Source organism: Dendrobium catenatum, unplaced genomic scaffold, assembly GCF_001605985.2.
Source record: "Dendrobium catenatum unplaced genomic scaffold, ASM160598v2 fragScaff_scaffold_793, whole genome shotgun sequence".
Classification (NCBI taxonomy): domain Eukaryota; kingdom Viridiplantae; phylum Streptophyta; class Magnoliopsida; order Asparagales; family Orchidaceae; genus Dendrobium; species Dendrobium catenatum.
This window is the reverse complement of record NW_021319255.1, coordinates 168,165-312,343: the sequence shown is the minus strand read 5'-3', so window position 1 is coordinate 312,343 and position 144,179 is coordinate 168,165. Positions and strand designations below refer to the sequence as shown.

Below are 144,179 nucleotides of genomic sequence, written 5' to 3'. Positions count from 1 at the left end.
CAACCCACTCATCATATAATATCAAATATACTTCAGAACCACTCCTCATGAAGCAATAATGCATCGATAAAAATAAATAAATAAATGACGACATAAGCAATTTTTTTTAAATCAAATTTCTCTCAAATGAAACATAACATCCTTAATTCTTTATATAGGCTCTATATATATATAATGCATCAAAAAGAGGCATAAAAGGCAATTCACCATAAAGAAATTTATATAAATAAAATTTGATTTTCAAGAGAAATGAGTGCACATCTATAGGATGAAGTTTAAATTTTATTACATGCTTTGTATTGAACTCAACTGACAATTATAAATCTTGAACTCAACTAACAACTATAAATAAATCACCTTGTAGAGCGAAGGAAAGGCTCATGAGATTTCATGCCTCTCTATAATATTTTAGCATGAATTGATTGCAACAAATATCAATAATTTATTTATAGTATCATGCAAATCATCTGCAATTCCTTAATTAAAGATAAGGTAGGTATTATGCAATACCATAAGGAATGAATGAGATAGAAAGAAGAAAGAGAATTTTTCAAGTAATCTCGGTAATAATCCACAAAATAAACATTGGATTAGAACAATGACAAAATCAGATATAATGGCAACTAATTTTGAATCAGCTCGATTTAAGAAATAATGCAAGATATTATCACCCTCAAATATATATGAAAGAAAATCAAATGGAGACCTCTTTTATTTTTTTTAGAGAAAATAAATAAATGCTTTGATTAATTTATGTTCATATATTAGAGCTCTCCCAAACCATGCCTTATAAAACCCCGATTCAATGTTAACTTCAGCATACATGTGGCGACTAAATTAAAAGAAAATATAATACATGTGAGTTTAAAGGTCTTAAGTCTTGGCAATAATCTATCTAACACAGATACGATTCCCCATGCAAGATAATGCAAAATCCTGTCACAACCAAATAATCTAGAAGATGATATTACATCTCATATTAGTGGTTTACATCAGACCTTTTTTTTACTCATGCAAAACTAACACGAATGCACGTGAAGAAATGTGTGAGCACAATTCTTTATGTGGTGATAAACCTGATGTATAGCAGGCACTAGCATAACTTTAAATGGACATTTCAGGTAAGGAAATCCATTCAGGATTCAATTAAAATGTCATACAAACAATTAACTTCAGCTCTATACATGTATTTGAGAGATCGTTGTAGTGGAGATCAAGCAGACGTGATCAGCTAGCATGGAGGAAGAGAGGAAACAACCTTAGAGCAAGCGTCGGGTCTGTCGAAGTTGCAGTCAGGACATGCGGTGGGCCTTCTGGATTGGCAAACTGGAGATGGGAGGTAGAAGGCTTCAGCCGACTTTTGCGATAGAAGAGTTTGAACTCGGCTAGAGGTGAATCCGGGTCGTCGAAGGCCGAAGTAGATCGGTTGGAGTCCTCTGACCATGAGAGAATGGGAGGAAGATGAGGGATTCGGCTTCTTCAAGAGTTCGTGAATCAAAAGAAAAGGGAGGGGGCTTCGGTCTGTCCATCTCCTGGCGTCGGTTCGAGAGGGAGAAAACGAGAGGGGTAAGAGAGAGTTCTGACCCTTTGGTGTTCAGAGGAAAACAGAGAGAGAGCGATCGAGTGGATAGGGCTTGGCTTCCCTTGTTTCTACAAACTGAGGGAGAGACGGGAGCATAGGAGCTTCGGCCTCCAAGATCGATCCAAGCGGAGGAGAGGTGAAGGCTTCAGCCTTTTTCTGGGCTTCGCCGACGAGAAACTAAAAGAGACGGAGGAAGGAAGGGGCTTCGGCTCTCTGGTTTGTGTGAATACGCAGTGAGAACGGGAGAGAGGGACGGTTGTTTCGATTCATGGAGCTGTGCGAATAGGGAGAATCTAGGAGAGAGCTTGAGAGTTTCCCCATACCTCGAATGTAAATGCTGAAGGGAGTCATGCCCGGAAGAGTTGCAAGCATCGGAGATTACACCGCTGCTCCGCCTTCTCGATCTCACCCCTACACATCGAATTAGGCTCTGTCATGCTGCTTCCCGCTAATCAATGCCTGCCTTCCTTCTAAAACTAGGGGATCACGCGACTCTGCTAACTGACAACGGCAAACTGAGATTTCCAATTAAACCAGGGTCATAGATCATACTTCTTAATTTGGAAAGAAACTCAAATGCATTAGAAAGTTGATTACGATTCAATTAGAATTAAAAATGGGTCTACTGGGCTGAAAATCAAATCTACCTCGAGTTCAATCTGGCTTAATTTGGGTTAGTTCAGATTCGACCCAACTTGATCAAATTAACAAAATTAAACTTGAATAAGTCATCAACTTGAACCAAATCAAACTCGACACGGCTAAAATGAACAAATCTAATTAATCGAATGCGATCAGGTCTAATTTCACCCAATTTCGAGTTGATTCAAGCTTGATTGAATTTTTATCAAATCGATTATAAGAATCGAATTTGAGGCAACTCGATCAGACCTAGATCGTTGCCGAACTGAATTAAATTAGACTCGACGAGACTCAACTAACCTGATCGAACAAGCTCGAGGAAAAATCAAGATAAAAACGAGGCCAACACCTACAAGCAGGCCTCCTCCATATCCCGCCGGCCACCAGAACATCCCAGCCCCAGCAGCCGGAAAACCTGTTTTTTTCCCGCACCCACTGCCCCTCCAGATTTCCCAAACCGCCGGTCTCACCTGCTCCACTTGAGCCCATCAATTAGCTATTATCACTTGCCTTCTGGGGATTAATATTAATTTGGAAATTTGGAAAATATTTAGATTCAAATTCAAATTATTTTGAATTTTAAATCTATCCAATTAATGTGATTCCCTCTTAAGAAACCCCCTTAATTAACCCTCCAAATCTAAAATTAATTTCATATTAAGAGGTCAAGCCACTAATTGCTTGGGCCCACCTCATTAATACCCAACTCCTCTCTCTCCCTCTCTCCTTGGCCGGCCAACCAAGCCCCCCCCCCCTTTTAATTAATTAGATCCCATAAATTAAGGATTTAATTAATTCATTTCCTCCCCACTTTCCCTCTTAATCTCCGCTTATTTCAAATTCAAATTTCAAAGGAAATTAATCCCTAATTATTCACTAAATCTGAAATTAATTTCAGATTTTATTTTCTCCTTCTCCCCTTAGCTTGGCCGACCCCTCGTCTCCCTCTCTACATTTTCTCTTGGACAACTATGCATGGCCGATCCGGATATTGATCATAGATTCATCTTTGATTCCCAAGGACGTGCGGACGTTTTGAGATCGCCTTTCCGTGACGACAACGTAGAGATCGACGCCACTGTTGAAGATTATGTGGATCAGATACTATTTTCTCTATCAACCGCCATCGACAAATACTACCTTCCATCCGAGTGGCAACTCTTACATTTTCCACCGACTCCTCCAACTCCGACTAGCTTTTCTGTGAACAGTATTGTAAGCTCCCTCTTCCTCATGGTGAACACGTCATTATTGCTAATATCTCTCTTCTGTTAACTGCAAGAGAGCTTTAGTGAGGGAAACTCAAGGTGACTTTTCTAAATATTAACCCACGGATTATTGTTAAAGTGCATTTGTCATTACTCGCATGTTTGTTGTTATTTTAAATTGTCTTTCCTAACGAATTTGTAACACTGCCTAAGCAACTTTGCAACTGAGATCTCATTAAATAATTAATTGTGACTCGTTAATCTTTATATTGACTTGCTTATTCAGTTGTCTTATTGTTTCTCCATGCAATTCCGATTTCGTTTCACATCATATAGTTTTAAACAATTCCTTATGTCAGCCCATAAGCTTTCTAATAAAAGCTTGGAATAGCGAATTTATAGGAATCATATCCATGACAACTAGGCCAAAATGTTCCAATTAATTTGAGACATGCAATCAGAGAATCATTGGCGGGCTTTGTTAATATAAATGAAAGAGAGATAATCTAAGAACAACTATTCCAAACCTGTAGGACAGGATTTGGTGTTAATTCAGGTTTCAACAACTCCTCTTGGCCACCTGGGGCAAGGTCAAGCATTTTGACCAGGTTATCTGATGCTTCTTGCTGTAGTTCATTTGGCTGCCGTGATGCAGGTAGATTATTAAATGATGGAAACTGGAACTCTCTCACGTCCTCAGCAAAGGGAAGTACATTCAAGAAAAATGAATCTGGCTGCCAAAAACAAGCAATTATGTCCTTCAATATGCATGACATAAGTAGATGAAACTATAACCAAAACCGTGAGAAAAAGGAACCAAAATATAGTGGGACAAAATGGGTGAAACCTCACAATATTATCAGCAGAAGAGATATTAGGTGTCAACACTCCAATTATAACATTCCCTTGTCCCTGTCTCCATACACATCGCAAAATTGCAGCTTTGTTCATTTCCTTCATGGCTCTTACCAGGGCAGAAACTGCTAGGATTGCTTTTGTATCACCCGGCTCAGGAATAAATACATATACATCCTTCATGTAATGGTGCCTTCATCAAGCAAAAAGAGAACAACGATAACCAAACCTTATTGCAAGTAAAACAAAATACTATTAGGAGAGCAGTTTACAATATAATTTAAAAAAAAAAAAGAATTAATGACCTTGCTATGATGTAATAGAGACAAGTTAATCTCTTAGCATTCTACACACTTAACATCAGAAAGCATTTATCTTACCGCATTATGTTAGAAGAATCAGTAAATCCCAGAAGCTTCACACTTTTCTCAGGTCTGAACTTTACTGCCTCCCATTCTGCCGAAGATATAGGAACAACTTGAGGTCCATATCGATAGCCTTTTATTCTTTGCTCTGGCGGAACAACCTTACCAAAATCTTCTGTGTTTTTGTATTCATAATCAATTTTGAGTTCATGAGTGGCAAATTTATCATTTCGTGGTGCTTTGTCAGAATATTTTTTCAATGTAGGAAATTTCTCCTCAGCTGTTTTCTTGTAAACCCAAACCTATTAATGGAATACTCAAAGGCCTTATTAATCAAAATATAATCAGGAAAACCTGATTCCACCGACATGTCACTAAACGTATTCTAGTGCACAAGAATACATGACAATGGTGCATCAAAGTTAGATTTAATGGATAAAAAATATAAATTTAGAGTTAAAAATATCTGCACTATAAATAATGGTATAAAAATCCATTCCAAAGCAGAAATTTATCAAGTAAAATGCCATTGTACTTGTGGTCCCATGATCCATGTTGAAGCAGCATGACGTGGAAAATATAAGAAAGATATAATGCAATCCGCATGCTTGAACAGGAGATTGCCTCCTAAAAGTGTTTCAAGTTTCACAACTCATCAAAGATCAAATCACAAATGAGAGGACGAAGAAGAATAGAGTTCACATAACAAATAAGAGTTTTATTAACGCCGTGAATAGTGTTATATGATTCAGAATTCTCAAGTTTATATATAAAAGAAATAACAAAATATTAATAAATTGCCATCCACTAAGGAATTGGTAATGAAACTAACTAACAAGCTGCTAAAATGGCTACTAATTAGTATGAAAAAATCAACCTCCATCAATTTTATCATTGTTTTCATCAATGTTCCATCAAGCTCAGCAATACTCCACCTTCCTTGCTCCGCTTACAGTGATCCATAGGATTATAATTTCCACCTAAAAAGTTAATAGTATTGTCCTAATTGTAATTAAATCAACATTTATTTTTGATTCCCTGATTGTTGCACTTTTCCTACTAGAGGTTTCTCGATACTTCATTCAATTCAGTAGAAAATGAAGAAATGAACTAATCAACCAATTTTCTCCAATTATTATGATGGTAACAAAGCCATAAGACTTTTTTCTTCACACTCGTTTAAATGCGCATACACATAGTGCATGTTGCTAGAATTTTAAAAATAAATAAAAATATGATTGTGCAGGACTATAATTGTGATAAAATATACAAAATCTCCTTTAAATTATATAAATTCATAATCACATAATGATTTAAGAATTAATCAAGTCATAGTACACCTAATATATTCACAATTTTCTTTTGAATTTTGAAACAAACAACAAAATTCTTCCATCTTTGAGAATGATGGTGTTATGGGTTGTAATGATTGTCGATTTGTAACAGAAAAATGAATATATGAATATTCATTTATTAAATCTATGCAAATTAAGAAATAATTTTGGAGCATTTGTTGAGATGATAGACCTGTCTATCAAGTCATTATGCTTCAAATTTTATTTTACTAAATTAGTTTGCAACTCAAATGAAAGCTAATTTCTTAAAAACAATAATCAAGGTAGAACTCCATTGTGGGAGTACAAAGTATTCATTTGATGTATAGAAATTTAAATGGCTATTTAAGCATGGAGATTGCATATGAAAAGATACAATGCACAATCTAAAAATCAGATTTTTCTCTCTATTATACATGAAGGACATGGATCTTAATGCTGATATTAATAATCATAGAGTTTAATGAGGAGCTTGCAAAAATGCCACAAAATCTCTTTAAATTTGACTAAAAGCATTAAAAAAACACTTGATTGCATGAAGCTGAAGTAATGAAAAGAGAGATGCATGATAATATTTTTGCTTAAATATGTCATCATGCTGACAGTCATAATGAGTTTATTGAATGTCATTTGTCATTTTATATTAACCAATTATGAAAAATAGGTTTTCTAAAGCCATTATGCCAGCTCCCTAAATTTGCAAAGCATTTGATATGAGTAGGAGAGATAAAAATGCAAATAGAGAAATTATATATATATATATATAATCTAATACATCACATATAAAATTCATATTTAAACTAAAATCTCATTCCATATCTTTGTCTCCATATGTAATATATAATGCAAGTTATAACAATTATTATTGGATCGTAATAGTTTAAAAAGAAATGGCTTCGAAAGAAAACAATCACATAAATAAATCTATAAAACACAAGCCTATTCCAAAAGAAGAATTCAAGAAATAAGTAGGCCAATAAATGAGATTGATAAACAATCTGATACTAAAAATAAAAAACAAGAGCGGAAGTTTTAAATTTAATATGCAAAAAGATCCATTTGATTGTTCAACCATTAATAATAAATGTTGAAAAAAGGGAGCCTTGGAAGACAAAAGCATGGATTAAATATTTATAATCTATTTTTGTATACATTAACATGTAATATTGAAATAACTAAGTATGGATTAAAGTGTATGAAAGTCTCATTCTTTATCTTCAAGACACAAATATAGGCTTCGTTTGGGACGGCTTTCTTACGCTTCTTGAAGCAGCTTTTTAATACAAAAAAAAAATTAATTTTTGCACTAAAAAATTGCTTTAAGAAGCATTAAAAAATCCTTCTCAAACGAAGCCATAGTTAAAATCTCCAACAAAAATCAAGAATGATTCATGTCACTAGCATTAATAATAATAGAGTCCAAAATCATATTTAGAGCAGCATTATAAATGTAAATGATATTAAGGTAGAAAATTATATATATATATATATATATATATATAATATATATAGTTAATATAATACTATATTATATATTTGGCACTATAAATATCCACTTGGTTGTCATTCACTAAAACATGTCATAGTATACATATACTCAATAAAAGCAATTTAAATCACAAATGCAAATCCCAATAACTGAATAGCAATTCTACATTAAAAAAGTCATATGAGAATAAAATTCAGGAGAGTATATAATATTTTCAAAGCAATTTGACAATTTTCAAATGTAATACACAAGAAAAAGATCAAAATAATATCCTGACATTCGTATGTGTCAATAATAATCTGAGAGTATCACACTTCTCCATTTAGTCCTCGTTTATAAAAATTGAACCAAAATGGCCCCTCTGGCACTAAATTGAAATCAATTTAATATCTCAATTTTCATCAATTTCTATATGAAGAGATCAAATATCAATTTTGCATGATCAGTGACTAAATTGGAGAAAATATAATATCCTGGGATTAAACTGGACACGTATAAATATTAGAGACTTATTTTGAACTTCTCTAGAAATACAATAGGCAACCATGAGACTAATACAACAACAACAACATCAAAGCCTTTGTAGACTATGTGGGGGTCAGCTACATGAATCCTTTTTCTCCATTGTGTCCTGGTAAAAGTAAAATTCTCGTTTAAATCTAATAAAGAAATATCATTTCTAATATTTTCTAACCAAGTCTTTTTAGATCTACCATGCTAACTTTCCTAACCGGATCATTGGAAGGCCGCCGTTTACGTAACCAAACCATCTAAGGCGACTCTCTCTAATCTTATCTTCCACTGAGCTTCTCCAACCTTTTCACATATTATGCTCATTTCATATCTACTTCTAAGGGAAAGCCACTCATCCACCTAAGCATCCTCTATCTACAACACTTTAACTAGTATTATGCTTCTCTTTTAATGGCCACATTCGGCACCAAAAAGCATTGCAGGTCTCACCACCATCTTATAGATTTTCCCTTAAGTTTGAGAGGGACTTTTCTATCACACAAGCCCAATGCATTCCTCCATTCACCATCCACTTGGATTCTATGATAATATCCCATCTATATCACCATCACTCTGAAACAATAAATCCAAGATATCTAAACGTATACTCTTATTAATGACTTGATAGCCCAAATTCACATCCCTCACTAGGTTTATTACTACTCTAAAATTACACTCATATAATCAATTTAGATCTACTCAAGCGAAAACCTTAGAACTCTAAGGTTGCCTCCATAATTCAAGTTTATTTCAACTCCCTCTCAGTCTTATCAACAAGAAGAATATAATTAGCAAAAAGCATACACCAAGGTACATCTCTTGCAAATGTCTAGTGAGATCCATGACTAAAGAAAAAGATATGGGCTTAAGGCTAATCTTTGATGTAATCCACCGAAAAGGAAAATACTTGGTCAACCACCTTGTGTTTAAACACAAGTAATGGCTCCTGCATGCATATCTTTAAATGATTTGAATATAAGCGTTATTAACTCCATTCTTTTCAAAGAATCTCTTCATAACACTATCTCTTGAAACTTTATCATATGCATTCTCTAAATCAATAAATATCATATGTAGATCTTCCTTATTCTCTCTATATTTCTTCTCAAACCTCTCAATAAATGTAATGGCTTTCATAGTTAGACCTACTCGGCATGAATCCAAAATTGATTTTGAGAAACATTAGTATCACGCCACAACCTACGTTTCATAAACTCGCTCCCATAGTTTTAAGTATGACGCATTAACTTAATTTCTTATATTCGCATAATCTTGTGCATTCACCTTTATTTTTAAAAAATATGAATTTAACAACTTCATTCTCCACCATCTGACATACTTTTTTAGTTTTTAAAAAAACAGTATTAAAAGTTTAGTAAATAAGAATTCCTTCTCTCCTAAGCATTTCCACACCTCTATTGGAATATTCATCAGGTCCACCAGCTTTTCACACTTCATTTTCTTTAAAGTCTCTCTACTTCGATTTTACTAATACGCCGATAAAAATGTCATTTTCTTTAAAGCCTCTCTAACTTCGATTTTACTAACCATGAAGACTTAATGTTGAAAAATTAATTTAAATGAAAAAAAAAGGATCCATGTTGGCAAAGCTAAACGGTAGTCGCATGTTGTTTTCCCCACGTAGTTGAAGCAATTGTTGCCTTAGTCCGTGTAATAAGAAGAGAAACAAAAAAAACTTACCTCTGAATTAGCAATCGGAAGCCCAACCTCCTCATTTGTGTGCTCCCAATCCATCTCTGATCCTGCATATGAAACGAACCCAAGGCCACAGACCTCCAATGTACGACGCATGCTCCAACTCTCGGACGACCGGCCTCTCATAGGCCTCTTCGAGCCCTATTCATATCTGATCTCGTTTTGCTTCCACGTAGGGCTCGAGCCTCTAGCCTGGTCTGGCTCTTCTATCGCTCGATTCACATACTCCTGTTATTTGCACTCAGAGGCTCAAATGCACTAATCCAATCATCATCTTATTGCTGGGCCACCTTACCAGGCACACTTCAACTCCAGCCTACGTTCAATTTGAGCAGCATACCACTGGGTCAGCATTCGCAAACCACTCCACCTAGCCAAGAGCGAATCTAAGATCTGTCATCTCGATCTCCCACATACGTAGAACAAGCACTTCACACAGCTAATTCAATCCTGCAAGGCGGCAATCGGCCCATGCTGTACCGACGTATCCGTCTTACCTCTACTACAAACAAGATATCCCTCCTTCCAGGCCTGCCTGGCACTTCCAGGTTCTCTCATCTACACATGGATCAGCCTACTCTCACACCAAATCTTGCTTCTTGTTTGAAACAGTAAATGAAGGAAGATCGGTTAAGAGGGGATTAATAATAATTAATAATAATAATAATAATAATAATAAAGAGAAAGTATTTGCAATCACTTAATTAGAGGAATTGAAGAATGATTACTGGACCAAACAACGTCCCAAAGCCCTCGGTAGTTGAATTCTTATCCGAGCTGGAAGGGTTTGAAAGGGCAAGTGCCTCTCCGAGTCCCTCATGGGGAGAAGGCTGCCATCGAGAGGCGACCAACATTTCCAAAAAATAAATGTAAACAACTACTTGGAAAGACTTCAAAGACCGATTCAGGGACTTGGTCGTCCCAAAGCCCTCGACAGTCAATCTTATCTAATTAGGCTGAGGTTCGAAAGGGGTAAGTTGGGTTTGTCCTTTCCACACAACTACGCCCTCAAGGGAAAGGGCTATGCTATGAAGCTTGCTAAATTTTTCCTAAAATTTTGAATTACAATACTCTTAATGAGCTTAATAATTAATTATTTAAAATTTAACATTTTAATTAATAAATAATTAATTAATCAATTCAAAAAATAAATTTAAATTTTCAATTAAATTGAATAAATAATTAAAATAACCAATATAAAATTGATCAATTTAATTAACTTATATATATATAAGTTAATTAATCACTGAGATTGAATAAGAGAACTTTTAATTAATTAATCAATTAAAAAATTAATTAACTAACTAATCGATTAATTTAAAATTAGTTAATTAAAAAAATGAAATTAAAAACTTCAATTGATTCAGAAATTTAAAATTTAAAATTTCATTTAATCCATAAGTTAATTAATTAGCTAAATTTAGAACTTAATTAAAATTAATTCATGCAATTAATTTAAAAGAGAAAATGTAAATGAACGTTTGCACTAAACAAACCTAAGTACAACTCACACCAACTAAATCCCAAACTCCTAAAATTAAAACACAAAAACTCTAAACAAACAAACTACAACCTTGAACAAAGCTCTCAAACAACCCAACTCTCCAAACTCAGCTCCAAGCAGGCTCCTATAATGCTAGCTCCAAATGCCTACAAATAAGTGGGCAAGAGTCAAAAACTAGTACTGAAACTAAAACATGGGTATTGAAACAAAAGCACAAGCATCGAGGTAGTAGGAGGTGCAAACTAAGAAAATTGCTGCTTCTAAATGTAGAAGCTGTAAGACCTACCCAAACATATAGGCTACTTCTAAATGTAGAAGCCGTAAGACCTACCCAAACATACAGGTTATTTCCAAGGGAATCAGTAAAATTTGCAGTACGAGCAACTCCTAAACGAAGTCGTAAGCCCCAACATAAACCTAAACTTATGGTCAACTCCTAACGGGAGCCATAAGCCCCAACCTAAACTTAAACCTATGGGCAACTCCTAAATGGAGTCGTAAGCCCCGATCCAAACCTGAATTACGGGAAGCAGAGCCATAAGCCCCAATCCAAACTAAACCACCATATCACTAAAATTCACATTTACCCACTTCAGTTTACTCGGGATCCCAGAGAGGAGGCAACCCATGGCTGCTAATCAAATTCCTTAGACGCTACAACCAATAATTGTTAGTGTTGATAAATTGAAACCTACGGTATTCCCGGGATGACGGAACCATGTGATCATGATCGGGTCTACCTCCATCCCCCACAACCAAGGTTAAAACACTTACACTTCTAAAAGTTAATTTATTTTTAATCGAGAGTTCTCTTCTACGTGAAATGAATAGTAATTAACTATGAGTGCTTGCGCTCATAGGAAATAGAAACTTGGAACTAAATAAACCTAGATATAATTATCGGAGGAAATCTGGTTAGTTAAAAATTCAATCTACCTTAGGGAAAAATGGAACCTTAAGCCTGGGAAGTAGGGTTCATGCCATAGCACCATTTTTTCATGAGCGAACAACTAAAATCTCAAAAATATGATGAATTTAAAAACATGTAAGGAAACAAATAATTCATTTGCCTTTTATATAACAGCATAGTTTACATTCATCATAAAAAAGCTGAAGTTCAATGATAATTATCTTGAGAGGCACTAGCCTCAATATGAGTAGATTTATATCTATTTATGATACACTAATTCACTTAAACCGTATTTCTATAAAAACATTGCTCCTCTAGCCACATAGCATAACTCCCATGACTGATAAAAAATTCATGTGATTTGGATGGCAAATTGATGTCAATGGGTGCATAGAGGAAGATCAGAATATATTTGGGTTTGTCCTTAATAAAGAAGAAAGCTGAAATGAGTTGCATTATGGATTAAAGCCAACGGAATAAGCTAGATGAAGCGAGAAGCCACGGAGGAGATAGAAGCTGGCAACCTTATCACTTGACAATGCATGTAATAAGTTTCCGGGAAGAAATTTCCTTTTTAGGAGGGTACAGTGTAAGAAGCAAATGGTTTGCTTAAAAATTTTCCCATATAATGAACCACTCAACGAGATAAAGATTGGCGAATGTAAGGTTGTCTAGATAGGCTCATCAAGTCGGCGCCGAAAAGAGCTTGGCCAACCACCCTTAATCAGACATGCTAAGGCAACTGATTGGAGGATTGCCTTAACGTCCTTATCAGTTGTTGCCTCCAATTTTGCTTTTCATCTATTGGGATCCAGCCAAGAGCGTGGTGCCTCGATTTTACTTAGTAATTATTGGATGACAACTCATTTCATGAATTTAATATCAATCACGTTCTAGCACATCAGTAAAAGGCAATTGAACCCATGCTAAAGGAAGTTATCTCAACAAGAGAACAAGAAGAAAACTACTATGTGATGTAGGAGCCATTAAAGAAAATTTTGAATATTAAATTCATGGGTAGCTATTTAGTGATTTAATGAAAACAAATCTTTATGAAATCAACTAATGATTTGTTAATTATTTTTTCAGGTTAATCATTTACTAGCAACCATGATAACATTACTCGTGTTCACTAAACTAGCTTGGTCACTTAGAGATGACTTAAGAAGAGAATTCATGAAGACCTTTAGAGATGGCAAAAATTTATTTCATAATAATTTGAATTTATTTAACATGGTTTTCTATTTATTTGATTTACATATATATAACTCATCATATACTTAACTGCTATATCAGTATAAATTTGATCACTTAAATTTTTAGCAAATTTATGTGATCCAAATTTTTTGATCCACTCACTAAATTGGCATATTGATGTCAACTATGCCAGCAACCTTGACTGTCCCAAACAAACAAAACAAAGACAACCTCTTAAATATAAAAAAGGAGCATAGCACACGTGCAAAACCAAAGTAAGTGCAGCCAAAGAACCAGGATCATGGCACTCAAATCCACACCTCCACTCTCATAGAAAGAAAACAAAAAAGATGGGGAAGGAAGAGCTTACTTCCTCACTCTGCCATTACATTTAAGCAATGACTAAATCATCATAAGATTAGAACGTTGCCTACACAAGCAAAATAGCTTGAACTTAGGCCAATTAAAAACAATCGGTACCAAGGCAAAAAATTCGAGCCTAACAAAAAAACTAAAAGAAAATAAAAAAATAAAAAAATATAAAGAAGAAAGAATGTCGTTAGTAACTTCACTTGAAATAAGGGTAGAAAATCATCGTTTCGTATGTAAATAAAACTACAGTTGTCTTTTCTAAATGAATCCGACTAAATAGAAAAAGTGTTAAGAAAAGAAAAAAAAAAAGAAAGTGGTTAGTAATTTCACGTAAAATAAGGGTAAATAACCATTGTTCAGTATGTAAACAAAGCTATAGTGGTATTTTCTAAACAAAACCCGAGTAAAAAGAGAATGTGTAAGAAATAAATTTTTATAATAGTCTAAAAGGAGCTAGAAAATTGATTAAATTCAAATTTCAAAAAAAAAAATCAAGAAATCTCAAAAATTGTTTCTTCTAAAATAATGGTTCATAATCAAGCTCCTTTACTCGTGACAAAATACAACATCTCACCTTGATCTTCATGCTTGAACTTAATTCAAGGTCTCCTCTATAAACAGTAACAGGGGAAATGTTCCGAGTCCTAAGAGCTCCAAGCAATGATGTCGGACCATCAACATGAATGATTTTAGAGATCGTATTCTTAGAAAATTGATTCAGTAGATCAATATTCTCATCTGCTGCCTTCTGTTGAACTGACCTAGCCAACTTAACCTTTACAACTATGCAATCCAATCGCACTCCATGAGATTTCATCAATTGACCAATCGTATTAACCTGATCTGCCTTACAGCCTTCATCTGGCTCCTTGACGGGGTGTTGTGCATCAGTTATAAGACAAAGGCGATGTTTTCCCTTGTTTGTAGGCCCAAATTTCTTTATCAACATATCCATTCCGACAACAATAGCATCAAGAACTAACTCGTCAAGGTAAACAGGATAACAAGGATGGGGTATTGAAGCAAAAATTAGATTGGTGGTTCTATGTTTTGTTGTACGAAATAATGTCTTCTGTTGTTATAATAATAGTGACAAACTACTCTGCATGCGTGTTCTCCAAGGTGGTCAAGCCATGGTGGGGGCACATGTGCGGGGCATGGAATTTTCATTATGCATTTCCACAGCAATTTAACGAGGGGATATCATGGAAATTGCTAGACGATCAACTTGCCAAAATTGGGTAAACCTTCAATTGTAATGCACTACTGCTTCACATTGCCTTTCCAAATACTATCATCCATAGTTTTCCATTTCTGTAGAAATACATAATGAAAATGCCTAAGCTTGTGTGAAATCCCTTCAGGCTCCAAGACCATGTAAAACAGACCCTGAGAAGCTTGTCTATTTGGAAAGAGTAGTAACCATTTTATTACAGCCAGACAACACAATACAAAACATTCACATTAAAAAAAAAAATACAACATTACCATGAAAATTCCAACTCTTGCATTAGATGATTGCATGGAGAAAAAACACAGCTCAATATTTTTCTTTGTTATCGCATGAGTAATGGAGGATGCAATGGGATTCAAATAATGACAAGAAAAATAGTTCTGACTTACCAATAATCCTCTTTAGATGCTTCCAGCAACAATAATAACATAGAAGACAATAATTCAAAGTGAAGGATCTATAAATAAAAATATATTGCAATATTCTTTGACATTAACAAGTAAAACCTTTGAATGGGAAAGCAAAGAAAAAATCACAACTAATCAATTCAGGATACAATCTCCATTGCGAGTTCCTCTTGGAAGTTCACGCAAATTATCCACTGTAACATCATCTACGACTTTGATATCCTGTAAAACCACAACATGTAGATATCCACCCACCTCCTTCTGTAGGTCATTTTTGGTTTCTGACAATTCCAAAGTATATCGCATTGGTATTGGCATAGAGTAGAGAGAAAGAGAGATGCAATGCTCTTCAATAAGAATTTTTGTTTCTATTAGTACTTATTTGATTTCTCATAAGCACCTATCAATTCTGAAAGTGAAAACCACTTCTAAAATGATGTTTGGCTATTGAACTGGAAAGTGATATTTCCTATTGTTTGGTTGTGGATGAAGCATGGAAACTCTTAATAATCCTAGTAAAACTACCCCTAATGCGCACGCATGCCATGTCTGTCTGTGTATAATTGTAAAAATAAAGAAAGATGGATAGTGCAAAATCAGAAAAAAAAAAATAGATTTTATATGATACATTTTATAAATCATGCAATTTACCTATGTAGTACACTACTACAATGGATAACAAAAATAATGTGCATACATATAGTTATGCATAAAAAATATTGCATATACATACACATACATATATTTGCATGGGCATATCACATAAATATAAGCATATAAAAATATTTAACTCGTAAAATTTCATATACTACAACGATTAATTTATATAAAATACTTCGATATTATATATTTGCATGCTATGATAATATATTTTTGTTACGTTCTTCTATACAATAATATATCTTAAATGTATTTCTATATTAATTAAAATATTGCATAAATATAAGGAATTAATAATAGATTATTATCTACAACATTATATATTATAATTTTACTATGCTTTAGCAAAAATTAATAAATAATGATGCATTACATATCAATATAACATTTCTAATTTTAATATACTATAATATGCAATCACTATATTATTTCAATGCACGTTTGAGTGTGATGCATATGCACTTATGAGTGATTTTGTAATTTCATAAAAGGTATAAGTATCATATTTAACCAATTTTAAAAGTGACTTCCAAGCATAAAAGAGCCCGGCTTGAACAGCTAAGCACTCTTGGTGACTACTCATTTTCCGCTAGTATAAACCAAAAAATTGAGATCATCTGCCTACCTTATTTCTCATTTTTACTTTTCTCACATGCAACCGAATAGACTGTTAGCTATGACAAAGTACAATTAGCTCAGTAGAGACCAATTTGCCATAGGTCAATTGCAATGAGTCAAACTAGGCTCTGAACCTTTTTGGATAAGATTAAATTTCAATTTCAATATTTTGCTAGTAGTAGATTTAATTTAAAATGAGATTAAATTTGAATTCAAAATATTTGACTTTACTATTTCTATGAACAGAGATTTATGACATCAATTCACAATTAAGTATTGATGAATAAAATTAATTATGTGAGAACAATTGAGTTCTCTCTAAAACCAAGTTTTATACATAGATTGCTCCAAATACTATAAGGGAAAAAGTGATTCGGTTCAAACCCGTAAACATTTACCAAATTAATTAATTTCGCAATCCAATCCTACAATTGCGACACTGGATCATCTTGATTCAGTTCAAACCAACAATCTCCAGAAGCTACTCCCCCATTTATCCTATAATCACCCCACTTAGTAAAAAAATATTAAAAAATATAAAAAAGCAATGAAACATATTTCACATGCCAAAACCGCAAAAGCTAATAGCCTTATGGCCCTTATCCACTAATCCATTTTTACCATTCAACTCGTCATGCATTCGCTCGCATTCCTAGCCACAAGTTCTGCCAACGTGTCACTCACAAGCATAAGCCTCACATAACAACCCCACAACCATCCTGCAACTATTGCATTCATTAGGAGACTCATACATACAATATGTCTCATGTCTCTCCTGCAAACACATAGAGCATCTCCCATGCACGTGATCCTCATGGATCACTCTCACATCTCTTCCTCAACATCACTTGCCTCAAATTCCATAAACTTTACACCGCAAACCACTAACCCTCTTCCCATCTTTTACAATCATCCCACAACCGCATTTGCAACCTCCTCCTTGTACTTCATTCACCATCCCATTGCACATCCATCCCTTTAGTCCCATGCAATCCACTACGCATGCCACATATGTTCACTTGGACTCACAAAGCCTAGAATAATTTTCAATTAAACATATGTCAGAACTCTATGATCATTATAAGGATTATTGGATTCATCCGAAAAAAAATAATAATAATAATGTTATGAATTATACTAGGCAACAACCCAACCCACATTAAAATTTTCAATAATTTTTAATCTTTCTCCCATCTAACAACAACAAATACCATCACTAAATCACCAAGCCAAAATTAACTAAAATAGCTTCCTCAACTCCGCCATCATTCACTTGTGTCATCATGATAGTCCTATGATAACTAATATGTTTTTAATGATGAAATGAACTTATAAGATGCCAGCCCAAAGCTTCTATCAAAAGAAGTGTACAAGTCAAACAAAATTATTCAAAATGAGAAAGTCTTTTATGCATATGCTGTCAATTTTTTTACTCCAATTCACTTGTCATTTTCTCAGGAGATACGCTACTTCAAATTATCACATTTTCTTCACTCATAATTGGGTTTGGGATGTCACTGCCACCATCATCACCTAGTTCATTGCTCGTCTACATTTCAAAATCTCACAAGCAAATGAAATATATAAGGTCAGTAGATCTTGTGTGGAGCAACTTCGATCAAATAAAGCAAAATAGATGGAAGTAATTGTTATGACCATGAAGGATCTACAACAGATTGTTAAGAAACAACAAAAATAAACTCTAAAGGACAAGGTAGAGAGTTTAAGAAGGGTAGCAATCTCCTTGGAGTTCTATCAAGGACACTAATGCTGATACTTCCACAATCATAAGATTGACGTATAAACTGTCAAGTGGTAGCCTCTATCGACTGCACATGGCCTTCTGAGGGCCACTATAATCCAATCAGAAGTGTTCCCCTGTAATTGTCGATCACTAAAATGGAAATGATAGAATCACTGCTCCGTGCACGCATACAACAGTTAGCATACAAGGCGAAGAAGCTCAAGGATTGTGTGGCCAAGGAGGGGGCGACCAGAGTATGTTGCATCTAATCATAAACAAAATATGGTTGTGGCTATAGCACATCTAGTCTAGCCTTTGTTCCCAATTGAAATCAAACTAGCGTCCCCTCTCAAGCTGGATGAAGTTCAAAATCCTTATGATGGCAAGGAAGGGGCCTCCAACATTGAGCTCTACTGAGTAAGGTTAGGGTGGCGATGTTTCTTATCTAGATCCAGGAGATCCAACTCAAGATGACTTGGGCCAACATAGAGTTGAATGTCTTCTCTGAGCATGTACTTCACCCTAGGTAGAACAGGGTAGTCAAGAGGACGCTCAATAAAATACTACCTGGGGTGACATTCAAAAAAGTGCACAAGTCCAATTTGCCACAGTGATTGAGTGATCAATCAATTAAGTCCGATCAAAAAGATAACCAAAGAGTTCATATAAAGATTAATAATAGTAAATACTTTGTCCTCGATTGAAAGTGTTTACTTTCTTTTATGTTTTTAAAACATGAATAGTTGGAGACACAAAATTACATACGAGTACATTTATGTCTGGATAAGGAATCCTCACTTTGTGTGGCATAGGAGATGAATACAACAAAAATTCTTGAATTGGTTTGTTATATTTGATTGGCTCTTTAAGGCAATAGACCCTCATGAATACAAAGATAATAAATATAATTGATTATATAAGAGCAAAAATTTCAAGAAATTTTGATGAGAAAAGTTGAATCACCTTATCTTGTCAAGCCTTTAAACCGTGCACACCACTACTATGTGATTTGCATGATTGAGCGCAATAATTGGGTGGCAAAAGATCTCTTCAGATCACTTCAATGTTTGGAAGATAGAAGGGAGAAGGCTTGAGCTTGTCTAGGATAATATTGTCATTCCTCCACTACACTATGTGTTAGGATCTTGGAAGATGTTCTTGAGAGAGAGAGAGAGGGAGGGAGGGAGAGAGACATCAATTGGGGAGGAAAATACCTCAAGCTTCATTAATTTTCCCCAAATCTTACATCAACCCAAGGCCTCTATTTATAGAGCATTACCAAGGTGTGATAACATGCATGAGCAACATAGCCTAAAACTAAAACAACACGTAACAATCTCCACCTTGATTTAGTTTTACAAAAAACAAAGAACCACTCGTCACAAGAACTCGAACTTATTGCAATCCAACCGATCGCCCTGGACACCCGTGCGCGCTCCTACCTGCGACTTCGCACGATCCACCCGTCCACCGAGCCCATCGCATTCACCTGCGCTCCGCTCGTTACAATCCCAAGTTTCGACCATCTTGCCTCCTCGAGGTTCTTGATTCTTCAACATGCTCCTATAATTCTCCACCTTGATCGAATTCAAGATTAAGAGTCTCTCTCTCCGCCTCTGCAGTTGCCTTCCGTACTCCACCTTGATCGAAACTCCACTTGAATATGAATCTCTACCTTCTCCCTCATCTGAGCCCAATCTTCAATCTTGCAATTCTTTCCATGAAGCTCCTCAACCTTTCACCTTCAAGCATAACCTGAGCAAGAAAACCTCAACAATAACATCCTCTACTAAATAACAAACCCCATAGAAAATGGCCATGGCCTCTGTTTCAAATCTCAGGTTCTCCATGAACTATATGAGATTCGCCCCATCTATTCTGCAAGCCGTCTGAGTCAAACAGCCAAAGCCGCCCAAGATCCAGTCGTCCCGCCTGTAGCCGCGAACCCTCCTTGCCCGAGCCTTCACACTCGGACAGATGCACAACTCGACACCGCACGCGACTCCGACTGTCCGCTTCCAGCCCATCTCCGACCACGATCCCAGCGCCGAACCAAGACTCATCGAAGCCTTCTGCTGATCCCGCGACAGAACTCGCGGCCGATCCAACCCCGCCAGCTCTGATTGCAGCTCACCCAAACTACCGCCCGAGTTCGATACATGCGTCCAACGTCCGACTCAAGAACAGGGCCTGAGTCCGACTTCATCTCCTGCATGCTCATAGCCGGCAATTCTGCCTTCCGGTCATCACCGGAAGCCTCCTCTCTTTTTTTCTTGAATGCAAGAACTTCCTCCATCTCCCTAGCTCTGATACCATATGTTAGGATCTTGGAAGATGTTCTTGAGAGAGAGAGAGGGAGGGAGAGAGAGAGACAGCAATTGGGGAGAACAATACCTCAAGCTTCATTAATTTTCCCCAAATCTTACATCAACCCAAGGCCTCTATTTATAGAGCATTACCAAGGTGTGATAACATGCATGAGCAACATAGCCTAAAACTAAAACAACTCATAACACTATGCTTATATAAAGGGGCTTGAAGACAATGGTGAGGCTCATCGTGCAATTGTTCCCATGAGAACCGTCATCTTTTCTCTATACATCTTCGATGATATTATCATATCTAGCAAAATCATTGTCTTCTTCATCCTCCATCAACCTTATAGTGATGAGACTTGGTAAATCTCATCATGACGACAAGATGCCCTTCTTTGCCAACTTGATCGTGAATCATCGAGATCCATCCACCATAACACAATAGTTGGAAGTGCTCCTAGTGAAATATCCACTTCTTATTAGGATGTCCGCTCAGCTCCCATTATCTATTAAATGTCATAACAATGTCGTTGATCAGGTGCTCTACTCTTTCCAACACAATTCTCCTGTAGTTGTTGTTTCCATTTCCCATAGAGATAGCAAAGTTTCTCAAAAATTCTAGTTCCAACATAACTCATCCCCAACTTCTTTGTCGTCCCGTTGCCCCACCATTCTCCAAGGGATGATGACCCTCATCAAGGAGTATGACTTGACCTTCACCATGATCAAGCTAGTTGGCTTCTTCTCACTTTTATGAGTGGAGTCATTCTTGCACCTAAGCCCAAACTACTAGCTAGTCCTAAAAACCTCAATGTTTTAAGATCTGGTAAAAAATGAATAATATTGTCACAACTTTATAGTCACTAAACAAAGGGTGGCCTATATCAACAATACTACCAAAAAATTCAATATTTCCAACGTGACTTCCGATGAAATCAAAACAGCCGAAATTTTCAACTCAATTCAAAGCAGAAATTACGCCTACATCTTTTTGGGCATTTCCGACGAAATTTTCTGCTGAAAATTCCACCAATAATTCCCTAATTTGTAAATTGATGGGTCACCTTCTCTATTTCACGTGAATTCAACGCCAACGTCTTTTTTGACCCCATCCAAAGCCCATGCTCTATGGAACCTTTTTTTCTCCACTAATTTATTCAAATTTTTAAAAATCTTAAGGTAAATCTCCTTCTCTTTTAAATTTTTTCATCAATTTGAGATTTCATCCGCTAAAGTTTCCTTACGAAATGTTAAAATTTTTTAGGTTTATGGATTTTTCTTTTTAAATTTATTTAAATTTGAGTCTCTCTTACATTAGTAGTCTTCCTAAGAATATGTTATTGTTTTAGGATAGATTTACATTATTTTTTTTATTGTAGCTAAGTTATATATGTGAGTGAAAATGCTCGGTGATGTGTCGGCAAAAATAATATAATATGGTTTTGTGAAGGTGAAAATTTTATATGTTTTTGAAAAAAAAAAATTATGCTAATGAAAAAAACTTAAATGAAGGTAAAACCGCTTTAAGTAAAAAGACCATTCATCAATTTAATGTTTTGGACTATCTTTGTTACATTACAACATATACATGAATATCCAAAGCTAAAGATGGTGAATGTAAAATATATTGTTACCTGGACGAAAGGATTAATAGATAAATTTGTTAAGGGAGTTGAATATATTATTCTCATGGCATATCAAATGTTTTCATTTTTATCCAACGAAAAGTTTAGATGTCTTTGCTCAATACAAAAAAATAAAGCCAACCTTATACCCGATGAAGTTACGCTAGATTTATATCGTAGAGGATTCAGATTCCTAATGAACAATTAATTTTGGACTTCACATGGAAAATGTGAGCCACATTTCGACTCTTAATGCAATTCTTCGACAAGCTACATAACAGTAGACGAAGAAAATATTGGGAGATACGAAGAGATGGTATTTGATGTAGCTGACCCACAATTTCGAGAAAATATAAAGAGTCCCCTAAATTGATGGGCTGAATTTATATGAATTATTATGTGCACCTCAACAACTATTTTGATATGGGTGCACCACTCATTCTAAGTTATACATTGCAGTTAGGTGCTCAATATCAACACAATATATAATGTTCCTCATAAATGTTTCAATCAATTTGTTGGACTGCTGAAAGAAATTAACCCAATCGACAATTTAGTTCATGTAGTAGCATCGTCAGCAATAAGCTCAAGATGCTGAGAGCTCGGGGAGACGGACAATAATTAAAAGTTGATTTATATGTATTCTATGAGATCTTTTAATATTATAGAACATTTCATATTAAGTACTAATTCATAATTTATAATTATAATTTCAATATTGGTTTTACTATGATTGCTATTTCAAATATATCATTTGGTTTTTATTTTATGTATGTTATGTTGTCTGCATGATATGTTAGATAAATAAATCTTCTATAATTTCAATGATATGTTGGTTAAGAAAAAATATATGAAAGTTTTTTTTTTTTTTTGCTACTAAGTTTCTAACATAATTACATCTTGTACAAATGATGCATGGTTCCGTTGAAATCATGGCAAAAAAATTCACTGATACTTCATGGTAGATTCATCGGAGGCAAAAATCGCTAGTAACATCAAAAGTTACCTGCAATTATTTTCGTCAGAAAAGTTGTCGATAGTTTTTTTCCCACGACGTTTTTAATCCGTCAATGTTTCCTTCGGATTAATAGTTAAAAATCCGACAAAATTTTTCTGACAATATTATGTCGAAAAACTTTTTCTACAAACCTTTTAATAGCATATTCATATCCATCGAAATTCCACCGAAAATTAAATTATCTAATGGAAATTTATTTTCTTTCGACAAAAATGGCCGCCAGAAAAAGTATATTTTCCTTTAGTCTAATACGAGGAATTAGATCTAGGTGGGAAAGCATTCCTTAACACCCTAAAAAGCTTCATCACCCTTCTGAAAGACCCCTTCGAATCCAAGCTTCACACTTCTCTAGGATGAAGAATCCACAAAGAAAGAAAAGCTTCGCCCTCGAAGAAAGCAAACAAAAAGTGGCAAATGTGGTTGGAGACAACTCCGACTAGGAAGTAGACCAATGTCGCCAGTAATCCCTTGGATTGGGCAAAGGACAAATAATAAGAGCCGTTAAGAAACATTTATTTGACATGAGAAGTACAGGTGGCCCATGCTTGCTCTAAATGGAGGGAAACTGGTCCTCTGTAAGTCTTTTGTTGAAACCTCTAACCTTCTTGTGCTCGAGATGATATATAGCAACACAAATGGAGAGATTGGGAAGGTGTGCACTTAAACATAATTATATATTATATCCCCAAAGAGTAATGAGAAAGCTAATAATTATGATGATATGATATGTGAAAGATTTAAAATAGAAAAAAAAATTAATAGTACAAAAAATACAAATAAACAAAACTAGAGATAGAAACTTTTGAAACTTACAAGTTGAGTTTTGAATCCAATAACTGAAGATAATACTTTTAAACTTTTGACTTAAGAGTATAACCAACATGATCATTAGTAATCACACGGGCTCTTAAAGTAGTCACTACCAGTTGTTTTACACCAGAATCCCAAATAAGCTTCTAATATCATAGACGAACCAAATTGAAAAGAAATGCTAAGATAAGTTAAACTCAAACAAAATTAGCTTTTTCTTCCAATATTCTTTTCTATTTGTGTTGTGAATATTGAAGGAAAGTGTGTGCCTTGCCACGGGAGACCACACAAGGAAACCAAGCAAACTTTCATCATCCAACAAAGAAAGCAAGAATCCTTCAAAAGGCATATGCAGCCCTCCAATCCCACATTATAAAGAGTGAAGAACCTATCTTTTCAGCAATGGAGAAGGCATGAAGGCGGGAGGTAAAATACTTTGTTTGAATTACCAAATTCAACAAGCAAGCAATCAAGGGCTTGTCCTTAATACAGAATAAAGGGAATGAAAATTAGGAAGACAACTAAGATAGGTAGCCATAATCTCAAATTCAACCATCATTATTAATTCATGTTTGCTCGCTACATGAACCTAGGTATGTTAGGTTAGTTAGAATCCTTGAGCTATAAGTTAAGCTTTTTTCAATATAGTGGGTAAGGGGAAACCACTATACAAAAACAATTGCTTGGTGTTGTACACATTGGATCGATTGGCCCACAATTAGAAGCACAAAGCAGTTTTTCTCCTAAGGATTGGTGGTATACACATTGGATCAATAGACCCCTAGTTAGAAGGGAAAACTAGTTTTTCACCTCTGAGGGATGGATTGATCTATTCTTCATCAGTCTGTAAAGAAGTTCATTTCAATGTTCATTCATGCTTTTCCTCTCTATCTTAGCTTTATTTTATTATGAACCTTCACACAGTTATCTAAACTTACCTTTATATTATTTATCCTCACCTCATGGTTTTCAACAAGAATGAATTCTTGTGTTATGCTATTAGTGGTCACCTATTGTAGGTAATCCCATCTGTTAAAACAGAATATAAAAAAGAAGAAAAATTTCCTGAGAAAACAAGTTTGTGATTTGAAGGAAAAGTATAAATTTGAAATTCACAAGTTCAACATCATTACATGGATCAAGGGAATAACTTACAATACAAATTTGAAATTCCAAACTTCACTATTCTTATAGGAGAGAATAAATGTCGAATAGTCAATAAAGATGGCAAACTTAGTAGTATAAAAATTCATAAAAGGCCCCACCAACAAAGGGGCGCAGCATACAATGAACAAGAAAGATCCTCAACACTCATAAAATGAAGACTAGAACCATAAACAAGCAAACTGAATTTTCTTTTCCACAAAAATCAAAGAGCATGAATATTAGGAGTAACCAAAGATGCAACTTGATGTAAACTCGCATTCCTACGTTGTGATTAACTTACAAAATTACATTTAGAGGTCTAATCATCCTTATTAAATGAAATTCTAAATTTTGATAACTTGACTTCGTGCATCTTATTTGGAGGCATAACGGAATGTTTCCCTCTTAAATTATTTACATGGATAATCAATATCCTCGTATTGGAAGATAAGTTGCATATTTTCATTGGTTGCTAATATAAAAGAATGAGCAAAGAAGATAACTAAGAAAAAAAGAGGATGCATTTCTCATTAAAAAAAAATAGGGGATTAGAAAATGGGAAAGGAATCGCACCTTCTGTGCCAAACAGGACAATGCCTACTTCATCATTCTTAGAGTACATAAGCTGTGCCAATGACAAAGAACATAAAATTATCATGTGAGAAAAAGCCTAACGAGGAAAAGAAAGGCATAACTGAAACTAATTGAGACAATTTTTTTCCGGAAATTTACATACTAGCCACTTATACCTTTCCATTCAACATAATAACACCTTGACCATTGTATTTATGCTCTAACCATCCAAATCATTTAAATCTTTCTAAATTTCCACCTTGGGTAAAAGTTCCATCTAAGATTTCCACCATATCAACAATCCACCACTCATCCCTCTCTTACGCCATCATAAGTTGTTAGGCTACAACATAACACAACAAAAAATCACAACCCATCATATTGTAGCCAGCCTTTGATGCACTAGTGCCAAATGTCAACAGACCAACATTAAAATGCCAGTGGCTACCACCATACCACCATTAACCATTCCAATGATCAAAAATGGATGTCTTCATGATTTTCACATGTCCATCATTAAGATTAACACCAAAATAGTTTGTTGTGGCTGGCAAAGTGTTATTTTGGGCAAAGAAGACTTGGGAGTTAAACATACACCATGAAAAGCTTCAGTGGAATATATGTACATCCCCTTTTTTTATTAAATATCGATATCTTCATTGTTAAACCATATGAAGGAAAAAAATTTAAATACACAATTTAGTTTCCTTCATATGGATAGGGTTTGTTTTTTTAACTTCATGCTTTAAGTTTTAATTTTTTTTCAAATTAAAATCATTAATTATATTTATCATTTTTAAACATGTATTATTGCTCTTCAATCATTAGGTAACGGCATAATGTAACAGCCCAAACTCTTAACTATCGATATATTGTTTGCTTTGACTTAAGGGCCTTACGGTATAGCTTCTTTTACTTAATGTGTTTCACACATAAGTTCTCCATACTTCGATCTTGCCACTAGATCCATTTGTGGCAATGTGGTTGCACAAGGCAACAAGCTTGCACTCACAACAACTAACCAACCAGTGAACTTGTTGTGGCCATAGTAGAATCTCATGAGACAGATCAACCGTCTTAATCATTCTCCGGCCTTTTTTTCAAGTTTATTTGCAACACAAGCATTATTACTTGAACTGATTGTAAGAAAATAGGATTGCAAATGAAATAGTGATGTTGTTGCTATAAACCTAGTCATCTTGTCTAAGTTGGCAAAAACTAAAAGTCAATGCTTAGGATGCCAAAAGGTATGAAAGATTGCAAGTTAGTCAAAGATGCGTAAGTGCGTGAACCAAAATATCCATGAATGGGTCAGATATATGCCAACTATATACCACATATGAACATACTAAAAGCAGAAGAACTATTGACCTTGCTTATAAAACAAAGGAAACTACAAGGATATATTACCAAATTTACAGAAGGTTATCTTTTTACATCAAGAGGCAAACCTCAAGGATTTATGAAGAGGCCCCTACAAGTCTACAACCATGAAGCCCAACAACAGAACAGAAACATGGGGCCCAAAAAATTCGATGATATACCCAAAAAAACAATAAATTTAAAAACAAAGGAGAAGAAGAGGAGAAGAAAAGGTTTTTTTACCTTCTTCTGTACAAGCATTGTGCAGAGTTTTTCAATGTCGGGAAGAATATCATGCATCGTAGGGCCCACATCAACAACCAGAACTAGAGCTTCCTGCACATAGGATGAAATAAGATTAATATGATATAAAATTAACGCCCACAGTTCTTTATCCTGGAGACGACAAGTCAACGGCTTAATGTGCTCATCAAAAACTCAGCAAATTTACAATAAAAGCCTGACATCCTCATGCATAAGCTAGTACATTTTGACTTCAAAGTTCAAACAAACAGGCGAACTACGAACCAGCTGATCAGCTCCTTCCACTTTCAACAAATGTCATAACGTTCGCAGCAAAAGTCTCCGAAAAGCAATCAAAATGTAGGAAATTAAGAAAAAACACATGAGGTTTGACAACCCTTAACACAAAAGAACAAATCAGAAGAATGAATTGATGAGTTTCCCTCAGGCTTGCAGTTGGTGAAGATTGAAGAACAATGTTTTCAATGGCGAAACTTCAAATAATATTGAACAGAAAAGAAAAGAAAATAGCAGTGACATTAGGGTTGCCGAAGTTACTTTGTTGCGAGCCATCTCCAAAGGCAGGAAAATATGTACGGGAGTATAAGAAACAAGCACGATGAAGCGGAACGATCGATACTTTCCAGCTTCGTTGATTAATGGAGAGAATGACTCGGGTTCTTATTTGACTGCTGCATCTTCTGAACTTCTAATGTCGGAGTGTTCACTTGCTCTGCTTCCCGCCTACGCAACACCGAAAGGTACGGCGACTCTTGCGAATAGCTTTCAAGAGAAGCATCGAGCCCAATCTGAAGGTCGAGATCAAAGCGATTATGAATCCACTTGTCGTTGTTGGAAGAGAGAGAGACGCGGAGGTGGAAGACCAGTTCAACATGAATGTATTTTTATTTGACTCGTTTAATTTTTAAGATATTTGTGATTGATTCATTTAAATTTTTATTTTTAAAAAACTGATAATTTTTTAAAATTGCTAGTGAACATTTTTATTGTTTGGTTTGTTCAAATTTGACACAAAAATGAGCCAATTTTTAATTAATATAAAACTTAAATAATGACTCAAATACGATTAAATCATTATTTTTATATATATATATATATATCAATTTGATAATTATTTTATATATATAAATCAATTTTTATTCTTCTTATTTATTGATTGATTTAAATACAGGATACAAAATGAGCATAAGCATGAAAAAATTGGAGTAGCTCCAGTGGCAGAAAATATTAGAGTGAATTGTCTTAGATGATTTGGTTACAAAAAATGATAGTCTTCTGAAGAACTGGTTATGAGAGTAGATGTGTTAGATTTAACCTATGTTAAGAAATGTATATATATAATTAAAAAGACTTGATTTAAAAATATTAGAAATGATATTTCTTTATTAGATATAAATGAGAATTTGACTCTTAATAATACACAATGGAGAAAAAAGATTCATGTAGCTGACACCACCTAGTGGGTTACAGGCTTGATGTTGTTGGTGTTGTGTTGTGTTACTTCCTTATTTATTTCAAACTTTGGAACTATACCAAATAGAACCTATTCTAATGATGTTGTATTTGTGTCAGCCTATTAAGAAAATAACCTCAAAATATATTTTTTTTTTATTTTAATTTGCTTATCTAATGAATGAATTGAATGAGAGCAATGGGAGCATGTGATTATATGATTCAAATAGCTATTGATACATATTTTAATTGGATTTTAATAGCTATGGATATATATTTTAAATGATGTTATGAACATATCATTCAAATGATTCTTTAATACTCTATAGGAAATATATAAGTTAAGATGAAGAAAATGTATTTGAAATTTCAGACTGGCGTCAGCTCAATAGTAATATAGTTGGAGATATAAAACATTTTTTTATCAACAATCAAAATTGATTTGAACCTGGTCAAAATACTATTTTGAGCATAATTCAAACCTGATTTAAATTAAAATTTATTTGAAGAATAATCAAATCAATTTAAATATTGCTTATGCAATATTTGATACTTTGTTATGCAAAACTAATATTCTAAAGTATAAAAATAGGAATATTCATATTTTTCTCATACTAAATCTCTCCCTGACAATCTTGGTCCATGAAAACTAAACCTAAAAATTTTGTCATGATCATCTCTCTTTATGAGAATCTTTGATCATCTAATTTCATCATATAAATATGAAATGGTGACTCAAAGTAACTAAAATCTCCAGCTCAATACTCCCTTGGGTCAAATTGGTCATATATGCATCATATGCTTATATTTATTGAACGGCTAACCTATGGATGCAATGAACATGTTTGAATGGAGTTCAAATCAATTTGAATATGATTTCAAACTTATTCAGCTTTTATTCAAACATTTTTCAATTGTTGCTGATTTTGATTCACATAACATTGATACTAAGTCCAATAATAATTGATTTTTGTTTGAATCTTATTTGACCATACTATAATCTTGTAATTGTTTATATTTAGAGCCCTATGTTCTGTAGGAGGATCAAATATTATGCTTCTTTTATTGTATTAAAGGTATGAAAAAATATAACCAAATTGGTTATACATTACTTTGTTCGAACTTTGTTTGAAGCTAGTGTATTTGAGTGTCAAACATCAATTTTGAAGCTGATATTCAAACCCTAAGTTCGAACCAGTTTTGAACCTCTATTTTTTAGCTAATTATTCATATTAGGTTTGAGTGCCACATTATCTGTTCAAAAAGGCTTTAATCTGGTTCAAACTTATTTTTCGAACATTGTATTATTTGTATGTACTTGTACAAGATTAATTTTTGAACCAAGCATTTGAACCGATCTCATTTTTAAGAGAAATTATTCTGTGCGGAGTCTAGATGGAAAGTTCCCGTCCGGACTGTGAGTGTACACAATGTGTATATTGAGTATAATTTTTATACACAATTTGGTTCAAATCGTATATATAATGTTAGCACACAATATGTATACTCACATTCCAAACGGGAACTTCCGTTCGTACTCCGCACGGAATAATTTATCCCTTTCTAGGATAAGGGACATCGTGGAAGCATACTGGAATAAAATCGCATGGGAGGGTTGTTGAAGTCTTGGGTGTGTAAGAAGTTGGAGTGAAAATGATGAAAATCAGAATAATACAATAAGGATATTAATTGTGTTGTACGTCTTGTTTTCCAAGCTTGATCAAGATTGTCCACATGAAAAAGTGATTCAAACTCTATGATCTCATTCATTTCCTTAAGATTCGGAAGCTAGCTCAAAAGTCGCCTCAACCAAGATCCCCGTATAACTATTAATCCCTTTGAACTGATCAGGTATGCCTACCAAACTAATATGCTGAAAATCATCCAAATAACTAATCAAACATATCACAAAATCAAAACCAACAATCCAAATTAACAACTATTAAGAGATGTTAGAGTTCATTTAATCAATGCTCATTCTGTGAGATCCTTTGGCCAGCAGGAACGGAGAGAGAAGAACAGATAATAGAGAAAAGGAAAAGGAAAAATGTAATTTCATATCATCTAAATGTAATACATGGTAGCTCTTTATAGATAGGTATGAGAGAAAGAAAGCAAGATAATATAGAAATTGATAACGGTTAGGACACGTCCGCTGGTGACGTGTAAGGCGTTCTAACATGCCCCCTCAAGTTAAGCATCCATAGGTTGGATGGTTAATTTGTGACGGAGATTGTTGAATCGGGTTATAGAGAGAGGCTTTGTAAGAATGTCCATTATTTGATTCATTGAGCTTATATATGAGATGGTTAGAGCTCCAGACTTGATGTGCTCACTAATGAAATGATATTCAATTTCTATGTGTTTCATTCTTACGTGGAAGACTGGATTGTTCGCAAGAGCGATAACGGAGGTATTGTCATAATGTATGATAATAGGATTTTTTTGGTAGTTGAAGTTCAGTGACAAGACGGTGAAGCCATAAGCCATCGGAAGTTGCTGTTAAGAGAGATCGATATTCGGCTTCAGTGGAAGATTTTGTCATAGTGGTCTGCTTTTTGACGGACCAGGAAATGATATTTGGTCTGAGAAAGGAACAGAACCCTGTGATTGATTTTATGTCTTTGGAATATGTCACCCAGTCTGCATCTACATAAGTCCTGAGTTGACGATCACCAACGGTGAGCGGAAAACCAAATTGGGAGGTACCTTTGATATATCGGAGGAGTCTTTTGAGATCTTTGTGATCCTGTGTAGTTGGAGCATGCATATTTGGGCAAATGAAATTTGTTGCAAAGGCAATGTCCGGCCTTGTGATTGAAAGGTATTGAAGAGAGCCAGCCAATTTGTGGTAGAGCTGAAGATTTTAGTATAGTTCATTTGATGAGTTCTTGGAGGTTGATTTAGGAGTCATCGGTGTTGGAGCCTGTTTGCAATCTTCAACCCTGGCCATTTGGAGAATGTTTTTAGCATAATGTTGTTGATGGAAAAAGAAACCGGTCGGAGTTTTGATGATTTGTATGCCAAGAAATAGTGAGATGTCTCCCATTTGTTTGAGCTTGAAGTTGGAGTATAGTTGCTTTAGGAGTATCTCAATTGTCTTTGAATCATTGACTGTTTAGAGAATATCATCAACGTATATTAATAAAAATAATTGAATGTGATTATGGTGATAGAGGAGAAGGGACGGATCCGAGCGGCCGAACACAAATCCAAATTTTTGAAGGAACATGGTGAACTTTTGGAACCACTGTCTCGGAGCTTGTTTTAGCCCATATAGCGATTTGTGGAGCTTGCAGATGTAGTATGGATTTTGCTTGTCAAGGAAGCATGGCGGTTGTCGCATATAAAGTTCTTCTTGTAAATCACGAGAAGGAAGGCATTCGATACATTCATTTGAGTAATTGACCAACTGCGATTGAGTGATAGGGTAAAAAGGATTCTAATGGTTGGCATGTTTGCGACTGAACTTAACATTTATTTTTAGTTAATACCAAATTATTATGTGAAGCCTTGGGCTACAAAACGAGCTTTGTAACTTCCTATGGTGCCATTCAGAAGCATTTTGGTTTTGAAGGTCCATTTACTGCCAAGAATAGGTGTGTTCGGTGGAGCCGGAACAAGAGACCAAGTACCCTACTGTTGGAGGGTAAGGAATTCAGATGACATGGCGGAACTCCAATGTTGATATTTAGATACTTGGTTATAAGTCGTTGGAGTGAGTATATTGGCTGAAAGATAAAAAATTTGCTTTGGGCGGGTGATACCAGACTTGGATCTGATTTGCATCAGGTGAAGGATAGGTTGAGTGATCATATGTGATGGGAGATTAGGCTGATCAGATGAAATATGTGATGGAGAAGTAACGGGTAGTTGAAGTCGAGGTGACGGGTTAGGAAGAAGTTTGAAAGAGTTGTTGGAAATAACGAACGTTGGTGTGAGAAGAAGGGGAGAGTAATTGGGAGATTCAATGGGCTGAGATGTGTTTGACGGAATAGTTGAGTAAGGAAAATTGTGTTCGTGAAAAATTAAGTGCTGAGATATGTGAAGTTTGTTTGTGAGAATGTTGAGGCACGATATCCTTTGTGAGATGACGAATATCCTAAAAAGATGCATGCTTGAGATCTTGGAGAGAGTTTGGTAGGTGCGTAAGGTTGAAGCCATGGGAAGCAAAGACATCTGAAGGTGCGAAAGATGAGTGTAATTAAGAGAATGTCCATGAAGTTTTGGGTAGGGTGTTTGAAAGGAAATAGATTTAGAGGGCAGCCGATTATTCAGATAATTAGCAGTGGAAAGTGCTTCGGCCCAAAAGGTGATAGGAAGATTGGAGGCGGGTAAAAGAGTGTGTGTTATATCGAGGAGGTGACGATGCTTGCGTTCAGCTAAGCTGTTTTGTTCAAGAGTATGAGGGCAGTTGAGTTGATGTGTGATTCTGTGATCAAGCAGAAAATTCTGAAAAAGTTTGCTTGTGAATTCACCTCCGTCGTCGGAGCGGAAATTTTGAGGCTATAAATTGAAATTATTTTTTACTAGGGAACATAAATTCTTGAATTTAGTAAAAGTCTCATGTTTAGAATGCATAAGATATAACCAAGAGAATCAGGTAAAATCTTCTATAAATATGACATAATACTTGTAGTCGTTAAAAGATTGATGAGGTGCTGGTCCCCAAACGTCAGAGTGCACAAGATAAAAAGGTTTATGCGAGATAGAAATACTTTTACGAAATGGCAGTTTGTGGCTTTTGATTACAAGAAGTACAAATGTAAGAGGAAGGAAATTTTTGTAATGCGGGAATTTGAGAAAATAAAGTAGAAAGGGTATGATGATTTGGGTGTCCAAGACGAGCATGCCAGTCAACGATAGGTGTCGTCGCAGCTAGGAGGGTCGTGGTAAGTGTAAGCTGAGGAGATGAGACTTGATATAGACCATTATGGAGATGACCATGTAGAAGAGGGCGAATGTCCTGCATATCCTTAATAACAAACCCATTAGCGTCAAAGGAAATAAATATATTGTTATCTAAGGTAAGTTTAGAAATATAAAGTAAATTATGAGATAAGGAGGGAGCATGCAAAAGTTTGCGAAGGTATAGCTTACGAGACGATTCAGGAAGAGGAAGAAGACCTTGTCTAGAGTTTTGTATTGACAAGGAGCTTCCATTAGCAATAGAAACCGACTCATTTCCTTGATAAGAAGCATGTTGCTGAATTCTTGAGAGATATGGTGTGAGATGTGTGGATGCCTTTGAGTCAAGAACCCAATCAATGTATTGGGTCGGTTGTTGATGGGTTAAAAGAGCTCGCGATGTGGAGGTTGATGGGGCATATTTGAGGTTGCAGCGATGCCAGCAATTGAGTGCGATATGCCCAAGTTTTTCGTATATCTAGCACAGTGGGCGATCAGAATTAGGTTGGGCCGGAGTAGTCTTGTCTGAATGGTTGTTGGGTTGTGAATTTTGTTGAGGGCGAGATAATGAATTTATGCTTCCACTTCCAGTATCGTGTTGAGCCCCGTCCGCGAGTGACGTTGTTCTTGTTTGAATAAAGAACAGTTGCAGCAGTTGAAGAATTTGTTTCTTGAGATTGTTCATGTTGCACATTGATTTCGTAGCTGCAAAGTAGAGAATAGAGAGTGTCGAGATCAATGGGGTTTAGAGAAATACGAATGGCGGTTTTAAAAGAGTTGTAATTGGATGGTAGGCCATTCAAGTTGTACAAGACAATATCCTCAGTGTCTATTTTGGATCTGGCGACATTGATACTATCTACGAGCGTCTTGATGGAAGCAATATATTGTTGCATAGGTCGATCCCGCATTTGGACATGATGAATTTCGTTCTTAAGTTGTATAACTCGAGAGCGATTTGTTGGTTGAAATCGACATTCAAGAATGGTCCATACTTCGTGGTACGTGGAGGAGGCTAGGACTTAAGGAAGAACATAAGGTGAGATCCTAGCCAACAAAGAAAAAAACAAGTTACGATCAATTAATCACCAAAGATGAAAATCGGAGCCAGTGGTATCGTTAGGAGAGGCAATATGTCCGGTGAGATGTCCAAGAAAGCCATTGGCCGAGGATGTATGGAAAATTTGCGGATGCCATATTACATAATTATCGCTAGAAAGTTGGATTGGAATGAGATGTTTGAGGTTAGCGATTAAAAATTTCAGGGGAGGAGGTAGAACGAAATCTTTTAAAGAAGTATAGATACTGGAAGTGGGAGGGATTGATGAAGCGGAATCTTGGTCCGCCATCACTAGTGAGGAACTTCGGTTGAAGCGACGCTAGGAGCTGCAGGATGCAGCAAAATCTTGGTTCGTCATCCCCTGAGAGGAGGTTCTATTGAGGCGACGCAAAGAGCTGAGGAACGAAGTGGAATCTAGGTCCGCCGTCGCCGGAGAGGAGCTTCAGTTGAGATGAAGCTGGATGTTGTGAGCAAAAGAAGCGAAGAGCTCTGATGTGAGATCCTTTGGCCAGCAGGAACGGAGAGACAAGAACAGAGAAAAGGAAAAGGAAAAATGTAATCTCATATCATCAAAATGTAATACATGGTGGCTATTTATAGATAGCTATGAGAGAAAGAAAACAAGATAATACAGAAATTGATAACGGTTAGGACATGTCACCAAGGCGTTCTAACACGTTCCTAATCCTACTATTTCTCTCCTTCTGAACATCGAACTATCCTTGCAATCGAGAAGTTGCTCCCGGCTCCGGAGTTGCTCGTCTTTATAGTATCCATCCAATGCAGATTGACGCAACATGTTAGGTCTCCTTTCTTATAGGCCTTGTGCTTAGGTAAGAGTGTATTACTTAAATCAAGGTTCGTTTGATTTGAAGGATAGTAAGAGAAATGAAAGGACCATTCAAATGATTTATGGATTGATAAGAATCGGCATCCATTTGCATTTCGTTCTGCTCAAATGATCAGCGTCCAGACAAAGCCTTACAAAATTGATATGTATGTATCTTCACTTTTTTCCTCAAATGAAGCAGAATTACCTTAAGTTAGAATTGGTTAATTGTTGTAACTTGATGTCAGGTTTATGCTTCCCATATGGAACTAGTTCGATATAAATAATGTGTGTGAAATGACACTCTTGTCCAGAATTTGTGTGCAACAGCACTCTTTTCCAAGTATTTGAATGAGTTCTTGGTCATAGTCAGTATCTAGTCAAGCTAAGAATTCATAAATTCTGTTTACTTCTACAAAAATTATTACCATTGCATCATTGACATTTCATTTTATTTTTTATATACAAGTAGTAATTGAGTTCGTGCCATATATTTTTTTCAATAAAAATTTTAAAATTCCCTCTGATAGTGATGTATAGGTTATTCAATCAATTGAACAAAAAAATGAAGGATTTGAAAAGCCAAAGTTAAATCTAGATATTATAACTGAATGATTATTTGCCACATGAATTTCCTTTTTTTCCCTATTCACCGTGACTGCCAGTGTCTTCTCGTGATTATAAAATAGCTAAAATTTGACGGATATGATGATTTTTTAATAGTTTATAGGAATTTTGCTCTGAAATTTGTTCATGCACTACCTAGATCTAGGGGTGTAAGTGAGCCAAACCGGCTCGTGAGCTGGCTCGAACTCGACTCGTTAACGAGCTCGCGAGCCGAGCTTATCGAGCTTCGAGCTCGAGCTCAAGCCTACAATCAAGCTCATATGATAAACGAGCTCGAGTTAGAGCTCAACCCGACTCGACTCGAAAGCTTATCAAGCAACTCGATATAATTTTATATATTATATTTATATATAATAATGCATCACATGCATTGGTGCTTCTCAAACGAGCTCGAACTTTTCGAACGAGCTCGAGCTTTTGAGTCGAGCTCGAGCTTGATATTTTCTAAACGAGTTGATCTCGAGCCCACTAATCGAGCTCGCGTGAAATAAGGATTAAACAAGCCAGGCTTGATAAGACAAATACTCGACTCGACTCCACTCGTTTACACCCCTACCTAGATCCATATGGATAATTTTTTCTAAACAAATAATTTTGTCTTGCTTTTTTTACTTGACCAATTGACGACTTGATGTAGACAATATGGCATATGAGGTATCTTATCATTTTCAGGATTCAGTATATTTCTATATAATTCTGCCTTACTGATGTAGTGGATCGTCGGAAGATGATACCTGCAAGAAGGATTTTAGGATTTTCCCAATCCATGGAAGAAACAAGAAGCTTTCAAAGCTTTCTAATGGGTATAATATCATTCAATAATCCTCAAAACCTTACATTGGACCTATTTAAAGAGGAAAATAGAAGTCTCTTGAGCAAGGAAGGTAAACTAGTCCCTAAGCACAATAAAAGCTATGATGTTCCTACATCATTCTCCCCTTGCATAAAAAGAGCTCGACTCCGTTCGAGGCTTGCTAATTAGAAGGGAGGTAAGGTGGCAAACAAAATTCCGGGATCGAAGACTTTGAATGCAGGCTTCCAAATTAGTACATGAAGAGGCTTCCTGTGAGTCCCTCGAAGCCTTGAAGAATCATTCACATACTGCTCAAGTAGAGCCTAATTGTGGCACCTTCTGAGCCAGTTCCAGATAGGCGGAATGTCAGTCGGGAATCATATGCAAACAAGAGACGGATTACCTGGTGCTTGGAGACTGAATCATCCACCCGATCGTTGTACTCAAGTTAATCAGCATTCACAACATCCGTCTTCTGCACTTTAGTAGGAAACCAATATGGGCATTCAAATTCAGCCTTTAGCCAAGCATACTGGTCAGAATATTCACCATAATCTGTATAAGAGCCAAGCATAATCACATGGACACCTGCAACTTCAAAAGAATAATAGAGATTTGAAGTGGAGCCGCTCTCTGCATAAGTCATTTTCCACCTTGCATTGTATGACTGGAATGGAGATTTAATAAATGGAATACTCTCCATCTCATGGTTCCCTTCTGTTACCATCCACGACCTAGCACTTGCATATGGTTGTATCAGCTCACCAAAGGAATCCCACAAGTGTTGTAGATAATCAGCATAGGAAAGGTCCCCTGGGAGCAAATGCAAATCATATTGGCAATCATTGATGTGCGATAGTGTGGATGCAGTCCAATCAGTCTGACCAAGATCACCAACTACAGCAAAAGTTAATGGGAATTTAGAAGGAGGGGTCTTAAACTGAAACTCTGGTTCAGATGATTCTGTGTACTTCCCAGGGAACGTTCCATATTCAACCAACGATGGAAAAGATTTATCATCAGTGACCCAAGAAATTCTCATGTGTTTCTCTCCAGCCAAAGAAATGTGAACCTGGGCGGAAAGGACATGAACGTCGGAAGAAGCTTCGCCCTCAACCATGCTGGAGTGCTGAGTGTTTGGATTTGGTTGATTTGAGCCAAGTGCAGCAGCCAGAGAAGGGTTCCAAGCGTTATTTTTTTCCAACATCTCTAGCAGCTTTGTCTTAGCTTCATTCAAGTGGTCTACCTTGACATTATGTCGAGCAGCTGAGGAGCATTACCCATGATCAACTTTGTCAGCCAAGTTTAAACTTGGAATTTCCACACCTGCAGTAAAATCATTCACATCACCAACATTGTAGTTGTCATTTAACTTAGTTTCTCCATCTCCATGATCCGCATCAGGATCCATGATGCAGTGCAGCCTCCGGCTGTTACTCAAGTAGGGCTCAGACCATTCCACCAGCTTCTCCTCCTTCTTTGGTGAGCGGTCGAGGAGTCGGAGCTGGCCGGATGTGCCAAATAGCCGAGGGATGCTTCCAGAAAAGTTGTTTTCCCAAAGCTGTATCTTCCAGTCCCGTGAATGTGTTCTTTGGAAGGTCCATCGATTTAAGACTTTGCAGCTGATCAAGCTCCGATGGAAGCTCTCTGGTAAGACCGTTCACCTGTAGCAAGATCGTGTCGAGGTTCTCAAGCTTACCAATCTCAGATGGGATCTCGTCGGTGCTGCCACAGCAGGCATGTTCGTCCTGCTCGATGGCCTCGGGTGGAGCACATTGGAGGTGGATCGATGAGTCCGGCGTCGGATCAAAAGGGATCGTGTCCCGGGATTATCGATGTGCACTACTCTGCAGGATTCCGTCAACGATAGTAGGATGTGTCTGGTTGCGGAGCGGAGCCGTCATCGTTAGATGATGTCGGGTCAGGATGTGGGTAGGCGTGCGGGATGAGTGAATGATTTCCATCCATGGTAGAGTAAGGAACCCGCACTGCATTGTTGTCGTCCGCAGCAGGAAGACGACAAATCTCCAGCTGGAGCTCCATCCCGACGGAGTCGGAGCAAGCAACGAGACTGGGATCTGGTCGTGATAGATCGAGCTCCTGCACAAGTCGGGTCGGCGAATCGGAGGCTGGATGTGCGGGAGTCTGGTCGGCTGCTGTCAGAGACGTCGGAGTGGCGGTAGATCGTCGGGGTTGGGAGTTTTGGGGGCCAGCGGGTTTGGCTTGAGCGGTGGTAGCGGGTTGTTTCATCGGAAATGAAATCGGAATAAACTCCCACGCAGGACATTGGGCGTGCGAGCATATCTGAACGGGATTTGGCGTGCTTGAGCGGAGGTGGTTCGCGCCACCGGAGCGGAAGCTCGAGCGGTGGGTATTCCAGTGATGGATCACGCCATTTGAGCGGGAGTTCTAGCGAAGCGTAATCATCAGCGACCGTGGGAGTATGGCAGGACGGATGGCGTCTGCGTGAAGCGGAGGAGGGGATCGAAGAAGAAGAATGTCTCGGTATGATTGCCGACGACATTCTCATACTCCTTATTGACCGAAGGGTTTCGCGAATCCGTCAAGGTTTCTATTTACCTGATCGAGCGATTTTTTCGATTGAGCTTGATAGAAGGCGATCCGGCTCCGAGCATCGTCGGCAGCCCACCTTTCTTGGCGTCGATCGTCGTCGACCGCCAATCTTGTTTTGCGGCTTCGATCGTCGTCGACAGCCGACCTTCTTCCGCAGTCCATCGATCTTCACAAGCTCGAAGCTCTGATACCAACTGATGTAGTGGATCGTCGGAAGATGATACCTGCAAGAAGGATTTTAGGATTTTCCCAATCCAGGGAAGAAACAAGAAGCTTTCAAATGGGGATAATATCATTCAATAATCCTCAAAACCTTACATTGAACCTATTTAAAGAGGAAAATAGATGTCTCTAGAGCAAGGAAAGTAAACTAGTCCCTAAGCACAATAAAAGCTATGATGTTCCTACATCACTTACCTTGCCCATCATCTCTTCTGCATCATGTATAGCTACTGTCTTAAAGATGAACATTCAGTCAATTCTTTTTCTTAGTCTTTCTGAGAAAATTAAACCGTTTTAGACGTGTGAATTGATGAGATAATGATACTCATATTGTCCATATTACTTGCAGCATTAGGAATGATTGTCTTGACATGGAATGGTTTCTCTAATTCTCTGGAACAATGTTAGATCCGTTAGCTTGACAAGTAAAGCTGCTATAACAACCTTTTATATGTTTACTTCGAAGGTAATTATTTGTGAAGCCCCGTAAGTAAAAAAAGCTGAGCTTTTAAATATCGATGCACCTTTTGTTGAAATGGTTGGAATTTCATTTAAGAAACTTCATAGTTAAGCGTGCTCATCCCAAAACAATTATGGGATCGATGATCTATTGGGAAGTTACACCAATATAATAAAACCGTGAGGTTCTTAGGCCAAAGTTGATAATATTTCGATAGTTAAGAGTTTGGATCTGCCACTACATGATTGAAGTTCTCTACTACATTATTTTGTTGTTTGAACTATATTCTCTTTAAAAAAAAAAAAAAACCTTATCCAATGAAAATATTAGAAAGTATTCTAGTATAATAATTGTAATGCTATTCTACTCGCTTCTAATGTCTATTCTTCTTTCTTTGGTACTATTTGGCAGCAATTTTATGCTAAGTACTTGCTCACTCCACTCATAAGATGAAGGATGTTGGAGTAGAAGCAGGTATCACACTTGCATGTTTTTCAATGTATAAAATTTTTTACTGATTTTATTATACCTTATTAATTAATCATTTGAACTAGTGGATTCTGGTGAATCAATTTCTGAAGGTGTAGTGACTATCTTGCCCCAGGGGTGTCAATATTGGACACGACCCGAAAATCCGACTCGAACCCGACACGGAAATTTCGGAACCGGTTCGGGTTCGGGTTAGAGATTTCAACCTATTTGTAAAACCAGGTTGGGTTGACCCGTAAACCCGGAATCAACCCGGTTTGACTCGGGTTTGCGTCATTCACGTCCGCGTCCATCCGTCATGTCATCTGCGCTCTGTCACGTTGTCTGCGGTCTGTCGGGTTCGACTTCGCATCCGCGGTTGGCCGTCTGCGTCAAGACTCAAGCGGTCAAGCCCATAGGGCATTCCGGAACCGCCGAACATTTCCCGCGCAATGATCCGCCATCCGCCCGTCCGGTGACCGCTGCCCTCGCACCGTCGCTGCGTCGCATGCCCGCAAACGGACTAACAGAGTCACCCTGTTCGCCAACCATACTCGCAATCGCGTCCGCCGCCGGTCCATTCGCCGGCTATTTCGGGCGCTTGCTCAGCCAAATAGCAGAAATCTGTGTCGGGTCGGGTTGACCCAAACCCGAAGCGGGCTGGGTTCGGGTTGACCCGAATAGTGCCGGATCAATTTTGAGTTCGACCCGAACCTGACCTGTGACCCAAAATTGACACCCCTATCTTGCCTTGTTCCTAATATTCATTTTCTTGTTAGAATTACTTCTGGAATGAGTATTGTTGGATGTAGGTCAGTTTCTATGCAAGAAGATACTACAAATAGTTTTGTGTTGGCTCAAACAATTAAGGCAATTTCACATCATAGCGACTGACACCAAAAGGCTTGAATGCACTTTTGAGATTTGGTGGTTCAAAGAAAGTGAAACTCCACGTCATTTAAATATTTGATTTCCCATCAATTAATCACACACTTGGAGGAATGTAGTTGCATATTTCACTGGAGGGACAAAATCTTTCAGGTTTGCTTATCAATTGCAATCTTGATTCAGTTTGCTTCTACATCTCCTTTGATGTTTGATCCTGATCAATACCTGTCTTTCTAGACAAAGGACTAGTATGTTATTTTCTTCATTGTATTTTTTTACTTAATTAAATTTGCATGAATAAGATCTAAGAAATCAACCTATTCATATTCATGATTTCATGATTTTATATTTCAAACTGTCTTTCGGCTGCAGGCTAGAGTGGATGACAATGATGTGGGGAAACAGAGATCCCAATACTTGGTTGCTATTGTAATCAGGCGTGGAGCCAGAATTATTTTCATGTGGGAGCACAAATTATTGAATTTAAAAAAACCCTCAATCTTTTCTTCCAGGCTTAGGACCGGCATAGTTGATTTTAATTTGTTTTCTTAAATCATCAGACTCAACATAAAATGATAGAATATATGATAAATGAAAAAAATTACAATTGAAAACTTTAAATCATGATATTTTTCTTACATATTATCTATAATTTTTCACTCCAAATATATTTTTAAGTTGAATGAAAATATAATTAGCAAAAATATAATATTGAAAGATATAATAAAGTGTCAAAAGAACATAAAAGTCTTAATTTGTATTGAAAAAATTCTAAATCCGCTACTCAAAACTTTCAAATCTAATCAAGAATTTATTGAACTAAATAAACTGTGATAATCCGACAAAATAATTTACAATATTAACAAAAAGTAGAAATTAAATTTTGTTACAAGCACCTTTAGTTACAAAATAAATAAAGAATAATTATTTAATTTCTTTTAATATTAGTAAACCTTTAAAAAAAATCATAAATTTAAATTTTTATCTTAGATATATCAATCTTCTAATGCTGTTGCACATCCATTCCAACCCTTACTCAACAACTCTTCAATTCCTTTTAATATAAGTAAATCTGCGTAATAATTTTTTATAGATAAAAATTAAACTGGTAATTTAGAAATTGAAGATGAGCAAATAATCAAATGGCCAGGGGCGGATCCAGCTCCTTTTTTTAGGGTGGGCAAAAAAAAAAAAATTTGTGAGGGATCGGCAAAGATGCTTAGGATTGATAAAAGTAGGACAAAAAAGATTCTTGAGGGGGGGGGGCAAAATGCCCAAAATACTCAAAATATTTCAAAATCTCCCCTCTAAATATTTTAAATTTTTTTTTTTAGGGTGGGCATTTGCCCACCCTAAGCCATGGGTGGATCCGCCCATGCAAATGGCTACAGTCTGTAGCCATTCATTTTTTTTTCTTGGGAATAGGTACACGATAGAGAAAACAGAATGATTTTTTTTTATATAAAAATAGCAGAATCTTCTGTTTTGGAGAGGGAGAGAGAGAGAGAGCTTGATTGAAAAAAATGAGGTTTGAGGAGAAGCACAGGTGAGCATAAGAAGGCATAGCTTTTTCTATTTAATGAAGGATTATCATAAGCCATTTTTCTTGGAAACAATAATTAGTCTTAATTAGATACTAATTAACTCGCCAATGGCCAATGGAACAATTATTACGTCCTCCGATCGGATGCAGAGGAACATCCAGTTGTAGGCAAAATCCCGCCTTTACCGACCAAAAAACTCGGTACACCTCGGTATAGGCGGGATTTTGCCTACAACCGGATGTTCCTCTGCATCCTTACACCGGACCAAATAAAGTTCCTACCAATGGGGGCCCTTGCCCCCATGGCCCCCATGTTAAATCCGTCCATGATTGTAATAAGTAAATAATCCATTAAATAACTAAAATCTTACAAATGAAATAAATGCAATAAAGAGTGAAATAATATATTGTAAATCATATAAAAAAATATTTGCCGGGTATCCATAGAGAAGATGTTGAGAAGATGAATAATTATGTAGCTCATTGATTGAAAGTTCACGTAACTCTTGAGCGAGGCTTTCAAATTTTATTTCTATAACATAAGGCGTAATTTCATATTATCAAAAATTTTGGGTGTAATTTTCTAAGAATATAAATAACGAGAATATTTCTCTAACAATGTCAATTATGAGGCATATAATATCAATTTTCCTTGATAATGTTCATATTGCTACCCTATAAATATGTTATTAAAATATATAAATGATTATTTAAAAAACCAGCTAAAATAGAATTATGAACTCTACTTGAAAATTTGATTTTATATGCTCAATAATCGCAAAAAAAAAAAAAAGGAGAAATATGCTCGCAGTTTGTTTTGTTAGAAAAAATACACGAAGTTAATTTAAAACAAAAATACCTAATGCATAGAAATAAAGGCGAAATCTTCGCACACGCAGTCAAGCAAACTTTAAAAACAAAAAAGTGGGGCGTCTTACTGAATTTCAGATATTTCGCGATTGCTCCGCAGTGCCAGATTTTGTGTTTACGGAGCTCTACTCATTTTTGCTCCTCGCAGAAAATGTCTCTTTCTGATCGGGTAGATTGAGCAAATAAGGACGAAGAGGAAGCCAAAAACTGAGAAAATCAAAAGGCCAACCTTTTATTCTTGAGGGCGTCTTCACGGCGATGGTAGGAGCCGTCATAGCGTGGCTTTTCGGCTTCTTCATGCTCATCGGTCTGCTTCTCCTTGTAATTTACCAGGTATTATCCGTAAAACCCTATCACTGCGAAAAAAAAGTTCGACTAGATAAACAACCCATGTTCTAAGACCTTTTTTTAATGGTATAAGAAGTTGCATTCGTATTGGCATTACCATACTACGTATCATTTTGGTTTAATGTATTGTGTTGATAACGTGTTAAAAATCTCACAGTCGAGGGGGGAAGTATCGCATCTGAAAGGTGTTTTCTTCAATTATATGAATACTCACAGTCGTGTTATGTAAGCTTGTCTATGATTTAGGATGAGCTTTGATAGGTTTTTGGGTAGTTTGATACGGATTTGATTCACCCGCCTATGCTCAACTTTTCGCTAATTAACTAAGTGTCTGGATCATTCAGGCTAAATTTGATTTTTATGGCATGGGATGGATTTTTATAGGTCATTGGGCTGGGTGATTTCATGCGTGCTGTTATTCTTCTATTTTTATATGGTCACAAAGTTTGGGGCAAACGCCTATTACTTTTTTTATGCCATGTGGAAATGGAGATAGAGTTGCATTGTGTCAGTTCTGGCATTTTTTTTTATCATATTGTTTGCAGTTGGGAAGAAAAACCGTTAGACAAAAAGCAATGGTAAAAAGATAAAAAATGCTAAGAACTCAACACACAAGACAAAAGTATATTTGATCCAGTCTTCAGGTGCGCTAAAAATACATTCCACTCTAATTAAGAGGAGTATATAATAATTTTTTTTCCTTTAAATTCATTTTAATATTGAGAGATGATAAGCGACCAAACAATGAAGTGAAATAATTAGATGAGTAGATATCAAATAACTTTGAGCTGAATTTCATATTAATATCAATAAGATACTTTTTTGATACCACCAAACTTGTCTTAAACACTATCCCATTTATTTTAGTACCATTGCGCTTTCCGACGACACCTTCGAACATGTCTATACTGTCACCACGTTGTACCGCATTAAAGTAGTTCACCACAATCACAAATAGAAGCACCAAGGGTCTCTCTCTATCTGACTATCTCCCTTGGTCTCTCTCTACAATCTTTCTCATATAGTTATCTTCTCATGTCAACCCAAGTAAGCCACGTAGGAAACTTCCACTTGACATTATTTTTCTGCTCTCATAAAACCACATAGTTGAGGAAACTCGAGTTCAATTTTTATTTACATTGTTGTTGACAAGTTTTAGGTGTTAATATATTTCTAGTGTTCTCAGTGAGATCCTTCATGACACAACTAATGAAACATGTTGGGAGAGCATCCATAATATAATTATATGAGAGAAAATTTAGAGTATAATGATCATCCACGTGTAATTGCATCGCCACACTCAATTCTAGAACAAGTATAGAAGGCTCCTCTTTTCAACTCAAGTTGATGACACTCTTAACTCACGTCTCTTTTTTAGGCAAGATGGATGCCCTCTTAAACAATGTTAAGATAATCCACAAAAGTAGGGTATCCTACCAACTCCTAGCCTTAAAATTGCAAATGTTTAACCTCACAACATACCTGTAAATCTTATTCATGTTGGCCCTATACACTTTTAAGGAGTTTGGAAGGATAATAGTTTCGATCTATTGTCAAGTAAATTAAAAATCACAAGCAATTTAGTGACGCACTTGTAAAATGAACTCATTGTTGCTTTCATGGTTTTATACTAAAGTGCAATCAGGGTTATCATACAAGATCGTGATTTGTTTGTGGATGTAGTGAGATCTCACATACCATCCAAAGTATGTTGCTCCAATTCATTAACAAATATTTGAGTTATGCATTAGTTCAAGACTTAAGGAACTTTTTCTCATCCCCGATGACATAAATTAAGACTTATTTAGGTCACTTGAGAGAGACCTTCCTCTTTGCTTTGTTGTACATAGAGAGCTATACTCTATAGTTCAGATATTTAGTATAAGATTGATCAAAGCATTCAAAATTTTCTTAAACCTCAATTGATTATTTTTTAGTATAAGTTTGCTACACTTTAGCTCATGTGCAATAAAGAAAAGTTGCCTCAGAGGAGGGCATAATTTGACTTGGACCTGTTTATTCTTTAACACCCTCTTATGCTTTTTCCTCATAATGTTTGATAGTGACTTTTTTTTTCATATCTCTAAATATCATAAGCTAAGTAATAGGTATAACAAACATAAAGAAGTCCTCCTCAAAAGCTCAAGGAACTAGTATAAGGTGAACAATATTTAATAAAAAGCATGTTAAAAAGGGTTTATGAGTTAATGTGTGTCACATAAGCTCAAATTTAAAATATAATACTCTACATAACATTTTCATCTTTATTTTTGAACAATTATAAAATATTTTTACCCTCAAGCATCTTATTTCTCTTCTAGCTCAACATCCTTGAGGCTCCCCCTTATAGGAAACTAAGCATATTTGCTAGTATGCTCTAGGATGGCTTCAAAAGTCTAGTTATAATGAAATGGCATGTACATTTATTTATGACACTTATTCAAGAAATATGGTCTCATAGTGCATCACATTCTTCTTCAACCCTCTCAATATCCTATCTCATGATTGCCTAAATTAACTATGAGCATTAAAAAAAGAAAAAACTTTCTATTTTTCAACCAATCTGCGCATCCTAATAAAAATAATACCACATATATCATGTTTGAAAAGTATACCATTTACAAGATAACATAAACCTACCTTCCACCTATCACCTCTCTTATTGCACTCCATGAATATATATATATATATATATATTCTTGAAGTTTTTATCTCCATCAAAGTTATTATCTATTAGCAAACCCTTTGTGTCAATCATATTAAATTCCTCCTCAAATGGGAACTCTCCAAAATCCAACCCAGTTATCATAACAAATTCAACATTCAACAATGCCAAATATTATATGCTTGCCTCCAATATTGAACATAATGAAGTATTTCCCATTTTCATCATCATCAACCATCCTTAGTAATAATTGATGAATTAGGGTGGTAGAAAATTAGAGTTATTGAGTTATAAAGAACTACTAAAGTGGAAACTCTCATTTTTTCCAATGAGATCATTAGCCTAAAATTGCCTAATTCAAATTATGTTTGAACCATTTTGGAACCTTGGTCAAGCATTGCTTTAACAAAGTTCAAACTATGATCAAATCATCATTGCTTTAACAAAGTTCAAATTATGATCAAATCATGTTTGAACCATTAATTCTTGAATCTTGTTTGAATATTGCTTTAACATTATTTGAACAATGTTCAAACTTTGTTCGAACTGCAATCCAAAAAATTTCAAATTATGCTTGAACCCTATTTTAAATATAATCAAATCATATTTGATAATATTCAAACATTACTTGAACCATGCTTTAACCTTGTTTGAACTTTGTTCCAATCAAATTCGAACAAATTATGAACCTTATTGTAACCATATTCAATCACTCCCGAGGATCTATGGTGAAAGAATTTCTTTTCTTTTTTTTTTCAATATTTATTATCTTGTCAAATCATTCTATTAATTAATCAACCATTGAAACCAAATCAATATCAATATCCAAAGCGAATTAATTTCATTACAGAGAACAAATAAATAGTAAAAAATATAATCCCTATTTATATAGTCCAGAATAACATCATAATAGTAGAGTCTAAAATACTATATAAAATAGAGACTTTGGCTACAAAAGAATACATAAACGAAATATCTGAAGTAAAGCTACACTAGTCTCACTATATATATAGTCTCAAGTTGCAGACTCCTTATCTAAAATTATTTAAACCGCATAATGAGAAAATAACCAAGCAATTAACTAAAATATTACAACTGATTTACTGTAGAAATCAGATTTACTGTATAACAGAGACACTAGTGCCACGGCGACTGTTTCTCGTGCCGTAGTTCTCTCAACCCTAGTGCCTCAGCGCTCATGTGTACAGCGCTGAAGCTCTCTAGTTCAATCATCAATTTAAAAATTCATATTTTTTATTTAAAATGCTTTTCGTATCTTTGGATTGGTACATAATCAAACCTTGTTATAACCTTGCTTGAATCTAAAAAACTAAAGTTCAAGCTCGAGGTTGGATTTGTGAATTCTCCAATTCTAAAACATTTGCAAGGTGGCTCAAGACGGCTTTTATTCAAATATTGTTTCAACCTTATTGTAACCATATTCAAGCCATGCTTAAATTTTCTTTGAACCTTATTCAAAGCTTTTTTAAATTAAATCTTGCTAGAATAGTTTTTTAATATTATTTGAACCTTGTTTAAACCTTATTCAAAAATTCAAACAAGATTTGAATAATTTTCGAAGATGGCTCAAACAATGTTCTAAAATGTTTGGAGCATATAATGTGATGTTTAATGTTATTTTGTGTTTAACATTTGGAGTGCTAACAATGTATTCAAACTTAAATTACCGAATCTATAACTTAACTAACCTTAAATAGATAGACATAAAAACTTTATTGTGAAAATTTGCTAAAGGTTGATCACACTTGCTTGAAGATCATCGGAGATGGAGAAGGTGCTGAGAAGGGGAATAATTACGTTGCTCATTGGTAGAAAGTTCACGTAACTCTCGAGCGATGCTTCCAAATTTTATTTCTATAACATTAGGGGTAGTTTCATATAACAAAAAAAATTCGACATAGTTCTCTAAGAATATAAATAATGAGAATATTTCTCTAACAATGTCCATTATGAGTCATATAATATCAAATTGCTGAATTTCAGTCATTATGGCGAGTATTTCGCGATAGCTCCGATCGCTCCGCAGTGGTTTTGACAGATTTTGTGTTTACGGAGCTCTATTCATTTTTGCTCCTCGCAGAAGATCTCTCTTTCTGATCGGGTAGGTTGAGCAGATAAGGACGAAGAGGAAGCCAAAAACAGAGGAAATCAGAAGGCCGACCTTTTAATTATTGGGGGCGTTTTCACGGCGATGGTAGGAGCCGTAATAGCGTGGCTTTTCGGCTTCTTCATGCTCATCGGTCTGCTTCTCCTTGTAATTTACCAGGTATTATCCGTAAAACCCTATCACTACGAAAAAAAAGTTCGACTAGATAGAAAACCCATGTTCTAAGACCTTTTTTTAATGGTATAAGAAGTTGCATTCGTATTGGCATTACCATACTACGTATCATTTTGGTTTAATGTATTGTGTTGATAACGTGTTAAAAATCTCACAGTCGAGGGGGGAAGTATCGCATCTGAAAGGTGTTTTCTTCAATTATATGAATACTCACAGTCGTGTTATGTAAGCTTGTCTATGATTTAGGATGAGCTTTGATAGGTTTTTGGGTAGTTTGATACGGATTTGATTCACCCGCCTATGCTCAACTTTTCGCTAATTAACTAAGTGTCTGGATCATTCAGGCTAAATTTGATTTTTATGGCATGGGATGGATTTTTATAGGTCATTGGGCTGGGTGATTTCATGCGTGCTGTTATTCTTCTATTTTTATATGGTCACAAAGTTTGGGGCAAACGCCTATTACTTTTTTTATGCCATGTGGAAATGGAGATAGAGTTGCATTGTGTCAGTTCTGGCATTTTTTTTTATCATATTGTTTGCAGTTGGGAAGAAAAACCGTTTGACAAGAAACAATGGTAAAAAGATAAAAATTGCTAAGAACTCAACACACAAGACAAAAGTATATTTGATCCAGTCTTCAGGTGCGCTAAAAATACATTCCACTCTAATTAAGAGGAGTATATAATAATTTTTTTTCCTTTAAATTCATTTTAATATTGAGAGATGATAAGCGACCAAACAATGAAGTGAAATAATTAGATGAGTAGATATCAAATAACTTTGAGCTGAATTTCATATTAATATCAATAAGATACTTTTTTGATACCACCAAACTTGTCTTAAACACTATCCCATTTATTTTAGTACCATTGCGCTTTCCGACGACACCTTCGAACATGTCTATACTGTCACCACGTTGTACCGCATTAAAGTAGTTCACCACAATCACAAATAGAAGCACCAAGGGTCTCTCTCTATCTGACTATCTCCCTTGGTCTCTCTCTATCTCCCTCTCTTATATTCACAAGCATCTCTCTCTCTCTCTCTCTCTCTCTCTCTCTCTCTCTCTCTCTCTCTCTCAAATTTTCTCAATTTCTTATCAAGTAATACGGTATTTTACCCTGTCCCCTTTCTTTCTCCCCATTAGCCCTTATTTTTATTATGTTAAGGTTCTAATGAGAAGCTACACTCATTACATATTGTAAACTTGATTTGAGTAATGGTGTAGTACATGATTGATTTAAAGTTAATCCAAAAGTTGCAAAAAAGTAAAAAACTTAAAATTATCCAAAAAGAAAATTTGAATAAATTGATATTTATCCATAAAATCACACATTTTGGAGTTTATGTTTATCATGTTGATTAAAAAGGGTTGCACCAAATAAACAATCTCCCATTTGGAGAGCAAAATTTTGCTGTACTTATTTGTTGACATTAATTCGTTGCGGTATCTCCTCTCGGTTATAAATGATAATTAATTCAGCCTTAATATTTATTTTTTTTAGTGGCTTTCTTCGTAAGCATGATAATCGTATTCTCAAATCCTTTTATTTATTTTTAAGCTTTACGACGTCTTTTTCCTACAAACATTTGATAACTATTCAAATTAAACATGCTTTTTTTATATTAAATTGTAGCATTCTTAGTCAAATTTATAACGCTAACAAAAACGAGCATTCATTTCTTTTTATTTTCTGAACTCGTTCAAGAAATTCTTCATCCAAACCAGTTCTTTTGCATCGTGAGTAACTACAATGTACTTTGCTTCTATGGTAGATGATATCACTACATTAAGTAACTGTAATAAGATAAAAACAAATAGTAACCTCCATATATGTGTGTGTGTGTATGCATTTAAATTGTCTTCTTCTTCATGTCCAAATCGTCACCTATGTTAGCATCAACAAACTTCTGTAGTTTCATGCCATCTTTACAAAATTGTAACAAGTTGTTAATAATAGCTTTTATGTAGCGCAAAATTCACTTCGCTGCATTCTAATGCACTCTTCTTGAATTTAATGCTTGCTTATTGCTTCTTCCATATGAGCTATATTAGGGCTTATGCAAACAATAAAATGCATCAATGAGCCACGTATTGAGGCATAATAAACTTTTATTATATGGTTTGTCCCTTCACTAATTTCATGTGATTGTTACTTCTGAAAGTTTAAAGTAACTAGGCAAGGGCCTAGTGGCCTACTTATTTTAATAGTTCAATTCTTGGGAGATTTTTTTAACATGTCGCTTATTCTGCCATGAGTGATGTTCATCTCGAGAAATTTTTAACTTCTTTCAGATCCATATCAAATTCCTTTGACAATTATTATTTCAATTTATTAATAATATTATTATTTGCTTCTGTAATCAGTATGACATCCATATAAGAGCAATATGATAAAAACACACAACAATCCTTTGACGCAGCAACAATGATCTGCAATGCATCTGTAAAGCTAATTTGATGCATATATCCATATATTTGTTTATAAATTAATGGGGAGCTTGTTTTAATCAATACAATCTTTTATTTAGTTTGCCAACAAGATTTTCTTTTCTAGGGACTTAAGAGTCTTTGTAAGTTGTACCATATTATTGTCATTCTCCAAATCATTATGAACAAAATCTGCCTTGATATCTCTGCTCAATATGTAGAATTTTTTGATGCTATTATACTCCACACCATCAAATAGATGTCAATTTAACAAGAGGAGAAAAATCTCATCTAAGTTGACACCTTTCTTTCACTCATATCTTTTATAATAAGCCTTGCTTTGGTCATTTTATTGCCATTTTACTTTTTTCATGATATGAAAAATCCATTAGTTTTGAAATGCCATCTTCTTCATTATAGCCTAGTCAAGGATCATTAAGCGATTTTATTGGAGTGCTTCATCCCCTCTTTCATTTTCAGCTCCCACTTGATGAAGTTTTTAAACCACATCATTCATTCAAAATACTGTAGTTCGACAGCTTCAATAAGCAGTACATAATGTAAGGAGGGAGAATATCAGTAAGTAGGCTTAAACGTTATTTAATGCCTTCTCAACTGTATTGCAGACGTTCTTGACTTTGGCTTCGTGAATTTCAGCAGTCGGAGGAGTTAAGTGGCCTTATTCTTACACTTCATCTCCATAACTCACCTCAAGCTCAATACGTTCACTTTTGGAGGCCTACTTCCTTGAATTATTATATTCATATTTGTTTATGTTGTTTTTATCGAATATAATATTCTCATAACTAATTATTTTTTCGGTTTTGATAATCTCAAAATCTTAAACAAAAAGTAAAAATTAAGCCTAATGATATAATTGTTTGAGATTTGAGATCTAGTTTATATCTGCTAATACTAATATGAATATGAGAAAGTTTTACCTTCTTGCTAGTGTAAACTTGTTCATGTAGTTCATAACATAATGGATTGATGGTTGTAATGTTAATGACATTCACCCAGACGGTCTTGGGCAATCTTCCATATAAATAAATGCATTTAGATCTTTCATTCATAGTTTGTTCATGCACTTAATAATTCCAGTATGCTTTGTGTTCTTGGAATTGTCTTCTTCATACATATACCATTTGTTGGAACTTGGAATAATTTCTAAATTCAAGCTCTCATACTTTCCTCCATTATTTGATTTTAAGTACTCTACGTTTACACTGGAATCCTTTTCTACCAAGCTGTTCCAACTTTTAGAATATCAAAGAATTCAATTTTATTCTTTAAAAAATATATCCACACATTTTTATTAAAGCCACCAATGAGGTTAATATAGTAATGTGAGCTTGAATGGGTGTCTTGATATCAAGCTATATCAAGGTTGATCATGCTTAAGCTCATATAAAACTCTTAAGATAGGAAATGGATAAACAAAATTCATATTTTCTGTTTGTGGTTGTTTGGGATAGCGTATGAAGTATTGAAACGGGAAATTTCTATTTTAGAAGCGAAGTCTTAGGTTTTAGCTTCAAAACTGGTAAACTGTGGTTATTTCGGCAAAAACAGATTTCTTGATAAACTAAAATTGAATTTTGGATGGTGAGACAGCTATTGCTGAAAATTTCAAATCTACCCAGGACTAGTATGCTGGCTACAATCTGAATTTCTGGGTATATTTAGATAAGGGGCATCAATAGTCGAAAAAGACCTCAAAAAGATGGTGAAAATCCTTAAAGTTTCTTAAGTAATGTGAGGGAAAGTGAATAAAAATGATCCATGATTTCATGGCAATTCAAAACATAAATGCTTGTGAATAAATTTTGAGAATCAAGGATAGAAAAAAATTGAATGATAATCAAGCATATAAGGAAATTGATTGTTGGAGGGATTCAATGTGATAATATTTAGGCTGATTTGATTTGTTTATATGGAAAGGAATATGGGTAATTTTGTTTAGAATTTCTTGGAGGCTTTTATGGAGATAAAGCTAAGTTGGGAAAGCATCATGGAAAGGTATCATAATACTAATTGTTTTCTAATTTATATTGCAGCAATGGATTAATGTGAGGTAGTCGTCTGGATGATGATTAGATTGCTTGGGTTGGAGAGGATGGGGGATGAGAGTTTATCAGACGAAAAGGATTTAGGTTAAAATTTTAAACAACAACAATAACAACAATATCAAGCCTTTACCCCACTATGTGGGGTCGGCTACATGAATCCCTTTTCTCCATTGTGTTTTGTTAATAGTTAAATTCTCATTTAAATCTAATAAAGAAATTTCTAATATTATCTAACAAAGTCTTTTTAGGTCTACCTCTACCTTTCTTAACATAAGCCAAATCTAATACATATACTCCCCTAACCGGGTCATCAAAAGGCTGCCGTTTTATATGACCAAACCATCTACGGCGACTCTCTTTATTCTTATCTTCCATTGGGGCTACTCCAACCTTTTCTCGTATATGCTTGTTTTGTATCTTGTCTCTAAGAGAAAAGCCACTCATCCACCCGAGCATCATCATCTCTGCAACACTTAACTTAATATTATGCTTCTCTAATAATGACCAACATTTTGCACCATAAGGCATTGCAGGCCTCACCACCATCTTATAGAATTTTCTCTTAAGTTTGGGGGAATTTTTTTATCACACAACAAGCCCGACGCATTTCTCCACTTCAACCATCCAACTTGAATTCTACTAATAATATCACCATCTATATCATCATCACTTTGAACAATAGTCCCAATATATATAAAATGTGTCCTCTTATTAATGACTTAATCGCTCAAAGTCGCAATCCCCCCACTAGATCTATTACTACTAAAATTACAATTTATATATTCTGTTTTAGATGTACTCAAACGAAAGCCTTTAGACTCTAAGGTTGACCTCCATAATTCAAGTTTACATTCAGCTCGCTCTCTATTTTTTATCAACAAGAAGAATATCACCAGCAAAAGCATACACCAGTGACAGCCTCTTGCAAATGTCTAGTGAGAACCATGACTAAAGCAAAAAGATATGAGCTTAAGGCTTATCCTTGATGTAATTAAACTGAAATAGGAAAATACTAGGTCAAACTACATTATGTTTGTACACAAGTAATAGCTTCTATATACATACCCTTAATGACTTGAATATAAGCATTATCAACCCACTTCTTTTCAAGTACTCTCCATGGCCCTTCTCTTGGAAATTTATCACATGTTTTCTCAAAATAAATAAACATCATATGTAGATCCCCCTTATTCTCTTTATACTTCTCCATCAATACTTTCAACAAATGCAAATATTCTTCAATCCTCTAATCACAAAAAACTCAAAATATTTTTTGGCTCTAAAAAAAATGATGTGACTTGGAACTCTTTTTTCTGCAAAGAGGGCATGATTCTTTGTGTTGAATGATCTTGGGGTTTCTTGTACTATGCTTGAGAAAGAGAAAAAGGGTGGCATGCTCAGAGTTCCTTTTGGAAAAGAGGGAGAGAATAGGTAGGTTTGGTTTGGGAGGAAAGGTGGAGAGGATGAGAAAGAAGAGGAGAGGGTGCCTGCATCCTCGAGAGAGATAATTGTTTCAATACTTGTAGGGGTGTTTCTACGTAAATGCATACTCTATTTATATGAGGGATTTCATTATCTAAGAAAATTAAAACAGGAAAGCATCAGAAAGATAAATCAAAAGGGATCTTTCATATTACAACAACAACATCTTTCATATTGAAAATTTTTTTATTAAAGATCTTCTAAATTAAATACCCATTGATTACACATTATTACTTGACCAATCTAAATCTAATTAGGTTGTGAGGACAAGCCTGCTCTTATGACAAGTTGGATAGTTAATTCTTCAATCTTCATCAGGGACTGTGCCACCAGCTTAATTGCATATTAGTTCATAGCTGATATTTAAATCCTTGGTCATGCTTTTTGAAGTTGTCTCCAAACATTTCTCATCAGGAATCCTTATGAAAAAATAAACTGATAATGCTTGCTACTTACAAAGTTGACCCGTGCTTTACATGTATCCCAACGGATGCTACTAGTTATTTTTTCTTTACATTTCTTGCTTCTGTAGCAATGGAATTGTTTTTTGCTAAAAGCCTAAAACTATGAAGAATCACATCTGAATATTAAAGAGGATTTGTTCTTATGCCTGATGCACATTCCGATTGCTTGTTTGCCACTTCAGAGATTTTTTATTTTCAATCAATTAAATTGAATGGAAGAAAGGAAATAACTGTTCGACTTACCAAAGAAGAAAAACCAAACGAAATAACCACTGTTCTTATGCTGCCCAAAGTGTGGCTTGTTCTGTGTCACTGATCGAGAAAATTGAATTACTCGTCTATAAAACTATATTTCTATGTGTTTGTTAAGTAAAAAGTATTAATCCCGCAAAGGTAGCTGAAAAGTTAATATTCAACCAAAGGCTAACTTGAATGAAGTTTATAAATTGACTCGCTGAATGCTTTATTTATTTATTTATATTTGGAAAGAGATTCAATTATATTAGTTCATTTTAGCAGTTCCATTTTGGAGTAAATGTTAGCCTCTCTCTTTTGTTTACACATTTATTTTGCAGCTGGTGTCCTTATCGGATCTAGAGTATGACTACATTAACCCATATGATTTATCTTCACGGATAAATGCAGTGATTTTACCAGAATTTGTACTGCAAGGAACCTTATGTCTGCTCTTTCTTGTATCGGGGCAATGGATGTTGTTTCTTTTTTCTGCTCCAATGCTCTACTACAATGTGAGATTGTAAGTTTACAGTTTTCTCCTCTTTACGTTTGCTTTATTTTGATTTCAATGATCAAAATTGATTTGCTAATGCATGATTTATATGCCTTATTTTGGAACATATTTTGTTTTTTTTTTTCAGTTTTGCAGGAATTGAAGGCTTTTATGAGGTTTTGCATCTCTTATGTTGCTCCTTTTGCTGACATATTCTACTGATTTCATAATGTTAGTCATTCTTTTTTCCCTTCTCACCAGAGGGACGTTAATGGCGGCAATGAAATTTAGTCTATTTCTGCTGATTGTAGTAGAGCATTGGAGCAGAATTCAAGTTGGATGGTTGAAGTGGCGGAATGCATCGGGCTTGTTATGTGATAGAAATGTACCCCTCAAACTTAAGGGAAAATTCTATAAGATGGTAGTGAGGCCTGCAATGCTTTATGGTGCCGAATGTTGGCCATTAAAAGAGAAGCATAATACTAAGTTAAGTGTGGCAGAGATGAGGATGCTTAGATGGATGAGTGGCTTTACCCTTAGAGATAGGATACGAAATGAGCATATACGTGAAAAGGTTGGAGTAGCTCCAGTAGAAGATAAGATTAGAGAGAGTCGCCTTAGATGGTTTGGTCACATAAAAAGGCGGCCTTCCGACGACCCAGTTAGGAGAGTAGAGGTATTAGATTTGACTTGTGTTAAGAAAGGTAGGGGTAGACCTAAAAAGACTTGGTTAGAAAATATTAGGAATGACCTTTCTTTATTAGATTTAAACGAGAATTTGGCTTTTAATAGGACACAATGGAGAAAAAGGATTCATGTAGCCGCCCCACGTAGTGGGATAAAGGCTTGATGTTGTTGTTGTTGTTGTTGTCTGCTGATTGGAACAATGTCGTAGCATGATTTAGTTTGGTTTGGGTTGCCATATTTTAGAACCAAGTCCGCAATGCCAATTCTGAAAAGGTTTAAACCAAACTACCCGCATTAAAAAAAAAAAAATTCTTTCGGTTATGTTCAGTTGATTTTTAATTTTAAGACTAAATACAAAAATTTGTCTTTAATATAGGAAAAAACGAGCCATGTGTACAATCTAAACATGTGCGCACACAAAAAGCATTTAGATGATTTATAAATAATAAAAAGAAAACTAATATTGAAAAATATAAATAAAAGTAAAATGCTCTTATACATAATTTTAACTCTAATTAAGGCTTCATTTGGTACAGTTTTCTTAATGTTTTTTAAAATAATGTTTTAGTTAATTTTTTTTGAATTAGAATATTTTTGTACTAAAAAACTGTTTTAGAAAGCAATAAGAAAGTAGTCCCAAACGAAGCTCAAGATTTATGAGTCTTTTGAGATGTAAGTAAGAAGATGAGAGGTGCCGACGTATGAGATTGAGATGCGAATTTGAATGTAATTTATGATTTATTATAATAAATAGTTTTGCCTAGAATATAGAAGTTGCAAAATAATTAAGAGGGATAAGATACAATTGAATAGCTAGATTACTATCATCAAGTTTCATCCTAATGCATTTGTGGACTAGAAAAAAAAACTCTATACCTATACCTAAGGTCAGTGGAGGGAGAAGGGATGTCATACTGCACTAAAGATCGACGACAAAAGAGTGATTTTAAAAGTCTGATTGGACAAAAGATTGATGAGTTATCGATTGTTTACTTGCATTTGTGCACGAGGGAATTGTGGAGAGAGCGAAGACCAAAACATACATATCTCTACGTATCTGTTTGACAAATAGCCTTAATCAAAAGTTATCTCCCGTAATTTTAACTATAGTGGCTTGCGCCTATAGGAAACTATAACTCATATCTAAAGTCCTTGCAAAATGAGGGTGAAATTTGTGGGTAGTATTTTATTTCAATCTGTCTTCTGAAAATTTACCCCATAACTTAATCCGTTAAAATTCCCCCAAAAGCAGAGGAGTTCGGAGCGTGAATTTTTGGAGCCCACAATTTGGTAACTGGGTGTCCACTTCTTCTAATCTTCTTGTTTCTCAGAAGGAAAGAGATTCATGTTTAGTGTTGAGTAGATATTCTTTTCGTGCAATTATCATTTCCTTTTTGCAGGGTAAATAATAGAAAAATTGACGTGATGTTGCAAAAAGCTCTATTATTTAAGTATTTACATGTTAGATTAGCCTACGCTTTCAAGTCACAGGCTCTGTTGTCACTTCCAGATATCTGCAGCGGAAACACCTAATGGATGTCACTGAGATCTTTAACCAGCTCAATGGGGAGAAGATGCGTCGCCTCGTCAAGCTCATCTATCTTGTTATCCTTCTCTTTATATCTTTATTTTGGTAAGTAGATGATTGATCTCACTGGAATAAACCTCCTAGCTTGAGCCAGTTACCTGAAAGCTTCCTATTGTTTCTATGCAGGATGGTATGGACTTTGTTGGAGGATGACTAGTTGAAAATATGCCACCATCTGTTACCCAACGGGCACGAGATTTGGTTTGCAGTCAAAGATCCACTTAGGTTAGAAATCTAGCACTATAAATCCAACTAATCAACTAAAAGTTAGAAATTTGTTGTCTTTGCTATGCGTTTACAATTTGATGAATTGATTTGTGTGTCAATTGTCTATGAAGAAGAGCTATATTACTGCTATGTATTTCCACAAGCTCCTGGAGCTGGAGGGGGAGCTAAGTAGAGTTTTTGATTTCCTCTTAGCATCATGAAGACTGCAGAAGTCTGTGTTTGTGGTATTAACTATTAACTAATTTGTTTGTTTTGCTTCTCATCGATGTTTGATCAGTTCTAGGCAGCAGCACAAATTTATATTCTTTATGGAATAGAATGAAAACAGTCGGGTTTTTTTTTCTTAGTTATAAGCTCTTGAATTAATGCGCATCTTTGCCTGTTTTATCAGAATAGTAGATCGTATTGTTTTTTCTGATGAGCTGATTTGACTAGTTTGTTCTTATCATTAGTCAATTTATTTCATAAATTCTTGCCTAGCTGATTAGAAACTAGCCAAAAAAAAAAGTAACAAGAAAACCAGAAAGATGAATTTTTACAGCCATGAAATGGATCAAAAGAGAGAAAAAACTGATCGCAGAAGACGTGCCCTGCCATAACTAGTTAGCAACAGGCAAACCTTACAAAATTTTATTGACCATGTCTGTAGGGCTCATATAGGGACGTTTATTGTTTGTTTTGGGGATGATTTAAAGCTTTCACATAACATAAATCTCTTTAGTTGCAGATAACTCACATAAGTAAAAAAGGTAGAACCCACCCTCCATAACAAAGTTACAAAGAACGCAAATATTAAAAGATTAAAAATCATATTTATTCAACATATTTTTACAAGGTAGTTTGCTATTAAGAAGTAGCAAAGGAATACACAAATTTCAAATGAAATCAGAAGAAGGGCATCTCACACTTCCATCAATAAAAAAACATGATAAAAAGACATTAATGTGAATTTGTCATCTTTAGACACATATATAAGAACAAATAAGAACTCATGCTTTGTTTGGGACGGCTTTCTTACTGTTTTTTAAAACAGTTTTTTAGTACAAAAATTTAAAATTTTTTTACTAGAAAGTTACTTTAAGAAGCAGTAAGAAAGTCATCCCAAACGAAACCTCAATGTACAAAACAATCATATTAGCTATGCCCTTGTTAGAAACATATTCAAAAGCTAATTTGGGATCATCGATAACGCATAACTAAGGTTCTCCTCCATCCATCCTTGTCTCATCCTAGCAATCAACTCATCGGCCCTCTTTTCAAGATCTGCCGGGTCAATATCATCATCATGAACATAATCCTCCCCATCCTCACAACACTCTGAACCACCATCACATTCATCATAATCAGAGGAGCCATCATCATGATCATGAACATCATCATCATTCATTCTTTCTTCAATCTCTGCTACTTGACACAGCATATTGATTTCATCTTCAACTTCTGCAATCTCTGCACCATAAAACGGCCTATTGATTTCTTCTTCAACTTTTCCTTCCGAATAAAATGGCTTCAGGCTACTGAGAAAGACAGCAGCGATGATAAAGTTGAATAGGAAGAATCGGAGTTGTATCACAGCCCAAAGAGTATTCCAGAAAGTTGGCAAAGCTATCGCTCCTACGATAAAGATCACTAAAGAAAGCTCTGTTTCCGAGATTCTCATAATGTGATTCGCTAATGTCTGATAAGTTAAGAAAAATGTCTGTTTAGATTCTTAATTTTATTCCAGCTCCTATGTTTATGACTTTATATAGATATCCATATAAAGAGCTGAGAAGCAACAGAGATTTCTGAGAAACTGCTTTATATCATGCGGGAAGTAGTTGGCCGAAGTCAAGTCATATGCTTAAAATATGTGGCTTAACGTACAGTAAAGGAGAAACGGTTATATTCCAGGAAGATTAACTAGTCGTTAATCGTTAAAGGGGAATATCTCTTTCACATGCAGGCCTGCTATTTTGATTAAAAAAAAACAAAGAAGCCTGGCATATAGGCGCCAAGTACAGGAGTTTTTATTTGGTCCGGTGCAAGGACCTAGAGGAAGGTTCGGTTTTGCCTAAAAAAGTGCAAATACCGAGTTTTTTGAAAAAATACCGAGTTTTTCAAAAAACTCGGTATTTGCACTTTTTACCTATTTTTGGCTAAAACCGAACCTTCCTCTACATCCAGTGAAAGGACCTAATAATTGCTCCAAGTACAGAGAGGTTATGAAGGGCAGTTTAAACTTCAAAGCCTTTGACTTTGTGAACTGTTTTGAGCTTTGTGAAATTGGATTAATTATTCTGTGCGGACGCCGAACATCACCCTTCGCTCGGTACTGCGGCTCGGTATCGTTGATGTGGCACATTCTGATTAGTCTTCGGATGAAGTTTTGCGTTTCGGTCTCCGCACAGAATAATTTCTCGTGAAATTGAGCTAGAAGATACTCGAGAATAACAAAGATGATTTTAGCAAAAGCTGAAAATTTCAGATTTTGTAAGATAAGTTTCTCTTTGAATATTTCTCAATGTTCTTCATATATATATATATATTCTATGGCGGGTGTGAAATAGTTATGTAGAGATCTCATAAGGTTATTTTGATGAGATGTAATACAAACTAAGTGAAATCATAATGTGCTTGGCCCTTAGGTTTTGAGTGTTTAATATATACTCTTTTGGGATGTATATTTAATCATTGTCTGTTAAGCAGGCACGCCAAACATTAATATCTAATGGGTTGTTTGGTATGTTAGATGAGGAATGCAACGTAAAAGGAATACAATTTAGAAATGGAATTTACGTGTTTAGTTTAATGAAAAAGGAAAGCTGTGTAAAAATTCAGTGAATTCTTTTTTCACTCAATAATTAATTTTTTATGAATTATAAATTCGCTCAATTTTGGTTGAATTCCTTTTTCACCACAAGCTAACTGCATTATTGTCGATAGCACGATAGTCGCCAACCATCTTCCATCGCTAGCAACTGATGCTGGCCACCATTGTCGCCAGTTGACTATAGGAAATAGTTGACTACCATCAATCATCCGCTTGTTGCCATCGCCTACCCACTGTCGGCGGCCCCATTTGCTGCTGCTACCCGTCGTTGGCTACCAGTGGTCATGGACCATCACTTTTATTTTACTTTACATTGCATTCATTTTATTTCAAGCAAAAAAAAAAAAAAAATCTCCTGTGTTACTTTTATACTCATTCAAACAACTTCAAACATTTCAAATATATTATATTTCTTTTATATTGCATTTCTTTTTTAGCAAACTAAACATCCTCTAAGTAAGAGAGATAAATTTCATTTGAAATATAGGGTACTCTTAATATTCATGTGATCTCTTTATTATCGTGAATCCTTTATTGAGTAGTTTATGGAAAATGGGAAACCAGGGATATTATATAATATTTTTTATATGCTTAAATGTGTTGATATTTGGTTTCCTAGAACACCTGTGCTCTCATCTATAAATTAACCTATAGAGAGAGAGAGAAGAGAGGCTTTATAACGAACTTTTATTATATCCAGTGAACGTACGCAGAGGAATCTTCGGTTTTAGGCAAAGAAGCGCATGTACCGAGTTTTTTCTTGAAAAAACTCGGTACACCTCGGTACTCGGTACAGGCGCTTTTTTTGCCTAAAACCGAACGTTCATCTGCGTACGTTTACTGGATAAAATAAAAGTTCCTTTATAACAGACTGCGTTATAGCAAACGAACGCCATAGCAATTGAGGAAGCATTATAAAGAGTTTGAATGACAATGAGTTAATAACTTGATACATAATTTGAGTGTTAAATTTATAATATAACGAGATTTCAATAAAATGAAAATTTACCTTTTTTATTAAATGCTATTTAATTCCGTATAATGAAGCTTAAGTTCGTGAAAATTAGCACATATATATAATTCACCCAACTCTACAGTTTTAACTTTTAAGGTTGAGTAAGGTTTCATTTGGGATAATTTTTTAAATTAATTTTTTAAATTATAAAATTTTCAACTAAAAAATTGTTCCAAATAAAATCTACGTATTTTTTTATGAAGCAAGCATTCACAAGCAAATAAGTATTTTAAAAATTCACAATTTATTATTACTCAAAAACTATATATATATATTGAAACAATTAACTAGCTTAATACGATTAGACAAATTTCTGTTAATATTCATCTCGTTTAAAAATTAACTCAAAATAACTATTTATATTTGGCTCATTTCATTTGCATTACAAACTAGTCATATACATAAACCCCTTAACAAGCCAAACCTGAGCTTTTTTTTTTTGGCAAGCTGAGCATTTCTAACAGCCCTAAAAATGGAGAGATTATTTTGTGTGGAGACCAGACGTAGAACGTAGTCCAGAGATCAACAAGAATGTGTCACGTGAGCGGTACCGAGACGTGATACTGAGCACAAGGTGACATGGTGCATTCTTGTTGGTCTCCGGACGGCGTTCATCATCCGCACAAAATAATTACTGCTAAAAATGAGCATTTTTTTAAGTGCAAGTAGCTTCATCATTTAGAAAGTAATTGTTATAGGCTTCGTTTGGGATGACCTTTTTACTATTTTCTAAATCAATTTTTTGGTACAAAAATTTCTAGCTCAAATCTTTTTTTTACTAAAAAAATTATTTTAAAAAACAGTAAGATAAATGCGCCAAACAAATTCATAACTTCCTCTAAAACTGACATTAATTCTAACCATAAGAAGCAAATGTTCCAGTGGGGCATGTTCATTAATTTGAAGTTCAAATCATGAAAAAAGTCAAGACCACAAGTAATAAAGAAACTAACATCAATTGAGTTCAACAAAAAACTGGACTGGAAACCATGAATTACAATAAATTCGAACAAAATCGAGGAAAAAAAATAACTAAAAGATAATTATAGCTACAGTCATAAGCACAAATTAATTAAGATGTTCGATAAACGAAATGCCAAACCAAAAGAACGGAATTTGCAGTTGAGATTAATTTGCTGCAGAGCAAATTGAGGGAAGAGGCAGCTTCTATGTCAGTAAGATACCTCACTCTTAAAAAAAATTAATGGTTCATTCTCCAGGTAGTGATATGTTAATATCAGTAGCAGAGTTTCTAGAGTCAGGTACTGAAGAATGTAGAGAGGCAGACCAGTTTTCTCCTTTGAAGGAAGATGAGATGGTAAGGCTTGGCTTTGGTGTAGAAGCCAATTGTTGTCCTTGCCCGCCACTACTGTAAGTATCTTCTACCTCCGTAGGCATTCGAACTGCAACTCCGGCTGCCGGCATTGCCGCTGATGTCTCCAGTTTAGGTTTCTTTGTTTTCTGCTCCAGTTGGTAGCCAGGCAAGAAGCTGCCCACCACGACCTTAAATTTAAGAACAGTCTCGAATGTTCAGTTTCCTTCCAAGGATAGAATGTGTTTCTCTTTTGCAAATGAAGCTTGAAAATTAAACAAAAGAATGGAGGGGAAAGAGAGATAATTTGACCCATGAAGCCATGATGAGTTCAGAGCCCTGCATTGGGTACTCATATCCACACCCACCCATGTACTCACCCATACCCTTGTGGGTGGGTACTAACAATGGGGGATAAATCGATTTACATTGTTAATCACCATATACCTTATGTTATTGCAATCCTCACTACGTAGCATGCAACACTTAACCATATTGTGACTACGACAAATTATGATATGCGGTTTGAAAGTTTGCAATTAGGAAAAGAGCAACAGGCCTCTTAAGGCCATCAGTTTATGGCATATTGCGTTCAAAAAATATGGAAAGTGGGTGGGTATAGGTGGGTACGACATCCCGAAAGTCACCATGGATGGGCGTGGGTGGGTGAAGCCCGTTCGAGCAAAGCATGGGTGGAAATCAGGACCCCATGTAGGGCTTTGATGATGACCTTTATTTGAGAAAAAAGGATTACCTGCACAGGACTAGCAGCAACCAAAAGACCAGCTACGCCTCCCCCTAGAACACGACCATCAGGGCTTGCTAATGAGACACTCATCCCGCCAGACCGGCTCTTTGTTCCACCATTTTCATTTGGCATAAATGATCCTGATAAGGAGAGTAATTCAAATATGCCCTGCAAAACAGCGTAAACGGCTGATGTGCTCAGGATAAATTTTAGCTGTGCAAGCAAATGAGTTGGAAAGAAACATGACATGATATTGAAATCAACAGTTATCTGCCTAAGCTGCATATTTCAGGTACAAAATAAAAACTTCTTTCTTTATCATCATATATCTTAGGATAAGTTGCAAATAGGTCTTATTATTTCTCTCAAACCATAATATGGTCCTTCTGTTTTCAAGGTCACTGTTGGGAAATACTTGGAATTCCCAAATAAAACCTAACTATCTTGATGAAAACAGCGAGAACGATGCACAAATCCAAAGGAAAAATCAGAAAAATTGTAATTTTATTGTGATAATCAAACTAACAGAAGAAAAATAACAAGATACAATTGATCCTCTATTCGAGAGGAGGATCTCTCTCCCAAATCTCTAGATGCCGCTAGAGCCCAAAAACCTAAACATAAGAGATCTCAAATTCAGCCAAATTTAAGATGTCATAATCCTAGAACAACAAACTATTTAATGCATACAATCCAAAACGAAATCTCTAAACAATCCCTATTTTCAAATTTCCCTCATAACTCCCTCAAAAATCCTTCCTAAACAACTTCCTTGGACCCGGGCGTGAGTTCGGCGAGTACAAGAGAGGTGAAACTTCTGTCTTTGTTCCACCTGGGCTTACCGGTCTAACAATCAGATGTATGGTTATTAATCCAGACAATCCACAACCCGAAAAAAGTTGACTTCCAACCGCTTCACAAGAGGAGAAGAGGTCGGTTTAAGAAAAGATACATGGACGATTGAGTTTGTCAATTAAGCTAGTTTACTTGCTGATGAAAAAGAAAAGAAGAGAGAGAGAGAGAGAGAGAGAGAGAGAGAGAGAGAGAGAGAGAGAGAGAGCACAAATTTAAGTAGCTCGACCTGTCTGCTTATGTTACAAGAGGGTGAGAGAGCACAAATTTAAGTAGCTCGACCTGTCTGCTTATGTCACAAGAGGGTGAGCATGGAAAGTTTTAGTATCTAGAAAAGTTATCATGATCACTCCTTGAATACTCTTCCTGAACTCATTGCCAAAAGCTTTGAGTTTATAATTTGGAGGAGTTTTGGCTAAGGCTTGAGTTCATTGATGCTAGTGAAGTTCAAAAGCAGGCTATTATAGACGTTGGGACAATTGGATAAAAGATTCATGGGTGACACACATGCTGACCTGGAGTAGGGGGACATGTGGCGAAGGTAGAGAGGGTTGGTTCCACGTGTTGACATTAGTCAACTGATTGACTAGCAGACAATTATCCTAAGAAATGATGAAGATTCATGGTGGAGAGCCATTAGGACTATAGGCATTTTCAGGGTCTTTCTTGAAATCCATGTGGAGATCGCGGCCACATGGCACCATCGAATGGTTTAGGAGAGCGGAAATAGATACGACAATTGTTAGAATGAAATGTGAAATCTTCCATGGCTTAAGAAGAGATTTAGGCTTCGTTTGGGACGGTTTTTTTATTGCTTCTTAAAATAGCTTTGTAGTTTAAACATTAAAATTTTTATACTAAAAAGCTACTTTAAGAAGCAATAAAAAAGCCGTCTCAAACGAAGCCTTAGACGAAACATTTTGCATATTTAACATAATGTATTAGTTGTATAACATGGGTGATTTAGGTTTCTCATGGCTCAATTGGATGTGAGTTTTACCAATCAACTGCAACAATTATGGTGGCCATCTGGCAATTTGAATTGGACTTCTAAATCATCTAATCGGTTTAGCTATTTTAATTGATTGATTTTCCATTTCTCCCAAACTTAATGTGTGGACAGCTATGTTGAGACAAAAATCAAGGATGAAGCACTTTCCCCTAATTCTAAACCCTATAAATAATTTAGCAGATGACAATCAATGCTTATTTGAGCTTCATCTTCCTTTCAAAGTTATCCCTCAGTCCATTTATAAGTGACTTTCGCTCAACCTGAAGCTTCTTCCTATGATTTTGAACAGAGGGGTTTCCCTCTTTAGATCCATAAGACATGAGGAAAAAGTAAAAGGTGAATTAGTAGTTCAGATTATGGCCGATGATAGTGATAACAACATATCCATAATTTTAGAGATACTTGAGCAGTGAGGCAGTGGCGTCGATACTAATGATGACAATTATGGTGTGAATACAGAGCCAATGAGGATTAGTGATAAACATGGCGTTGAAGACAAGGGATCCTACTTATGGAGCAGCTCCTCTCAATAATGGTGACTGAGGGCATGACAATATAGCGCATAATGGTGGATCAAAGAGTGAATCACCCACTCCAACAAGAGGAGCTGACCATAGATGTTGATCTCTTGGTTTCCCAAACGGTTTCAACATGAGATATGGAGGAATCAATGCAAAAGCAGTGGAAACAAGCGGAGAGGTGATACGACAAAAGAGAAAAGAAGGATATGACAAATTACACATTCTATATTGTCGTCCTCTAACATGGCGGTCAATGAATCCCGTTGACAGGGGTACGATCAAATAGAAGCGATAATGACGTTCCTTGAGGAATTGCAACATATCATCGAGCAAAAACAACAAGAAAATCAAGCATTGAGGGCACATATCAAACAAGATGATCGGGTGGAGTACTAAACTCTAAGTATGACCTATAATTGAACATTAGGATGAAAAATGATCTAAAATAATCAAACGGACCTACTGCCATGAAGGGACCCATAGTTATGGACCGACATGTTAACAAAGTGAAGCAATCATAGTTTTGGAACAAGAAGAGAAATTTCTAGCCAAGTGTCCACCACATCCAACTAAACATGTTTGATAACGTATCACAAGAGGTATTCCATCACATAGTTTAAGCTGTTTAATGGGAATGATAGTCAAAGATAGCTTGAACTACCACTTAATCCAATTATTGCAACATGTAAGAATATAGGCGGCATGGATCTTGCACTCTTTTGCCATTTTGTTCCTTATGATCAGGTTGCTTTTGAATGATATTTTGAACTTCCCAATAACTAACTTATGATATTTGTTGAGATGGAAAGCATGTTCATGAAGCAATTTGCTGTCACAATCAAGAAGAATACCGTTGTTGACAAAGTATATTACAAATTGTCTAAAGATGATCAAGAAGTATGACTAAAATTTGGAAGAACAATATGAGATCCAACTACTAATGCGAAATATGATACTGTATAAATGCATGGCTTCGATATTAGAATATTCCATGAGCTATTAGATTGAGTGGCCAATTTTAAAATATTCAATCATAATAAAACTCCAAAATCCAAGTAAGGTAAAGAGCACACCACATTCTCGTATATTGTTGATAAAGGAAAAAAAATCAGTCTCAGGTTATAATATAGACAAATAGAACTAGCAGGCTAATACTCAAGAATTCTCGCTGTTTTCCGAACTTCTATGAAAATCTATAATTCTGTACTAGTAAAATAATAAATAAATTAAGCTGTTCAACCAAAGTACCAGACTTTCATGAAGAACATATTCAAAAATAATCATGACCAAATTGGTAGCATACAAATAAAAGTGAGCATAGAAAGGTTAAAACTTGAGTCACTAAAACCTACTATAATAACAGCTATGGTTCAAACCTCGTATGTCAAGGTGCCGCCGGAGGAATCTGGTTGTCGAAGAGTAACATTTGAAACCACACCATTTGCTGAGAGGATACAAATTGCTCGAGGCCCTTGTTGAGAAAATGACATTATCTTCATAGTAACATCCTAGAAAAAAAATAGAGAAAACAAATTTAAGACTCAAATAATCACAAATTGTGTCGACACTAATTCCAAATATCAATGTGCGATACTCCACTCATTATATTGTGTAGGTTTGCTTCTTCTGTCCTCATAAATACTTTGCATAAATAAATTTAATGGCCGTATGAGAAGTGCTATTTCAACTAAGAATAATTGTTATGTAAGCATTCCGTCATTACATGGTAGGTTGTGAATAAGATGGACTTATCATATTTAACAAAACATAAAATACTACAACACTACCAAAAACAACAAAAACAATTCATTTTTTTATGAAAATCAAGAGTTTCTTGTGATTAGGGGTGATCAAATTGAACTTCAAGAGACCCAAACTCACCAAAAAAAATTTCTAGATTTTAATTTCAGCTTGAATATATATATACAAACTCACTAACACACTTAGACATATATGCATGGATCTTTTGAAGAGGGAATCCTCATTCTCCACCCAATTTTATTTTAATGTTAGCACCTTCAAAACAGGATTAGTCGATCAATTAATTTTCTTTAGCATAGTGACATCCAATATTACAATAATTTTTTAAAGATTATTTGATCCTCACTTGGTTGCATAAAATCTTTTATAATGGATAACACTGATTGCAATGTAAGATACTTATTATTGTAAATAATCAATTGAAATTAAATACATGTGTTCATGATAATATCTTTCGTGTACTACACAATTTTGATTGGTAATATGCATAGGTAAATTTAGACCTTTAAAAGGGCTTATATATGCTATCAGTTCATCATTGTATTTTTATATGTACTTGATGAATGATATTTCATCATGAAAATTTATGGAATTTGATCCACACAAGTCAATCTTATGTCATAGCTAGATCAATTTTTAAATGGTGTGATCCTTAATATATATATATATATATATTAAGGATCATATATATATTAATGCAATGACATAAGATTGAGATGAGTCCAGATCGAATTGATACAATATTAAAAAATTTATACCATAAAGAACTAATATTAATGCAATTTTTGGATTGAGAATTTCTAAAATTAAATTCAAAATCATTTGAACTTCAATTTTAGTAAGCTTGTAATCGAAATGAACGTTTTGACAAGATGAACCTAATGACGCCAAAATTGATCCTATTCAAGTTGAAATGAGTCCAGATCAGACAGTTGAAATGGAGTTCGAAAATTCGTGATATTAATTGAAAGACCAAATGATTTCTAAATCATTTATGTTTGTAGTCAAATTGATCATTTTTGGATAAGATCAGGAATCCAACAAGCCCAATATCACTCTATTTTGATGTCATTAAGGTGCTTAAATGCTAAGAGTTGATTTATGAAGAAAAAAATTAATATAAGTCGTTCAATGATGTTTTCAGACTTTGGGAAAAATTACAAAAATTGCCACTATGAAAAATTATAAATAGAGCCCAAGAATTTGCATGAATGAGGAGCCTTGGCTTGAAATTGGAGAGATCTTGGTTGGGCGACAACAGTTGAAGGACTGTAGTCAAATAATGGTGGTTGAAGGACCATTGTCAGGTGCAATAATTAGAGGTTGGGTGACAATGGTTTGACGATGGTGGTCAAGCAGTGGTTCAATGATGATGGTTAAGCAGTGGTTTGACGATGGTGGCTCGACAAAAAACATTCGAGTGATGGTCTGATGGAGTTCTTGAATTCTTCAAGTCATTGAGCTTTTTTGAATCTTGAGCTAAGGTCCTCATTTATGTAGAGAGTGGGTCTATTCATAATTTTTGAAAGTGACATATTTCATAAAGATAGCTGATTTGAAACACATCATCAGACGGCCTATAATGATTTTTTTTGATAAAATATAATTCTTTCAGCATTTAGCTAGGTGCCTTAAGAATGTCGAAATTAAGCGATCTTAAGGTCATTGGATTTGTCTCATCAAGATGCTTGATTTGACTATAAACATGCAAAATTTAGCGATCATTTGATTCTCTAATTACTATTCAAGAGTTTGCAAATATATTTCAAGTTCTTGATTTGGGCTAGTTCAGACTCGGATCCGATCACCCTTGGTGTTGATGAGCCTGTCTAGTAAGACCTTTAGTTTGACCACAAGTTTGTTAAAATTAGAATTCATATGATTATGAATTTGATTCTGAAAATTTTCAATTCAAGTATGCTTTAAGATTAATGCTTTATCAAGTGAATTTTGGGTAATGTATTAAGGGCCATCGTCCCCAGTCTAAGCAATTAGTTCTCATTTTTCCACACATCCCATTCTAAGTGAAAAGAATGCTATATGTCATAAACATTGACTCAGATGTGGAAGAACTAAATCTAGAACTCTATATTTCAATGAATTAACATACGCTTCTGATAAATTCCTCTTGCTTATTTGATATGATACGATATTTGGAAAAAAAAAATTCTTTTTTTAAAGTGTTTTAATTTGTATTTAAGTGACTATATTTATTGGACCGATCCAATCAATCAAACCGTGAACCCACAGTCAAATTACTTCGGTGGCACGGCTGGATTTCGGTTAAAAGAGACTCTTGCAAGTGTTTTCCCCACGGTCCTAATCATGCTCTGGATGGCTTGGGTATGCAGGATTGGCATTCCATATGTGTGTCAAATCAAATGTCATGTCAATGCAGTAACAAACAAATGAGTTCCTTTTTTTTTTGGGACATTTAGGCCATTTAAGTCAAACTCACACACACAACGCATACACATAGACTCGAACCCTGAACCTTTTAATTGGAAGCCAAAGCTCTCAACCAATAGGCCAAGTAACAAACAAATGAGTTCCCACTCTTTAGGAACTGGACATTTCGTCGTAATCAGCCAGCCTTATTTGGTAAATCCACAACCAGAAAAGGTAGTATAAAGTTTGGACAATTATGAACCAAAAAATAAAAGAGGCAATTCATCCGCATAGCATTGTTTCAAATTATAGCGATCAGGAAGCTAGCCGTTATATTTAAAGCATACCTCTCCAGAAGCCACAGTGATTATATGAGGGGTGAAATTTGCACCAGCTGAGCATGCCACCATCTCGCCTGAGAGAAAAACCAATAACTTCAACAAGACAGCATTAAAAAGAAAAAAAACATGGTCCCATCTAATGACTTTGACTGCATTTGAGACAGTTTTTTTACTGCTTCTTAAAATAACTTTTTAAAAAAAATAAAAAAATTTTGTACTATGAAGTAATAAGAAAGCCGTCCCAAACAAAACCAAAATCTTTACAACAGAGAAATTCAATCCAAACTGAAAATCGATCAAACAAAAATGCTTTGTTAGCTTTGCAATATGGACAAAAATAAAACAAAATTTTTACCAGTTCATAATTTAGATTTCGTTTTATTGCTTTTTTAAAAAAATGATTTTTTAGTATAGAACAAAAAACAGCCTTAATTGCGCGAATGTAATTACAGCAATCCAACTAATCCAATAAAAAAATCAGAATCGTTTTGAAAGAGTTGAAAGAAGTTGGAATAATCCACCTCAAAAAATAATACAGGTTCAGCATTATCTAAGAAAATATATAGAAGCTGTAGTGATGTGAAGCCAAAAAACTTAAAAAAAAAAAATATTCGTTAGATTCGCCAGGTCGACTAATATTCCAGTAGTACGTGGACCAGATGTACGGTCCTCATAAAATGTCAAACATGGCCCCGTACAGGTCCCATTCCCTCGTATATCGTGGGAACCAATTTATGAACTTGCACACATTAATATTTCAAGAGACAGAGAGAGAGAAAGATTATCAGTTCACTTATCAGTTGTTAATGGAGGCAAATTATACAAATTTATCTTTCGAAATGCAAAGGTCTAAAAAAAAAATTCCAATCGAACCCCACACAACGCAGGGTTGTCTGTCTTACCCTACAAGAAAGAACCGCATTCATGGCGGATATGAAGAAACCCCCTACATCAGTAGTGGCCCCAGAGACGATAACACCAAATATTTCGGAACTCAAAGTTGAAGGGATAAAGACACAGAAAGGTCAAAACAAATAGGAAAGCACAAAATTGTTCATTGCCCAGAAAGCTCCAATCAAACCGATAAAATTATAGGGAAGATTGGGTGATGAAATTACCTAAAGATTCCAGCTCAATCCGCGGTTGTTGCTTGGTCAAGAACCCCCCTGGCCGCCCTTTACCCCGCTTCAAAGAGAAAGCGGGCGGTGCGGAGTGCTCCCCCGGCGGCAGAGATGCCGAGATTGGCGTGGGGTTCAGCGGCATCACACTCCCATCTGGCGCGTACTTCCTGGGCCTCCCCCTCTTCTTCTTCCCCGGCATCCCCGGCCATGCCGTCAACCCAGCGGACGCCTTCGTCGGCGTCAGGGCCGGAGCTGGTTGATGAGTTTGCGGATTCACCGCGGCGGAAGGAGTTGGAGTAACTAGGCCTACCCTCGGACTAAGATTCTCGACCCTTGTCACCACCGGGGCCGCCGATGCCGGCGGCGGCGAAGGCATCGGGTTTTGATAACTCCCACCAACCTCTGGCGCCGCCATAAAACCACCAGGTTTCATCCCTTCCCTTCCCTCCATGCATAACATATGCCCTAAAAAATCCTGGCAAATCTTCAATCTTTAGCTGGTGGTTTATATATAATTCAAATCTGAGGACCCTTCTTCAATCTCCTCAGCAGCTCAAGACTACTCCAATGAGAATGACGGATCGAAGATTCAGCGACGGAACTGTAACACTTTCTCGTCCGATTCGAAAGACTAAATTTTTATCAAGCTCCAGTCTTTAGATATAATTGCAGCAAAAAGAGCTCAAGCGCAAGAACTCAATCTCGCATAAAAACTCTTTTGCGCTGCTTTCACAGTAGATTCCGGCAATCTAAAGCGCCGAGATGGCCGGAAAACAGCTGATTTTGGTAGCAGAACTGCCGCCGGCTCGTCGCTTAACGGATTTAGGCGCTCTTTGAACCTCGCCTGAGAGGAAGAGAGTGGGAGAACTGGTCCGAGAGCTGAAAAATTAATTTATGCTAAATAATTAAATAATCAATTAGTTGGTGATAAAGCAAAATAATAATTACTAATTTGGAGATTTTTTTGAAATCGAAGGGAATATTTTATGCGGAGGAGACACAAAAATCGAAATATGCTTTCCAACTTTCCGTCCATCACGGGAAATTATTAAGGTGCATTATGGAAAAAAAAGGTTTTTTAATCAAAATTTTAAATTATTTCTATTTTTCCTTCCTCCTAAAATTTCTCGATTTTTTTAAAAAATTAGAACGTTGGAGGTTCGCCTTTTGTCTACCACCTACGCCTTCTGGATAAAACTAAAGGGTGGTCACCATGAGTGAAGACCCTCGGAAATTGTTCAAATTACGAGGAGACCATCGTGTTTGGCCGTACCTCCTAGCGTGCAGCCGTGCACTTTTCTTCTATCTTTGGGCGAGTTGGGCATTTCGGCTGAGAAGGCCGATTCGCCGGGTTTCTAGACCGGATTGGTCTGCTCGGCCGGGTGCGGTCGAGCAAGATAAAAAGGCACAATATGCGTTGCAACGTTTTAAGTTTGTAGTCAACACCGATATATCAGTTGTTTCGGTTGGAACCGGTTCGGTTCCAAAATACGAGGAAAAGCAACTCGCAAAAAGATATGAATTTTGTGCTTCCTGACCTTTTTCTTTACTGTAATCATATTTTTTGTATCTTCATTTAGTTAAAAACACAAATCTCATTGGCCTATTGGTTGAGAGCTTAGGCTTCCAACTAAGAGGTTCATGGTTCGAGTCTATGTGTATGCGTTGTGTGTGTGAGTTTGCCTTAAATGGCCTAAATGTCCCAAAAAAAATTTTCATTTAGTTAAAAGAATGGGTCAAAAAAAAAAAAAAATCCAACGTAAGTGTTCTCCAGAAAATTCAATGTTCAGTCTCAAAATGATATTTAGATTAAAAATTTTTAAAATTAAATTGAGGATCAAATCTAGTCATCTTGACAAGACGAACTCAATGATACCAAGAGTGATTTTAATCAGCTTCAAATAAGCTCAAACTAAACATTAATGAAAACTAAAGGACATTAATTGAAAGATCAAGATCAAATGATGGTCTCCAAATCTCGCATGTTCATCATCAAAACAATGAGTTCAACAAGACAAATCTTAAAAAAAAAAAAAAAAAATCAAAGTAGCGGAATGCTTCTCTAAAAAAATTTATAAATAAGGTTCTATTTTTTATATGAAGTAGGAACGAGCACTAAGAGATTTTAAAAATTCTAAACCATGATCAACGCAATTTGATTTGCTTTTTGTTACAATGTCATTAATGAATTGACTTTGAATAATAGTCATTGATCTCCATCATCTATACTTCTTTCGAAATATCTGCAACAATAATCAAACAATTATTCTAGATTATGTAATTATGTCTTCTTTAATTGTGAAAAAGAGTATACTCTTATGCATTCAATTATTATTATTATTTATGCATAAAAGTCGCATAGGAGTCTACATGTTAATATAAATAAAAGATCACAAGTTCTTAATGAAACAAAAGCTCTATAAAAATATAGCTTTTGAAATAAAACCTAAAAGCCATTATTCCAACATATTACAATAATCAAACAAAATGAAAAAGAGGTAGCCAAATCCATCGAGAAAACCCAAGCGAGGTACATTTGAAAGAAGATAAGGCCAAACACAGGGATACCAACAGAGAGAACAAGGACTACCAAAAGCAGATCAATAACACACTTGGGATCGAAAAGGCTCAACATGATCGCTCTAACACCTGCAAGACAAAGCAACCTCCAAAAAAGAATAAGAACATAACAAAAAAAGTAAAGACAACAAAAATAACCCCAAAGGGAAAAGGCTTGGGAAGACCAAGAACCAAACCAAATAGTTGAAATACAAACCCACAACCGAGCAATCAAAAGAAAACTACAAACCCCCCAAGAAAACCCCACCTGAACCCCTAAAACAGAACCCACAACCAACCACCAACCAAACTCCACTCGAAGTCACTACCAAAATAACAAACCCACTAAGAGGCCAAACCACCATAGCCAAGAGAAGCCCCACGAAGGGAAACCCAAAACGACAACCAAGAGATCAAACCAACAGACGGACAGAGCCACCACAACCAAGAGACCAACCACACCAGAACAAGGCACAAGCTACCATCTTCTTCCGTTTACAACAACCTTAAAGAAGGTTTAATCAGCGATGCGAATCACATTCAAGCCATACAAGGCTTGAAACTCCTCCTCAGACACAATCTTATCATCCTCACCAACCTTAGGTAGCCGAAGAATGACAATCATCCAGCCAATTAACCAAATTGATCCACATAACTACATAAGTATCCTTAGAATTCAAAGCCAATTAAGCTTACAAAGTATCACAATAAATAAGAGAAATTGAGACATCAATTAAAGGCACTTTATCTATCGCATCCACATAATTAGGCAATACAACAGGTTCCAAAGCAGCTAAAGGAGACTCATCCAATCCCTCCCTGTTGGCACCACCAAACCTTACAATAACATTATCCAAAACATTAATCATAGGTAGAGTGGTAAAAGTCACTAAATTACCCACAATATCATAACCATCAACCGGCAAAGAAGTATCATTGGAAGAAGATATTAAATGCTTGACATCCTTATCAATGTATAATAGGATCAGGATTATCAAACTATTATGATCACTTTCCAAACTATTTAAAGAATTAGTAAGAGAAGTTGTATTCGGAGGAGAATCGACCATATTATTAGCACACCCATCTTAAGATAACAATTTAATAGGAGAAGCCACTAATTCATTTCCAATTGACACATTATCAATCACATCATTATGAACATTCATAGGTACATTATCTAGGTCCTCAATGATAATATGGTCGACAATAGCAATGGTTCTGCCCCTCACATCATCAATTATTGCCTACTACTACTATCATCCAACTATCGTCACAAGACTGTCATTGCCTAATATCTTCTTTTGAACCATCATTATCTGACCTTCATTATTTAACCATTGTGCCTCCTAGCTATTATAGTTCGTTTTCCACTATTCAACGACCATCGTCTGATTATCATGTGCAATAACCCGTACTATGACTTTGCCAATTTTTTTGGAGACATTATAACTCCAAATTAAAAAAAATTTTCTTTAATCATAGTATTTTACTTACGGGAATTTTTTCATAATTTTTGGACACCCGTGAAAATTCTTAAGAAATTGGTACATATTAGTACAAGTGAGGATTTTGGGATCGTTATGTGTCTGATATGCAAACAAATTTCACCGATATTTTTTAAATTTAATGATTTATTTTATGGATATTTTTCTATAAATTTTAAAGTCCCAAATTGATTTATATAATTTTTCTATTAAAAATTGATTAAATTTAATATTTTATTAATATTATATTATTATGTTATTAAAACATCTTAAGCCGCTTAACTTATTTTTATTAAAGTCCCTTATCATTTACAAAAAAGAGAATTTTTTTTAGGAAAATGAGAGGAAAGTAAGGAGAGAGAAAAGATAATTTGATATTTGGGGGCCATGGTGCGATTTTCGTCCATCGACATAGGATTCTTACATTAAGTTCTTTGATGTCTAATAGGATTCTTTGTTATCTACTGTTATGACATTTTGTGCATTTTTACATTAAGTTCAATTATGTTTTATTTATTGTAATGCATTGAAAATGAATGTGAATATGTGATTGATATTAATATTGTTATAGTTTATGATAATAATGTATTTATAAAATATAAGTAAAGACTGATTGACCCGTTGGTTGGAGACTAATGGACCTATATGGGATGGTCGATGGGTTTTTCTTTAAATACTACTATTTTGTATTATCCTATATCGATTCACATGATATTGATTGAGAGTTATAAAGAGTTGATTACTATGTCAACGAACAAAGGGTGACCACTCAATTTACTGAGCTAACAGAAAATTAATACTAATACAATACAAAAAAATACCGTGATAGTTATGACTTCTTACTTATTTAATATGACTACTGAAATACATATTTTTAAGGCATTGTTTTTATTACTGTATGGATTTTTGTAACTTTACATATTTACTATTATTGCACTATTCTAGTACTAATGCAACTAGATTTTTATTATTATCGATTTAGATACTGATATTATTTTATACTAATAATTCATTGTATTGATATTAAGCATATGATATAAAATAATTAGATAACATGTGTACATTCTTATATGATTTTCCTACATTGATTTAATTTCTATAGTCTTTATTATTGTTTTGATTTGATACTTTATTTGATTTTTTTACTGATTGGTATTACGGATACGACTGTTATTTTATAGATTTAATATTCATAGTGGTTTATTGCTTTACAGGCATATGTACTGTAGTATTTTATTGCATATAAAATATACTACTATTGTATATGAATTTTACTATTTCTACATTAATTCAATGATCATATTAATGTAATTGCTATGATTTAATTATTGACATGCATATTACTTCTTTATTGTGCTTTAAATTTAGTCATAGGTTTTGATGACCTGCTGAGCTTTTTAAGCTCATTATACATGCTTAAATGATTTCAAGTCAGGGTAAGATCGAGAGCAGGAGTGTGAGGTTGGTCATGATTCTTTCGGTTTTATTTCTTTTTGTTTTTATTTTATACTCAGGACAGAGTATTTATGATTTGATTTTATAGATTCTGAGTAATATATATAATTTTGGGGATTGATATATATATATATATATATATATATCCCAAATCTCTTTACCAGTTTTGCAAGTTGAAACACGCATGTAATCTTCAGATTTCAAAGCACAGAAAAAACAGTTCAAACATTTTGCATTTAACTGAGCCAAATCACGTTCATCGAAAGTCCATTCAGTAAAAGCAACTTCAGTTTTAACACCATTAATTTCACGAGAAGGTGGAGAATAACCTTCTTGAATAAGCATCCACATGCGATAATCAGTAGATTGTAAAAACGTTGACATGCGGGTTTTCCAAAAATCAAAAGGTAAGTTGTCAAATAGAGGAGGTCGTGTAATCGAATAACCTTCAGTAGTGTTTCTATTTCCTATGTTAGCCATGGATCAAATTCAAAAAGTTTTCAAACTTAATTTTTTCGAATCCCGCTCTGATACCACTTGAAAGTTCGTTCGGGATGTTAAGCCCTATGAACTTAGTCCCAAGCTAACCAAGAGGGGGGGGGGGTGAATTGGTATTTAAAAATTCTTAAGACAAAGAAAGAAAATCACAAACCAAATCACACCACAAAAATAAATGCGGAATTTAAAAGTGCGGAAGCAAGAAAAAGAACACAGAAATTTATAGTGGTTCGGTCGACTCGACCTACGTCCACTCCTTGGAGGCACCCTCCAAGTATTGCACTACAAAACGTGACTCTCCTTTAGCCCCCACAGCTAGGCGGAGAAGCCCTCACAAGAAACTCCTTTTTGCCACCCCGGCAAGGCAGAGAACCTACCTCCTTTTGCTTCCTTCTGAAGCTGGCAGAGAACCACAACCAAAAGCAAACTCCTTACCTCTACCGACCCTTCCACGGACGAGAAACTCCAGACGAAAGACAAGCAGAGCGATCCTTGAGCAACCCTTGTGAATCCCCTCACAAGCTCCCCCTCACAAGATCCTCTCTCTCTCTTTCTCTCCTCAAGGTCTTCTCAGGTCAAGGCAGCAGCCAAAAGGTTTTTTTTTTTTAAATGTTGAAGAAGAGCTCTTTAAATAGAAGAGCTCAAGAGGAGCTCATTAATTGCAAGTAGCCGACTTTATCGTCCAGGCCGATATGGACATCGGCCTGGCCGATTAGTACAAATCAAGGAAGATCGGCCAGAGCACAGCCCTGGGAACAGTCCTGGACGATTGAAATTTGGCTTTATCGTCCAGGCCGAGCTCACGATCGTCTTGGCCGATTAGTTCAAATCAGAGGTAAATCATCCTGAGCACAGCCCTGGGAACAGTCCTGGCCGATTGAAATTTGGCTTGCTCGTCCAGGCCGATCTCACGATCGTCCTGGCCGATCTGATCGTATCAATCATCCTTAATTACTCCCTTGATTTCCTGATCAATTAAGGCATAATTTGGTAATTTCGTCCAGGCCGATCCGGGAATCGTCCTGGCCAATAATTTAAAATATAGTATGCCTAAACTATCTAAGGCGGCTATCTCTTTCTATTTTGAGCTTATCGTCCTGGACGATACACGTATCGTCCAGGCCGATAGGTTAATGTCGGCTGCCTTAATTAAGAATCCTTAATTAGACTTTCTATTTTAAGCCGATCGTCCAGGACGATATGAAAATCGGCCTGGCCGATGTGGGTAAAAATAGAAATTCTAAGTCTCTCAAGTGTGTGTGTGAAGGGTTACATAGCATCAGTATTTTTGATCATTACAAGTAGACTCAAAAGGTGAAAAATAAAATTACAGACTGACTTAACCCTAAACCTACGCAATCCTGAACTTGGCTTCTTCTTGATCGTCCAATCTTCGATTCCTGAAAAGTTAGAAGCAACAAGTAGTCCAAGAGAAAAAGTGTTTGTCAATCATCAAAACATAAGACATGAAAATAGGTTTGCAACATCTTCTATTTAAGAGCTCTTATTCTACCCTTTAGCTAATCTTTTGCTTTTGCTTTGACCTGAGAGAGACAAGAGGAGAGGGAGAATAAAGGAGAGAGAGAGAGAGAGAGAGAGAGAGAGGATATTGTGAGGGTGAGCTTGTGAGGGAGTTCACAAAGGTTACTCCAAGCAAGGATCCATCATAGTCTTCTCCAGTCATCGTCCTTAATTCCTTGGGGGTTCTAAAGAGGTAAACTTCAGCATCTGATCAAGGTTCTCTACTTGCTTCAAGAGGAAGAAAAAGGAGTTGGGTTCTCTTCCTGCTTCAGGAGGAAGCAAAAAGAGTTGGGTTTTCTGCCTGCTTTTGAATGAAGCAAAAGGATAGGAGTTAGGTTCTCTGCCTAACCTGGGTTGATGGAAAGGAGGTTTGTATAGGCTTCTCCGCCTTTTTATGGGGGGAAAAGGAGAGATACTAAGTTTAGTGCAATACTCGGAGGGCGCCTCCGGGGAGTGGACATAGGTCGTGTTGACCAAACCACTATAAATCTATGTATTCTTTATTACTGCTTCCGCATTTATTTTCCGCACTTTGATTTCTGTGGTGAATCTTGATTTTTGTTTTAAGATCGTGTTTTGATCGAAAGATTTTTAAAATATCAATTCACCCCCCTCTTGGTTAGCCTTGGGACTAGTTCATAAGGGCTTAACATCCCTAACGAACTTTCAAGTGCCATCAGTACACTTTCAAGAGAATCATTGGGGAACATATTGTATTTATATTCCATCAAAGAAAAATAATTTATTTAAATAATATTTCATTTAAAGGATTCATGTCATTATTATTCGACAAGTTTTACGCTGGCTGTCGACTACCTAACGCAACCCTCCACTTTTTGCTTGAGTAGATCTAAAATGGAATATATGGAGTGTAATTTTAGTAGTAATAAACCTAGTGAAGGGATTGCGGCTTTGGGCGATCATGTCATTAATAAGAGTACACATTTTAGATATCTTAGATATATTATTCAGAGTGATGGTCAACAGAATTCAAGTTGGATGGTTGAAGTGGAGGAATGCATCAGGCTTATTGTGTGATTAGAAAGTACCCCTCAGACTTAAGGGAAAATTCTATAAGATGGTAGTGAGGCCTGCAATGCTTTATGGTGCTGAATGTTGGCCATTAAAAGAGAAGCATAATACTAAGTTAAGTGTGGCAGAGATGAGGATGCTCAGGTGGATGAGTGGCTTTACCCTTAGACATAGAATAAGAAATGAGCATATACGTGAAAAGGTTGGAGTAGCTCCAGTAGAAGATAAGATTAGAGAGAGTCGCCTTAGATGGTTTGGTCACATAAAACGGCGACCTTTCAATGACCCGGTTAGGAGAGTAGAGGTATTAGATTTGACTTATGTTAAGAAAGGTAGAGGCAGACCTAAAAAGTCTTGGTTAGAAAACATTATGAATGACCTTTCTTTATTAGATTTAAACGAGAATTTGACCTTTAATAGTACACAATGGAGAAAAAGGATTAATGTCGACCCCATGTAGTGGGATAAAGGCTTGATGTTGTTGTTGATATTTTTGTAGTGTTTCATTTAAATTATTTTTTTTATTTTAAATTAAGTGATAAAATCTCCACGAAAATATGTTTTAATTGAGTAGGATAATTATTATAGCTGAAGTAGATAGTACTAGTATTTTACAAGTAAATATTTTTCCTCGTGGGATCAATGCTCTACTTTATCACTATATTATTTGATTTGGCACATATACATGCATATATTAAATGGGATTTTTTTTTTTTAATATCAAAAAAATCTAAGCATAGTTTAGAAATTAATAGAGCTTTAAATCTTTTTTACAATTTCATAGGTTACTCCACCGCCCCATCAATATTCTCTTATTTATAATTTTAAAGAGGGAGTTGAATGTAAACATGAATTATGGAGGTCAACCTTAGACTCTAAAGTTTTTATTTGAGTGGAGCTAAAATTGAATATATTTAGTGTAATTTTAATTGTAATTGATCTAGTGTGGGGATTATAACTTTGGACCATCAAATCATTAATAAGAGTACATGTTTTAGTTATCTTCAATCTATTTTTTAGAGTGACTGTAAAATAGATGGGGATATTATTTTTAGAATTAGTGTTGGATGGTTGAAGTGGAGGAATATATCGGGCTTATTGTGTGATAAAAAAGTCCCCCTCAAACTTACAAGAAAATTTTATAATATGGTGATGAAACCTGTAATGCTTTATGGCACATAATGTTTGCCCTTAAAAGAGAAGCATAATATTAAGTTAAGTGTTGTAGAGATGAGGATGCTCAGGTGGATGTGTGGCTTTACTCTTTGAGATATGATTGAAATGAGCTTATATATGAAATGGTTGGAGTAGCACCAATGGAAGATAAGATTATAGAGAGTCACCTTAGATGGTTTGGTCATATAAAGTGATAGCCTCCCGATGATCGATAAGGAAAGTTGACATATTAGATTTGGCTTATGATAAGAAGGGTCGAGGATGACCTAAAAGGACTGCTTTAATTTGAGAGCCTGAGTTTGTGTTTTGATAATAGCAAACATTAATGGATTGTATTTACCTTCTCTTATGTTTAATTATTACATATATTTTTTATGTGTAATAATATTTTAAGTTTAAGATACACCAAGTATGACAGATAGCTACGGCTCAAGATTGGATAGTTTAGGTTTGATCTAAGCAAAAGTCTATGATTTTAATTTATTTATTTTTATTTCTTCAGTCAAATGTAATGTTAAGGTGTATGTTAGCTTAGCAACCATGCACACATACATGGGAGAGTGAAATTAAATATTTTAATTTTTTTAAGGATCCTGCAAGATAGTCTGGATCATAATGTACAATCGATATAACAAAATTTATTTAAAAAATTTATTTAAATGAGAAAAAATTAAAATAAAATAAAACTAATCATACTATATGACCACAAAATTATATAGGATGATAAAAAAACTTTAAGAACCCCCGACATTTGTTAAATTAGGCTGAAATTTAAATTTAATATTTTTATATTCATGCTGAATGAACCTAATCATATTATATGATGTTTAGAATATTATCTAATTTAGTCATGTGAATAATCAATTTAATATCCTTAATTTTAATTTTTTTATCGTATAATATGAACAGGATCATATTATACGATCAATAAAGATGATATTTTTGTTATCCCAAGATTCATCCTGGATAAACTATAATTTAGTTAAACTAATTATAATGTACAACTAATCATTCATGCAGTATGATCTTAATTGATCGTACTGTACTAAATGATAATTGTAGAGTAGTAATAAGCAGAAATGAATAGATCGTACTATAATAAATGTATAATATATATTATGAACATTGAAGATTTGAACTGATCATATTGTACTAAATGGTGATCGTATAGTATTAATAGGTCTAATTTTAAGAATCATACTGAACGATCCTACGATTGTTATATATGAATAATAATGGTTGAATTAATTTTTAGGATTTTTTAAAGCCCTCTATTTAAGCTTTCTAATTAAACTTTATAAGAGTTTTTTTAACAGTCATTAGATTGATTCTTCTGAGAGAAATCATGAAGAGAGAGCCTTGAGCTTAGGAGAGAAAGGGTGAAGTTTGTTGAATATGGAGAAGAACCTTGTGGGAGTCAAGAGAGTGTGAGAGGGAGTTTCACATAGTCACTGTCTTGAACTTGCACCTAAGATCCTCCATGTATCAAGGTTTGTCTTGAGGAAAATTTTGTGATAAAGACCCCTTTAGTGTCAAAGGGCCCAGCTACTCTGTAACACCAAAGAAGGTGAAAGTGATTTGAGATTCTATGCCTTCATTATGAGAGTGAAAAGGATTTGAGGTTCTCTGCCTTCACTAGAAAGGTTAAAAAGAATTCCAAGTTCACTTCCTTCACCAAGAGAGTGGAAAAGCTTCTAGGGACTCTACCATCACTAGGAGGGTGAAAAAGCTTCATGGTTCTCTTCCTCAGCATGAGGGAAAATTTGATTTTAGTACTCTATCTCACCGACTTGGTGGAAGAGATTATGTAATGGCTTCTTCGCCTTATTATGTGGTCTAAAGAAGAGACACCAAAAGTTTAGTGCAATACCCAGAGAGGAGGACTCCAAAAAGTGGACGTAGGTCTAGTTTTGACCAAACCCCTATAAAATCTAGTGTATTCATTCTACTTTACTTTCTACATTTATATTTCTTATGTTTTAATTTCTCGTGCATTTATTACTTCTACAAAATTGTGATTGGATTACCAAGTTTTATTTTAATTGATTCTTATTGGAAAATAAAATAAAGAAAAATATTTTTTTTTGTTATGAAAATAAAAATGAGAAAATTTAATTAGATCTTCCACTTCCATTTGTAATTACTTTAAAGAAGAGACACCTCGTTGAATTACGATCTTATATATGAAGGTGCTAGGGCAATAGCGATTCAATAACGATGATCAATAGATATTTGTTTGGGGAAGAATCTAAGTAATTACGTTGATTCAATGAGGTTTAACAACCTCCCTTAAATATTCAAGGAAGTGGTTAGAAAATATTAGAAAAACTAGAATTTGACTCAACATAGAATGCAATATAGAAGAAGGATTCATGTAGCTGACTCCACATAGTGTGATAAAGGCTTGATATTATTATTGTACAAGCTAACATTTCATCATTATATTTCAATAAGTTATAATAAGAATTTTAATTCATAAGGAATACTTTAAGTAAACTAAATAAAATTACAAGCATATGGTTGTTGCTTTTAATTACCATAATTAAATATTTTAATGTTATTTTAGAAAATTTGATGCATATCTAAAGTTTTTAAAAATATTCAAATTTGTTAGCATAAAAATTAACTATTTAATAAAAGATTAGAGATATCTAATTTAAGTTTATTATCAAAATTTAATAATATATCAAAAAATTAATGTATTATATTATATTATGAGAAAACCAAACCCTATTTGAAAAATTTTATGAACCTCTAAGACCCTTCTAAATGTTTATACTCTTAATTATGATATTTAAAGTTCTGAGTTATCAAACTTGATTTATCTTGAGTATTTTTATGCTCAAACTTACACATTTATGAAAACAATACACTTAAAACACTTGACATAAATCTTAGAATATTTAAATATACTTGTTATCATTAAAATCAATATAATAGGCCATAAGGCTCATAAATCTAACAATCTCTCTCTTTTCTATAATGTTTAATTGGTGTTGGCCATAATTTTTATGAAGCCACGCACTAACATTGCATCATTATTTTATCATTATATATATTATGCAATTAGTGTATATAATAAATAATAATTCCCCTTCTAAATTTATGCATGTAATAAGTTTATGGCCAACTTATTATTCTTCTCCTCCTTTATAATATAAAAAAGAAAAATAAAAATCTACTTTTAAGTTTAAATATTATGATCTAACTCCCAAGCATGCATCTTAATATGTAAAATATTTCTTATGCTATTGGTTTTGTAAGAATATTTATAAATTTTAAACCTTTGTTTTCAAATTATATCTATAACACCATTATTAACATGATCTCTAATATAATAGCATTTAATCTCTCACTATTTGGAATACCACAATATAATGACTTTTGAAGTACCACAACCTAACCTAGGTGTTTGTAAATGTAGAAAGTTTTGCTTAACTTGAATCTCATCATTTTTCATATTTTTTTTTATATTAATTCATATATGTTTAATTTGAAATATAAAGGTGACATATTTTAGTTATTTTACCTAGGGGTGTAAGTAAGCCGGTGATGTGCCATGGCTTCAATTGGTGCTTACTTTGAGTTGATGTGGAAATATGCTTAGATTTTTTTTGATATAAAATTTACATAATCCCACTTAAACAGCACAAGTATTTGTTTCAAATTAATTAATAAAATGGTAGAGAGAAGTGTTGCTCTCATGAGGAAGTATTTTTCTTAATTGCAATCAAGTTACTATTGCTTACTCTAAATGCAAAATTTATCTTATTGAATGTAAAAATGGATGTTTTTAAGTTTTTTTCACGAAAAGAAACTTGCAAAAAATTGATATAAATGGAAATAATTTTGTTTGGATCAATGAACTCAAAACAACATAGCTTTTCTAATAAGACTCTTTATTCTAGATGTGGATCACAGTATATGCATCCTTAGATCTATGTTGAGCTTGTAGGGGTGAAAAGAAAAGTTTAAGGCCTTCCTACATATATACTATCTCCATAGAGCATAGAAAGTTTAACATCCTTTGTCTTGGTATGTCAACATCACATTTATATACTATTAATTATTCCAATATTTATCCATTTATGCTATATATCACACTAGATATTAACCACATACATGACCATTACATGCATTAAATAAAAAAAATGAGATATAATGAAAACATCTATAAAATAATTTAAAGTACAAGGGTCTACATTAGTACATACTAGGTGTTTACATCATAAGCTAAAAATTGGAGATTTAGCTAGACATTGATAACAAAGAAAGTAAAATCATATTCATTTCATTCACATGAACAAGATTTAGGAGAATGAATAAGAAAAATATCACCCAAAAAAATCAATTGATATTATCTACACTCCTTCCCACAATAGATTTGCTTACACAATAGAAGTTATGATCACCCAAAAGAAAATATCTTGTTCTTCTCTAGCCTCCCTTAAACTTTCCTCTAATGGATAAACTAGAGGAAGACACTACAAAGTATAAGACTCCAGTGAAATGATAGAACTCCCTAAATAAAAAAAATTAAATAACTATTTATACATGTATAAAAATTGGTTCGGGAACCATCACACTTGAAAACTTAACATTGTGATGGTGTAAATTGAATTAGCATCTCAGAGTTATGATTTCTACTCTAATGTGACACTGAACTGACCTGACATAATTACTGGGTAAATAGATGCATCTTTTTGGCTGAATAGGTGTGGCTCCTCAATTTGATAACTGCTCCACCATAGCACTATAAAATTTGAGTTATACAACACTTAAAAGTACAATCTTGCATTGTGGAATTCCAATGATTGGCATTCCAATATTCAATTTTTTGAGACATTAGTGATGTGATGCTAATTTATGGCACAACGACACTGTAAAATACTATAGTGCTGGCCTAGTCTTCATTCAAGCACTGATCTTTCCAAAATTTCAGAGCAGTCTACACTGTAATGTTAAAATTTGGTGCTGCACTATAACTATCGAAGCTGTTGTGTTATATAGGGCGCTACAGTGTTGTTCAAGACTTATAATTTTTTTTCTTTTTTTTTTAATACTTTCTACATATACATAATTCAAATAATACATTTTATTAATTTTAAATATAATAAATAGTACACAATTCACACATAATAAATTTCCCCTAGCTTAAACTCTTGTTTATCCTCAAGTAATGGTTAAATCACCTATTGATCAACTTAATAGCAAAAATAATAATTTGATAATTTAAAATTACTAAAATATAAGATAAGCACAGTCTAGAAGTAATTTGGAATGAACAAAGTTATAAGTCTAATTTGAAATGTTATAATAATTATCCCAATTTGTCACCCTTGTTATTTCTTATATTGAATATATTTATTATGAGTATATGTGAAAGAATGACTTTTTGTTTTTAGAAATGAATAATATGTCATTTAACAAATTAGTTGTCTTTATAGTTAAATTGAAAGTTCAATATTGTACAATCATATGTATTAGTTCACTTATCTTATCTCATTAGATTTAAGTATTAGGGTATTTTTGGATTTGAGCTTCAACAGATACTAATTTTTTAATGCACTTATCTCTTTTCTTTTGTCATATTTCATCTTTTATTTTTCATATTTTTTACTTTTTTTTCATGATTATGAAGTGCATGTTCATAATTTTTAATATCAATTTAGCTTTAATCCTCTTGCGACCCTAATTGATTTAGTGTAAGGATTTAATAATGACACTAATTCTATATCTATATTTATTAGGATCTTTCCAAATTAATTTACTCATCACTTCTTTTTCTTAAACTCAATTATTCATTCTTCAATTTGTAGTTAGTATATTAGTGTATAGTTTCTAATTCAACATAGGTCAATAGTTTAAGTGATCTATTTTAGTTAATTATTAATATTTTCAAATTAAGAATTATTATATAATGGTCATTCAAAATATTATATAGGGTTTTATTATTATCTTAATTTTACAAAATTTTTAAATATTATTTTTATTCTATCTAAATAAGAAATCAAAAGTACAAGAGCTATATAGAGGACTAGACTCAACAATTAAGTAAAAAAGAATTTAAATTAAATGTAAACCACAAAATAAAATTGTGTACTATAACAAGCAAAAGCTAAACATAAAATAGCATGCCTTTTCATTGAATGATTAAAAGCTCATGGCAATGAATATACATTACTAAAAATAGTAGAGATAATTAGTGCCTAAAGAACCAATCCTAATCCTTCTCCATACAAAACTTGTGGTCAATGTTCTTATTAGAATAACATCTAATAGCCATGGTCACAACTCACTTTCACATCAGATCACATGATAGGACCCCCCTAAGAAAAATAAATAAAAGAAAAAATTAGCTACAAATAAAAATGGCTACATCCATCTCTCTCTCTCTCTCTCCTACAAATAAAAATGGCTACATCCATCTCTCTCTCTCTCTCAAAAAAAAAAAAAAAAAAAAAAAAAACTTAAAAAAAAAAAAAAAAAAAAAACATGTAAAGAACAACCAAAGAAAACAACAGCCATCAACATCAACTAGAATCAGGGTCCTCCTCAATATAATCATCTCTAGCTGGTGGGTTCCAAATAAAAGGATCATAAGTAAGAGCAGGAGGGAATTGTATCTGATCAAGGTGCTCAACAAATAAACTGCACCTAAACATATAAACCAAAGCATTATTTAATTCAAAAGTATATTTGTAGTTCTTCTCCTAATGATCCATATAATGGGCAACTCTCATCTTTATCTCCTCTTTCCACTCATTCGCATTATCATAGAAATCTAACCCCCCATCCATCTGGCAACTCAAGTCAACCACCTGCTCTTCCAAAGATATAGGAGTCTTAGAACTCCTTCTACTACTATGCCTACTTAATGCCCTGAGCTCACTGGGTCCTCCCTCATCATCACCTCCTCCTGATTTCTTAAAGCTTTCTATTTTCCTTTTAGTAAGGGTATAAATTAATAAGAAAAAGTTACTCTTCATTTTGATCTTCCCTCACACTAGCACTGACACACAAAGCATAGATAAGAAAAGGATGACCCAAGCACACAGAAATAGTATCCTTAATAATATAAGTCAAAGAAGAGTATATAATCTTTCCTACATCTATAGATTAACCAACTTGAATGGTATATTTTAGCATGACTCAGTCCATGGTCACCTCACTAATATTTTTGCTTAGAAAAGCATCGGCAGAAAAAAATAATGCAAGATTTAAAAGTTTGGGTTAAAAAAGATGCAGGAAAATTGATAATTTTATTCTCTCTCTTCTTCCAACTAGCCCACTATTGCCCCTATCTGGAATCAACTGCTTGCTTACAATGATCAAGCGATGATGTTACTCACCCTGAGCAGATATGAATCTACTTTTATTAAAGGATGAAGATGCACACTTCTTTCCAAACATCTTAGGGGCCATTTCTCTCTTACACTCACAAAAATACAATGAATACAAAGATTGAGGAATGAAAGATTAGTAAAAATATAGTGAAACCATTCTAAAACATGGGTTCCTATTTATAAACAATCATAGCACTGAGACGATGAAGAAAATGGTGTTACAGTGCTAAGAAAACTACAAAATAATAAATAAGTCAAACTAACAAATACTGTAACAACATAAAATATGTGGCACTATGGTGATCTCATTAGGAAATGAAGCGCCAGCTTTTTCAACTAGACAACAGCTGGACGTTTAATGCATATGAACGTTACGGTGATGTAAAAGACCACCGCCATGATACTCTAATTATAATAATAATGATTTTGACTAGTGTTGCAGTATTGGAAATAGCTCTATACCACTTAATAAAGTATCATAATATAAAATTTATGAAAGTATAGATTATTTATGTGAAATCCCTTAAGTAAAAGAAGATAAACTCTTAAACGTTAAGGCACATTTAGGTGTAATTATTGAAATTTTATTTAAGAAACGTCGCTCTTAAGCGTACTCATCCTGGAAAAATTCTCGAGGCCCTTACGCCAAAGTGAACAAAATCTCGATAGTCAAGAGTTTGAGTTGTTTCAATTCAACTGTGCCACCATAACCAATATAGAAATAACGGATTAATGCTACAGCGCTTGAGCCTGTAATTTGGAAAATAAGAACTGCGGCATTTATAGATATGGTACTGCGATGGTATAATTTAGAGATTTTCTTGAAACTTCAACGCTATAAAATTAATTTTGAATGTCGCGGCACTTGAAAAGAAAACATTGTGCACTTTAAAGGATAGTGCCACGGCACTACTTCAATTTTAGCATAGAAATTTTTCATTGATAAAATTTTTCATAATTTTATCAAAATCAATATTAATAAGTTTTATAAATAATACACCACATTCACATATCATAAATTATAAAAATAACAGAAAAAATATAAATCACAAAACATAATAAAAGATAAAAACATAAAATAGAATTGAGGTGCCTCCCAATACGGTGCTAAATTTATAGTTTTCAGGCAGACTTGCCAAGATATATCAGTTTGGCTATAGTGCACCACTTTTGCCTTCTTATGAAATTTTCTCTACAATCTTTCTCTTTCTTCTTAAGGTGATCTTGATCCTCAACTAACTCTAATAGTATCTAATTTTTTAGAAATTGCTACTACCCGAGTAATAAGAATTGACAAAGCATGTGATTCATAAACTCCAACTACTCCCTTAGGATTTATCCTATCAGAAGGCCATTGAAAATTATTTGTATCCATTTTCTCATTTAATTCATATGCTTACTTAAATGGCTTAGACATTAAAAATCCTCCTGCTACTGCATCTATGATTGGCCTAAGGGATCTTACCAATCAATGATAAAAAGTCTAAATAACTAACTAATTTGATAAAACATAATGAAAGCATTTTCTAAACATTTTTTTTAAATCTCCCTCAACTTTTATAAATTGATTTTCCCTCAAACTAGAAAAAAGTTGTTATATTCTTTCTAAGTTTGGCAATTTTTATGACGAGAAAACTTAGCTATTAATTTCGGTGCCAACTTATTCCAAGTGGTTATAGAGCTTGGGGGAAAAAGAATTCAACACATCTTATCTTTATCTCTTAAAAAATTAGAATAAAATGAGTTTAATAGCATCATCACTTACAATATTATAATTAAATAGTGTATACATTTCTAATAAATTAGTTACGTATAACTTGGGATCTTAAACAGAAGTTCCTCCACTAAAAGAAAATCACTATTGTCGGCGGTTTGTTCCGGGGTTACCATTAGGTTTCAGGTGGTTTTTAAAAATGTAGGCGGCTTGTCGGCGGTTCAGAAATTGCCGGTAAAAACGACGGCAATTTTTTTCTCCGGCAGTGTATACCGCCAGTTAGGTTTCGGCGGTTTTCCGGCGGTGTATACCGTCGGTTAGGTTCCGACAGTCAAAGCATCGGTGATCGCCGATTTTGTATCGGCGACGTATCGACCATTCAACAGCCGGTAAAGTATCATCATTATTATAGCATTGACCGCTGGTAAGCCATAGGCCCCAAATTGAAAATTTTGAATTATTTGAATTATCATAGCCTTTTAATGCAAAGTTATTGGATTAGATAATTAGTCTATTAATACTATGATGAATTCCTTATGTTATAGGGTTAACATAGTCACTAAGAGATCTAAAATGATCATGATCTTATACTGGGTTAGTTATTTCTATTTTTTTTATTTTTGTAAGGGTCCTTTCTATTTGGGTCAAACAACAAGGACTCCTTACTAAATCTACTAAGTATAAAATAATAATGAAGAAAGTAAAATAAAAATTACAAGCTAAATAATCAACAAAACACTTTTTTGGCTTTTTCAAAATTTTATCAAACAAAATAAAGATACATGATACAATTTTATTTAAATATGCACTTGTTTCAACAATATAGTTAAAATTATAATACGCATGTTAGTTTCCTTGCAATGACACCAAAAATTTAATAGGACATGGCTTGAATTGGTGCTTACTTTGAGTTGATGTATAAATATGCTTAGACTTTCTATGATATAAAATTTATGAAAGCCCACTTAAATAATACAAGTATACATACTAAATTAAGTAATGAAGTGACAGAGAGCAGTGTCGATCCCACAAAGAAGTGTTATGCTTAATTATAATCAAGCTATTGTTATTTACTTTAAATACATAATTTATCCTACCGAACATAAAAATTGATGTTTTTTTATTTTTTTCTCCGCAATAGAAACTTGCAAGAAAATTTGATACTAATGAAAATAAAATATTTTGGACTAATGAATACAAGACAATATAGTTTTTCTAATGATACTCTTTATTTTAGATGTGAATCATAGCATATACATCCTTAGATCTCTGTTGAGCATGTTCGGGTGAAAAGAAAAGTTTAAAACATTCCTATAATTATACTATCTCTATAGAACCTAGAATTTTTAATATCTTATGTATAGGTATATCAACATTCCATTTCAATACTTCTAATTATTCAAATATTCTTTTGTTGAGGCTATATATTACACTAGATATTAACTACATTCATAGTCATTGCATACATTAAATGAAGAATGAGATATATTAAAAATATCTATAAAATAATTTAAAGCATAAGAGTCTACATAAGTACTTACTACGTTGTACATCATTAGTGCAAAACTAGAGATTTAGCCAAACATGGATAACAAAGAAAGAAAAAATCATATTAATTTCATTCAAATGAAAAATATACATGAAAATGAATAAGAAAAATGTCACCTATAAGGATCAATTGATATTCTCCACTCTCCTTCTTGCTACAATAGATTTGCTTACACAATAGAGGTTAAGATCTCCCAAAAGAAAGTATCTTCTTCCTCCCTAACCGCCTTTAGACTTTACTCTAAGGGAAAAAGTAGAGGAAGACATTACAAAGTACAAGACTCCACTGAAATAATCATAGAACTCCATAAATAAAACAACTAAAAATTTATTTTTACATGTACAAAATGGGTTCAAGCACCATAGCGCTCGGCAAGTTATTGTTGTGGTAGTGTAAATTGAACTAGTGCCTTGGCGCTATAATTCTACTCCACTGAGATGCTGGGCTGACCTGGTAGGGTTACTAGGTAAATCGATGTGTCTTTTGGTTGAATAGGTGTGACTCCTCATTTCGGTAATTGCTCTATTGCGATGCTATAAATTTGAACATTACAGCACTTGAAAGTATAATTCGGTGATGCGGCGTTCTAGTGATTGGCGCTCTGGTGTTCAAATTTTGAGACACGTGTTGCGGTACTGCTTTCTAGCACAACGGCACTAACCTAGTCTTAGCTGGGTGCTGATCTTTCCAAAATTTCAGAGAGGTTGGTGTTGCAATGTTAAAATTTGGCGTTGGAACGCTGTGGCTGTCTACACTACAATGTTATACATGTGGAAGCTGCGGTGTTATTCAACACTTGTAATTTTTTTTTATTTTTCTGAATTTTTTCAGCACAAACATAACTCAAACAACATATTTTTAATGATTTTAAAAGTAATAAACAATACACAATTTACACTTAACAACCGGCTCTATCTCAACTTGCTAATGAGCTCAAGAGTGAAGTTTATCGAGCTTCGGGCTTGACCTCAAACTCAAGCTCGTACATTAAATGAGCTTGAGTTCGATATTGATGATACTTGACTCGTCGGCTAGTGAGCTCACTCATTTAGGTTGATAGTAAAAAAAATACTAAATTTCCCAAAAAAAAAAAAAATACTAAAAGTTGTGTTTCTTTTTTAAAAAAATGAGTGTTTCTCTAAATGCAGCTAAAAAATTTACAAAACATTTATTGCATTTAATGCAATTAATACATGCAGACTTCTACCAGGTATTTTTTGGGGAAAGCCGCATGCTACTCTTTGGTTAAAAAAATCATTATTATTATTATTATTATTATTATTATTTTTAACTTGCTCTTGCTAGTCTCCAAAGAAAAAACCTATTCTTCATCTTCAAGACTACAACTTTCATCTTCTCTAACGAGTTGGCTAGTAAGCTCGTCAATGTTTCTCCAAAGATCCTGAATTCGGCTCGAGTGTAACTCCGGAAGTCATGCCTCCTTGTTTCATCCTTTCTCAGGTGAGCCAAGCTCCGGAGTTGGTGTCCCGAGTTTGATTCTCATCATCATTCACCGTCGAGCCAAGCCCACCATAACTCCGGCGACCAGATGTTCCAACTTCTCTGGTGAGTCTAGCTCACGAGTCAAGCTCGAGCCCACTTTAACTTCGATGAGTCGAATTCTAGCTTGCCATATGAGTTCAATTCGAGCTTGAGCTGGAGTTGGAGCTTGCCGCTGAGTTGACGAGTGAAGTTCGAGCATGCTTAAGCTTGATCTTGCGCTTGTCTCTAAGTTGATGAGCTGAACTAATGCAAGCTCAAACTCGAGCTCAACTCGACTTATTTAGATCCCTAATTTTACTTGAAGATCTAAGAAAGAATATGTTCTCATATAATATTTATTTCAATTTTCGTAGGCACTAATGATGAAATCTTATGACACGAATTTTATTTATGCTTCTAAATAATCTTCTTTATAAATAATGTAATAATAAATAATCAATTATATATATATATATATATATATATATATATTTCCTAAGTCATCTCGTTTGTTTTGATAGACCTATTGAGTTTCTATTATTTTAATTACGGGTCTTAGGACTAATTAACAAACATCATTTATTTCATATTAATTTATTTTTTCTTCCCTAAAAACTATACAGAAAATAATATTAAAAAAAATTTCAAAAAAAAAATATTAATAAGGTATAATTAAAAAATGCAAAATAGTGAAAATAAAAGAAAACATGAGAAAATAAATTAAATTTATATTCTATTTAAAAAAATATAATTTTGATTTATATGTTTTGCATAAATTCAATTTAATTATTTCGTCCGATTTAAATTATATTTATATTATACTGGTTTTGCTTATTTTTGTTTAATTCTGCTTTAAAATTTCGCCTTTCAAAATTAGGAAGAATAAAAGATATCATAACTTTTACAAATTTGGTTTTCGCTCTGCTAGGGTTTCGTTTTTCTTCCTCTCCTGCTGAGCATCTCCTCCTCCGCCGCCCCTCTGGCTTGGCCGGAGGCTTTCCTGCATGGAGTCTCCACTTCTCTCCTCTGGTTTTCCTCCTCTCTCTTCCTCTGCTGCTACTGCACCGGTCTCTTTTGCGTAACTGGAGTCAAATTTTTGCTCCCGCGCCATCCTCTGCTCCAAAAGTCTTCAACTTTTCGCATCATCCTTCTGAACCGGACATCATCCCCTTTTCGAGTGAGAAGCTTGCTAAGGGTGGTGACGATTGGAACCTTTGCCTCGTCGGCTACTCCATTGGCCGTAGACCTTATTATGAAGCTTTGCTGGGAGCTATCAACAAAACTGGGTCTCTCAAAGGTTCGCTTCAGCTTCTCTCCCTAAGCGATGGTGTTTTCCTCTTGCGATTTTCTTGTGTGGAAGATTATGATATGGCATGGTCAAAAGGTGTGTGGTTCTTGCTCGGAAAGCCCTTTGTTCTCCAGAAATGGCACCCAAAGTTCAAGCCAAAAAGAGAAAATTTCTCATCGGTGCCTATATGGGTAAAAATTCATGACCTCCCCTTGGCTTGTTGGAACTCAGAGGGAATCTCGCGTATAGCTAGCAAAATTGGCGTTCCTCTTGCTGCTGATCAACTCACGGAGCAAAAAACTCGCTTAACTTTCGCCAGGATCTGTGTACTGGTTGACTGCAATGCAACGTATCCTGATGAAATTAAGGTTTCTTTGGATGGTGATGTGGTGGCATTGAAGGTGCAATATGAATGGAGGCCTGTTCCCTGTGAACACTGTAAGTCACTTGTTCATTACTCCTCCTCTTGTCCCCTGAATCCAAAACTTGCTGAGAATTTACAAGGAAATTCTTTCTCAAACAATCGTGGTAGAAGTCAAAGTAAGAAACCTACCAACCGTTTCCCTTCTAAGCCTCCCACCTCCAACAGACCTCCCCGGTCGGACTCAAGACCTAAAGATGTGCCTATCTCCTCTTTGGCTGGGCCTTCTTCACTTCCACCCACTAATACTCACGTCAATAGCATTGGGCAGCCACTACATTATCAAACTCATTCCCCTCCCCCTTCTCCTAGCAAGGTCTCTACGCAACCTAAACAGTTGGTTATTGAAAATCCGGCAAATACTCCTCCCATGCAGACCAGCCCTAGTAATGTGGAACCACAGAATGTTACTGCTGTTGCTAGTATTCCTAATCTTAATATCCCCACTAAAGAAATCTCTGATTCTTCATCTTCTATGCTGAACAAGTCGCATGCTTCGACCACAGCCATCACTTCCCCTAACAAATTTGAAGTGTTGAATTCTCAATCTGATGCTGATCATCAGGATGTTTTGGACAACAGCCACGACAAAGTTGGTAATTCTCTGAAACAGCCGGGGAAAAACAAGAAGCAACAATTTGTTGAGTCATCCAAAAAATCTGCTAAGGGAAAGCAGAGTAAAAAATCCCAAAATCAATCATCTTTCTAATGTTTCTTCCTAACATGGGAGTTTGGAATGTTAGAGGTTTTAATAAGTCTGAAAAAGTTCTAAGCTGCAAGCGGCTTATTTCTTCTTTCAAGCTGGACCTACTCTGTCTTCTTGAAACCCGTATTCCCGGATCTTCCCTACTGGATCCTTTTTTTGATGCTTCTCACTCTCTTTTCTCTAATGAAGCGAGTCACAATAATTTTAATCTATCATCCTCTGGGAGGATTTGGATTAAATGGAATTCTGAAAAGATCAATTTCTCTCCCACTCTTGTCACCCCTCAGATGATCAATGGGATTATTACTGCCGGCTCCCATTCTTCATTTCAGATCACTTTTGTCTATGCTGCTAACAATGCCACGGATAGGAAGGAACTTTGGTCCTCTATTAGTATGGTTGTGTCTCCATGTGATACTCCATGGGCGGTTTTGGGGGACTTTAATTGTTGTCGGTATGCCAATGAGAAATCTGGAGGCTCGGCTCTTCATCAGTCCAACTTGCTTGATCTTAACAGTATGATCTTCTCAAATACAGGTTGCTCCTCCATGTGATACTCCATGGGCGATTTTGGGGGACTTTAATTGTTGTCGGTATGCTAATGAGAAATCTGGAGGCTCGGCTCTTCATCAGTCCAACTTGCTTGATCTTAACAGTATGATCTTCTCAAATTGTCTGGTGGATCTTCACTCTGTTGGTAACTTCTTTACTTGGTTTAATCAGCAAGCTGTTAATCCTATTTTTATTAAATTTGATCGGGCTCTTGTTAATGAGGAATGGATGAAGAAGTCTCCTAGTTCTTTTTTGTTCTTTTTAGAGTCCGTCCTGTTCGGACCATTCCCCGATTATACTGCATCCGGGGGGCTCTTTTACATCTCATCACCGTTTCATGTTCAAGAACTTCTGGACTAAGCATGATAGATATTGGGTTTTTCTTTTAAATGCCTTTTATTTGCCTTTAGTAGGAAACCCCATATCTCATTTATGTAATGTTCTTAAACATATCAAAGGTTCCATCAAAAATCATGACTGGGCTAATGCTACCTCTATATATGCACAGCTTGATTCCCTTCAGATTAAACAACAGAATCTTTTAGATCTACTTCAGGTTAATCACTCTGATGCTTCTTTGGTGGCTTCTCTCAAGCACATTAATTCTCAAATTTCTGAGGTTTCGGCTATGAAGGCAAGTTGGATTATTCAAAGAGCTAAACTTAACTGGCTTCATTATGGTGAGGATGATCTTAAATTTCTTTATGGCAAAATCAGGAGTAGGAGGAGTAGCACTAAATCTGTTGTCAATTTATTCTCCTGCAATCCTAATTCGGAGAGGGGAGAGGTGCTCCAAAACATTATCTCTCATTTCCATGGGCTGTTTAAACCTCTCCCTCCCTCCTGTGTTAATGTGGATCTCTTTCCCATTGGAACCTCTATTCCAAATTATTATGCTAATTTGCTCACTGGTCCTATTTTAGATGATGAGATAAAGGCTGCTGTTTTCAAAGGCTCTTCTAAATCCTCTCCTGGTCCGGATGGTTTTAATTACCACTTCTACAAAAGTGGCTGGCATATCATTGGACCTCTTGTTAGTAATGCTATCAGATTTTTCTTTCTCAAAGGTTATCTCCCTACTGATATCAAAGCTACTGCTCTTGCCATCATTCCCAAATATCGCAATGCCACTTCTATTTCAGAATACATGCCAATCTCTTTATGCAATACCTTTTACAAAATTATTGCTAAAATTATTGCAAACAGGATGAATCTGATCATGCCTATCATTGTCAAAGATACTCAAGCTGGTTTTGTTAGAAATAGAATATCTACTGATAGCATTCTTCTTGCTAATGATATTCTTTCCTTGGTTAACAAGAGAGGGGTTGGTAACATATTTTGTGCCAAGATTGATATCAAAAAAGCTTTTAATTCTGTTTCTAGGGATTTCCTGCTTGCTCATATGAATCAAAAAGGTTTCCCTAAACCTTTTATTAAGTGGATAAAAGCTTGTATTTCCAATGTTAATTTCTCTGTGGTCATTGATGTTGCTTTGGAAGGTTTTTTCCCTTCTTCTACGGGGCTTAGGCAAGGCTGCCCTCTTAGTCCCTATCTCTTTTGTTTAGTGATGGATGCCTTCTCTAATCTTATGGAGGAAAGAGGTTTCAAAGGTTTTAAAGATGGTGATTTTCATCTTTCCCATCTCTTGTATGCGGATGATGTTCTTATTTTTGGAGAAGCTACTGTTGATAATTGTAGGACTCTTTCTACAATTCTTAAAGATTTTGCCAATGCTTCGGGTTTAAATATTAACTTTGATAAGAGCTCTGTTATGTTCTCTAAGAATCAAAGAAACCAGGATTTGCTGTGCCAAACACTTTCTATCTTTAATGTCACCTCTAAGATCACATATCTAGGAATTCCTATTTCCTTCAACAGATTAAAGGTGGTTGATTTTTTGCCTTTGATGGATAACCTGCTTAAAAAATTCACTGGTTGGAAGGCTGACCTTTTGTCCTTGGCTGGGAGATTGCAGTATTTAAAGTTTACTATCCAAAATACTATAGCCTACTGGATCAGAGGTTCCATTTTACCAAAAACTGTTTTTAAGTTTTTTAAAAAAACTTGTTTGAAATTTCTGTTTTTTGGAGACATTGCTAATATGAAAAAATTGCACATGGTTTCTTGGGACAAGGTTTGCATGCCTAATCAAAAAGGGGGCTTGGGTATTCCATCTCTTAGCTCTCTTATCTTTTCTTTTAACTGCTCGGTTATTTACCGCATGTATAACTGCCCTTCACCATTGTCTTCTTGGTTAACTGAGCATTATGTCTCTCCTTGGCGCTCGTATACACCTAAAGCTAGCAAATTTTGGATTGCTGTTTGTAAAACGGCTGCTGTTGTGAAACCTCATTTTAGATTTGTTATTACACCTAATGCTCCCATTTCCTTGCTTTGGGATCATTGGTGCAATAACCGGACTCTTATGGAATTTGTGGGAGATGCATCTTTGGATTGTTTTTCTATGCCGCTACTGAGGAATTATATTTCTGGCTCCTGTTGGTTTTTGCCTGATAACATTTCTATGGCTTTAAAAACTGCCGTCTGCAGTTTTGAGATAAATGACTCTTCTTTTGCCTGTTTGTTCTGGAAAGATTGTAAAAAGGCTAAATTCAGAGACTTTCTTGATGAATACTACAGCAACCTGTCTGATTGTTGTTGGTATAAATTTGTTTGGCACAAAAAGAACATCCTTAAAAACTCAGTTTATGTTTGGCTCGCTCTTGTGGGAGGTTTGAAAACGCAGGATGCTTTAAGATTAAGGAATATTCATGTGCAAGAGACTTGTTCTTTCTGCTTTTCGGCCCCTGAAAGTGTCAATCACCTTTTCTTTGAGTGTCAATACACTTTTTTGGTTTTGAATGCCATTATTCCTGCAATAAGAAATTTTCTGTTTAGACCCACTATTATGCAACTTTTTCAATGGCTGGAATCTGAGAATCTTCTTTCCCCCCTCAAAATGGATTTCAATATGTTATCAATCTGTTGTATCATTTATCATTCTTGGAGAGAAAGGAATTTTAGAAGATTTGGGCATGATTTTCGATGCACATCCTCCCTTCAATATTATGTTAAAAATGTGGTTATTGAGAAAGTCTCAAAATGGAACAATTCGGCTGCATTGCTGGAAAATTTTGGAAATTACTAGCGAGCGTATCTGGTGCTTGTCGCCTGTTGCTGGAAGGATGTTGTTAGCCAGGACAATGATGATGCTCCTCTTCATGTCGCTTGCTCTCTCCCCCTTGGATGGCCTGCTGGCAACCGGGGGTTCTGTCCGTTCCTCTGTTGAATTTTCTGAGTCCTGGTTAACTTTTCTCAGGAGCTTGGATTCGGTTACTTATTTATTCTTACTGGCTGCAGTTTTTGCTCTGTTTCTGCTGCTCTCTTCTTTCTGGTGCAGTGAATTTTGGCTGGATGGCTCCTACTATTTTGGTTGCTCGTTTGATGATGGCTCCTCAATGTTACTGGCTTGTGATTTTTGATATCCTGGACTTCTTTTGGACCTGCTGCCTCTTTTTTGTCTTCCTTAATTTATCTCTAATTGTAATTGGGTGGTATAGTTGAGGTTTTTTCGGACTTTGCATAAGTTTTTGTGTTTTTGCTTATGCAAGGTTTACTTGCTTTTATTCCCATTACACTTGTAATCTCTTTTGATTTAATATAAGGGCTTATGCCCCAAAATTTCCCAAAAAAAAAATTTAGGAAGAATAGCGGAGTTAATTTTTATACCCTTTTCCAAATGACTCTCGCTCTCCATTCTTACTCCTTCCTATGAGAGCCTGTGGCTCTCCAAATCCATCCTGCCGCCTCCTCTCTCCTCACCTCCGCCCACAAAAAGCTCCGGGGATCTTACCGTCACCTTCATGGACTCTCTCCACCTGCCCTAGGGTGCTCTTTTCCGCCTCCGTCAGCGGAGGATCCCCTCAATCCAATCAGCAGCTGCAATGGAGGCTTCAGTCCCACGCGAAGAGGACGGAGCACGACAAGGACGAGGAAGAGGAGCGCCCGGTCCACTACGAGGTGGATGTAGTCTCATGGAGAGAACGTCGGATTAGGGCTAAAGTTCTCGTCCATGCCGATGTGGACACGGTGTGGACGGTGCTCACTGATTATGAGCGGCTTGCCGATTTCATCCCAAATCTCATCTATAGGTAGGGCTACATGTTTTTTACGGGGCCAGTTTAGAAGCGTTAACATTTGGTTTTTATTTTGTCCCCTTCGCGTGTAGTGGAAGAATTCCCTGCCCGCATCCAGGCAGAATATGGCTGGAGCAGAGAGGCCTGCAAAGGGCTTTGTACTGGCACATTGAGGCTAGAGTGGTCTTGGATCTTCAGGAGTTCACTAAATTGGTATGTTCCCGTATTGTAAAATACATTCTTGACATTATATTTTTCTTTTGTGATGTATGGTTGAAAAAGAAAGGTAAGCCAATTTCAAATATTTTCTGGGGAAAAATAAATAAATAAATCACTTAATTTGTTGACACAAAACTGCATCTCTGGTTATTAATTAGTAGATTCTTCTTTGAGCCTTTTATCCTGCAATAATCCGAGCTATTTTTCTTACTTCATTTTTAGGGGCTGTTTGGTTGAATGTAGGATTTCATTTAAGTAGGATTTCGTAAATCCTACAAATCCCGGATTTACGAAATCCTGAGGGGTTAAATCCTGAAAACTGTTTGGTAACATTTATGATAAATCCAATTAAATCCTGTGTGACTGTTTGGCTATAAAGCAGGATTTATCCAAGGGACTCTTACTCGCGCCTGGATTTCGTAAATCCCGCAAAATACAGGATTTCCGAAATCCCGGATTTCGCTCGAATCGGCGGAATTTTCCGTCTATCCCGGATTTCACTTGCCGTGAGATTTGGTTTTGCATTTTAGGCCGTTTGGCTGGATTTCGCTCAAATCGGCCTCAAATCCGGCTTAAATCCTGCTACCAAACAGCCCCTTACTGTTTTGCATGGAGAAGCTGTAGCTAACATGAACATTGTAGGCTTGTATATCAAAGTGACTGTTTAATGTTTAATATGTTATATTGGTTTATTGTTGTTGGTAGACGGGTAAGGATGCATACATATTAGCAGACATTGTTTAAAAAAAAAAGGTTTTCGGCTAGTTTTATTCCTGATACAGCTGACCTAATCTTTTTCTGTTGTATTTTCTTACTTTTAGCCTTGTTATTGTATTTATAAAAGTAGGTATTCAATCTTAAGTGAAATCCTGCCCTCAGGATAATGGAAGGGAGCTACAATTCACTATGGTTGACGGAGATTTTATGAAATTTGAAGGGAAATGGTCTATCAAAACTGGCCCAAGGTAGGAGTCAGGAGGTACCTGCTGTTCAAGATTTATTGATTTTAAGTATTTGCTTTGTAAACAGTGCTGAGATTAACTTTCCTCCTAGTTAATAGATAACTACTATTTCTACACAACATTCTCCTTTATGAAATTTGAACTGGGTGAAAATTCCAATCAGCTTATTTAGACCAGATGTAATATTTAGTAGATTCTGTGCAATTTTCTGTCTTATTCATTAAAGATTATAAAGTCATTTTTGCAGCTCCCATAGTAACCTCTTTGCAGATGTCTACTAAATAGAAAGATGGGCGGGCTTGAATGTATGTTTGAAATTCATAATTGATCATTAATTGATATTTATGTGAATCAGTCTTCCAATTTCCATGGAAGGCCCTTTTTACATGGTGTTACCTTGGCTAGGGAGAAAACTCTCGAAGTTGCGTTGAAGTAAAAATCAAATAATACATGATTACAAATTGTTTGAGCTGACACCTTAATCTTTATTCTCGGTCTTTTTTTTTTCTCTCATTTCTTTTCTTGGTGACCACTTCCGGGCTTTAACATAAATTTGAATTTAAGGTGCTCTATTTTTTTAAAACTTAATGAGTTGACATGCATGGCAGCTGCATTATAGTTTTAAATTTTAGTTTAGATTTTATTAGCATCTTTTAACCTGGCTGGTTTTACATTGAGCCACTACATTATGAGCTATATTTTTCACTAATTATTAACTATTTTACAAAGTTTTACTACAATAATAAATTTTCCCTTTTGTTCCTATCATGTGCCAAAGCTTATATTGGTATCATTTTACTCACAGGTCATCAACAACAATTTTGACATATGAAGTTAGTGTGATCCCAAGATTTAACTTACCGGCCATATTTCTTGAGAGAATTATCAGGTCTGATCTTCCAGTTAACCTTCGGTCCGTGGCCTGCAGGGCTGAAAAATGTATTGAGGATGGCCAAATTTCTCCTTTGCAAGAAAATGGTGTAAGTTCAAGCCTCCCACCTACCATTCCTTCACGAACCATGAATTTTTCTGGTGATCTATGGGAGACTGATATCATGCCTTCGGAAATGCTGAAGGAAACTTATGCGGGCCATGCCTTTGTTTCTGTTCGTTCTTCAAGGAATAATGATTTCAACAGCAAATGTGGTGTGTTTGGAAAAGTCTGTAGATTAGATAGTAGGTCATGCATGGCAGATGAAGTCCATCTGCGTAGATTTGATGGCCTATTGGTAAGGTTTGTAATATGCATTCTCAACTGATGAAATAAATTTCAGCAGGAAAAGCTTGGTTTTTTGAATTTATCTGATTAGCTACTTATGCTGAAGGAAAATGGTGGTTCTCATCGTTGTGTGGTTGCTAGCATTACTGTCAAGGCACCAGTTCATGAAGTTTGGAACGTTTTAACTGCCTATGAGACACTACCAGAGTATGCAACGCTATGTTCTTTTCCAAATTGCTAGTTTTCTTTTGTAATATTTGATTATCAACCGTCAATTGTGATAGCCACCCCAACTAAAGAACCCCATGGAGATCTCTTCTTCTCTTTTTGACTGATTTCCTTTTGTTTTAGTTAAAATGTCAAAAGTATTCTCTAGGTGGAGGTAGCTTAGAATGTAAACTTTCTTCTAATTTCTCATGAAAACAAAAATTATTGTTGAATTTCTTGTTCCATTCAATTTATACACAGTAAAGGAACATCCTTGAAAGATTTAAGTGATTATAGATGCTACAGACTTAAAACCTATGCCACATATATGTTTATTTACAATGCTTGCAAAGGTTAAGGCCTTCAGGATTATTATAATTTCATTATATGCATGCAAAGCAGTATGTACTTATAATGCATTACTATATCCTTCAGGATTGTTCCAAATTTAGCTATCAGTAAGATTCTGCTCCGCGATAATAGCAAAGTTCGCATTCTTCAGGTAAATCAAATTTTATTGAAATTTGATATGTTACAATAATGATGACGTGCCTTTTGTGTAGCCTCTATTATGGCCGATCTATGATCTTATCAATATATATGACTCCATTCTTGGAGCCTCGTTTATGAGAAGCATGCCAAACTCCCCTTTATACCTTGCATGTTCAACCTTATTATTTTGTGATACGGGTTATCCCCTTTTCCCATGTTGGATCTTCAATTGATATTCTGGTAGCCAAAAGATAGTGGAATATTTTTCATGTGAATTGACGCCCCCTAATCCTGTGACATGATGGCCGTTGCTTTTATTTATTTATTTATTTTGGTTTCTTAAGATAAAAGATTAGTATAGGTTCAGTTTCATTTTCTTATGATGACCAACTGCTATCTCTAAGAAATTTGTGTGAAATCAAAAAAATAGTTGCAATAATTAATTTGCACATATTGCTGTATGAACCGCATTGAAAATATCAAAGGTGTTAGTGTTACTATCACAGAAAATGTTGAAGCTCATAATATCGTGATGCCAATCATGAATGTGCTTTGTATTGGTTATAGAACCTATTCTTCTCATCACTCACTACTCACATGTGTGTGCAATGCAATTTGAACACTTGCAACAACTAATTTATATTGGTACAGAAGTTAAGAATTTATCATAAGCATCTAAAAAAAAAGTTATGCGGACTCTTGATTTGGATGTTAGTAGACTTGAGTCACTCATCGCATGGGGCAAGCTGAGATAATTTTGGAAGAGAGCTCTTGAGAGAAATTTAGATGTTGCCAAGGACACCAAGCCAAGAGCATTGATGTTGATAGGAGTCAAGCCCAAGTGGAAACTTAGGAAGGGTCTTGGGATCATGCCCCAAAACTCAGAGCCAAGTTTCAAGAGGAGCATCTTTGAAAAACTTTAGAGAGGAGCAATTTTAAAGCCAAAAAGATTATTAATTGTGTAGTAATGATGACAACATAGCACCAACTGCCCATGATTTTAGCATTACCTCTTCATACTTTCACAAAAGAGCGTCATGATTATCTATAATTCTATATCAATTAAGGTGCCAAATTTGCCACCTTACCATTATAATTGTAATAATGTACCTTATCTATATAAAGGATGTTGTTGGCAGACATGTCAATGGTGCAAAATGGAGCACCAAGCAGCGCGGCACACATACAGTGCATTTTCTTGGCGCTGTGCGACTGATCAAAATAGCACGCGCTATTTGCGCCATGCATGGGCAATGGCACAAGGCACAAATGGTGTGCGTTATTTGGTTACCATGTTATAAATTTTAAATTATATATTATAATTCAACTTTTTTAGGTTTATATATTGATATCACAATTAATTATTAATTAATTAAACATCAAATTAATAAGATATAAAAAAATTAAAGGATTTAACTTTTTGTTAGGATTTAACGCTATCATTTTTGCTATTTGGCGGGCTTTAGGCTAAATTATGTTTAAATCCTACTCAAATCTATTGTGTAAGTTTTTGTAGGATTTAAAAATGTCTTTTTTACTATTTAACAAGATATTTGTGCTTTTTTGCTATAATCAACTTATTGTTTGCTATTTAATATTTTTTATAATAATAAATTTATATATTTTAATTATTTTATATTGTGCACCATGTTTAAAATGCCGCGCGCCGCATCATGCGCTATGTGTCATGGCTCCATAGGGAACTTTGCGCCATGGTGCACCATTTGTCTTTGACAAGTATGGGTGTAGGAGGAAAAAAGATTTGAGTACTCTTCTTATACTAAGTTGCTTCTTAGAGAGAGTTTATTCCGTGGCCTCTAGAGAAACGCTTTCATCAAAAAGTAGTCAGAGGCATTCTTCAGTAATAAAGCTAACAGGCGATTATGTACATATGAGATGAGTTATAGAATTAGGCTATTTTTCTATTTTCATATGTAGCTGACATTGAACCTCAACCAACCACTCATGCTCAAGCTTTAAAATCTAAACCTTAGCCTAATAATTTTGAAAATAAAAAAATTATATATTTTTAAATAATTACATATAATTTTAAAGTACTCTGTCATGTTTAGGACACATTCAATAATCTATTTTGCAAAATGGTTTACTCCGCAAATTTTCAACATTAATAAATTCTATTTTTAAGCTTTGTGAATCACCATTAATCTATTAACAGGTCACCACAAAGTTAGTAGACTGCCTTAATAGTTTTGTGGACTCTCATAAAGCGGCCTCTAGCATAGAGAAATTTCTTGAAGTAGGTTAGCAATGCAGCGCTAACTCTTAGTGGGACATCGCCAACTTAACAACTCAGTGTTAAGTGTTTAGCAAGTTTCAGCTATGCTAATTCAGTACGATAATGATTATATTGCTGAGCTATTCTTCATTAATGATTTCCAACTTCAAAAATCTAATTTTAGCTACATTATGATGCCTGATATTTAAGGAGCTCTGAAATATATTTCTTATGATTTTAAACCTAAAGAGAGTAGAGATTACAAGAAAATTCTTCATTATAATATTGTCTTCGTTCAAATCAAATGAAGAACTTCAGTTTCAAATTTTAAAGTAAAAATCGTGCTTCAATGTTTTAGAAGTGATAATTTTTGTTTTCATCTATTTTTTGCTAAGTCTTTCGGTTGAGGTTTAGAGGGATGACATTATCAATAATCAAGAAGAGGATACTATTATCCTGAGAAGTAAGAAGTGGTGAAGTGATTCCTCCCTCAGTTTGAGGGTGAATGAGTGATTGTGCTAATGGAATCCCAGGTATGTTGATACGTGGTTGTGGATATCGTCCTAGTTGGGTGGAACCAAATAAAAATTTTATTTTGATTTATACATCATTTTCTATTATTTTATCATGAAATTTTTTATATTCCAATTCATCCTTCATTTGATTGTGTTGGAGCCTTCAATATCTTGTATATATCTTATTATTGAATTATTAGTTTTCGTGATTTTGTTCAAAGTTAATGTAATTGGTGTTTATTTGTGGTGGATAAATTGCAATTACTCATTGATTTAGCATGTCTTAAACTTCTCATTGATTTCTTCAAATTTATTTGATCATTGCATTGCATTTGCATTTTAATTTTTATATTATTGATCTGCATCTAGAAATAACAAGTTTTTGCATGTGAGTCCTAAGTTCCTTGATGTGTTCTATGTACACTGCATCATTTTTGTTGCATAGAGAGCCCCTAATCTTAAGCTATCCATCATGATGCGATAATTTCTTTCTTGGGAGATTTATGCACATGCCACCGAAATTCTTGTTTGCAAAAGTCGAACTCAAGTTTTAAAAATGAATTATCAAATTCATATATTTATGCATATTATGATCTAACTGTTGGGATTTGAGTGAATGCAAAAATATGTGTTGAGTTTTATTTTAATGTTTAAGATTTGATTTGAGTGATATTTTTGTAAATTGAGATAGTTAAATGCTAGTTTGTAAAGAGGCAATATTTTAATGTTATGTAAGAAATTGTCTGTTCTCTTTTGTTTTAGGAAAGAACTGGGGATCATTCTTATTAGAATTGTGGCTTTTGTTGCTTCATAGATTCTTCTTAAAACAGTGGCATATTTTATTTCTTTTTTCCCAATTTTACATCAGGTATTTAACAATCGAATTAATTTTGTATGTGTTCTTTTCCAGGAAGGTTGCAAAGGTCTACTCTATATGGTCCTCCATGCACGCGTTGTTTTGGATTTGCATGAAAAGCATGAGGAGGAGATCAAGTTTGAGCAGGTTGAAGGAGATTTTGATTTATTCCAAGGAAAATGGATATTGGAACAACTTGGGGATCAGCACACTTTGCTCAAATACAGTGTAGAGTCAACAATGTACAATGATACTTTTCTGTCAGAGGCAATTGTGGAAGCGGTAATTGTTCATTGTACTTATATCGCAACCAGTTAATACGTGGGTTAACTGTGTGCGTACTAATATGAATAAGATAGAAAAGCATGTGCTCAATCGCATTTTAAGTCCTCTGAAAATTGAAGGTTGACTTGATGAATGTTTTCTACAAGGGAATAGATGAAAAAGTTCACTTAATAAAATGTTTTTATTTACTAATATTATAATAACCCGACGATGCCTTCGAACTAGTGCAGGAAAACTGGCTTCAAACCCTTTGAGCTGCACATGCTTGCTGTAGTTAACATAAAACCTGTCAACATAAACTGCCACACAAATATTGTGTCGGCTGCTCCCCAACTAGGGTTGTCAAAGACACAAGATGAAAAGAAATGGCGCTTTCCGTGATATGGAAATTGGGAAGGCAACCAAGAAACATGAGCTTCTTTGTGTCTCCTAATACACTTGAGCCTGTTTAGAGTTAGTGATCAATCTTTTTGTAAAAAACCGCTACCATAATTCCTACTATGTATGTGATATGAAAATTGGAAAAGCAACCAGGAAACATGAGCTACTTTGTGTCTGCTAATCCAATTAAGCTTGTTTTGAATTAGTGATCAATATATTATAAGAAACAATTATAACAATTCCTACTATATCTGTGACTTTTTAGGGCTATTTTGTTTTTCTACTGCTTTAAAGAGGTTTAGCTTCAAGTATGCATTATGAAAGTTTTATCTTTGAATCTAAGTTTATTCGATGGATGATACCTGATTTTACTAGCAGTTCTGCGTGATGAGCTTAGAACATGTTGGTGAGAATGGAGACAAAAGAGAGTAGAGAGTAGAGAGGAGAGTAAGTAAGTTGGATCTCTACTATCTCAATTAGAAAGTTCAAAAGATGGGACTCATGGGGGCCCAATGATCCAAAGAAAGTATAAAGAAAAAAAGATCTAAAAGAAATATCCCAAATTGTTCCTCGTCACCATTTATTTTTAGGATTTTGAGTGCTACAAGAGAGGCTATGCAGAGAAAAGTAAAAATACAGGCTATACAGAATACCTGTGCAATGTTACGCACTAATTTATGACATGTGTCATTTCCTAATAGGCTGCAAGATGGCGAAGTCAACAATTTGGCGAGTTGTTTGTCTTTGGGTGATCTTAAGAGAAGCGAGTAGGTGTAGGATGAATATGTGGGTGAGCCTTGAGAGGAGATGAATTCAAAGCTGACGAATTAACTAATTAGGTCGGCGACTGGCATAGGGAGCTTAAGGTTTCCTTATTATGAAATGTGAGTAGAGGTGTTTAAGGGGATGAAGAATCTCTGATCCTGATGGTGGTAGCCGAATGGAGTGTAAAGTCCCTGGATAGGCACTTTGATGTAGCAGAGTTTGGTGAGCTCATAGGACCTATTGAGATGAGTTGCGTTCTGTTTGCTTGGTGAGGAACTTCCTGGTCTCTCAATGTAGGGTGAGCTCCTTGGTAGTTATGGGGATGAAGAGTCTTTTATCCTGATGGTGGTAGACGAATGGAGTGTAAAGTCCCTGGATAGGCACTTTGATGTAGCAAAGTTTGGTGAGCTCGTAGGACCTGTTGAGATGAGTGGCGTTCTGTTTGCTTGGTGAGGAACTTCCTGGTCTCTCGATGTAGGGTGAGCTCCTTGGTAGTTATGGGTAAGTGACACCCGTCGTTCTTCTTGGGCGAGTCTTTCTATTGGTCTTGAGTAAGTCCTTCGAGGGATTTGGCCTTGAGAGAGAATACTCTCATCATGACTTGGTCGTTACCTGTCAAAACACCTGAAAAGATGATTATGGGTATAAATTTAGTTCCTAGATTCACTCGGCCTTTTGGCAGGCTAGTGGTGAAAAGGGAGAGCTAATGAAATTAAAGGAGACAACATAATGTACAAATAGAAAAATAAATACAAATCTAATGAAATTAAAGGAGACAACATAATGTACAAATAGAGAATCTTGAGGACCATGTTGACCTCACAATGATGTCGTTGATGTGACGCCACGACATACTAGACTTCTCTATAAATCGTGGGATTGCACTTGAGATAGTTTATTTTTTCTGCTCATTATGATAAGAGAATTGGCGAGTGTTTTGAGAAATAGGCTTTCTCGCAACATGTCGCTCTCGTAGCCAGTCAGCTAAGAAGATGACATTTCAGTAAGGGCGAGCTAGCCCGTCCCAACAAAGAGCTTCTGGTACCACAACGACTTCTTTGAGCAAAGAGGTCGATAAGGAGGAGGCCCAACAGTTGGAATTTTTATTGCGTCCGGTAAAAATACCGAGCATACCGAGTGTACCGAGCGCCTCTACCAAGCACAATACCGAGCACTTTAGTGACGTGGCGTTTTGTTACTGGTTTCCGAATGCATTCGGTAACCTGATGGAATCATTACTCCAACAGTTGACAGTGGGATGGATTTTCTTCTCGCTCCCTCAGGGTCAAATTAGGTGAGTACAATTCAAGATTTATTTTGGCAAAAACTACAAATTTTCTGTATCTCCTTCTACAGTACAAGGTCCTTGTACAAAAAAAGAGAAGGAAACGCTTGAAAACTTTGAAGTAGTTTAAGAGCCTTTGGTGTGGTTTTCAATACCATCTGTAGAAAATTCTTCAGAATATTTAGATATTTCGCCTACACAAAATGGCACTCGTTTGATACTCAGATGGCTATTTGGTTTGTTGGCTAAACCACTGACTATTAAGAAGCGTACCATGTTTAATAATTTTTCTGATTCCATTTCAAGGTGTGTTTATTGAAATGAAGATCAGATTCTGCTCATCATCTTTAAGATTTTACAAATTGTTTTTGTTTTTAATTTCAGGTAGTTTATGAAGATCTTCCATCAAACTTATGTGCTATACGTGATTTTGTTGAAACTAGAGTAACTGTTATGAGCGATACTCCAAATAAGGCAGTGTCCCCAGCTGAGGACGATGTGTATATGACTGAAAATTTGCTAAAAGAGAATATTTCTAGAGTTAGTTCTTCTAATGTATTGAAGCACAGGCCTAAGGTTCCAGGCTTGCAGAAGGATTTAAATATCCTTAAAGCTGAAATTGTTAGATTTATATCAAGATATGGTCAAGAAGGTTTCATGCCCATGAGGAAACAGCTTCGCTTGCATGGAAGGGTGGATATAGAGAAAGCAGTCACTCGGTTGGGTGGATTTAGGAAGATTGCGAGTTTGATGAACCTTTCCCTAGCGTATAAACAAAGGAAACCTAAAGGCTACTGGGATAGCCTTGAAAATCTGCAAGAAGAGGTAACTTAGAACTTTCTCTGTGGTGCTGCAAGCTGAACTTATTTTATTCAAAAGGAGTCGGTCTATTCGTATGTTATTAAGTGTTATTCCATCTTCTATCATTAATCTAGCTTTGTTCATAAATATCTTGTAAATTGTCATATCCTGAGTTCGAATCTTATCTACAACAAATTTGTGGTAGTCTTGTTAGTCTAGGATTCAAAGTTGGTGTATAACTTTTAATTCATCTAGTGCTAGTCATTTGCTTTTTCTTCGTTGTTCAACTCTTTGTTTCTCCTCATCAGATATGTCGATTCCAGCGAAATTGGGGAATGGATCCTACCTACATGCCCAGTAGAAAATCTTTTGAGCGTGCAGGTGAGAAATTTTTTTTAATGCTTTTCTTAAATTGATATGACGATAATACAGTTTTAAAATTGTTTGGGATGTTGCCCATGGTTGGAAAAAAATTAGGTGAGGATATACTGAATAAATTTTGATCAGAATGATCTTAAAAGCCGATTTATTTGAATGCAATATAATTTTTTATTTAATATTCATGAAAAGATATGTATTGTTCATGAATAAAACTTCGACGATTGATGTAAATGATTTTGTTTACCTTTTTTTTTTTTTTCAAATATGATTTCTTCCTTTTGATAGGTCGTTATGACATTGCCCGAGCACTGGAGAAATGGGGCGGTTTGCAAGAAGTCTCACGCCTTTTGTCTCTTGAGGTTAGGCACCCTAGAAGAAAGGTGGATCGTGATGGAGATAACCAACTGGATTCTAAAGCTTCTAAGGAGATCGTGGACCAAAGAACGACATCACATAAGCCAATTATTTCGCAGGATACACAGAAATGGCTCACGAAACTTAAAAATTTAGACATAAACTGGGTCGAGTAGGAGCTGGCGGACTCCTAAACTAATTTCCCATTTGTTCTTTCTCCATCTTTTTCCTTGTCTTGTTTATAATTTTTTTGGAATTTTTTTGATGTATAATATCAATGTTTCTAAGTAAACTTTTGATCTTTTTGGTTAAAATTTAATCTGTCTCTACTAGCTTTTGGTGTAATTTTCTCCACAGGAAAAAGGAGGAAAATATATTTTCTTGGGTGGTCCAAAAACAATCAGTTCGGTTTATATGGATATTTGCTTTAATCCGCACAATAATTGCGTCATAAGAGCTTAAAATCAATGGAATAACAACTCGCTCTGAAAAAATATTATATCAGGTTAACATATAACATTAATCTTAGAGTATATTCGATATAATTTTCTCAGTTGTCGTTAACATGTTTTTTTAACCATTTTAAAGGAGAAAAAAATGGCTGAGGATGTCTGATTGAAATTTGGTGAGTTTTGAACTTTTTAGTTTTATAACACGTTAAAAAACTAGCAATTAAATAATATTTTTATCTCAAAGTTAATTTAAGAGTTCTAAATTCATTTTGACCAAATTTTAATTAAAATATTCTTACATTTTTTTTTCTCTACTTTTGTCTTTAGTGGCGACAATTAACACTAATATTTACAGTATATTGCTTATTTAAATTCATGTAGAAAAAAGAAATCTTCATTTGCAAAACAAATGAGATTTAAGATGCTCCATAATTCATGAAGTTGAAGAAGTATAATCGCTATTTCATTATTTTAGAGAAATATATCCGAAAGTTCACTTGGAATCAATATACCCCTTATAGACATCTTCAATTATTTACACAATAATTTCATTGTGTAAGAGTTCTTTGACCATTCTTACCATCACTTTTTTTACTTTCGGTGATTAGAAGGCTTACATCTTTGACTTTTGGCAAAAATTTACGATGATGGTCTCTCTCTACTCATTGTATTTGAAGATTGGTGATTTTTTTATTTGTCTTTTAGGATTAAAATTAAGCATCACTCTCTAAACCTTAAAACTATTGCATGTTAACTTTGGTTTACATGTAGTTATTATGTTAGAGATATTTTCAATTCCTATTTGCCATTAGAATGTTGGCTAAATCTTGATCGAACAATCTTAACAATATCTGAATTGTAAATGAATAGTTATTCAAACATTATTCAGTTATTTTTATAAATGATTAACCTAGTTGATTAGCCTTTGTACATCTGAAACCTATGAGTTAGCATTATTCAAACTAACTTTAACACGTTATAATCTTATTCGAGCTTATTCCAATTTGGTTTGAGCACTTACTCAAAACTATCTTTGTCCCTTCATCAATCATGTCAAATTATCTTGAAAAAGGTATCAAAAAAATTAAATAAATTATTTGAATAAGGTTCAAATATGTTTACATAATGTTATAATGCATTGAAGTTGGTTTGAATTTGCTAAATCATGAATCGATGATATTATGATTGGTCTTCAAATAGTTCGATCATTTTAATCAATCATGATGTTTTGATCATTGTTGAAGATTTGATTATGATCCAATATTATTTAATAATTATCAAACTCGGTTTGATGATAGTTTTTTAAGTCACGTCATTTCTTTTAAGATTTACTTATTTGAGTTGTTGTATTATGTATGCAAATGTATAATATACTCTCACGAGATGACATTACACTACTTGAGTAACATACATAGTCAGTGGGTTATGAAGAAAGTAGTTAGGAAATTTAAGACTAATGATCTTACTGCTAAGGATAATTGTAATGAATGCTTCTACAGAAATGACCTGAATTACATATGATAAGATTTTCAAATTTATTTAGTATTTATTGAGCCTTTATAAGCATTTAAATTCATTTTTATGTTTAACTTAATTATGAAATAGAAATATAGTTTGAATTCAAAAAAAATGTCAAGTTGGAAAATTCTTCTTGGGAGCATTGTGGTGCTATGATGATGGTGATGTGACGTTGCCCTCTCTTTATGATTGGAATGGTGTTGTGGTGATGTGAAAGGATGGTGCTACGGTGTTGAGTTCTTTGTATTATTATCCAGAAATTTTTCTTAAGAGCGTTGTGGCGCTAGGGAAGTTAGTGTTGAGGCCTAAGCCTATAAGTACCCAAATTCATTTTTTTTCTTGGAAGGAATTCGATTAGAGAGACCAGAGATATTCTAGGAGAGAAAGTTGATTTTGGCTGTCTTAGAGTCAATTTTGCCCAATAGGCTAATTGGAAAAGTTGTTCATCTCAAGATTAGTCTTAATTTAGGTCATTTTTGTGAGAGTTGTGATCATTTATTTGATTAAATAAAATTTGAGAAACTTTTCATAGTGTAACTTTTAGTATATTATATAATATAATATTGTGGTCATGTTAACATGAGAAACTCATATTTCTATATAATATTTTTATTGTATGAAATTTTAAGTCGTTTGGTGAGTATTGTAACAATGATAAAAGTGACTATAGAATAATAAATGCTTCAAAATAATATTGTAAATAGTGTTCATGAATTATTTTATGATTTGTAAATATTGAATGTGTTCACAAATACTTCTTCCAAAAACAATTCTGTGTTCAAAGTACATGTGAAAATTTGCATATTCATGTATTATGTTAGATACTACTCATGCATGTTGAAAATATTGATATTTTTATGTTCACATACCTAGAAATGTGTGGAAAAAGGGAAGGAGATAAAATTTTAGGTAAGACATTGCACAACTCTTATGATATGATAGATATTATTTATATATATTGAAAGTATTGATGTTTATATATGTTAAAAGTACCATTATTTTTATGTTAATGTAACTAGAAATGTGTAAATGATTACTGGGAAGATATAAAGGTTTAATCAACTGAATAAATGAATTTTGCTATTCATAAGAATTTATAAGGGTATGATACTATAAATATGAATTGCATGGGAGGCATAAGAGCTTGATATTCTACATTTAAAATATTTGGGACGTATAAGGCATGAAGGGATTGATGCAATGTGATATGATATAATGATGTACATGTGAAGGCTAATGTTATGTGTTACAATACAATATTATATTTCAATTATATTATTATTATAATCAGTGACTTGTCTTTATACTAAATTTATGTTAACACTCAATGCAACACGTTACAACAAATGATATATTGAACTATTACATCTGGTATCATTGTTGTGAAGTTTACAATACAATTTCTAAAATTATCACTTGCTTTATTTTAACATTATAACCTAATTTTTTGTCTTTGTTGTAATGATGAGATCACATTTTTATTTTCTATATGTGGTTATATTGGGTGTTATATAGCCTACTGAGAAAACATTACTCATTCTTATTTATCATATATTCATTTTAGGAAAGAAAAATGGAAAGGAAAATGTTGAGTAGATAGAAGTAAATGACAAGGATTATAGATATTCTTTTATTGGTTATTTTTTCAGCAAAGAAAAATTGTATTGATGATGATAGTTATTGGGACCATGATTGAAGTATTCTTGGTTATATGATCCTTTTATTTGAAGTAAAGAGAAAATGACGATTTTGTTTTTAGTATTTTTAAAGTTGTTGGTGGCTCTTTGTTGTGTGTATGTGTGTGTGTGTGAGTGTGTGTGTGTGTGTATATATATATATATATTATATATAATATATATATATATATATATATATATATATAGAAGAATTTGTTTCAAATAAGATATTGGGTATTGTCAATTACACATCAAACATGATGTAACTTGTTTGACGTAAGGACTGTGTCGTGTTGGGTCATAAATTAAGGGAACTCCATTTTGGAAACTTCTTCAATTCTTCTAGAATATATTTATATGGTATCCTAATTCATCAATTAACATTAATGATGGTTGATGATTATGAGATTGGTGAGTATTGCATCATGTTCAATGTAGGAAGAACATGATCTTCCTTATCGTAAAGTTTGCTTTCATTATTGGGTAGAATTTTGAGAAGTCCCCAACTAATGAGGAATTTAATAAGATAAAAAGAAGCAATAAGAAGGTCTAGAGCCAATTCAATGGGGATAAAAATTTTAATAACACCATTCTACTAAAAGCTTTCATGAAATGCTCTAACAAAAATGAATTATGAAGTTTGATTTGCACTTATTTGTAGATGGCTTCCTCTTCAACCATAGCATGCACAACGTTATCTTCACTAAAATAATTCTCATCGTTGAAGATGATGATGTTTTTTTCAGATACCCATAGGGTATATTGTCATATGAGAGGACATGATGAAGGCTTAGGAGAGACATGGCACATTATGAGGGGTATGCAGCAAAAAAATGACCTTTGCTCAATACAGTATAATTAGAGATACAATATAACTAGTTTATGAAACTATTCTATAGTTGGGCAAGATATGATGAGTTTATTAAGGGGTGATTACCTAGGATGCTAAGTTGGAAGAGCAACAAGATACTTATAAGAAAAATATTTTTGTCATGCCTCATGAATAAAAAAAGTATTTATTTTTCATACCATAACTTATATTTTAGGGTTAGGAATGTAAAAATTGCTCATTGGCACTTTCTTTCTTACTTTTTGTAGGGAGCATTTTGTCTTAAATGCTGTATAGAGTTGATGAGGAAAGCTGCTATAAGTAAATTATGCATACCCTCTCTTAATTTATCATATTATAAAGAAGAAATTAAGCACCCCTATTTTTAAAAAGAGAGTTGGGGAGGTAGTAGAAGTATAGGTTACTGCAAGTTAATTCATTTCATCCTAAGTGATGAAAAAACCACATTCTAACATTAGTATCGAAGTTAAAAATGGTCAAATAATGTTGGAGAATAATTAAATAAAGTTTGTAAAAAAAAAAAAGAGATGTTTAACTAATCGTGTATAGAGTTTCATAGATAAAGCATATATGGAGAGGTGCAAGGAAGAAGAGGATGATGAGAAAGAAAGTCAAAAGGTGCATGACACTAACCAACCTTTGATGAGGTGCAATGGAAGAAGGATGTAGAGTACATATTGAATGATGTTGTGGAGGAGTTAGGGGACTAAACCCTTGCCAATGAGTGTACATGTAAGGAGGGGGAGGAGTTAAGAGATCAGTCCCTCGATAATGAATTTATAAACAAAGAGAAGGAGGACTTAAGGGATCAATTCCTTACCATTATATGTATAGGAAATAAGGTGCTCAATCCATGTAATATAAATTTATAAAAGAGTCATACATAACTTATAGAATTTAATAGAAGTCTGTAGGAAAAAAAAAAGGTTAGTAAGAACAAATTTATTAGGGAAAAGGCACAAACTCCTGGATCTATATGTCATTGATATTCTCATCTTGATTGATGAGAAGCATCAATTCTCCTTTAAGTAATAGATGATACAACTTGTTGGCAACTCCAAGAAGAGAGACAAAAGAGTGGGCAATGAAAGTACAATGTGACTTCAACAATTGAATACTCCAATTGCATAGTTAGATAACAAGTTTAAAATTCTTCACATATTGAAAGTGTGATACCAATATATGAATAATCATTTTACTATCTTTTTGTTGATACTTTATATTAATTAATTAGAGAGTGAATATAATGGTACCTAAAGACTTATGGTCTTGACATAACTATGTTGGATGAATTGTTTGATCAATATTGCATGTCATTAATTTGTATCTTCTTGAAGCCCCAAAGAATCGAGTTTGTTAGGTGGCCTATTGTTGCACTCATGTATGACACTGGATATGAGCAATAGTACCTGAAGTCATGGATTGATGTAAAACTCATATTATTTTTTAATGAAATTCAATAAACATCATTGATGTCATATGATTGTGATCCCTACTACATTGCAAATATTTTAGAGAATGATGATTCCGAAATTGAGAAAATTTTTGTATTATTTGAGAAATAAGTCGCAGTTAATAAAAACCCAATGCTTATTTTTCCAAAATCTCCTTGGCTTTAGAGCAGGGACAACAAAAATTAGGTTCCAAAGATTATACCAAGATAGTCCATTTTAAATTAAAAAACACTTAATTTAGATAATTCTTGTATATGTAGTCAACGGATTTCTCTATCTTAATTATTTGCAGTAGTGATTGTGGAAAGTATGCAATTCATATATTTGATTTAAAAAAAAAAATATTTTGGAGATTACTCATGATTGAATACAACTCTTCAAAAGCTGTTTATATGAAGCTGTTTATTCTATTTATTTATTATTTACAAATTTAGATTATTGCATAGTTATTATTTCATTTATATATTATTAAAATAATTTTAATATGTATCACCTTATTCAATACAACATCAGCCAAACAATTTAACCTCTAACCTCTCATTCTTCCAATTTTATATCTTATCCAATTTTCACAACCTTGATAATTATATTATTTTGCAGTAACATATAGAGTACAACCTTGATAATTATATTATATTATTTTGCAGTAACCTTGATAAACTAATGTGTAAATTCATTCATATTACATCATTTATTTTCTATAAATTAAATTATAAATTCATCCAGATCAATAATAACATTCATTCCATGCAAGTTACATCATCTACTAAAGCATAAATTTTATAAAATAGTTTAATAAATATATAAATGTATAAGAATAACTAATTTTTACATCAGGATAATAATAAGTCATTTTTAAGTTGTTCAATTAAAAGACTATTTTTTGAAACAGGGATGAGTTGATGGATTACCCAGTCGAACCAATAGATCACTTTGATTTCTTCCTCCATTTTGAATGGACCAGTAATCCGACCTATTCTCATTTGAACCAACTAGTCCGTTCTCATTTTTAAAATAATGATAATTGCTATCATTTATGTGATACTTCTTATTGTAATTTTATCCTTTTTTTCTATCTTAAAATCTATTATATTGTTGCTATTATGATTACATTCTGCTATAAGTACTATACAGTATAATTGGTTCAAAGAATTTTTAATCATTGTAAGAACCATATTTAATCCTATAATTCAACTTTTTTTTTTTTTGAATAATATCTTATAAGAATTTTATTTAAACCATGTTTATTACTAAAAAAAAAAAAAAAAAGCTTTCGCGGCACTTTTTTTACCCTATAGAAGCGGTCAAAACCCCTACAATATTTTTAGCAGCAGTTTATGAACAGCCACACATCCGTCGTATTTGTTATCGCTGTAAATAGATTCCACAATGCTAAATAAATCGGTGCTGTATATATTGATTTAACAGCTACTCCTTTAGCAGCGGTTTTAACCGCTACAAATCTACCGTGCAATGGGCCTATGGCAGCGGTTTCAACACCTGAAAATTTGGAGAGAGTGTCTTTAGCAGCATTTATAACCGTTGTATTTTTGTGAGATTAAAAAAAAACTATTTTAGACATGTACAAAATTCAATACAATATACAATCATAAACATTAAATGCATAAAAACTTACATAATATCCACAAATCTCAGTCGTACAATTGAATTTATTAATAAATCTCATAAGACTTAACAAAAGCATAAATTGAGCATAAACACAAAATGTTCTTTATGAAAAAATCTTTTGCCAAATAGGCAACGTATTGCATAAAATCAAAAACTTAAAATGAATTTATAATTGTTTCTATTCAACGAATTTGAACGAAATAGCCTGCACTTGACCCCTATATTCAACATTAATATGGATAAGTTTGCCTTAAATACTTTGTAGAAATTCCTCAAATTATAAATTAAAACTTGAAATTATTAATTAAGACAATGTAATATCAACAAATAAATGTAAATTTGAGTAAAATAATTCTTAAATACTTTGCAGAAATTCCTTCACAAGACCCCTTTTCCAGCCTAAAATTTGAGTAATTTAAAATGTCATTGATTCAGTGGGAAAGCATCGACCAATCTGCAAAAATTTCATTCTACAATGAACCGACTAAAGTGTGCATAATTTTTGGAATTTAGAGGGCCTCTTGATAGCATATGTTCACTTGCTTTTCTCCAATATTCTTTGAGTAAACTCAAAAGGCTTGAAATGACTGTCTCAAAAGTCTCATATTTATATTTACATGAAATCGTTTGTGGGCAGATGAAATGTATTGATAATCTATTTTGTTTCAATGTTGATACAAACACATTCTGAATAAACAATGCGCTAGAATATAGATGCAGCCATCTATGGATCTTACCTCTCAGATGCACGCTGGGATGTTTCCTTAACACTTTTTTTCTTCTACAGAGACAGAAGCTCATTTTTTTCACTCCAAACCTCACCCCTAACACTTGCAGCTCTCTCTCTCGTTTTAGCTTAAGATGATCTCGCAGCTCCCCGCTTCCCTTTTCCTTCATAAGGCCCATGCTTGACCCCATTTGATATCAATCCATACACAAGAAGATTGACCGCTCAAATTCTTTTTCTCAATTTTTAGTTGATCACCAAATCACTAACAAAAAGCTATAGAAATGACAAAAGTTGAACATGCATCACAAAAATTAATAAATGAAGCATTGCCGAGAAGAATTTAGGGTAGAAATGACAAAATTTATGCTAAGTAACATCAAATAGCATTGCATAAATGACAAAAGTTGTCGAGAATAATTTAGAGTAGAAATGACAAAAGTTTAACATGCATCACAACAATTAGTAAACTTGGGCTAAGTAGCATAAAACATTGCAACTACTTAGATAATTAAATTCATATTTTCAAACATCATAATATTATATTACTATCTAGAGCCAAAAAAACAAAATTCTTATAATTTTTCAAAACAAACCATCGGACATACCTAATGAAAATATCGTTCCCATTTATATTATTTCTTCCCTTCTTCTAAACCATGTATGTCAATTAGGCTAAAATTGATCATTATCTCCATGTTATTAATATAGAAGTCATCAAAAAAATTCAATATGATAAATAAATTAATAAATAAAAAAATATATAATTTTTTTAATTTTACATATCATAGTTGAGCTTCCTAGTGGGGGATGTTGTCCCTGGTAATTATTCATGAATTGTCTCATCTCACTTTGTAATGTTTGCACCACCTCCTCAAGTCTTACAACTCGATCAAATGCAGTATTGCCTCAACTACTGCTTCATGGATCTATGGTGCTATGAGAAAAATATATGCTTGAAATAACCCCAAAACTTTATGTTCGTACCCTCCATGGGTGTTCTAGCCCCATTATCGCCTTGAAGACTTTTTCATTTGTTTTAAAATTTCCATCTTATGGCGTTAAACCTTCTTCTACAAGCATTTTAGAAGCACGATGGTGCAGCGACCAGAAGGAGTAAACCTGCAAGAAAAATAGAACACAAGGAGAGGAAGGAGGAAGAAGAACGAGGGAGAGAGAAAGCAATGGAACAGTAATTTGGTATTTGATTTTCTGTCCTCTAACGTTCTCAGCTGCAGCTCATAATACCTCTACTCAAAGTGAGGTTAGAACAGCAAAAAGCAAAGTAATTCTAATTACTGGAAATAAGTAAATGCTATAACTGAAATCTGTTATGAGATAGTGGGTTTCTTCCCATCCACGTGGCCACGTGGATATTCCACATGTGCGCTGCATCAGGTCTCCCCGTCTTCAAAAGAGCTGGTATCCAGCGAAGAACTACCGACGGCGGTATCATCAGGTGGATGGTATTTGAAAATGTCGGAGACATTGAAGGTGTTGGAGGTCTTGAATTCACTCGGTAGATCCACAATATAGGCATTATCATGGATGCGATGAAGAATAGGAAAAGGCCCTATCTTCTTGGGATTTAGTTTAGCATAGTTGCCCGACGGGAACCGTTCTTTGCGGAAACGAAGCATCACTAGTTCGCCCGGTTGGAAGATTTGCTGCCTTCTATGCTTATCAGCCTACTGTTTATAGGCTTCATATGATGATTCCAATTTCTGCTTCACTTCCTTCAGCAACTCGACAGATTGGGTGGCCTGTTTAGTTGCCGATGTGCTATGGCATTTTGGTAGGACTGCAAGATCAAGAAGATGATTAGGCATTTTTGTATACACAATGGCAAAGGGGCAATGACCTGTGGATCGATTGGGCATCGAATTGTAAGCAAATTCGGCTTGACCGAGAGCCTCTTCCCACCGTGAGGGGCTTTGTCCAACTAAGCAACGGAGCATGTTACCAAGTGTTCTATTGACGACCTCCGTTTGGCCGTCAGTTTGTGGGTGATAAGCTGAAGACAGTTTAATGTCTGTTTTGAATCTCTTCCATAACTCACGCCAGAAATGGCTAATAAACTTCACATCTCGATCGGAAGTAAGACTTCTTGGGATTCCATGTAAACGGACTATCTCCTTGAAGAAGATGCGGGAGATGTTGAGGGCGTCAAACGTCTTTTTACAGGGAACAAAATGAGCCATCTTCGAGAACCGATCGACGACGACCATAATAGCGTCGGAGCCGTGCTTAGTGCGAGGCAATCCCAAGACGAAATCAAGGCTTAAGTCCTCCCATATAGAATCCGGAATTGGTAAGGGTGAATATAGTCCGGTATTTTGTGCCGAGCCTTTATAAACTTGGCAAATGGGGCAACGTTCGATGAAACGTATCACATCTCGGCGAAGATGTGGCCAGTAGAACCGGGACTGTATTTGCTGCAGTGTTTTGTCTCTCCCCACATGAGCTGCCAACCCTCCCGAGTGGACTTCCTGGATGATGTGTGGCCTCCACGAGGAATCAGGTATGCAAACGGTATTACCTTTGAAGAGGAATCCGTGCCGAATGCTATAATCAGAAACAGGGTGTCCGCCCATACACTGTTGCCAGATAGTTTTAAAATCGCTGTCTTCTTTATAGAGATCTTGTAAACATTGTAATCCAGTGAGTTCCGTCTGTAATTGTGTGAGGAGGGCAGACCTTCGGCTAAGTGCGTCGGCAACGCGATTAAGTTTTCCCGCCTTATGCTTGATTACAAAACTAAATTTTTGTAAAAACACAATCCATCGGGCGTGAAGCCGATTGATAGTCTTTTGACTGTTGATGTATTGTAGTGCTTGGTTATCACTACAGAGGACGAAATCTTGATGTAATAGATAGTGTTCCCATTGTTTAAGGGCCCTAACGACGGCGTAGAACTCTTGTTCATATGAAGACCATTTCTGTCTTGCCGGGCTGAGCTTCTCACTAAAGAACTCAATGGGCCGTTTATCTTGAGATAAAACCGCTCCTACTCCCGTCGCCGAGGCGTCAGTATCTACCTGAAATGGTTTGGAGAAGTCCGGCAATGCCAGAACTGGTGCGGTCGTCAGTGCAAGCTTAATAGTCTCAAAGCTAGTTTGTTGAGCCTCCGTCCATAAGAAAGACTTTTGCTTGAGAGCATCAGTAATGGGAGACATAATGATACTGAATCCCTTGACAAATCGTCTATAGAAATTAGCAAGTCCATGAAAACTTCGTATGTCAGATATGCTTTGTGGAGTCGGCCACTCAGCAATAGCAGCGGTTTTACAAGGATCAACATGAACGCCCTCTGCGGAAAGTATAAATCCCAGGAAATGGACTTGACTGACCGCAAATTGACACTTGTTAGTGTTAAGAAAGAGCTTACTCTGCCGCAACGCCTCGAAAACATTTTTGAGATGCTCAACATGATCGGCAATATTGGTACTGAACACCAATATATCGTCGAAATACACGACACAACATTTGTCTAGGAACGGTTTTAAGACTTCATTCATAAGTCTCATGAATGTGGAGGGAGCGTTGCATAGCCCGAAGGGCATCACTTTCCATTCATATAAGCCTTCTTTCGTTTTGAAAGCCGTCTTCCATTCATCACCTTGTCGCACCCGGATTTGATGATAACCGCTCCTTAGATCTAATTTTGAAAATACAGAAGCACCGGATAGTTTGTCAATTAGATCATTAAATCTTGGCATAGGGAAACGGTACTTTACCGTTATTTTGTTAATAGCCCGGCTGTCGATACACATCCGCCATTGACCATCCTTCTTTGGCACAATAAGAGCTGGGACGGCGCACGGGCTCATGCTGGGTTGTATGAGCTGTTTCTGGAGCAGTTCATCAACAATCTCCTGCAGTATTGCATGTTCTTTTGGACTCATACGGTAATGAGGCAAATTCGGCAATGACGCCCCCGGAACAAACTCAATCTGGTGTTGGAGCTGACGGAGAGGCGGTAATCCCGTGGGAAGATCGGTTGGCATGACATCCCTATAATCTGTGAGAAGTTCCCGCACCAACACAGGAATGTTATCAGCGTTCCCATTTGTGGATACATTACTGCAGCATTGTTCCAATACCAGCAACCCAATTAATACCTCCCTCTCAGCTTTATTCTGTAACAGAGCAGATCCTGGGGTGATGTACACGACAGACTTGTCACGAGCAGCAAGTGAGTTCACGGTTTGGCTTTGAGGTAGCAGCCGAATTTTCCGATTCTTCCATTCAAAAGTGTAAATATTGGATCGGCAATCATGAGTGGCACCACTATCAAATTGCCATGGTCTTCCTAGAATGAGATGGCAAACATCCATTTCTAATACATCACAGAGCACCTCACACGAATAATGTTTTCCAATGGTGAAAGTAACGCGACACATGTCGGATACTAGAATTTCCATTCCTTTTCGAACCCAGCTGATTTTGTAAGGATTGGGATTCTTCGTAGTCTTCAACTGCAAGGCATTAACTGCCGCACGGGATATAATGTTCTCGGTGCACCCGCTGTCTATTAGCAATTCACAAATTTTCCCGTTGATAGTGCACCGTGTGCGAAATAAGGAATTTCGCTGTGATCCAGCTGGTAATCTAGGTGCTATCAATAGTTTCTCTAGGACACAAAGTAGAGGCTCACCAACATCTCCTGATAATTCTTCCTCTTCAAATTCGGTGGCTTCTTCAGCAGCAGTAATTTCAGCTTCTTGTTCCCCGTCAATCATTTGAAGTTGTGGCCTGGTGGGACATTCATTGGACCTATGCCCCGGTTGAAAGCAACGAAAACATTTTAAAGTAGTTGGTCTGGTATAGGGATTATCTTTCTTTGCAGGAACGAGGGGTTTCGTCGGTGCAGCGGAGTTGTTGGCATTGCTTCCACTGGTTGAGGCCGCAGACTGTGATGTTTTCGGACTAGGAACGGCTGACCTGCCGCCTTCTGTCCTGGAATCCATTATTGTTCTACGGTTACCATAAGATCGAGAGTGCCTCTGTAATTGACTTTCAGCTTTCATAGCGAAGTTAACCGCTTGGGATAATGACCATACCGAGTTCAATTCCAACTTATCTTGGAAGATATCACGTAATCCCCCCATGTAACGGGCTACCAACTAATTTTCAGTCTCATGAAGGTTATTCCGAGCACTAAGCCTGTAGAACTCCTCCGTGTAATTGGCAATTGATCGACTCCCTTGGGTGCAATGTTGGTATTGTAGATAGAGCATCTGCTCGTAGTCAGTCGGCAGGTAATGACCTCTCAGCAACTGTTTCATACGAGGCCAGTTGCGAACAACTCCTCGCCCTTCACGCCGCCGTGTTTGCAGCACCTGCATCCACCAAACGCTTGCCCCGCCTCGAAGTCTGCAGGCGACATACTTCACCTGTTTTTCAGGGGGAATCTCCATATAATCAAAGAACGTCTCCACCGCCCGCTCCCAGTCTAAATAGTCTTCGATGTGTAACCTCCCATCAAAGAATGGAATGTCCAATTTGGCGCGGAAGTCACCTAGTCCGCGGTGGTGCATTTCCCGTCGATTTTGAATTTCAGTTGGCCGTCCTTGATCGTCTTCAGCGGAATCTGCATTATCATGTGGAAAGTTTTCATCCAACTCTTCTTCCGACCCAGATAAATCGGGAATCACCGGTCGGCCTCGAGGCAGATTCCTAACATTTCTCAAATTGTCTCTGGGTAATCGGAAGGGAATGTTCAAACGGGGATCGGGAACAGGGGTAGGATAATCAGTCAATAACGGTAGTAATGGTGGTAGTCGGTGACGCACTTCCACCGTGAATCTATGGAATGCGTCAATGAGTTCGGTCAGTTGTTTTGCGGTGCTGTGGTGAGTAGCCCACAAAGCGTCCAGACTTCGATCTTCGTCGGAAGTCGAGCGTTTACTGCTTTCCGCCATCAATGCTGGGCTCGGGATCTCTGGCTCTGATACCAAAAACCCTGGTGCAGCGACCAGAAGGAGTAAACCTGCAAGAAAAATAGAACACAAGAGAGGAAGGAGGAAGAAGAACGAAGGGAGAGAGAAAGCTTTACACGCGCGATTGATTTTCCAAAATAATAGACGATCTCGTATAGACTGTAAAAACTAAAAATTAATTTCCTTCATAGAAATATAAACATATTAATAATTGGAATACATATTGTTTCTTCTTGTCTCCTTACAAAGCTCACCCGACCCATCATATGCGAACACAAATTTTTTTTTTTTTTTCATTTTCCACATTTCTTGCTGCCCTCTCCTACAACAAATAATCATCATATTAATTTACATTTTTAAGAAAATCAATAATGCAGTTTATTTTGCTAACTCATTTTGTCCTGAGGTCGTGACCATCTACTAACAAGGTGACACCATTGCACTAGATCTACTCCTGTAGGGACAGTCTCCATGATCTCCTATATTGGTATACTATCTCAGTGCTCTGCCTTGAAATTAGTTTTGTAGTTGCACCACTTGACACCAAGAGATTATAGTATTCAATATTTAATATTTGAGGTGAACTCAAACATGGCCTACAAAACGTTAAATGATTTTAATTATCAAACAAACATAAATAACATATGACTATTTATTATGATATTTACGTCTACTTAAGCTAGCATCCTCTTTTTAAATGGTTCCATACTTTTATTGCGCCAATCTAGGAATGTGATTGGTGCCAAAATAGGATCTCTGGCTATAACCCCTAAGTATGAACCAAGCAAAATAGACTCTAGTATATTCCATGGTTCCATATCCTCATTGACTTCAATGTGAACTTGTGTACCTGGTGGCATGCTTTGTATGTCTGAACAAGTAGTTCAGCCTCTCTTTTTTATCGGAGCACTCTCATCATCTAAAAAATATATATATAAGAGGAAAATATATTATTAAATTATTAAAATTGATATGAATAAATAAATACTTAAATGAATAAAAACCTATGAGCCAAATTCCATCATGCACAGGTGGCATATGCCATCTTAAATATTGAGATGACTGACTCGGGGATTGTTCGTTGTTATTACAGTCAGTAGCATTGGACAAATCTGGATGCACCAGAGTCAATGTATTATTAGAAGTTCTACTGGTCTGCTCTTCACTGGAATATCCTCGACGTGTAACCTTTTTTAGCACGTCAGAATGAGCCACTTCCTGTCATTCTCAAAAATCATCTTATCCTTAGACATAATAAAAAGAATTGGTGGTAAAGCATAACTACCATTCAAAAGAATATGAGGATGTAATTCAGGCTTTACTCCAATTTGAACCAAATCTTGTCGAGCTTGTAAGTTATCTTTAAATTTCTCAAGGTCAAGCAATGTATAAATGAAGTTATCAAAAATATTTTCTCTATATGCATAACATCTAAATTATGATGTAATTTATTATATTTCTAATAAGATAATTAAAAAGTATTGATACTTCTTCCACTTAATGGCCACACTATCATTAATAGACATTGCATCTTCAAACCCTCTCTTCAATATTATTAATATATCTTTATTAATTTTTTCAAGAATGAATTGATGATTTTATAATTCAGAACATATTTCACTACAAGAAATTCGTGAAGGTGCTGATCTGTGTTCATCTATATTATCAAAGTACTATTTTTTCTTATGAAATAAATGAGATGATGTAAGCTAGAGTCAGTGGCCCATATATACAAACTTTTTACTCTTATACAATCATAAGGACTCTATATTATGGGCACAACATGGACAAGCAAATCTCCCTTTGGTGCTCCACCCAAATAACATGTTGTTGACCTCATTTTTTTATAAGGTCACTATAACCTCTTCATGGATTCTAGATCTTAGAGTTTCCTAGACTTTAGGTCCCTCCTTGACTCTAGATCTTAGGATCCTCTTAGTCTTTGGGCCATAGGATAAATTTAGGTCTTAGATCAATCCAACCCCAACATTCCAAACAGAATCTTTAGGTTAAGGACTTGGGTCTTGAAACCTCTTCTAGGTGATTCTTCCATCACCTTGAAACCCATTCAATTAACCCATGATTCAAGATCTATCAATTGCATATTGACAAAATATGTCTCTAGGGCCAGCCCTCCAAGTTTGAACTCAATCTGAGATCTCTAATCCCATAAACTAAACTCAGTTCCAATGATTGTAAAACCTTTAAATATTTACAACCCATGCCACTAAACCTATCACCCAGTGGGATTTGACCTTGGAGCCCCCTCCAAAACCTTTGATCACTTCCAGGTCTTTGACATTATAGATTAAGAGAATTTACACTTTTAAAATCCAATAAACCACTCAAGATTAGGAGAATGTACACTTTTCTTTGAACACCAAATGTTCAAAGAATGTTCATGAGCTTGCAACCCCCAAGTTGCACACCTCTTCCCTCATTTGCCTAACACAAATTTGGTAAATGATTATGCATCATTGGACATATGGTTCAATGATTTACCCTCTCATATGCAATCCTTAAGTTGCATATTCCTTCATATCTTCCTAAAATTTAAAGGTTCTAGGAAGATCTACTCATTCTTCTAACCTAAATTAGGAGAGTGTGTATCCTTATTTGAGATTTAAATGCTCACAGAACTTTCAAGAGTTTGCAATTTCTAAGTTTCATCTTCTCCCTTCCATCCCTCCAACCCAAATGGGATGAATGAATTTCTTCTCTTTGAACATCAAATGCTCAAGGGATTTTCCCAAGTTGCATCCTCTAAGTTGCATTTCTTCCATCATCTCCTATAAGCAAAAAATTATGAAATAATATTCAAATATTCCACTCTCCTAAACCCAAATTAGGAGAGTGCACCCCCTCTTGAATACCTAATGTTTAAAGAGCGTTCAGAAGTTTGCAACCCAAAGTTGCATCTTCTTTTCTTCTTCTACAACTAAAAACACTACAGGAAAATCACTTATTACCGGCGGAATTTTCTGGCGGTCAAGTTTCCGGAGGATTTCCGGCGGTTTTTGACGGCTTATTTCACAGAAAATTTTCCGGCGGCTTTCCGACGGCTTACCGGCGGCTTTCCGACGGCTAATTTTCCTGCAAAATTTTACGACGGCTAATTTCCCGCAAAATTATCCCGCGGAATATTTCGGCGGATTACCGGCGGCTTTCCGACGGATTACCGGCGGCTTTCCGGCGGTAGTTTCCCACGGAATTTTTCGATGGCTTTTCCGGCGGCTTTTTCATGTTTCCGGCGGCTTTAAAAATTTTATTGAAAATAAAAAAAAATTTTACTATGTAAATGATTTAACAAAAATTAATTAAAACTTATATTAACTATTTAATTAATTTTCATTTTAAAATTATTTATATTAATTTGTTATTTATATTAAATATTATTTTTTATTTAAATAATTAGTTATTATTTTAAAAAAAATTAAATAATTTTAATTGCTTTTTGTCTGAATTATATTTAACATAAATAATGCACAAATGTAAACGTATTTGCAAATTAAATGAATTTCGGTCTGGTCCTTAATCTACGCGGCGAGATCCACGGTTTCGAATTCTCACCGCGTGCGCAGAGCCGCGAGAGCGGGCGCGGAAGCCTCCTGGCGTGAGGACGGGAGCGGACACCTCGCCGAACGCGGGAGCCCAAGGGATCGCGAGCGCGGGCCGCGCCTGCGGGAGCGCGTGATGGCGGGGAGCCTGGCCGGAGCGCGGAGCCCCGTGGGGCGGGGTTTCGGGGCAGGACGATTTTTTTTTAATATTAACGATCCGGCGAGTTTAAGGACCGCTGTAGCGGTAAGCCGACGTCGGAAAAATTTGCGCCGAAAAAAACAGCCACCGGAATTATTTTCTACGCGGTTTTTAACCGCGCATTCTTAAACCGCCGGAAAACCGCCGCTAAATTACAAAACCGCCGGAAAATGCCCAATTTCCGCCGGAAATTGCCGCCGGAAATGAGTGATTTTCCTGTAGTGAAAATTATAGAGATTCTTCTCATCCCACTAACTTCTGAATGCTGAAGAGAGAGATGATGGGTGAATATCCCTTTCTTTGAATACCAAATGTTCAAAGAAATTCTTTCGCTTTGCTACCCTCAAGTTGCATTTTCCTCTCTTCTCTACAGATAAAAAATTGTAGATTAGTTTCTTCCTTTCGACAACTCAAAAGTTGTATGAAACTCTCATTCATCCAACTCATATTGAGTGAATCAATCTTGTTCCAAACCAATATATTTGTTGAACCAAAAGTAACAAGTGGTTTCATCCCAAACATAGGATTCAAAAGTCCTATCTCCAATCCATCCTTCCAACCCAAGTTGAAAGGGTGCAACCATCTCTTTGAACATCAAAATGTTTAATGACATTCATGAACTTGCAACCCATAAGTTGCATATTCCCCCAACTCTTCTTCAACTTCCAAGTCGTAGGAGATTTCCCCTCTCTTTATGATATAGAATAAAGGGGGGGGGGGGTTCAACTGGAGAATTAATTAATTTAGGAGAGATAGAAAGAGATGGGGCCGACCAAAGAAGGAGGGAGAGAGAATTCTCTAGGTTTGATAAATATAGGAAGAGGTATCTAGGTTCGATGAATGTAGGAAGAGGTGTCTAGGTTCGATGAATTAGAAATTTTGAATTGATTCCCAATCAATTTCAAATTTAATCATTCCTTGATTGAGGGAAGACTTTTCAAAATTAAACTAAATAATTTAAAAAAGAATTTCATTTTTCAAATTTGTTCGAATTTGAATTAAAAAAACTTACCAAAATTTAAACGACTTAATTTAGGAAAGACTTGATTTAGGAGGGAAAAGGGTGGGGCTAATGCCGACGGCTAGGAGTGGGTAAGGTTTAGGTTAGGTGGTAGTTTTTGGAAGGAAATTCAATTTCAGAAATTTGAATTTGAAATAGGAGGGAATCAAGTTCAAAATGATGAAATTAATTTAGCCATAGAGGTGGGAGTAATTGGTGAGATTGAAGGCTTAATTAGGGGAGCATTAATGGGCCTCTTAATTAGGTGATTTGAAGCTTGCCAAGTGAGGAATCCTAAATTAAGAAGGAGCACTTAAATCAAATACTTTTAGAATTTGAAATAGGTTTGATTGGAATAATTTCCTAATATAAGATAACTAATTTAGAAAAGGATTTGAAATTTAATATCATTTAAATTTAAATTCCAAAGCTTTCCAAAATTAAAACAAATTCAAGTTGGAAAGAAGGAAACTAGGTTGAGAGGGATAAGGGAAGTGGCAGCTTGGTGGAGAAGGTTGCAGTTTGGTGGGGTTTTAGGGTGTATAGATGGGGAGGAGACCAGCAGTTGGAAGAAGGGGAGGGTGGTGGCCGATGGTTGAAAAGGAAAGGAGGTGGGTGGCCGGTGGTGGGGACGAGGATGGGAGTTAGAAAGCCGACGGCTAGGGGATGATTTAGCCGACAGTTAAAGGAGGAGGTGAGTGATTAGAGAAAGAAAATAAACTACGAGTCTTAGACACTTCTAAAGTCTGACGAGTATTATATTGCTCTTCATCAAGGGGAATCAACCATGAGCCCGGACACATCCTACGGCCGGTGGGTATTTCATTTCCCTCACATATGAACTTTCTCTCTCCAAAGAACTCCCATCGTTCTCAAGATTAAGTGCAAAAATAATTTTTTTATTAATTCATCATTGTCTAATACAAGAGCAAGTGCCTTTATATATATGCTTTAAAAGAAATTAAAAGACAAATTTGTCCCTTGTGCTTACATAAGACAAGACCCTTAAGGGTAAAAATTGAAAATGCATAATTAAATGAAAAAAAACAATTAATAAACTAAAATAAAAATGGACTGATCTTGGTCGTCGATCTTTGTCTGTTTCTTTGGTTAATGTCCACCGTCAGATGTTCGCATCACTTTAATCTCAAAAGCTAAGGGTTCTCCAACATTTAGCTTAAAGCTATATGTTGGACACCCTTTTCCTTAGATCCAAAGTCTAAGTAAAACACCCTGAGTGTGACATACCACACAAGCCTCACACATTTAGATGCATAACCCCTTAGGCATGCTAGGATTTTGATTTTTCTTTTTCAGCACATGTGTTTGATGCTGTAGTGTGATTACCTATTGATTGTTTGTGTTGTGGTCACTTGCCCTTAAGTGATTAGTGTAGAAATATACATGATTTTCTTGCAAGTGGCCATGTCCAAAGGCGGGGCACTATAAATCATAAATAATAAAATGCTTGCATGACATGTGCCGCTTAAGCCCAAATGATGTTACCAATAGGATAGAAGCAGGTGTTTAACACTTCAAGTGATTGACAAATTTTGGATGTGAGATATTATATGAACTGCTTCCTAAGTCTATTTTACAGTTTTGAGTCCTTTACAATTTTTATATGTATTTCATAGAAGTAGGAATTGTATTAGACTTGTAAGGGTTTGGATCAAAAGAAGGAAGTGGACTAGAAGGATGTACCTACCTTTTTTTAGGTTTCTTTTCTTGTTTGTTTGGGGGGTGGCTTGAACTTTTGAATGCGGTAGGATCTTAGGATAAGATAAGTTTTCTACCCATTAAAATGTAAAAAATCTAAAAAATAAAATTAGGCTTCATGATTTTCTAACAAAAGAAAAATTGCATGGCTCCCTTTCAAGAGGCCAAGTTTTCCAAAACTGAAAATAATCATGCATAGCCAAAAAAAAATGTGTCACATGTAGAAAAACCCTCACTTAAGGAATAGATAACAAAAATTTAGCCAATATCTAAATGATTTCCAAAAGCAAGAAAACTATTAGTTTAATCAAAAGTCTTCTCAAACACCAAAGCGTCAGATGTAATTAACTATAGGATCTTGCCCCTATGGAACGTCTGTACCCCAGAATAAAATAAACCAATTCAACCAAACATTAAATGGGGAAATCTCTATTAAAATTATAAATTTTATCATTGAGTCCATACAGAAATGATATTTTTACCCTTCGGGATAATATATCATTCTTCTTATGTCGTACTCAATCATAAAGTATGCAATCCGTTTGAGGACAACAAAAAATTCTTCAACAAAAGTCCTCTTGAAGTTAGAACTAAATAAAGAAGAGAATAAAATAGGAAATTAAATTGTCATTATTAGAGGCAACATATAATGGAATGATGCACATCATCAACTCCTTTAAGTCATCTTTATTAATTGATCTCAAACACTTAATCATCACATCAGTGTCATTATTCACTTTGTTTCCTTTTCTTAAAATAAGCTAATGCATCATATTTATTCTTAGGAAAATAAATCTTTACCTATGCAACCATAAATGGAGGCGACATAGCTATATAATTCTCCAAATAATGCCATTAGGAAAACCCATAAACATCATTTGGATAAGCTCTAGCTTTTAAGTTTGATGTTGTCATCCTATTTTTATAAAATTTATGATTTATTTGGGATGATTGTAGTGTTTTGTAAAACTGGTTGTAAAGTATTTTGGGGGAATTATTTCTTATTATCATCCATCCTGATACATCTATCAGGATCAATTGAGTAGTAAATAGTTTATCTAAACTATCTCAACATATTAAGTTTTTTAAAACATAAGATTATGTTTGGCTATCCAGGATCAAGTAAGGCGACATAACTATTTTTTTATTTCATAGATGGAATATATTTAAAATGCATCGAATAAAATACAAAGTTTACTAAACGAAGTTTATCTGTACAGCTTCATATTATGACTTTTATGTACACATAAAACATATATACATATAAAAGTGCCATCAATCTTTTGCATAGTGCCCTACGAGCTCCTTCCCTTTTCTTGTAGTATAATCACTTCAAATAAGCTAGTGCTCAATAAAATATGCAAACATAGTTTAAGAAATAAGAAATTTTTTTGCAGTTAATTGAAAATAATCAGTTGGTTTACCTCTATAGAAGTGAGAGAATTTAGGGTACCTTATGTTCGGTTTCCCTAAGACTTATCTTATCAAGTCTTTTACTTTTACTTGTGTGAGCCTATCTCTCATTTTTTACTTATCTTTTTTAGTCTTTTCATTTACCTTTTTCATAACAATCATAAAAATTGCTATTGCAATAAATATTTGATGAACTTGATGAACCAGTTACTAAAGACATAATGAAATTGAAAATAATGCTATCACAATTATACAAAAATATGTGGTCACAATTATATAATGTTTATTATTTTCTATACCATAGTTTGGGTGTCACATTTCTACTACATCTTTTTAGCCATTCCCAATTGTTGGATTAAATCTCAAGGGATTAGCAGCTGCATGTGGCTTTAGGTGGAGAATAAATGGAAAGGTTGTAGTGGTACATTCAACAACTAAATAATTAAATGTTAATTTTCTTTAGATTAACTTTTGTGCAAATCTTAATGCTTACTTTTTTTTAAAATTTTGGGTACTATAATGATGCACCACCACTTTGATTCATATGAAGAACAAAATGGTTCAATTATATGCATATTTATCATCAATTAATATGAAATTTTCTAGACTAAGCTCATAATATCTTGCTCTTACTTATATAAATCATTTCATATAGTTTTGATTACAATTCCAATCCTTATAAACTACTGCTCAGATACTATCCAATGATGCCCTAAGATCTAATAGAAGGATTGCAAATCCTAAACCTATATTTTAACTAATCAACCAACAACACAAACAATTAGATCTATATAATCTAAATAATAAATCAACTTAACATTTTTTTTTATAAAAATGCATATATACAATAACTCAGTTAACCTTCAATTATCTATACATCCAAAGAAATTTAAAATTGGATTACAAAATAACACTTTTCTATTCGAATCCAAAAAGTCTTTCCTTTGCAAGGGTACTCAGCTAGGTCTTTACCTTTTCTTAAAATATGAAAAACATCATAAAATGAGCTTCGTTAGCTCAATATACTCTCTCTTTTTGTAACAATCTAAAATTTTGAAAATAATTAAAAATGAAAAAAAAATTGAATTCCTATTTGAATTGTAGTTCAATAGAGAAATATAAATTTGAATTTTTGGCCTTCGGATTGCTTTGCCGCTTTTATGAAAATTTTTCTTATCGAGGTAGGTGATTCTTATCCTATCTTTGTTTTCAACGATTTTGATTTTAATTGTTTTAATCTCCCAAGAAATGATTTTATTTCTTTTTTTTATTTATAGAATTTTTAATCTATAAATTTTTATATGGTATAGTATTAATTATTATGGAGACTTTCACTATTACATTTTTGAATTTCACTTAGTAAAATAGAAGTTATTGAATTATATATATTTTTTTCTTAAAAGAAAAATTTTTATTTAAGTGTAGTAATAATACAATCAATATTAATGAATATAAACATGTGGTTGAGTAATAGCTATGTAACACTGCATAGTAACCCTTAACAATATAGAGAGTATTACTAACATAGACTTTTCATTTATTTAATCATACGATACTTTTGCACATTTGATAATATTTATAAAACATCTCATAGTTTAGTTCTCATACATCTCATCAAACGGAATCTACTAATAACTTTAAGTTTCAACATAAGATAACCTATAGAGCCACTACATAAATATAAAATAACACTTCATTAGAAGGTTCACATACTTAAACTGAGTCTTACAAATAGATTTAAAACTTACATGAAACATTTAAGTACTTGCAATTAGTCGTCTCTAATCTTTTCTTTTTATTTTTCTGTAACAACAACTAGTAAGAAAATATCGATAAGTTATGATGTTCTGTAAGCTTTGCAAGTTAATTAATAAATAAAATACAAGAATTGTGATAAATCAAATCATTAAAATCTTCTTTGACTAAACTTACCTTTACTTTTAAAATATCATAAGATCATCATTAACTTTAGTATTAACTTCTTTCGAAGTTTACATTGAATATCAAATTCATCCAGTAAAAGACTAAGTTATACTTTCATAATCATATTCAATGAAGCATATGTAAACATGACATTATCGCTATTGAATTACATTGAGATCCCTTTTGCTTCTTTAGGGGTCCCTTTTGCCCCACCTGCTGTGCAGGTATTCATTTTCTTTAGGGTTCTTTTTGTCCCATCTATAATACATGTTTCATATTTGGGCCCCTTTTTCCTTCCTAATATTACAAACATCATATCATAGAATATCCATTCTTTACTTGAATTTGATATTCCATATACTTCACATATTTATAAATTATGCATTACTTGCAATATACAATATTATGTAAGAATTTGTATCTTATGTATCCTACACTAATTGCATGCTAAAATACTTTTGTCAATATGAAATTTAATGAATTCCTTTTAATTTAATATCAATTATGAAGACCTTAGACTTATCATTATACATCTTATTTTAAACCTCACTAATACATGTATGCAAGTGATCCATCATCCAGAACAACTTTGTAATATACTCATTATCATTATTGGAATATTTATAAAGCATTATAGATATATGCAGAATCAATAATGATGGTATTGGTGAACTAAACTTACACAACTTACCTCCATGATGACTGATCTTTTCCAAACTTACACCACACAACATGCTCCTTTGATATACTAACCCAAAACCTTCTTTCTGCATAAATATGTAAATAATCCTACAATATAATTGGTATATTTCCTTTAAGAACTTTCATAAACTTTTTTAAAAATCTGAAAGGCAGTTATAAATATTATCATACAAACAATTTGCTTACCTCTTTCATCTTCTCTCAATTTCTTTCTCTCTCTTCTCTTCTTCCTCTAAATTGGCCACACTTTACTTTTTGACAGAAAAATTCTTTTGGTTTCTTACTCCACTAACAAACAATTTTCCTCAATGTTAGAGATCTTCCACAACCACAATTCTCTCATTGAAATTGTTCTTACACACAAAGCCAAACAGCCTCATAATTCCTTTGCCATTACTCCCTGTACTGTGCCAATTCCCCTCTTTTTTTTTGAAGCAAAGCAAATAAGCTTTATTATTAAGGAAACTAAGTAGAATTATTACAACCTACAATCATCTGACTCCTTCTTTAACAAATTGCTAAAAGGAGGGATCTTATTCATATCTAGATCTTCCCAACAAAAATAATTAATGCAAGTATAGTTAGCACAAAGATCCGCTAACTTGTTATTTTCCCTTCCCACACAACTAAAAACAACAAAATGAAAATCTTTAATAAAAGAAATATCTCTAAGCTCTGCTCCGCCCTTCTCCACCATCTTCTTCATATAATTTATTACATTCTTGTTATCCCCTTTAATGATCAAGCCTTTATAATCAAACATCCAATCCTTTAGCACTGATTTCATAGAAAGAATAGCCTGTAGCTCCATATCAGCCGCATCCTAGTGTACATAAGAAATACCGAATGCCATTAGGAATCTCCCTTGACAGTCTCTACATACTCCTCCAATTCTAACTTTATATGATTTGAAAAGAGCCGCATCTATGTTTATTTTAATCCAATCAGGTGGAGGATGATGCCAAGTATTCAATAACCTTGTTGGTTGATTAACATCCTTGATACCTGAACTTATACAAATAGAGTTTTTTATAACTGCAGAAAAGCTAACAACATTGGATGTTATTATCAGAGGACTGCAAATCTTTCTTTCATGAACAAACAAGTTCCTTGCCTTCTAGGATAAGTATAATGTGTTGCAATACAAATTCATCATCCATTTGCTTTTATTACGTTGACCTCGATTTTTGTATGCTTGGCCCTCGACCATGTTTGATCAATTTAATTAAGTCATGATGAGTTAAATCCAAGCCAAATCAGTGATAATATGAACTTAATTTAATTAAATTTGCATTAATTAAATTATATTAAGTTCAAATTGGCCCGAATCGAGTCAAATCTGACTCAATCAATTATGATAAATTCATGTCAGTCACGTCGAGCCTGATTTTTATTTTTAATTGATGCTAATTTTGGGTCCGGTTTTTTATGATTAAATCCATTAAGTCTGCTCAGACCCAAACTGACTTGAATTAAGTCAAATTTGGATTTGGGTCTAACCTAGTCTTAGCCAAGTTTGATTTGATTCAGCCCAATGCAATTCCACTAAGGTTCATTTAACTTTATTAGCAATTTGAATTGATTTTTTAAATATGGAAATGCAATTGACGGTCTTGATCTCCCCAAAATTTGAATTCTGCTAGGGTTAGTGCTTCAGTCGCGTGATTACCTCCTTCATTTAATTCGTTATGGTCTTGGAGGAAGATTTGAGTGTCATAGTGCCATTTTGAGCTTTCTGAGCAGAGCAAAACATCGAGGGACTTTTATAAGGCATGAACGAAGCCTTCGATTCCCCTATTGGCACCTGCTCCCCCTCTGGCTCCGGATTCTCTTGATTCGAACTTCCCAAACCCGCTCCCTCCCACTCTCGCTCTCTCCCTTTGTTTGTGAAGGAGCCAGGCGGAACACCCCTTCCTCTCTCTGGTTCCTGCATCCCAGACTGAAGAGTCCCCCCCTCCTCTCTCTCGCGTGATGAGCAAAATCAAAGTCCTACCTCCGGCTCCCTCTCTCGACTGCCATCGATTCGCCTCCCCCTTTCTCCTGTGCTCCCTCTAGTCGAAACCCAAGCAAGAACCCGACACCTTTCTCACATCCGAAGCAGCCCAGGAGGCCGAAGCTCCCTTTTTCCTGCTCTTCTCCCCTGTTAGGACCGAACTCTAGGACCTCAGGCCGACTACCTCCCTCCTTCGTCCGATCTCGCCTCCACGTGCGCAAAATCCCTATGCGCTAGCTGATGCCGACTCGAACTCCTACCTTGGACGTTGACTTCTCTCACCCTTCGAGCAGGTATATCTCTATTTCTTCTTCTCATTCCTTCACCTTCTATTTATTCTTCTCCTTTTCTTCTTCTACCTTCTTTTTCTTCTACATTCTCATTCTCTTTTCTTTGTTCTACTTCTTCCCTTTCTTCTGCTCTAAGGATGACCATAGATGAATTATTAGCTTATAAAATGGAGTTATGTAGAGTGTTAAGAGAGTTTCTATTTGCATGTTTTACATTCTTGCAACTTGTAAAATTTTGATGATTCCAAATATTATTGTTTTAAAGTTTTGTTTTCCCCTAACACTTTTTAGAAGAATTGCTTTTGCTCTTATGTGGAATAACATTTCAGGATAATCGACTCCAGACTAATGAAGACTTCAAATCAAAATTCAGCATGATATAATTTGCAAATTGAAACTTGTACTTTTCATTGTATTGAGTTTAAGAGGGAGTGGTTGTAATTAAGTAACTTAGCACACACACACTTGGGGAAATCTTTTTTAAAAAAAGTCATACTGATTGTACGGGACGAACTAGGTTCGTACGGTACGATCAAGTCAGTTATCCCCTTGGAAGAGCAATGGAACGAACAGGAAGTGAGAAAAATTTTCTAAGTCCTGGTCATCCAAGTGAACTACTATTCGTACCAGGACGAAATGCTCTCTAAAAAATTTTCGTTCAAACAAAATCCTATTCGTGCAAGGATGAAATGTTCTCTGGAAAATTTTCATCCCGACGAACTCCTATTTGTCCCAGGATAAAATGCTCTTGGGAAAATTTTTGTTTAGATGAAATCCTATATTTGGCCCATGATGAAATGTTTGCTGTAAAAATTTTGTCTAGACGAACTCCAATTCGTCCCAGGATAAAATGCTCTTTGGAAAATTTTTGTTCAGACGAGCTCCTATTTGGCCCAGGACGAAATGTTCTTTGTAAAAATTTCATCCAGACGAACTCCAATTCATCCTAGGATGAAAATGCTCTATGCTTTTAATTTTGGATAATGTCCTACAGTTTGTCAAAACCGACCCATGGTATAACTATTCGTATCGGACGAACTTAGTTCGTACGGGATGATAATCGGGTACAAAGTTAGTTTATACTAATATACATTGGGTTCGTATGCAACTGATTTAAGTAAATTTATCTAGGACGATCCACGATCGTACGGGACGATCCACTATATACAGACTTGAAAATCAGAATTTTTTGGACAGTTTTTTGTCTTTCCTATATAAAGTCCAATTAAAGCTGCCTCTTAATCTTTTTGCCTTCTGATCTTCGTGCCAATTGAAGGGAGACTCAAGGAGAGAGTGTGAGAGAGTGTTTGAAGGAGGATTCTTACTACTGGAGGGTGAAGGATTCACTTGATACTCAAAGGTAAGAATCTCTACTTGTGGTTTTTTTTACTTCACTATTTTCTCTCTTCCTTCTAGATTTCTTGTGAGAAGATTTATCAAGGAGATCCGGTTCTCTACTAACACTTGAAGAGTGTGAAAGGATGAAGGTTTCTCTGCCTACACCGGGAGAGTGTGAAAGGACGGACGATTCTCTACCGACACTTGGAGAGTGTGAAAAACCAAAGGGTTCTCTGCCCACACTTGGAGAGTGTGAAAGTATGAGGGTTCTCTGCCCACACTTGGAGAGTGTCAAAGGATGAATGGTTCTCTGCCTACACCAGGAGAGTGTGAAAGGGAGTACGGTTCTCTGCCAACACTGTGAAGAGTGTAAAAGGACGACAGTTCTCTACCGCACCGGGTAGTGGTGGAAGAGAGTTTTGTAAAGGCTTCTCTGCCTTGCTGTGGGTGAAAAAGGAGAGTCACTAGTGGTATTAGTGCAATACTCGGAGGGTTACTTCGGGGAGTATCCGTAGGTCGTGTTTGACTAAACCAATATAAATCTTGTGTCTTTTTATTTTCCGCTGCCTTTTTGTTTTATTGTTTAACTTGTGGTAAAAAAACCTTTTTCTACAAAATTCATTAAATTAAATTTTTTGTATAAAATTTTAAAAGAGGTTAAATTTTTTAATTACCAATTCACCCCCCTCTTGGTTAGCCGCTGGGACATAAGCTTAGGTTTAACAACCTGATTCATATTGAACAAGCTTCAACATAGAGCTTGTCTTTCATTATTATAGTAAATTCCCTACAATTTTGTGAATAAGATTCTCTCTATATTATAAATATTTCATTTAGGAAAGCAAGCTATATGGTTTTGTGAAGTATGAATGTGCCTTATGGCAAGATCCATCTTGTTCTTTTCCTTCTTGGAGCAAATAAATCAATAGTTGTCTGAAATTTTATGGTTACTTGAAATCTGAAAAATGATATTTTTTTTCTAGAGGGTTAGAACATCCCTATGTGTTTTTCTCAGTATTTTTATCTATTGAATTTGAATGTGGGGATGATTATAAGCCCCTTCCTCTTTCCCTTCCTCTCATTTGCTCACTTCTAAATAAGCTAAGAGAAGTTTGTTTAATCATCTTCTTAAAAGGAACGAAAGAGGGTTTATGTTTGTCTTCTTGATAGAAGAATTTGAGTTATCAAATTCATAACAAGAAATCAAGCCTATGTCGCATTTTCACAAAGGGAAGTTTCTTATGGAATGGATCTTTAATTTAAAGAGGTGTCTCAGAAATTAATTTGCTCAAGAGTTTGCTTTGAGATAAAATTTTTGTTGATTCTTTTTATACTGATTTATTTGCTCTTTTAGAAATCTTTGCTCTTATATGAAAGGATTTATGAGTCACTCTTGAGTTTATTATAAATTTAGCAAGTAAGGTGTTGGGTCGTGTTAGATTATGAGATTAATTTAATTAATGGAGGCACGGGATGACTTCTTACTATGTTAAATAGTGAAAGATAATTCTCAACTTTGGAAATAAAATGTGTATTGAACTTATTAATGGGTTGTTGATGTCTGTTAGTGAAATGCAATTGGTAAATATTAGAGTAGTCCTTGTTACTTCTTTTGGAATATGAATGATAGAGAGACCTTTATTTATCTCTTTTATCAAACAAAAATGAAGAAGTATGGAAATGAACTTTGGCATCATTCCTTTTCTTGAAATGAAATTGTAGATCGTTGAAACACTTGAAGGAGAATATGAAATGATATGAATCTTTGAAGATTTTCAACAGAGTTTATTAAGAAGCATGTTAGATTTGATTGTCAAGATTGTGATGTTTATTTATTCTCAAGGAATGGCACTCTACTTCATAAATCATGGCCAAATAGTGATGTTTTGTTATTCATACTTGTGTTCCTTGTGTAACTCTCATCGTCTTATAAAGTTTGGAGAAAGTCCAAATGAGAGAAAGGCTTATTTCTCGCATTTTACCAAATAATTTTCTAATGGGAATAGTACTTGGTTGACTTCTAAGCAATAGCTTCTTGTTTGAAATGATGATTCATTTCTTTTATAGAAAATATGCTTGCATTATCCACAGTAATAATTTCAAGAGAGCATTAGCAACTTTTCTTCTCTCCAATAAATCTTGATTATGAAATATTCTGATTATGATGTATATAAAGTGCATTATTGGTAGGTTCGCATGAGATCTACAAGTTTCTTATTTTCTTTTGGAAAAATATTTGAGGGCCTTTTTTTATGAGAGGTTGGGTGGTGACATAAGTAGTTCCCTTTAAATTTTTGAGGGATTGCATTCTTTATGTTGAAAAGTCCCATAAGTTTATTGAAGATTTCATCTCACTAGCATGAATGGATATATATGATTGTTATCTTATTTCTTGAATTACTTCTGTTTTCTCTTATCCATTATTTTTGGAGGAAAATCTTTATATGATAAAATTTATTTCTTGACACGACTTCTAGCTCTAGGTTAGGCTGATGTTTATGTTTTGTTATTCAATATCAATTACCCTTGTCAAATTAGAGAACTACTACATTATTTTATGTTCTAGCAATAACATGCATATGTTTTATAAGTGCTAATCATGAATTTCTTGTTAGTGATATTTTTATTTACCTATATTTCTTTTCTAAATGACATCTATGCTCATATGTATATTTCTCTTTTATCTTATTTTGTGAGGTTCATCGGGTTTTGTACGGTCGAGAATCAAGTGATATCATTTGCTTAAGAGCTTTTAAGTGGCCGCGCCACAGTCAGGTATAATCTCCGCAACTTGAAAAGCAAACTCCTAATTATATATCAAAATTGCTACACATTACATATATATTGTTAATAGCTATTATATCACATTTAGTTAGA

The 144,179-nt window shown here is 34.9% G+C and overlaps 5 protein-coding genes across 7 annotated transcripts in view; 2 read left to right on the top strand and 3 right to left on the bottom strand.

Moving 5' to 3' along the window:
* The window catches only part of LOC110116670 (ATP-dependent DNA helicase 2 subunit KU80), a 64,931-nt gene extending 36,602 nt beyond the window's left edge, over positions 1-28,329 (bottom strand). The window contains exons 1-8 of the mRNA XM_020850346.2: positions 28,001-28,329; positions 27,443-27,535; positions 25,838-25,889; positions 15,478-15,609; positions 14,262-14,665; positions 4,668-4,954; positions 4,285-4,480; positions 3,960-4,166 (exon numbers count right to left, since the gene is read on the bottom strand). Coding sequence (XP_020706005.1) covers positions 3,960-4,166; positions 4,285-4,480; positions 4,668-4,954; positions 14,262-14,665; positions 15,478-15,609; positions 25,838-25,889; positions 27,443-27,535; positions 28,001-28,015 — 1,386 coding nt within the window. The 5' untranslated portion in view covers positions 28,016-28,329. The remainder of the gene's footprint in view (positions 1-3,959; positions 4,167-4,284; positions 4,481-4,667; positions 4,955-14,261; positions 14,666-15,477; positions 15,610-25,837; positions 25,890-27,442; positions 27,536-28,000) is intronic.
* An 8,794-nt stretch (positions 28,330-37,123) lies between these two features.
* Positions 37,124-38,369, bottom strand: LOC110116655 (purple acid phosphatase 18-like). Its single transcript, XM_020850323.2, has one exon. It carries the CDS (start codon positions 38,337-38,339, stop codon positions 37,581-37,583), a length of 759 nt encoding a protein of 252 aa, XP_020705982.1. The 5' UTR covers positions 38,340-38,369; the 3' UTR covers positions 37,124-37,580.
* Positions 38,370-44,170: 5,801 nt separating this feature from the next.
* On the top strand, positions 44,171-59,500 carry LOC110116690 (protein cornichon homolog 4-like). 2 transcript variants are annotated; one of them, XM_020850380.2, is made up of 4 exons: positions 44,171-44,490; positions 56,497-56,678; positions 58,849-58,971; positions 59,053-59,500. In XM_020850380.2, exons 1-4 carry the CDS (start codon positions 44,416-44,418, stop codon positions 59,081-59,083), a joined length of 411 nt encoding a protein of 136 aa, XP_020706039.1. In that variant the 5' UTR covers positions 44,171-44,415; the 3' UTR covers positions 59,084-59,500. The 2 variants fall into 2 exon arrangements, with proteins under 2 accessions (XP_020706039.1, XP_020706038.1); XM_020850379.2 differs by lacking the exon at positions 44,171-44,490 and adding an exon at positions 49,365-49,457.
* Positions 59,501-63,884: 4,384 nt separating this feature from the next.
* Positions 63,885-73,921, bottom strand: LOC110116654 (AT-hook motif nuclear-localized protein 1). The gene is made up of 5 exons (XM_020850322.2): positions 73,035-73,921; positions 71,923-71,990; positions 68,803-68,934; positions 65,048-65,209; positions 63,885-64,484 (listed from the first exon to the last, which is right to left on the bottom strand). Exons 1-5 carry the CDS (start codon positions 73,495-73,497, stop codon positions 64,191-64,193), a joined length of 1,119 nt encoding a protein of 372 aa, XP_020705981.1. The 5' UTR covers positions 73,498-73,921; the 3' UTR covers positions 63,885-64,190.
* Positions 73,922-101,521: 27,600 nt separating this feature from the next.
* On the top strand, positions 101,522-113,239 carry LOC110116660. Of its 2 annotated transcripts, XM_020850338.2 has the most exons (11): positions 101,522-101,977; positions 102,055-102,175; positions 103,061-103,146; positions 103,949-104,123; positions 104,220-104,372; positions 104,469-104,569; positions 105,005-105,071; positions 108,723-108,950; positions 111,769-112,209; positions 112,494-112,566; positions 112,852-113,239. In XM_020850338.2, the coding sequence occupies exons 1-11, from the start codon at positions 101,598-101,600 to the stop codon at positions 113,094-113,096; spliced, it is 2,070 nt and encodes a 689-aa protein (XP_020705997.1). In that variant the 5' UTR covers positions 101,522-101,597; the 3' UTR covers positions 113,097-113,239. The 2 variants fall into 2 exon arrangements, with proteins under 2 accessions (XP_020705997.1, XP_020705996.1); XM_020850337.2 differs by having other exon boundaries at positions 103,949-104,372.
* The last annotated feature ends 30,940 nt before the right edge of the window (positions 113,240-144,179 follow it).

Bases quoted from the DNA above. Each gene is read 5' to 3' on its own strand.
- LOC110116655 (XM_020850323.2), bottom strand. From the start codon at position 38,339: ATGTTGGAAAAAAATAACGCTTGGAACCCTTCTCTGGCTGCTGCACTT.
- LOC110116690 (XM_020850380.2), top strand. From the start codon at position 44,416: ATGGTAGGAGCCGTCATAGCGTGGCTTTTCGGCTTCTTCATGCTCATC. The intron at 56,679-58,848 runs GTAAGTTTACAG...TGTCACTTCCAG, and splicing joins CTCTACTACAATGTGAGATT to ATATCTGCAGCGGAAACACC. The intron at 58,972-59,052 runs GTAAGTAGATGA...GTTTCTATGCAG, and splicing joins CTCTTTATATCTTTATTTTG to GATGGTATGGACTTTGTTGG.
- LOC110116654 (XM_020850322.2), bottom strand. From the start codon at position 73,497: ATGTTATGCATGGAGGGAAGGGAAGGGATGAAACCTGGTGGTTTTATG. The intron at 65,210-68,802 runs GTTTGAACCATA...GCTGTTTTGCAG, and splicing joins GCGGCACCTTGACATACGAG to GGCATATTTGAATTACTCTC. The intron at 64,485-65,047 runs GTAATCCTTTTT...CTTAAATTTAAG, and splicing joins TTGCTGCTAGTCCTGTGCAG to GTCGTGGTGGGCAGCTTCTT.
- LOC110116660 (XM_020850337.2), top strand. From the start codon at position 101,598: ATGAGAGCCTGTGGCTCTCCAAATCCATCCTGCCGCCTCCTCTCTCCT. The intron at 104,373-104,468 runs GTAAGGTTTGTA...CTTATGCTGAAG, and splicing joins GTAGATTTGATGGCCTATTG to GAAAATGGTGGTTCTCATCG. The intron at 112,567-112,851 runs GTGAGAAATTTT...TCCTTTTGATAG, and splicing joins AAAATCTTTTGAGCGTGCAG to GTCGTTATGACATTGCCCGA.